The sequence below is a fragment of the Pelophylax lessonae genome, assembly GCF_965119305.1.
Source record: "Pelophylax lessonae genome assembly, chromosome: 3".
Lineage (NCBI taxonomy): Eukaryota > Metazoa > Chordata > Amphibia > Anura > Ranidae > Pelophylax > Pelophylax lessonae.
The window spans coordinates 65372944-65517122 of record NC_138770.1 but is presented as its reverse complement, the minus strand read 5'-3'; positions in this window follow the sequence as shown (position 1 = coordinate 65517122).

Genomic DNA, 144179 nt, shown 5'->3' with positions numbered 1-144179 from the left:
GCACCACTGCCAGCTCATCAGTGGCCATCAGAGCAGCACATTAGTGCCCATCAGCGCAGCCTATTAGCGCACATCAGTGCCCATCAGTGCAGCATATCAGTGCCTATCAGTGCAGCATATCAGTGCTGTCTTACATTGCAGCCCCATCAGTACAGCTTATTAGTGCCACCTCATCAGTGTCCATCAGTGCAGCCTTATCAGTGCCCATTAGTACAGCTTCATGTCACAGGATTAGTAAGATTACTCCTTTCTTTTAATACATTTGGACTTGTGTTTGCTGCCACTGATTGTAATCATAGGATTATTCCACTTATTTGTATAATAAATAGGAAGTCCATAGTCATTATATATATACGTGAAATAATCAGTGGCAGCAAACACAAGTCCAAATATCTTATAAGATAGGAGTAATCTTACTAATCCAGTGACATATTGCAAAAGTACAAATGAGCTCAGCCGGTCCAAAATATTATTGCCATCATATACAAATAAAAGTGCTAATTGTATATGATCCAATTCAATATGCTCGCTTAAGGACAAGGATGTTTAAAGAAATGAAATTATATTATTGACATGATGCCTGCCATACCTGGGGGCGGAGGAGGGTAGGTGTGTCACACTTATTAGCATTGGCGGCTTTGTATTAAGTGAGGTCGGCGGCCTGCGGTCTGTCCGAATGTCCTCACTGAACGGTATTATCCTACCAGCAGGTAGCAGTGAGAACGCTTTATGGGGGTGCCAGGCTGATTTGCCTCCTGGACCCTGCCTTCCGGCACAATTCGCCCCATAAGACTGGCACTATACTAAAAGTGTAGCGCAAGCCGGTGGGGACCCTTTTTGTGTGGGAGCCAGGAGGCGGCTGTTTTTTTTCATGCGGGTAGCAGCTTTTTTGCTGCCCCCTGCAAAGTGCCGCCCTAGGCCTGGGCTTTGCCAGCCTAGGCCAAGATACAGCACTGCCTGCTACACCAACTGATGGGTGCTGGCTCCAGGCTTGATTACATTTATTTATAAAATATCAAAACTTCGAAAGGGGTGAATACTTTTTATAGAAAAGTTTTTTTCTGTCACACACATGCAACACCAACACCACATTTTTTGCACTTTATTTGACTTTTCTTTTTTATGATCACTAATAACTTAGCCTCCCTTACATCAGAGAACCCCCTTACATCAGAGACCCTCACAGAGCCCCCCTTACATCAGAGACCCTCACAGAGCTCCCCTTACATCAGAGACCCTCGCAGAGCCCCCCCTTACATCAGAGACCCTCACAGAAGCCTCACTTACATCAGAGACCTCCTTACATTAGAGACCCCCACAGAGCCCCCCTTACATCAGAGACCCCCACAGAGCCCCTCTTACATCAGAGACCCCCCTCACAGAGCCCCCCTTACATCAGAGACCCCCACAGAGCCCCCCTTACATCAGAGGCCCCCTTACATCAGAGACCCTCACAGAGCCCCCCTTACATCAGAGACCCTCACAGAGCTCCCCTTACATCAGAGACCCTCGCAGAGCCCCCCCTTACATCAGAGACCCTCACAGAAGCCTCACTTACATCAGAGACCTCCTTACATTAGAGACCCCCACAGAGCCCCCCTTACATCAGAGACCCCCACAGAGCCCCTCTTACATCAGAGACCCCCCTCACAGAGCCCCCCTTACATCAGAGACCCCCACAGAGCCCCCCTTACATCAGAGACCCCCACAGAGCCCCCCTTACATCAGAGACCCCCTTACATCAGAGACCCTCACAGAGCTCCCCTTACATCAGAGACCCTCGCAGAGCCCCCCCTTACATCAGAGACACTCACAGAAGCCTCACTTACATCAGAGACCTCCTTACATTAGAGACCCCCACAGAGCCCCCCTTACATCAGAGACCCCCACAGAGCCCCTCTTACATCAGAGACCCCCCTCACAGAGCCCCCCTTACATCAGAGACCCCCTTGCATCAGAGACCCCCCCACAGAGCCCCCCTTACATCAGAGACCCTCCACATAGAGCCCCCTTACATCAGAGACCCCTCTCACCGAGCCCCCCTTACATCAGAGACCCCCACAGAGCCCCCCTTACATCAGAGACCCCCACAGAGCCCCCCTTACATCAGATTATGGGGGGGGATTATGGTGTGGGGTTGTATTTCAGGGGTTGGGCTTAGCCCCTTAGTCCTAGTGAAGGGAACTCTTAAAGTAGCAGTCCAGACAAAACCTAACTAAGGCTAAACCTGCTCTGGGCCACATTCTAAACCAGGGGATCAAGGGAGGGGGGCAACTCCCCCCTGAGAAAACATTACTGACTCCAAGTCCGAGGATCCCGGCGCCACTTCCTGCTCTGGGATGGCAGGTTGTCAAGCCCAGATTGCAGGTTCCCAACCTGCCATCCCCAAGCATCAGTGTGAAGAATGGAGCCGGAACTAGAGGAAGCAGAGTCAATGCTTCCTTTATAGCGCCGACTTCTGTTACAGGCAGAGTGATACCAAATGTACTTCGCCTCCGCCTGTGACAGGAGCGATACAGGAAGAATCTGCTCTGCTCTCTACTGTAACCACATTGTTCCTCCAGAACCACTCCTGTCACACTGATGCTCAGAAATGGTAGGTCGGGAACCAGCCAGCAATACCCGCTAATGGTAACTGTCAGCAGTAGCAGCCCTCAGTACCTGCCAGCAGTACCCACCAGCAGTACCTGCCAGCAGTACCAGTCAACAGTACCCGCCTGCACCAGCCAGCAGTACTCACCAGCAGTACCCACCAGCAGTACCTGCCAGCAGTACCCGCCAGCACCAGCCAGCAATACTTACCAGCAGTACCAGCCAGCAGAACCCACCAGCAGTACCAGCCAGCACTACCGTCCAGCAGTACCCGCCAGCAGTACCAGCCAGCAGTACCCACCAGCACCAGCCTGCAGAACCCACCAGCAGTACCAGCCTGCAGAACCCACCAGCAGTACCAGCCAGCAGCACGCAACAGCAGTGCCGGCCAGCAGTACCCACCAGCACCAGCCAGCAGTACCCACCAGCACCAGCCAGCAGTACCAGCCAGCAGTACCCACCAGCAGTATTAGCCAGCAGAACAGCCCTATAAGACACCCAGCAGCAGCCACCAGCCATACCCGCCGGGGGGACAACAGCAGCCAGCGATACATTCAGGAATCTTGAGGAAGAAGTGAAGATTGAGGTCAGTTGAGATGCCATTAAACGGCAGTGCATCCATGTGAAAGCAGCCTTAGGCCCCTTTCACACAATCGGTGTAATCGGGTCCGCCTGTCTGTTTTTAGGTGGACCCAATTGGACCCTCCATTCACCTCTAAAGAGTGGCAGATGTAAACGGACTTGTGTCCGCTTATACCCGCCTATCTTCAATCTGATCCAATTTAAAAAACAGAAGGAGATCTGTCCCCTTCTGTCTGGCCAGATCAGATCAGGGGCCCATTGAGTAGAGCGGGCTGTGTCCATGTCTGCTCTGCATATGCTGAGTGGACACGCACATGTCATCCGCGCGCTCCACTCATTGTGGCCCGCGACCGGTTACCAAGGTGCTAAAGTGGCCCTCTCTCCCAAAAAGGTTGGGCACCCCTGCTGTAGGGACATGAGTCCTGAATAGAGAGGTACTCTTTAGCAGCATTCCCCCTTAGTTTTGCCGCGCTGTGTGGTGGAGGGAAGGAGTTCCGGATGGAGAGGTGAGCTGTACCATAGCGCATCAGGAGACCTGCAGGGAAATCACAAAGCTCTCCTGTGAAGTTGATAAAAGTGTTTTTGTCGCGGCTGGCCTTAACATTTTCATAATTGGTTGGCAGGACTCACTATTCTTCCCTACCTCCTCCGCGCTGTGAGGAAGTGGCATCATTTTAAACGTGTCACTGTTTTAAACAAGGTTAGGACTGTATGGTACGCTAAAAACAGTTCTGTAGGCAACACCTTGTTTTCTGGCAGTGCCCTTCCCGAGACTAGACTCTGGATCTGCCCCTGTTCTAAATCTAATCTATCTAAACCTGTAAAGCAAAAATCTATGTACTTACCCTTTCTGCACCCGATCCGGTCCAATCTCCAGCTTCGGAAGGTCTGTGCAGGAGCGGACTGACAAGGGCTGTGAAATGCTTGGGAAGTGATGTCACCCATGGAGTTCACAAATGGCTTCATTTGTCGGATGCCTCTCCTGCACCCGCCTCTACGCTGAAGCCACTGCTGGCAGCTAATGCTAGGACTGGACCAGATCGGCTGCAGAATAGGTAAGAACAGTGGTTTTTGCTTTACAGGTATAGATAGATTAGGTTAAGAATGTGGCACAGAGCAGGTTTAGTGTTAGGTTTTGCCTGGACTTTTTCTTTAAGGCGTCAGCATACCAAGACATTTTGGACAATTTCAAGCTCCCAACTTTGTGGGAACAGTTTGGGGATGGTCCTTTCCTGTTCCAACATGACTGCGCACCAGTGCACAAAGCAAGGTCCATAAAGACATGGATGAGTGAGTTTGGGGTGGAGGAACTGGACTGGCCTGCACCAGCAGTCCTGACCTCAACCCGATAGAACACTTTTGGGATGAATTAGAGCGCAGGCTGCGAGCCAGGCCTTCTCATCCAACCATCAGTGCCTGACCTCACAAATGCACTTCTGGAAGAATGGTCAAACATTCCCATAGACTCACTCCTAAACCTTGTGGACAGCTTTCCCGAAGAGTTGAAGCTGTTATAACTGCAAAGGGTGGACCAGCTCAATATTGAACCCTAAGGACTAAGACTGGGATGCCAGTAAAGTTCATGTGCGTGTAAAGGCAGGCGTCCAAATACGTTTGACAAAAAAATGTGAGTGTAGAGGATTTATTACATTTTTTTGTAAAAAGGGGGATAAAAATGCACTCACTAAATAGAAAGGGGTAAGCAGCATGTCATCCAACTCAAGGTTAAGCCATCTGGGGAGCCATGGGCTATTGCAGAGGTCAGCAGGGATGCGGCTAAAAAATGCCAAGCTATGCCAGGAAGATGCTTGTAAGTGGACACTGCCATCCAATCTGGAATGCAAGTAGCTAGCGGTGTGGTTCAGAGGCTTATAGGATGTGTCTGTCAGCCACTTTCTGGCTCGGCAAGACTTTGGCTGTAGTTTGAGTTTTGCTATGACATCATGCGTCATATGTTATGGGCGGGGTTATGTGTTTCAGAGCTGATAGGACCACCCTCTTTATCAAACCAAAAGGAGAGGACTTGGCAGGCTGCTACATATTTAAAGGACAAAAGGGCGGGACTGATTGGAACACGGGTATAGTGCACCCCTGCTGTTGTTTCCTGGTTGGAGAACTGACTGGAGATATCTAATGACGGATTATTATACTGCAACAGCAATAAATGACTTCACCACTTCTGGACAGGAAGATTTTCCCCCTTAATGACCAGGCCATTTTTTGTGATTCAGCACTGCATTACTTTAACTGACAATTGCGCGGTCGTGCAACGCTGTACCCATATAAAATTGATCTCCTTTTTCTCCAAAAATAGCGCTTTCTTTTGATGGTATTTGATCACCTGTGCGATTTTTATTTTTTGCGCTATAAACAATAAAAAATATATAAGAAAGGTGTCTGAAGATAAACCACATACACCTGCCCTGCGCTGACGGTCTAAAATGTATAAATAATAATGGTCTTAAGATAAATGTATCTTAAAATATAAATATAGATGATAAAACGTATTCCAGTAAAAAGCTGTGTATAGCATCTAAGTGTACACTAGCAGCCACTGTAAGCAGATAATCTATAAAAAATGTAATATTGCAAATCACAGTGTTAAGATCACAATAAAAGCATAAATCACATTCAGCGGCGCTTAAATCATACTATCCCATAGCATGATTATGATCCATAATATTGATAGACTGTCCACATATTATGAGTCATTAATTATATCCAAAATAAGAATGTCCAATGTTTAAACAGGAAAACATTGAGATGCAGTCTCCTGGGCTAAAATACACCAGTGTTCCTTAACAGAGGATCAGTAGCCTTTACCACACCTTCCGTGCTCCCCTTAGTAAAGGACACTCACCACATCTCACATTAATCTGAGCCTGTATGCATCAGCTGCACGAGCCCTTGCCCCCGGATATCCAGCCACTTCCAGTGATTCTGCTAACCAGTACACCTTTAACAGCTTCCTCCAACTCAGGGTCAGGCACCGTATCACAGCCAGTAAATGCAAGCAGACAACAGAGAACAGAGGATAGTGTAATATTGCTTCAACATTATTAAAACATATATGCAACACCCCGAACCCCCTCAATCAATCTGCTTACATTCACAAAAGATTACAAAGGCTTTTAAAATTCAATCTGGGACCGGGTGTACCGCTGCTCGCCATCCGCGAGCTGAAACGCCTCCTTACACAGGAATGGGACAGAGGTCCTCAGTTGAAGTCCACGTGACGAAACGTGTCAGTACGCATGTACGTTGCTACCTTGGAGACCGAGGAGGTTACCAGCTGGCGTTCCAGAACTTGCCTCAAGCCGCGGTCTGTCACATTCCTGTGTAAGGAGGCGTTTCAGCTCACGGACGGCGAGCAGTGGTACACCCGATCCCAGATTTAATTTTGTAATCTTTTGTGAATGTAAGCAGATTGATTGAGGGGGTTCGGGGTGTTGCATATATGTTGTAATAAAGTGGAAGCAATATTACACTATCCTCTTTTCCCTGTTGTCTGCTTGCATTTACTGGCTGTGATACGGTGCCTGACCTTGAGTTGAAGGAAGCTGTAAAAGGTGCCCTGGTTTGCAGAATCACTGGAAGTGGCTAGATATCCAGGGGGCAAGGGCTCATGCAGCTGATGCATACAGGCTCAGATTAATATGAGATGTGGTGAGTGTCCATTACTAAGGGGAGCACGGAAGGTGTGGTGAAGGCTACTGATCCTCTGTTAAGGAACACGGGTGTCTTTTAGCCCAGGAGACTGCATCTCAATGTTTTCCTGTTTAAACACTGGACATTCTTATTTTGGATATAATTAATGACTCATAAGTAGTGTTGAGTGAACACGGACTGTATTATTCGGGTCCGTACCGGATAATTGGATTTTTGCTACCCGGACACGGACCCGAAAACTTTATTGTATGTTCGGGTTTAAAATCTGTGTTCGGTAATTTTATTTCCTGTTTTGTATGTAATGGCGCGCTTTTAATGGCGGGCTTTCAAAAGCCAATCAACAAGCGTTTAACTGGTGTGCCTTAAGCCATCCCAGCCATGCCTACTCTAATGTATTAGCAGCTGTGATTGGCCATCTGAATCATGTGACCCATGTCTTTATAAGCTCGAGAGACACAGCGCGGTGCGTCAGTCTGCTGTAGTGTAGGGAGAGAGCACACATCATACATGCTGGCTGCTGCTGATTAGGGACAGACAGGGAAAAACAACATTGTGCCCGAAAAGAATGCAGGGACAGGTCGGAGTGTAGGCAGGGAAAGATATTTGAGTATTTTAGGGACAGGCTGGAGAGAGTAGGCAGGGACAGATAGGAGACACAGGACAGAACAATCGTCCGTTAGCGATCTACATCGATTTTGCTGTGTGGGGGGTGGTGCAGTGAACGATCTTTTTGCCCTCACTTGAGCCCACTGAGGAGGAGGAGGGAGAAAAAAATATATTTTTATCAGTCTATTGTGTGCAGCATTCAGCTATATTTTACTACAGAGTGCTGTTCTAATCTGCTATTTAAAAATTACAAAGTTAAAGGGGAATTTTTTTTTTCCCTTCATAGCCTGTTGCTGACCGTGACATAAAACATAAGACACTGCTGTGTTCACATGTGCTATTGAAAAATCACCAATTTTATATACCGTACATACTCGAGTATAAGCCAACCCGAGTATAAGCCGAGGCCCCTACTTTTACCACAAAAAGATGGGAAAAATCATTGACTCAAGTATAAGCCTAGGGTGAGATTGCAGGGCGGCGGGCATGGTACAGGAGAATGCAGGGTGACTGGCATGGTGCAGGAGAATGCAGGGTACTGGTATGGTGCAGGAGAATGCAGGGTACTGGCATGCTGCAGGAGAATGCAGGGCGGCGGGCATGGTACAGGAGAATGCAGGGTGACTGGCATGGTACAGGAGAATGCAGGGTACTGGCATGGTGCAGGAGAATGCAGGGTACTGGCATGGTACAGGAGAATGCAGGGTACTGGCATGGTGCAGGAGAATGCAGGGTACTGGCATGGTGCAGGAGAATGGAGGGTACTGGCATGGTGCAGGAGAATGCAGGGTACCGGCATGGTGCAGAAGAATGCAGGGTACTGGCATGGTACAGGAGAATGCAGGGTACTGGCATGGTACAGGAGAATGCAGGGTACTGGCATGGTGCAGGAGAATGCAGGGTACTGCCATGGTGCAGGAGAATGCAGGGTACTGGCATGGTGCAGGAGAATGCAGGGTACTGGCATGGTACAGGAGAATGCAGGGTACTGGCATGGTACAAGAGGATCCGGGGTTGTGGGCATACTACAGGAGATGCAGTGCTGTGGGCATGGTACATGTGGACCATGCCCACAGCACTGCATCCCTTGTAGTGTGCCCACAGCCCTGCATAATGGCAGGTAGTGAAGCTGTTTCACTTACCTGTTCCAGAGGCGCCTTCATTTTAAAAATGGCGCCGGCCGGCGCCGACACGTCATTGTGCACGCGCCGCCGCCGCTCGTATACTTTCGGCTATTCCCGGCCTCTCCCGAGCGGCGCCAGGAATAGCCGAAATTACACGAGCGGCGGCGCGTGCGCGGTGACATGTATGCGACGGGCGGCGCCATTTTTAAAGCTTAAGACCGTCGGAGCGGACAGGGAATTTTTTTTTTTTCCTTGACTCGAGTATAGGCCGAGGGGGATGTTTTCAGCACAAAAATGTTATATTATATTATACTCGAGTATATACGGTACATTTTTCTATTCCACTATTCAATATACACCCTTTTGGGTTAAAAAAAATGAAATTGTGGCATAGTCTGTACTAATCTGCTATTTAAAAATTACAAATTTAAAGGGGAATTTTTTTTTCCCTTCATAGCCTGCTGCTCACCTAGACATAAAACATAAGACACTGCTGTGTTCACATGTGCTATTGAAAAATCACCAATTTTATATACTTTTTTCTATTCCGCTATTCAATCTACACCCTTTTGGGGTAAAAATAATTAAATTGCGGCATAGTCTGTATCGGTACGTGTGAGATACACCTTTGACATTTTTTGGGCGCATCTTACACCGCCGAGGATTGCAGGGTGCTTCAGTTTGCCTCCTGTTCCAAACTCCTCCTACTCCTCATCCTCATCCTGCCTTTAGGGTACAAAAAATTGTAATTGGGGCCTAGTCTGGGTTTGTACGTGTGAGATACACTTTTTTATACCATATTTTCTATTCCGCTATTCAATCTACACCCTTTTGGGGTAAAAAAAATTAAATTGCGGCATAGTCTGTATCGGTACGTGTGAGATACACCTTTCCAATTTTTTGGGCGCATCTTACACCGCCGAGGATTGCAGGGTGCTTCAGTTTGCCTCCTGTTCCGAACTCCTCCTACTCCTCATCCTCATCCTGCCTTAAGGGTACAAAAAATTGTAATCGGGGCCTAGTCTGGGTTTGTACGTGTGAGATACACTTTTTTATACCATATTTTCTATTCGGCTATTCAATCTACACCCTTTTGGGGTAAAAAAAATTAAATTGCGGCATAGTCTATATCGGTACGTGTGAGATACACCTTTCCAATTTTTTGGGCGCATCTTCCACCGCCGAGGATTGCAGGGTGCTTCAGTTTGCCTCCTGTTCCGAACTCCTCCTACTCCTCATCCTCATCCTGCCTTTAGGGTACAAAAAATTGTAATTGGGGCCTAGTCTGGGTTTGTACGTGTGAGATACACCTTTTTATATCATATTTTCTATTCCGCTATTCAATCTACACCCTTTTGGGTAAAAAGAATTAAATTGCGGCATAGTCTGTATCGGTACGTGTGAGATACACCTTTCAAATTTTTTGGGCGCATCTTCCACCGCCGAGGATTGCAGGGTGCTTCAGTTTGCCTCCTGTTCTGAACTCCTCCTACTCCTCATCCTCATCCTGCCTTTAGGGTACAAAAAATTGTAATTGGGGCCTAGTCTGAGTTTGTACGTGTGAGATACACCTTTTTATATCCAATTTCTTGATTCCGCTAATCAATCTACACCCTTTTGGGTAAAAAAAATTAAATTGCGACATAGTCTGTGTTTGTACATCTGATATACACCTTTTTATATACTTTTTTCTATTCCGCTATTCAATATACACCCTTTTGGGGTAAAAAAAAAATGTAATTGCGGCATAGTCTGTATCGTTACGTGTGAGATACACCTTTCAAATTTGTTTGGTGCATCTTCCACCGCCGAGGATTGCAGGGCGCTTCAGTTTGCCTCCTGTTCCGAACTCCCCCTACTCCTCTTCCTCATCCTGCCTTTAGGGTACAAAAAATTGTAATCGGGGCCTAGTCTGTGTTTGTACGTGTGAGATACACCGTTTTATAAATTTTTTTCTATTCCGCTATTCAATATACACCCTTTTGGGGTAAAAAAATTTAAATTGTGGCATAGTCTGTATTGGTACGTGTGAGATACACCTTTCAAATTTTTTGGGCGCATCTTACACCGCCGAGGATTGCAGGGTGCTTCAGTTTGCCTCCTGTTCCGAACTCCTCCTACTCCTCATCCTCATCCTGCCTTTAGGGTACAAAAAATTGTAATCGGGGCCTAGTCTGGGTTTGTACGTGTGAGATACACCTTTTTATATACTATTTTCTATTCCGCTATTCAATCTACACCCTTTTGGGGTAAAAAAAATTAAATTGCGGCATAATCTGTATTGGTACGTATGAGATACACCTTTTTATATACTTTTTTCTATTCCGCTATTCAATATACACCCTTTTGGGGTAAAAAAATTTAAATTGTGGCATAGTCTGTATCGGTACGTGTGAGATACACCTTTCAAATTTTTTGGGCGCATCTTCCACCGCCGAGGATTGCAGGGTGCTTCAGTTTGCCTCCTGTTCCGAACTCCTCCTCATCCTCATCCTGCCTTTAGGGTACAAAAAATTGTAATCGGGGCCTAGTCTGTGGTTGTACGTGTGAGATACACCTTTTTATATACTATTTTCTATTCCGCTATTCAATCTACACCCTTTTGGGGTAAAAAAAATTAAATTGCGACATAGTCTGTGTTTGTACGTCTGATATACACCTTTTTATATACTTTTTTCTATTCCGCTATTCAATATACACCCTTTTGGGGAAAAAAATTAAATTGCGGCATAGTCTGTATTGGTACGTGTGAGATACACCTTTCAAATTTGTTTGGCGCATCTTCCACCGCCGAGGATTGCAGGGCGCTTCAGTTTGCCTCCTGTTCCAAACTCCTCCTACTCCTCTTCCTCATCCTCATCCTGCCTTTAGGGTACAAAAAATTGTAATCGGGGCCTAGTCTGGGTTTGTATGTGTGAGATACACCTTTTTATATACTTTTTTCTATTCCGCTTATCAATAGTGATGTCGCGAACCTAAAATTCGCTGTTCGCGAACGGCGAACGCGAACATCGGCAAATGTTCGCGAACCGGCGAACCGGGCGAACCGCCATAGACTTCAATAGGCAGGCGAATTTTAAAACCCACAGGGACTCTTTCTGGCCACAATAGTGATGGAAAAGTTGTTTCAAGGGGACTAACACCTGGACTGTGGCATGCCGGAGAGGGATCACGCAAAAAAAAGTTCTTAAAAATTATAATTTTTTGATAGAGAGCCAATTATTGGAACAATTAAAGAAAAAGAAAAATAAAAAATTTCTTTGTATTTAGCATCTGGGGGGTCTAAAAAGTGTACCTGTGAAGTTTCAGCTCTGTAGCATGTCCAGAACCCCTAAAAAACAGCATTTTTCTTATATTTTCAGGAATATGGCTTCTCTGCGGCTGGCTTTTTCTCTTGCAGGCATTTAGCGGGCATTTTTTTAGGCAGCCATGTAATTTTTTGTATTTAGCGTCTGGGGGGTCTAAAAAGTGTACCTGTCAAGTTTCAGCTCTGTAGCATGTCCAGAACCCCTAAAAAACAGCATTTTTCTTATATTTTCAGGAATATGGCTTCTCTGCGGCTGGCTTTTTCTCTTGCAGGCATTTAGCGGGCATTTTTTTAGGCAGGCATGTCATTTTTTGTATTTAGCGTCTGGGGGGTCTAAAAAGTGTACCTGTCAAGTTTCAGCTCTCTAGCATGTCCAGAACCCCTAAAAAACAGCATTTTTCTTATATTTTCAGGAATATGGCTTCTCTGCGGCTGGCTTTTTCTCTTGCAGGCATTTAGCGGGCATTTTTTTAGGCAGGCATGTCATTTTTTGTATTTAGCGTCTGGGGGGTCTAAAAAGTGTACCTGTCAAGTTTCAGCTCTGTAGCATGTCCAGAACCCCAAAAAAACAGCATTTTTCTTATATTTTCAGGAATATGGCTTCTCTGCGGCTGGCTTTTTTTCTTGCAGGCATTTAGCGGGCATTTTTTTAGGCAGGCATGTCATTTTTTGTATTCAGTGTCTGGGGGGTCTAAAAAGTGTACCTGTCAAGTTTCAGCTCTGTAGTATGTCCAGAACCCCAAAAAAACAGCATTTTTCTTATGATTTTTAGTAGAAAACTAATGCAGTGTCTTTCCAGCTGTCTTTTTTTCTTTCTGGCAAGCTGAAATATGATATGCCAAGGCAAACATGCCTATCAGTTGAGCTATGACACAGACAACACTGCACACATGGGGAAATATGTAAAACAAAAAACAGGAAAAGGAAATTAGGTGACGGTCACAAAACATGATATTGTGATTGGCCAAATAAAAAGTTGCCTCGCGATGAGGTCGCGCCAAAGTCGCGCTAAGTCGCGCCAAAGTCGCACTGGAAGCGACGCTACTTTAGTGGTAGCGGCAGTGTAAACCAGCACTAAAACATCCAGTGTGTGAATACGATCAGGTATGATGTTTTATCGGTCAAGTAGTGTAAGGGTTACGCCCGTCGCCCGCTTCACAGTGACAGACCAAACTCTGACAGACCAAACTCCCCGTTTAACAGTCAGTCAGTCCATTTGCACAACCGCAAACTCCCCATTTGCACAAGGTTGGATACCAAGCTAGCCATGTCCCGTTCCTTGTCCTCACTGACATCATTGAAGGTCTCTTCCTCCACCCAGCCACATACAACACCAAGGGTCCCCGAAAGGTGAGAACAAGCCCCCTGGGACGCCTGCTGTGGCTGGTATTCCACCTCCAGCAAGCTGCTGTGCCACCTTATATATCAGTGGTGGGTGGGCAGTGGCACAGTACACTCTCTGTGGACCTGACAGCAGTCACTGGCACCCAGGCAACTGCAATTTTAAAAAATATATATTTTATTTTACTTTGCAAGCTGCTGTGCCACCTTATATATCAGTGGTGGGTGGGCAGTGGCACAGTACACTCTCTGTGGAACTGACAGCAGTCACTGGCACCCAGGCAACTGCAATTAAAAAATATATATATTTTTTTTTACTTTGCAAGCTGCTGTGCCACCTTATATATCAGTGGTGGGTGGGCACACAGTGGCACTGCAGTGGGCACAGTACACTCTGTGGACCTGACAGTAACTGGCAGCCCAGGCAACTGCAATAATAAAAAATATTTTTTTTTTTCAATTTGCAACAAGATGCTGTGCCACCGTATATATATCAGTGGTGGGCAGTGCACTGCAGTGGGTACAGTGCACTCTGTGGACCTGACACAGCACTCACTGCAATTATGACAGAGGAAAAAAAATATATTTTTTAAAATACAAGGTACTGTGCCTGTGCCACCCGAAATGAGTGTGGTGTGCACACAGTACAGTCTGTGGTAGGTCTGTGGCCTCTCACACACAGCGGGCAGGCAACTGCAGTGTACAATAGATATATATAGATATATATATAAAGAAAAAACTCTATTACCTTACCAGCCCTTAAAAGGGCTTTTGGGGACACTAGATAGATATAGATATATATATATAAGAAGAAACAACTCAATTACCAGCCCTTAAAAGGGCTTTTGGGGACGCTAGGTATATATATATATATATATATATATATATATATATATATAAAAAAATTACACAAATACCAGCCCTTAGAAGGGCTTTTTGGGGTGCTGATATTACAGCAGTAGTGGACCAAGAACACTGCAAGACCAGGAACACTGACTAACTGTCCCTAGCTTAACACAGCAGCAGCAGCAGCAGCTCTCTCCCTACTCTCACTACACACACTGCTTCAGAATGATCTAAGATGGATGCTGCCCTTGCTTATTTATAGGAGGTGGGAGGGTGTGGGAGGGAGGTATGCTGATTGGCTGGAAATGTGCCTGCTGACTGTAAAGTTCAGGGTCAAAGTTTGCCTCAATGATGTCTTATGGGGGGCGGACCGAACATCGCATATGTTCGCCGGCAGCGGCGAACGCGAACATGCTAAGTTCGCCGGGAACTGTTCGCCGGCGAACAGTTCTATACATCTCTACTTATCAATCTACACCCTTTTGTGGTAAAAAAAAAAAAATTGCGGCATAGTCTGTGTTTGTACATCTGAGATACACCTTTTTATATACTTTTTTTCTATTGCACTATTCAATATACACCCTTTTGGGGTAAAAAAAATGTAATTGCGGCATAGTCTGTATCGGTACGTGTGAGATACACCTTTTTATATACTTTTTTCTATTCCGCTATTCAATATACACCCTTTTGGAGTGAAAAAAATTAATTTGCGGCATAGTCTGTATCGGTACGTGTGAGATACACCATTTACATTTGTTTGGCGCATCTCCTTCCACCGCCAAGGATTGCAGGGAGCTTCAGTTTGCCTCCTGTTCCGAACTCCTCATACTCCTCTTCCTCATCCTCCCTTTAGGGTACAAAAAATTGTAATCGGGGCCTTGTCTGTGTTTGTACGTGTGAGATACACCGTTTTATAAATTTTTTACTATTCCGATATTTAATATACACCCTTTTGGGGTAAAAAAAATTAAATTGCGGCATAGTCTGTGCTTGTACGTCTGATATACACCTTTTTATGTACTTTTTTCTATTCCGCTATTCAATATACACCCTTTTGGGGTGAAAAAAATTAAATTGCGGCATACTTTGCATATTTGACTGTGAGATACACCCGTTGTATTTGTATACTGTTTTTCTATTCTGCTATTTAATAAACACCCTTTCGGGTTAAAAATAAATAAATTCCGGCATAGTTTGCATATTTGACTGAGATACACCCATGGGATACTGTTGTTGTTTTGTTCCGCTATTCAATAAACACCTTTCTAGGGCAAGATCATAAATTACAGAAATATGAGGAGAATGTCAAATAGGGGCCGTGGCCTGGGTCGTGGTGCTGCTGGTAGAGCTCCTGTTGCAAGGAGAGGACGTGGTCGATCTGTGCCAGCTACATGCACAAGTGAAACACCTTCCTCAAGTGTGAGTAGGCGACAGAACCTGCAGCAGTATTTGGTAGGGCATCATGCGCCTCTACAAATGTTGAGGCAAGAACAAATACAGGCGATAGTAGATCCCCCACCCTGTCTACTGCAGAAAGGTCAGAGTTGGCACCTGCAGCCGATGTCCAACCGTCTTTCACCTCACCCCCTTGCAAATCAGGCAAGCAGTCTGAGCCCCAAGTCATGCAGCAGTCTCTTCTTCTTTTTGATGACTCTGTCAGCAGGGTTTTCCAGGGCCATCCACCTAGCCCTGCCCCAGAAGTGGAAGAGATAGAGTGCAGCGATGACCAACCACTTATTTCTCAAGATGAGTACATAGAAGGACCATCTCCGATGATGACGAAACGCAGGTGCCAACTGCTGCGGCACTCAGAATTGTGGAGACCGACAAGGAGGGCAGGGGTGAAGACTGGATGGAAGATGATGTGGAGGACGATGAGGTCCTCGACCCCACATGGAATGAAGGTCATGCAGGTGACCTGAGTAGTTTGGAGGAAGAGGCGGTGGTCGCACAGAGCCACCAGCACAGCAGAAGTGGGAGCAGGGTGCAGAAGCGGAGCGGCCATGCCCTAGATACTACGCCTGCTACTGCCCAATGCAGCAAGGGACCGAGCGCACCAAAGCCAGCTCAAAGCAGTTCTCTAGTGTGGAAGTTCTTCAGACAATGTGCTGATAACAGGACACGAGTGGTTTGCACTATGTGCAATCAGAGCCTGAAGTGAGGCATAAACCTTCTCAACCTGAGCACAACCTGCATGATCAGGCATCTACTGTAAGTGCAAAGCACGAGCTGCAGTGGAGTAGACACCTTCAAAACCAAGAAAGGTCTCTGGCTCCTCCTGCTTCCTCTTACCCCCTACCCACCCTCGATCCCTGGCCCTGAATGCCAGCATTTCAAAATTCTTGGCCTTTGAAATGCTGTCATTCCGTCTGGTGGAGACGCACAGTTTTAAAAGCCTTATGTCGGTGGCTGTCCCACAGTACGTCGTGCCCAGCCGCCACTACTTTTCAAGGCAAGCCATCCCTTCCCTGCACAACCAAGTGGGGGAAAAAATCAGGTGTTTACTGCGCAATGCCTTCTGTGACCAGGTCCATCTAACTACCGATACGTGGACCAGTAAGCATGGTCAGGGGCGTTATATCTCCCTAACCGACGATTGCAGGGCGCTTCAGTTTGCCTCCTGTTCCTAACTCCTCCTACTCCGCTTCCTCATCCTCTACCGCCTCCTCATCCCGTCAACGTAACACCTTCACCACAACCTTCAGCACAGCCAGGGGTAAACGACAGCAGGCAGTTTTAAAACTTGCCTCTTTGGGGGAAAAACCACACACCACGCAGGAGTTGTGGAGGAGCATGGAACAGCAGACCGATGAGTGGTTGCTGCCAGCGAGCCTCAAGCCCGGCCTGGTGGTGCGCGATAACGGGCGAAATCTCATAGCAGCTCTGGGCCTAGCCGGTTTGACGCACATCCCTTGCCTGGCGCATGTGCTGAATTTGGTGGTGCAGAGGTTCATTAAAAATGACCCCGATATGTCAGAGCTGCTGCAGAAAGTGCGGGCCGTCTGTGCGCACTTTCGGCGTTCTCACCCTGCTGCTGCTCACCTGTCAGCGCTGCAGCGTAACTTCGGCCTTCCAGCTCACCGCCTCATATGTGGCGTGCCCACAAGGTGGAACTCCACCTTGCACATGCTGGAAAGACCGTGCGAGCAGCAGCAGGCCAGATGGTGGAAGAGGATGTGGCACAGGAGGAGGAGGAGGAGGAAGAGGGATCATTTCCAAGGCTTTCAGGGCAGTCATTCACAAGTGGCTCCGAGGGTGGGTTCCTGCACTCACAAACGCCAGGTACACAATTGTCCAGCAGGGGCACAGTTCTGGAGGATGAGGAGGAGGAGATGGAGGAGGAGATGGAACCATATTCACAGCAGGGTGGCACCGAAGCCAGCTCATGGCCATCACTGGTGCATGGCTGGGGGGATACAGAGGACACAGATGATACACCTCCCACAGAGGACAGCCTTTCGTTGCCTCTGGGCAGCCTGGCACACATGAGCGATTACATGCTGCAGTGTCTCCACAACGACCGCCGAGTTGCCCACATTCTAACATGTGCTGATTACTGGGTGGCCACGCTGCTGGATCCCCGTTACAAGGACAACGTACCGTCCTTAATTCTCTCACTGGAGCGCGATCGCAAGATGCACGAGTACAAGCGCACGCTGGTAGACACGATGCTGCTGGCATTCCCACCTGACAGCAGGGCCACAGTGGAAGCACAAGGCCAAGGCAGAGGAGGAGGAGGAAGAGGTCACCAACGCAGCCAGGGCACCGCCAGCACCTCAGAAGGCAGGGTTAGCATGGCCGAAATGTGGAAAAGCTTTGTCAGCACGCCACAACAAACAGCAGCACCAGCAGCTCATATGGAATGTCTTAGCAGGAGGCAGCATTTCACCAACATGGTGGAGCAGTATGTGTGCACACGCCTACATGTAGTGAATGACGGGTCTGCCCCCTTCAACTTCTGGGTCTCCAAATTGGGCACATGGCCTGAGCTTTCCCTTTACGCCTTTGAGGTGCTGGCGTGCCCTGCAGTCAGTGTATTATCTGAACGTGTATTTAGCACGGCTGGGGGCGTTATCACAGACAAGCGCAGCCGCCTGTCCAGAAACAATGTGGACAAGCTCACGTTCATTAAAATGAATGCTGGACAATTGTGTCCCTGGCGTTTGTGGGTGAGGGAACCCACCCTCGGAGCCACTTGCCTGAAAGCCTTGGAAATGTTACCTCTTCATCCTCCTCCTCCTCCTCATCCTGTGCCACATCCTCTTCCATCATTGCAAGAATCGTTTTTTGAAGGAGGCATAGAAGTGGGATAGTTAAGCTGACAACAGCGTCATCGGCACTGGCCATGTTGGTGGAGTACTCAAAACAGCGCAACAAGGCACACAGGTCTCGCATGGAGGCCCAGTTATTGGTGGTGAAGTGGTGCTGTTCCGCAGAGCGACTCACGCGTGTGTGCTGCAGCTGAAACTCCACTATGGCCTGCTGCTGCTCGCACAGTCTTTCCAGCATGTGCAAGGTGGAGTTCCACCTTGTGGGCACGTCACATATGAGGCGGTGAGCGGGAAGGCCGAAGTTACGCTGCAGCGCTGACAGGTGAGCAGGGTGAGGCAGGGTGAGAACGCCGAAAGTGCGCACAGACGGCCCGCACTTTCTGCAGCAGCTCTGACATATCGGGGTAATTTTTAAGGAACCTCTACACCACCAAATTCAATGCGCCAGGCAAGGGATGTGCGTCAAACCGGCTGGGCCCAGAGCTGCTATGAGATTTCGCCCCTTATCGCACACCACCAGGCCGGGCTTGAGTCTCGCTGGCAGCAACCACTCATTTGTCTGCTGTTCCATGCTCCTCCACAACTCCTGCGCGGTGTGTGGTTTTTCCCCCAAACAGGTAAGTTTTAAAACTGCCTGCTGTCGTTTACCCCTGGCTGTGCTGAATTTGGTGATGAAGGTGTTACGCTGACCGGATGAGGAGGCGGTAGAGGATGAGGAAGCGGAGTAGGAGGAGTTAGGAACAGGAGGCAAACTGAAGCGCCCTTCAATCCTCGGTGGTGGAAGGACATGCGCCAAATTGCTATCCGCCTCAGGCCCATCCGCCACTGCATTTACCCAGTGTGCCGTTAGGGAGATATAACGCCCCTGACCGTGCTTACTGGTCCACATATCGGTAGTTAGGTGGACCTTGGCGCAGATGGCGTTGCGCAGTTCACACCTGATTTTTTCCCCCACTTGGTTGTGCAGGGAAGGGATGGCTTGCCTGGAAAAGTAGTGGTGGCTGGGCACGACGTACTGTGGGACAGCCACCGACATAAGGCTTTTAAAACTGTGCATCTCCACCAGACGGAATGACAGCATTTCAAAGGCCAAGAATTTTGAAATGCTGGCATTCAGGGCCAGGGATCACGGGTGGGTAGGGGGGTACTTCCTCTTCCTGGGAAGTGTTTGGGAGATGGAAAGCTGAACGCTTCCACGGGACATTGTGGAGATGGTTGGTGACCCAGGTGGTGGTGTGTAAGATTCTGGTACCTCCGGTACCCTTAATCACCACTTTCTCTGTAATGCGTCCCACCTTTCTCTTCAGGTGGTACTCATATACCTTTAAGAACGATGATGTCACTGCTGAGCGCCGCAGAGCGGCTATTTCAACCGCTGGCGGTCTCACTCACATTGTTCGTTCAACCTGCCTTGCTATCCACATGCTTTCAAGCCTGTCTCTCGATCGGAACCTCCAGCTATTCCCTTTACCTGGAGCAGACCGGAACCTCGCTACTGATCCCTGTATCTCGCTACCGGATCATTCCTTATCTACTGGACCTCTCTAAACTACTAACATTACAAGTGATAAGTACCCCGCAGGGGAACCCTCCATAACCTTATTGCACTATCTACCTATGCACATTAAGGACTGTTACTACCTATCCATACTATCCTATCATCTGCACTGTTACATAGATTGCTAGCTCTTGAGCCTACTACCATCTATCATCTGCACTGCTGCTTAGATTGCTAGCTCTCCTGTCTACTACTATCTATCCTTGCACTGGGTTACACTATCCTGTATTTGTCATCTGCTGTCCTCACCACCTGTTAGCATACTCGATACTAACCTATCTGCATTCCTAATACCATCTTGAACTCTCCTATACAAACCTATCAAGTGATTACCATCCTTGTCACTGTACACACCTGTCCCTTCAGCACATCACCTTCATACTATCATATACATCCTATCACTCCAGGAACATCTCATTGAGTGTGTATATATCTGTATGTTGAAGCTGACAGGCCCACGGTGATGAGTCCTGGAGAGTTGGATCTGGTATTCAACACATCTCTACATGACTACTGAGTGGAGATTTTGCAGCTGCAAATCCAGCCTATACTAAAAACGCAGGAGCGTTACAGATTGAACGAACCTTAAAAATGGATTCAGCAGAATTACCCACTCAAGTGACACAATTAACACAACAAGTAAAAGCGTTAATACTTGCTCTGACTGACGTACAAGAAAAGAATCAGACTCTGACACAGCAGGTAACCCAGCTCTCACGGCTTACTGCTGTTCAGCCTCCTGAACCTAAAATAAACCCTCCTCTAGTGTTTACAGGTGATCGGAAAAAATTTTGTGAATTCAAAAACGCATGTCAATTGCTTTTTTTGTTAAAACCTCGTAATACCCCACTGATCAAATAAAAGTCTGTACCGTTATTTCATACTTGACGGGTGATCCACGGGCCTGTGCAGACTCTCTCTTTGAGAAAAATGATCAGATTCTCAACACCTATTCCTTATTTCTAGCGGAACTCGCTAGTTTATACGATGACCCCAATAGGCAGAGTACTGCTGATATTCAGTTGAGGGCCTTAAAACAAGGAAGGAGACCTGTAGAAGACTTTGTATCTGAGTTCAAAAGATGGACCCTTGATTCAGGGTGGAATGACACATCTTTGCGAACTCAATTCAGACTCGGGTTATCAGAAGCTGTTAAAGACGAGCTCGCCCGAGCGGATTTACCTGGCACCTTGGAGGCCTTGATACAACTTAGTATCAACATCGACAGACGACTGCGAGAAAGAAGGGCTGAAAAGATGGGAATGCCATTGTCTAGTCCTTCTCAGATTTCGGCCGTTGACCCTACTCCCATGGATGTAGGAACCATACGCCCACCTTTAACGACTACTGAGCGAGCTAGAAGAACATCCAGAAATCTCTGCATGTACTGCGCATCCTCGGATCATTTGATAAGCACCTGTCCCCTTGTCCGCAAAAAAGAGGTTGAGTGTTCACATGTCTTGCTGGGAGGATTAACGACTTCCTTTTCTAACCCCTATCTTTTTGTTCATTTAATATTACAGTGGGACCAAACCAGTGGCGGCCCGTGCATAGGGGGCGCCAGGGCGCCGCCCCCCTACCCCTAAGAAAAAAAAGAAAAAAAAAAAACAAAACAAACAAATAAAGTTGTTAAAAAAAAAAAATTGGGTTCGCCGGCCTGAACCCAAGGAACTGGTGGCTGGGGGGGGTGGGGTTACGTCCCAGAAGAGGCGCCGATTGGCTGCCTTCTGGGGGGGTAGGGGGGTATCCTGGGCGCAAGTCTTTGCGGTTGGACACCCCCACTTTCTGATATCCTGGCTGTGATTGGTCCAGTCTACAGCCTGGACCAATCATCATCCAGGATATCGCTGACGTCGCAATGGGGGCGGTGCCGGTGCGTGCGTCAGTCACTCACCGTCACCGCCGCTCAGAGAAGAGGAAAGGCCGCCCGCCGGTTCCCGCCGCCGAGACGACGAGGGAGAAGGACCCGCTGCAGAAGAGGAGGAAGAAGCTGAGCCGCGCCGCCGCCAGGTAAGTTTGAACGGAGCAGGCCGCCCGCCGGTTCCCGCAGCCGAGACGAGGGAGAAGGACCCGCCGCAGAAGAGGAAGAAGCTGAGCCGCCCCGCCGCCAGGTAAGTTTGAAGGGAGCACGCACGCTGGCACTCTGCAATCATTGGGGGACAATGTTGGCGCTCTGAAATCATTGGGGTACAATGCTGTGGCACTCTGCAATCATTGGGGGACAATGCTGGCACTCTGCAATCATTGGGGTACAATGCTGTGGCACTCTGCAATTATTGGGGGACAATGCTGTGGCACTCTGCAATCATTGGGGGACAATGCTGGCACTCTGCAATCATTGGGGGACAATGCTGGCGCTCTGCAATCATTGGGGGACAATGCTGTGGCACTCTGCAATCATTGGGGGACAATGCTGTGGCGCTCTGCAATCATTGGGGGACAATGCTGTGGCGCTCTTCAATCATTGGGGGACAAAGCTGTGGCGCTCTGCAATCATTGGGGGACAATGCTGTGGCGCTCTGCAATCATTGGGGTACAATGCTGTGGCGCTCTGCAATCATTGGGGGACAATGCTGTGGCGCTCTGCAATCATTGGGGGACAATGCTGTGGCGCTCTGCAATCATTGGGGGACAAAGCTATGGCGCTCTGCAATCATTGGGGGACAATGCTGTGGCGCTCTGCAATCATTGGGGGACAATGCTGTGGTGCTCTGCAATCATTGGGGGACAAAGCTGTGGCGCTCTGCAATCATTGGGGTACAATGCTGTGGCACTCTGCAATCATTGGGGGACAATGCTGTGGCAGTCTGCAATCATTGGGGGACAATGCTGTGGCAGTCTGCAATCATTGGGGGACAATGCTGTGGCGCTCTGCAATCATTGGGGGACAATGCTGTGGCGCTCTGCAATCATTGGGGGACAATGCTGTGGCGCTCTGCAATCATTGGGGGACAATGCTGTGGCGCTCTGCAATCATTGGGGTACAATGCTGTGGCGCTCTGCAATCATTGGGGGACAATGCTGTGGCGCTCTGCAATCATTGGGGGACAATGCTGTGGCGCTCTGCAATCATTGGGGGACAATGCTGTGGCGCTCTGCAATCATTGGGGACAATGCTGTGGCGCTCTGCAGTGATTGGGGACAATGCTGTGGCGCTCTGCATTGAAAAAGGGGCTCGCACGCTGAACTCTGAATTGATGGGGGCACGGAACAGTTGCATTGAAGGGGGCACGCACGCTGAACTCTGCATTGTGGGGGCACAGCACAGTGTTCATTGCATTGAAGGGGGCACAGCACAGTTGCATTGAAGGGGGCATGCACGCTGAACTCTGCATTGTTGGGGCACAGCACAGAGTTCATTGCATTGAAGGGGGCACAGTGTTTATTGCATTGAAGGGGGCACAGCACAATGTTTATTGCATTGAAGGGGGCACAGCACAGTGTTTATTGCATTGAAGGGGGCACAGCACAGTGTTTATTGCATTGAAGGGGGCACAGCACAGTGTTTATTGCATTGAAGGGGGCACAGCACAGTGTTCATTGCATTGTGGGGGCACAGCACAGTGTTCATTGCATTGAAGGGGGCACAGCACAGTGTTTATTGCTTTGAAGGGGGCACAGCACAGTGTTTATTGCATTGAAGGGGGCACAGCACATTGTTTATTGCATTGAAGGGGGCACAGCACAGTGTTGCATTGAAGGGGGCATGCACGCTGAACTCTGCATTGTTGGGGCACAGCACAGTGTTCATTGCATTGAAGGGGGCATAGCACAGTGTTTATTGCATTGATGGGGGCACAGCACAGTGTTGCATTGAAGGGGGCACAGCACATTGTTCATTGCATTGAAGGGGGCACAGCACAGTTGCATTGAAGGGGGCATGCACGCTGAACTCTGCATTGTGGGGGCACAGCACAGTGTTTATTGCATTGAAGGGGGCATAGCACAGTGTTTATTGCATTGAAGGGGGCATAGCACAATGTTCATTGCATTGAAGGGGGCACGCACGCTGAACTCTGCATTGAAGGGGGCATGTACACTGGTCTCTGCATTGAAAGGGGGCATGTACGCTGGTCACTGCATTGAAAGGGGGCATATACCATCTCCTGTACCATGTCCTGTGACATGCCTATACCATATCTGTGCCATGCCTATACCATCACCTGTGCCATGCCTGTACCATCACATATGCCATGCCTATACCATCACCTGTGCCATGCCTGTACCATCACCTATGCCATGCCTATACCATCACCTGTGCCATGCCTGTACCATGACTTCAAAGTCACGCAATTTTTTTACTGCGTTTTTTGACGCGAAGCAATACCTATTACATTTTTCTTTTTGCGCCCCCCCAAAAATTTTGAGCACCAGCCGCCACTGGACCAAACTAGGATCACCACCAAGGCTATGGTCGACACTGGATCTTGTGGAAACTATATTGATACACGCTTTGTTACCTTAAATAAAATACCTATTATTTCAAAATCTAAGCCTGTTTCTGTTAGTTTCATTAATGGTATTCCACTGTCTTCTGGTCCAATCACCAACCAGACACAGGCACTCCTTGCCACTACCAACGAATCACATGTGGAGACCATCACCTTTGACATACTATCCTCACCCCATTTTCCTATTATTTTGGGACTTCCCTGGTTACACACACACCAACCAATCATAGATTGGAAAAAACGGACTTTGGTTTTCCCTTCTCACTATTGTGAGAATACGTGTAACCTCCCATCTTATGGGAAGATTCTGTCTGTGGTGTCAGATGAAATTGCACCACTATGCTATCAGGATCTGTCCGAAGTGTTCCTTGAGAAAAATGCTCAAGTGTTGCCTCCCCATAGGGATTACGATTGCACTATCGATCTACTCCCTAACAGCAAATTGCCTTTCGGTCATGTTTATCCCCTTTCACAGGATGAACTTTCTCATCTCAAGGAATACTTGGATGAGAATTTGACAAAAGGGTTCATTAGACCCTCTACTTCTTCCACTGCTGCAGGACTTTTTTTTGTCCGCAATAAGGATTCCAGTCTCAGGTCTATTATCGATTATAGGCAATTAAACACGATTACGATAAAGGATCGCTATCCTTTGCCGCTCATCCCTGAACTTATTGAACAGGTGCGTGGGGCTACTTATTTCACCAAATTAGACCTGAAAGGGGCATACAACCTAATCCGAATCCGTGACGGGGATGAGTGGAAAACAGCATTCAGAACCAGATACGGACTATTCGAATACCTTGTGATGCCATTCGGGCTATGTAATGCTCCCGCAGCTTTCCAAAGATTCATAAACGACATCTTTAGAGACTTACTTTCTTATCTCATAAGATGGAAGAACTATAGACCCCAAGACGACACCTGGCTAGATACCTCTGATATTCATGCGCCTAGACTTATACGGAACTTTCACTCGACACACCCAGAGAAACCTGTCCTATAGGCCTTCCGGTGCGGCCTTAAGGGGGGGGTACTGTAAGATTCTGGTACCTCCGGTACCCTTAATCACCACTTTCTCTGTAATGCGTCCCACCTTTCTCTTCAGGTGGTACGCATATACCTTTAAGAACGATGATGTCACTGCTGAGCGCCGCAGAGCGGCTATTTCAACCGCCGGCGGTCTCACTCACATTGTTCGTTCAACCTGCCTTGCTATCCACATGCTTTCAAGCCTGTCTCTTGATCGGAACCTCCAGCTATTCCCTTTACCTGGAGCAGACCGGAACCTCGCTACTGATCCCTGTATCTCGCTACCGGATCATTCCTTATCTACTGGACCTCTCTAAATTACTAACATTACAAGTGATAAGTACCCCGCAGGGGAACCCTCCATAACCTTATTACACTATCTACCTATGCACATTAAGGACTGTTACTACCTATCCATACTATCCTATCATCTGCACTGTTACATAGATTGCTAGCTCTTGAGCCTACTACCATCTATCATCTGCACTGCTGCTTAGATTGCTAGCTCTCCTGTCTACTACTATCTATCCTTGCACTGGGTTACTCTATCCTGTATTTGTCATCTGCTGTCCTCACCACCTGTTAGCATACTCGATACTAACCTATCTGCATTCCTAATACCATCTTGAACTCTCCTATACAAACCTATCAAGTGATTACCATCCTTGTCACTGTACACACCTGTCCCTTCAGCACATCACCTTCATACTATCATATACATCCTATCACTCCAGGAACATCTCATTGAGTGTGTATATATCTGTATGTTGAAGCTGACAGGCCCACGGTGATGAGTCCTGGAGAGTTGGATCTGGTATTCAACACATCTCTACATGACTACTGAGTGGAGATTTTGCAGCTGCAAATCCAGCCTATACTAAAAACGCAGAAACGTTACATGGTGTTGCTGACAGATCGTCTGTTTGCGGGGTGGCAGGTGCCGGTATCACTACAGAGGTGGATGGAGAGGCCGAGACTGCAGCAGAAGAGGAAGCAGGAGGAGCCAGAGACCTTTCTTGGTTTTGAAGTTGTCTACTCCACTGCAGCTCGTGCTTTGCACTTAGATGCCTGATCATGCAGGTTGTGCTCAGGTTTAGAAGGTTTATGCCTCGCTTCAGGCTCTGATTGCACAGGGTGCAAACCACTCGTGTCCTGTCATCAGCACATTTTCTGAAGAACTTCTACGCTAGAGAACTCCTTTGAGCTGGCTTTGGTGTGCTCGGTCCCTTGCTGCATTGGGCAGTAGCAGGCGTAGTGTCTAGGGCACGGCCGCTCCGCTTCTGCACCCTGCTCCCTCTTCTGCTGTGCTGGTGGCTCTGTGTGACCACCGCCTCTTCCTCCAAACTACTCAGGTCACCTGCATGACCTTCATTCCATGTGGGGTCGAGGACCTCATCGTCCTCCACATCATCTTCCATCCAGTCTTCACCCCTGCCCTCCTTGTCGGTCTCCACAATTCTGAGTGCCGCAGCAGTTGGCACCTGCGTTTCATCATCATCGGAGACGTGCTGCGATGGTCTTCCATGTACTCATCTTGAGAGATAAGTGGTTGGGCATCGCTGCACTCAATCTCTTCCACTTCTGGGGCAGGGCTAGGTGGATGGCCCTGGGAAACCCTGCTGACAGAGTCATCAAAAAGAAGAAGAGACTGCTGCATGACTTGGGGCTCAGACTGCTTGCCTGATTTGCAAGGGGTTGAGGTGAAAGACGGTTGGACATTGGCTGCAGGTGCCAACTCTGACCTTTCTGCAGTAGACTGGGTGGGAGACAATGTGAAGGAACAGGAGGCACTGTCAGCAACCCAATCTACTATCGCCTGTACTTCTTCTGGCCTCATCACTTCTAGAGGCGCATAATGCCATCCAAATACTGCTGCAGGTTCTGTCGCCTCCTCACACTTGAGAAAGGTGTTTCACTTGTGCGTGTAGCTGGCACAGATCGACCACGTCCTCTCCTTGCAAGAGGAGCTCTACCAGCAGCACAACGACCCAGGCCACGGCCCCTATTTGACGGTCTCCTCATATTTCTGTAATTTATGATCTTGCCCTAGAAAGGTGTTTATTGAATAGTGGAACAAAACAACAACAGTATCTCACGGGTGTATCTCACAGTCAAATATGCAAACTATGCCGCAATTTAATTTTTTTTACCCCAAAAGGATGTTTATTAAATAGCAGAATAGAAAAACAGTATACAAATACAACGGTGTATCTCTGTAACGCTCCTGCGTTTCATGTATGGTGTGGATTTTCAGCTGCAGAAATATTCCACTTCAGTAGTCATGTAAGAGAGATGCTGAGATACCATTCCCAACCTCAATGACTCATCATGTGTGGAAGGTCTTAATTCAGCTAGTAAATACACACACTCAACAAGCTGGTTCCTAGAGTGACTTTATGTATGTAGTAACACAGTGATGAAGATTTAAGAGACAGGTTGAGTGGAGGTGGTAGGTGACAGACACTTGAAGGTAAGACAGTAGCAGATGGATGCAGGTAGGTTTAGCAATCATGTATGGTAGCAGATGACAGAGTAGCAGGTGGACATACAAGAGTGATCAACCCAGTGCAGGAATAAGTAGCAGTAGTCTTAAGAGCTAGCAATCTAGATATGCAGATGTGATAAATAGTCTTTACTATGCAGAGCTAGATAGTGTAAGCTTAGTATAAGTTTATAGAGGGTTCCCCTGCGGGGTACTTAGCACTAATAGCAATACAGCCGAAGGTTGGTTCAGGAGGAGCGGATGATCCGGAAGCGGGATGCAGGGATCAGCGCAGCGAGGTTCCGTCAGCGAGGTATGCTTGCAAGCACGAAAGCTTCAAGCCAAGTTAGCATCCAGGTAAGGGTGTTTGAACGAACACATGTGAGTGAGAACCGGCGATTTAAATAGCCATCTAGTCCGGCGCTGAATGATGACAGCTTCAGTCTTAAAGGTGTATGCGCACCTTTCCAAAAGAGAATGGTGGGGCGCATACACTTGTGAAAAAGAGTAATTTAGGGTACCAAAGGTACCGGAACATTACAATACCCCCCCTTAAGGCCGGCTCCTGAAGGCCTCTGGAGCTGGTTTGTCTGGGTATCTCGCATGAAAATTGCGGATTAATCTAGGGGCATGTATTTCAGAGGTGTTTAGCCAGGTGTCGTCTTGGGGCCCATAGTTCTTCCATCTAACCAAGTACTGAAGTCTTCTTCTGTAGATACGAGAATCCAGAATCTCTTTTATCTCGTATTCTTCTCCACCTTCAACTTGTACAGGAGGCGGAGGTGGAATATTAGGCCTTATTCCTTGGTCCGGAACATGGGGCTTCAGTAGCGACACATGGAAAATGGGATGGATTTTTAGGTCTATTGGCAATGTAAGCTGTACTGCAGCTTTTCCAATAAGTTTTTTGATTGGGAAAGGTCCCAAGAACAGAGGTCCAAGCTTTTTGCTAGGGATCTTTAGTCTTAAATTTTTTGTTGAGAGCCAAACGAGGTCCCCGATAGTGTACTGTGGAGAAGGTCTTCTGCGAAGATCATAGTACTTCTTTTGTTGACTGTGAGCGTGTGCAATGGTAGTATTTAATAAACCCAGAGAATCCTTTATTTGGGTAAGATAGTCTGAGGCTACTGGGTTGTTTGAAGGAAGGATGCGTGGTGGAAGAATAGAGGGATGAAACCCATAGTTCAAGTAGAACGGACTCTGCTTGGTTGTACTGTGGGTTGCGTTGTTGTAGGCAAATTCTGCCAGAGGGAGAAGATCCACCCAATCATCCTGTTGGTAAGAAGTGTAACAACGTAAATACTGCTCGATGCATTGGTTGACTCTTTCAGTCTGTCCGTTGGTCTGCGGATGGTAAGGAGAAGTGAGCTTCCGCTCGATCCGTAGTATGTGACATAGTTCTTGCCAGAACTTAGAAATAAATTGGGATCCACGGTCAGACAGAAGAGTTTTTGGGATACCATGTAATCTAAAGACATGTTTCATCAGGAGTTCTGCCGTTTGTTTGGACGAAGGTAGTCTGCGAATAGCAATGAAATGTGCCATCTTTGTTAGATGGTCCACTGACACCAAGATGGTATTAAATCCTTTGGAAAGAGGCAATTCTACGATGAAGTCCAAGGACAAAACTTCCCATGGAGTTTGGGGTATTGGTAGACTGCATAGTAGACCGGATGGTCTCATAGTGTCAATTTTGGACCTGGCACAGACATTGCATGAAGAGACGAATTTTTGTATAGATGTTTTCATGTCAGGCCACCAGAATTGCCGGGAAATCAAATTAAGAGTCTTTGTCATACCCATATGTCCTGCCATAGGCACATCATGAGATAATTCCAAGATCTTGGTGCGTAGGGTAGGTGGTATGTAAAGTTTGTCGTTGTAGTAGAGGAAGCCTTCTGCATCAGTATTTAGTTGTGGTGGGGGTGAATCCAAACTTATACCATGCAAAACCTCTTCCTTCAAGGAACGGACAACTCCAATAATGCGTTTGTGAGGTATTATAGGAACGGAAGGGATTTCAAAGTAGTTTTCTTCAGTTAGTCGTGATAGTGCATCCGCCTTTTTGTTCTTATCTGCAGGTGTGTAAGTCACTAGGAAGTTAAACCTTAGAAACAATAGTGACCATCGTACCTGTCGGTGCGAGAGAGTTTTGCTAGTCTGAAGATATTGGAGGTTTTTATGGTCCGTGTATATAATTATTGGTAATTGGGTGCCTTCGAGTAAATGTCGCCAATTCTCCAGAGCCAATTTCATAGCAAGCAGTTCCTTTTCACCCACGGGGTAATTTATCTCGGGACTGCTTAGGGATTTAGAAAAAAAGGCGACTGGATGAAGTGGTGAAGTGTGGGTTGGTCGTTGGGAGAGTATTGCTCCTACTGCCATGTTTGACGCATCTACCTCCAGAATGTATTGGAGGGATGGGTCTGGATGGCGTAATATGGGAGCGGAAGTAAACCTTGTCTTTAACAAGAGAAAAGCTTTATTGGCTTCTTCTGACCATTTGAATGTTTTTTTTATGCTAGTGAGCTGTGTGAGGGGTCTCACAATAGCAGAAAAGTTTTTAATGAACTTCCTGTAGAAATTTGAAAATCCCAGGAATCGCTGTAGCGCCTTGCGTGTGGTTGGTGTAGGCCAATCCTGAATGCAGGATATTTTACTCATGTCCATCTCGATTCCTGTTTTGGATATGATGTAGCCTAGAAAGAGTACCTCATCTTTATGAAACAAGCATTTCTTCAGTTTCACATAAAGGTTATGTGCAAGCAATCTCGATAGTACAAGTCTTACATGTCTTATGTGTTCAGACAGGGATCGTGAATATATAAGTATATCGTCCAGATATACCACAACACAGACATCTAGTAAGTCTTTAAAAATATCGTTTATAAATCGTTGGAAAACTGCAGGGGCGTTGCATAGCCCGAATGGCATCACAAGATATTCGAACAATCCGTATCTGGTTCTGAATGCAGTCTTCCACTCGTCTCCATCACGGATTCGAATGAGATTGTATGCTCCTTTCAGGTCCAATTTTGAAAAATAGGTAGCTCCACGCACCTGCTCAATGAGCTCAGGGATAAGCGGTAGAGGATAGCGATCTTTTATTGTGATAGCATTCAATTTCCTGTAGTCGATGATAGGTCTGAGACTTGAGTCCTTATTGCGAACAAAAAAGAGTCCTGCTGCTGTGGAAGAAGTGGAAGGTCTAATAAAACCTTTTTCCAAGTTCTCATCCAAATAGGTTTTGAGGTGAGAAAGTTCATCCTGTGAAAGAGGATAAACATGACCGAACGGCAATTTGCTATTTGGGAGTAGATCAATGCTACAATCATAGTCTCCATGAGGAGGTAATGCTTGAGCATTTTTCTCAAGTCGAAGGTAGTAGTCTCCCTATGAGACTCGTTAATAGTGACTAGAAGTGCTTGTGTCTGATCGGTGATCGGACCAGAGGATAACGGAACACCGGTAATAAGACTTACTGAGACAGGTTTAAGTTTAGAAATAATAGGAATTTTATTTGAAGCAGCAAAACATATATCAATATAATTTCAACAAGATCCTGTGTCAATCATGGCCTTAGTAGTAATCCTGTTCTGGTCCCACTGTAATGTCAAACAAACAAAAATGTAAGGGTTAGTGAATGAAGTTGTCAATCCCCCTAGGAGGACATGTGAACACTCACCCTTCTTTTTGTTGACTAGGGGACAGACATTTATCTTGTGATCCGGGGATGCACAGTACAAGCAGAGATTTTCATATCGTCTTTTGGCTTTTTCCATAGTTGATAGCGGTGGGCGTATGGTTCCTACAATCTGTAACGCTCCTGCGTTTCATGTATGTTGTGGATTTTCAGCTGCAGAAATATTCCACTTCAGTAGTCATGTAAGAGAGATGCTGAGATACCATTCCCAACCTCAATGACTCATCATGTGTGGAAGGTCTTAATTCAGCTAGTAAATACACACACTCAACAAGCTGGTTCCTAGAGTGACTTTATGTATGTAGTTACACAGTGATGAAGATTTAAGAGACAGGTTGAGTGGAGGTGGTAGGTGACAGACACTTGAAGGTAAGACAGTAGCAGATGGATGCAGGTAGGTTTAGCAATCATGTATGGTAGCAGATGACAGAGTAGCAGGTGGACATACAAGAGTGATCAACCCAGTGCAGGAATAAGTAGCAGTAGTCTTAAGAGCTAGCAATCTAGATATGCAGATGTGATAAATAGTCTTTACTATGCAGAGCTAGATAGTGTAAGCTTAGTATAAGTTTATAGAGGGTTCCCCTGCGGGGTACTTAGCACTAATAGCAATACAGCTGAAGGTTGGTTCAGGAGGAGCGGATGATCCGGAAGTGGGATGCAGGGATCAGCGCAGCGAGGTTCCGTCAGCGAGGTATGCTTGCAAGCACGAAAGCTTCAAGCCAAGTTGGCATCCAGGTAAGGGTGTTTAAACGAACACATGTGAGTGAGAACCGGCGATTTAAATAGCCATCTAGTCCGGCGCTGAATGATGACAGCTTCAGTCTTAAAGGTGTATGCGCACCTTTCCAAAAGAGAATGGTGGGGCGCATACACTTGTGAAAAAGAGTAATTTAGGGTACCAAAGGTACCGGAACATTACAATATCACAGTCAAATATGCAAAGTATGACGCAAATTTAATTTTTTTCACCCCAAAAGGGTGTATATTGAATAGCGGAATAGAAAAAAGGATATAAAACGGTGTATCTCACACGTACAAACACAGACTAGGCCCCGATTACAATTTTTTGTACCCTAAAGGGAGGATGAGGAAGAGGAGTAGGAGGAGTTCGGAACAGGAGGCAAACTGAAGCGCCCTGCAATCCTTGGCAGTGGAAGGAGATGCGCCAAACAAATTTAAAAGGTGTATCTCACATGTACCGATACAGACTATGCCGTAATTTAATTTTTTACACTCAAACAGGGTGTATATTGAATAGCGGAATAGAAATTTTTTTATAAAACGGTGTATCTCACACATACAAACACAGACTATGCCGCAATTTAATTATTTTTACCCCAAAGGGTGTAGATTGAATAGCGGAATAGAAAAAATGTTATAAAACGGTGTATCTCACACGTACAAACACAGACTAGGCCCCAATTACAATTTTTTGTACCCTAAAGGCAGGATGAGGATGAGGAGTAGGAGGAGTTCGGAACAGGAGGCAAACTGAAGCACCCTGCAATCTTCGGCGGTGGAAGATGCGCCCCAAAAGATTGGAAGGTGTATCTCACACGTACCGATACAGACTATGCCACGATTTAATTCTTTTTACCCCAAAGGGTGTAGATTGAATAGCGGAATAGAAAAAAGTTTATAAAACGGTGTATCTCACACGTACAAACCCAGACTAGGCCCCGATTACAATTTTTTGTACCCTAAAGGCAGGATGAGGATGAGGAGTAGGAGGAGTTCGCAACAGGAGGCAAACTGAAGCACCCTGCAATCCTCGGCGGTGGAAGATGCGCCCCAAAAGATTGGAAGGTGTATCTCACACGTACCGATACAGACTATGCCGCAATTTAATTCTTTTTACCCCAAAGGGTGTAGATTGAATAGCGGAATAGAAATTTTTTTATAAAACGGTGTATCTCACACGTACAAACACAGACTAGGCCCCGATTACAATTTTTTTGTACCCTAAAGGCAGGATGAGGAGTAGGAGGAGTTCGGAACAGGAGGCAAACTGAAGCACCCTGCAATCCTCAGCGGTGGAAGATGCGCCCCAAAAGATTGGAAGGTGTATCTCACACGTACCGATACAGACTATGCCGCAATTTAATTCTTTTTACCCCAAAGGGTGTAGATTGAATAGCGGAATAGAAAAAAAATTATAAAATGGTGTATCTCACACGTACAAACACAGACTAGGCCCCGATTACAATTTTTTGTAACCTAAAGGCAGGATGAGGATGAAGAGTAGGAGGAGTTCGGAACAGGAGGCAAACTGAAGCACCCTGCAATCCTCGGCGGTGGAAGATGCGCCCCAAAAGATTGGAAGGTGTATCTCACACGTACCGATACAGACTATGCCGCAATTTAATTCTTTTTACCCCAAAGGGTGTAGATTGAATAGTGGAATCAAAATTTTTTTATAAAACAGTGTATATCACACTTACAAACACAGACTAGGCCCGATTACAATTTTTTGTACCCTAAAGGCAGGATGAGAATGAGGAGTAGGAGGAGTTCGGAACAGGAGGCAAACTGAAGCACCCTGCAATCCTCGGCGGTGGAAGATGCGCCCCAAAAGATTGGAAGGTGTATCTCACACGTACCGATACAGACTATGCCGCAATTTAATTATTTTTACCCCAAAGTGTGTAGATTGAATAGCGGAATAGAAAAAAAATTATAAAACAGTGTATCTCACACGTACAAACACAGACTAGGCCCCGATTACAATTTTTTGTACCCTAAAGGCAGGATGAGGAGTAGGAGGAGTTCGGAACAGGAGGCAAACTGAAGCACCCTGCAATCCTCAGCGGTGGAAGATGCGCCCCAAAAGATTGGAAGGTGTATCTCACACGTACCGATACAGACTATGCCACAATTTAATTCTTTTTACCCCAAAGGGTGTAGATTGAATAGCGGAATAGAAAAAAAATTATAAAACGGTGTATCTCACACGTACAAACACAGACTAGGCCCCGATTACAATTTTTTGTACCCTAAAGGCAGGATGAGGATGAGGAGTAGGAGGAGTTTGGAACAGGAGGCAAACTGAAGCACCCTGCAATCCTCGGCGGTGGAAGATGCGCCCCAAAAGATTGGAAGGTGTATCTCACACGTACCGATACAGACTATGCCGCAATTTAATTATTTTTACCCCAAAGGGTGTAGATTGAATAGCGGAATAGAAAAAAAATTATAAAACGGTGTATCTCACACGTACAAACACAGACTAGGCCCCGATTACAATTTTTTGTACCCTAAAGGCAGGATGAGGATGAGGAGTAGAAGGAGTTCGGAACAGGAGGCAAACTGAAGCACCCTGCAATCCTCGGCGGTGGAAGATGCGCCCCAAAAGATTGGAAGGCGTATCTCACACGTACCGATACAGACTATGCCACAATTTAATTCTTTATACCCCAAAGGGTGTAGATTGAATAGCGGAATAGAAAAAATTTTATAAAACGGTGTATCTCACACGTACAAACACAGACTAGGCCCCGATTACAATTTTTTGTACCCTAAAGGCAGGATGAGGATGACGAGTAGGAGGAGTTCGGAACAGGAGGTGTAACAAAGGGTTAATTTTCATGTTACATATATTCATTTATTGGCAGGTTTAATATATTTACCCTTTCAGATTTGTGGATGAAGTACAATAATTAAGGACACACACAAGTAGTAAAAGTAATAAAAAGATTTACTTAGCTTCGGTTAAAGATGGAATACAGATGATAATACAGATAAGTTCAGTTTCAAACAATTCCAGGGAACCCCGTAAACTTATGACGCCAATCAAAAGTTCTGGAAAATCCGACAGCCTATGCAATGGCCAGGCACATATTCGTTCATGTCCTGGTAGAAGTTCTGATCTATCTCTTGTGTGTATAGTATTTATATATGATTGAAAAAGGCGCCAATAAGCTGCTTTTATCTGGTTCCAACAAAAGAGTAACCAACGGTTTCCGAGACAATATGACCAGCTGTGAGGTCAGAAAAGGTCAATGTATGCAGGAATAAGAAAGCTATTCAGTATAGAGAAATGTATCCGTGTGAAACCATTGAGTATAATGTTCACAGAGACACAGACATATATATATATATATATATATATATATAAATATATATATATACATACAGAAGTGATGACCTTATTAACTATCATAGTTAATAACAGCTGATACCAAGTTCTTTGTAAATCAATTATGAATATTTTAGACCCATACTACAGGAGGCAAACTGAAGCACCCTGCAATCCTCGGCGGTGGAAGATGCGCCCCAAAAGATTGGAAGGTGTATCTCACGCGTACCGATACAGACTATGCCGCAATTTAATTATTTTTACCCCAAAGGGTGTAGATTGAATAGCGGAATAGAAAATTTTTTATAAAATGGTGTATCTCACACGTACAAACACAGACTAGGCCCCAATTACAATTTTTTGTACCCTAAAGGCAGGATGAGGATTAGGAGTAGGAGGAGTTCGGAACAGGAGGCAAACTGAAGCACCCTGCAATCCTCGGCGGTGGAAGATGCGCCCCAAAAGATTGGAAGGTGTATCTCACACGTACCTATACAGACTATCCTGCAATTTAATTCTTTTTACCCCAAATTGTGTAGATTGAATAGCGGAATAGAAAATTTTTTACAAAACGGTGTATCTCACACGTACAAACACAGACTAGGTCCCGATTACATTTTTTGTACCCTAAAGGCAGGATGAGGATGAGGAGTAGGAGGAGTTCGGAACAGGAGGCAAACTGAAGCACCCTGCAATATTCGGCAGTGGAAGATGCGCCTCAAAAGATTGGAAGGTGTATCTCACACGTACCGATACAGACTATGCCGCAATTTAATTCTTTTTACCTCAAAGGGTGTAGATTAAATAGCGGAATAGAAAATTTTTTATAAAACGGTGTATCTCACACGTACAAACACAGACTAGGCCCCGATTACAATTTCTTGTACCCTAAAGGCAGGATGAGGATGAGGAGTAGGAGGAGTTCGGAACAGGAGGCAAACTGAAGCACTCTGCAATCCTCGGCGGTGGAAGATGCGCCCCAAAAGATTGGAAGGTGTATCTCACACGTACCGATACAGACTATCCCGCAATTTAATTATTTTTACCCCAAGGGTGTAGATTGCATAGCGGAATAGAAAATATGATATAAAATTGGTGATTTTTTAATAGCACATGTGAACACAGCAGTGTCTTATGTCAGTCAGCTCTGCTGCAGGCTATGAAGGGGAAAAAAAAAGAAAATTCCCCTTTAAGTATTGTAATTTTTAAATAGATTAGTACAGACTATGCCACAATTTAATTTTTTTTAACCCAAAAGGGTGTATATTGAATAGTGGAATAGAAAAAAGTGTATAAAATTGAAAATCACTCAATAGCACATGTGAACACAGCAGTGTCTTATGTCAGTCAGCTCTGCTGCAGGCTATGAAGGGAAAAAAAAAAAGAAAATTACCCTTTAAGTTTGTAATTTTTAAATAGATTAGTACAGACTATGCCACAATCTCATTTTTTTTTAACCCAAAAGGGTGTATATTGAATAGTGGAATAGAAAAAAGTGTATAAAATTTAAAATCACTCAATAGCACATGTGAACACAGCAGTGTCTTATGTCAGTCAGCTCTGCTGCAGGCTATGAAGGGAAAAAAAAAGAAAATTCCCCTTTAAGTTTGTAATTTTTAAATAGATTAGTACAGACTATGCCACAATTTAATTTTTTTTAACCCAAACGGGTGTATATTGAATTGAATAGTGGAATAGAAAAAAGTGTATAAAATTTAAAATCACTCAGCAGTGTCTTATGTCAGTCAGCACTGAAGCAAAAACGCTGCACACAACTGACTGATAAAAATTGATTTTTTTTCTCCCTCCTCAGCGGGCTTAACTGAGGGCATAAAGATTGTGTTCACTGCACCACCCCACACACAGCAAAATCGATGTAGAACACTGACCCTGCCTATTCTCCAGCCTGTCCCTAATATACTCGATAAGATCGTTCACTGGCACTGCACAAACACCCACACAGCAAAATCGATGTAGAACACTGACCCTGCCTATTCTCCAGCCTGGCCCTAAAGTGCTCAAATAAGTCTCCCTGCCTGCACTCCGACCTGACCCTGCATTCTTTTCGGACAAAATTTTTCACAGAATCACTGTCTTTCCCTAATCAGCAGCCAGCACGTATGATGTGTGCTCTGTCCCTAAACTACAGCAGAATGACGCAGCGCGCTGGGGCTCTTGAACTTATAAAAACATGGTCACATGCTTCAGATGGCCAATCACAGCTACTAATACATTAGTAGGCATGGCTGGGATGGCTTAAGGCACACCAGTTAAACGCTTGTTGATTGGCTGTTGAAAGCCCGCCATTAAAAGCGCGCCATTACATACAAAACAGGAAATAAAATAACCAAACGCAGATTTTAAACCCGAACATACAGTAAAGTTTTCGGGTCCGTGTTCAGGTAACAAAAATCCTATTATTCGGTACGAACACGAATAATACAGTCCGTGTTCGCTCAACACTACTCATAATTAGTGTTGAGCGAACACGGACTGTATTATTCGTGTTCGTACCGAATAATTGGATTTTTTTTACCCGAACACGGACACGGACACTTTACTGTATGTTCGGGTAAAAATCCGTGTTCGGTCGTTTTATTTCCGGGTTTTGCATGCTTTGGCGCTCTTTTCATGGCGGGCTTTCAACAGCCAATCAACAATCGTTTAACTGGTGTGCCTTAAGCCATCCCAGCCATGCCTGCAAATGTCTTAGTAGCTGTGATTGGCCGTCTGAAGCATGTGACCAAGTCTTTATAAGTTCGAGGCAGCCGCCGCAGCAGCGTCATTCTGCTGCTTAGCTAAGGGACAGAGCACACATCAATGTGCTGGCTGCTGATTAGGGACAGATAGGCAGGAAAAAACCATTTGTGTCCGGATAGAATTGAGGGACAGGTCGGAGTGTTTAGGCAGGGCGAGTTGTAGGCATTTTAGGGATAGAGTCTGCTGAATTATAGGGTCAGTGTCTTCTACAAACTACAATCGATATTGCTGTGTGGGGGGTGGGGTGAATCTGCACTCAATCCTGATCTACGATCTCTTCTCAATCCTGTTAGGGACAGAGTCTGCTGAATTTTAGGGAAACTGTGTTCTACAAACTACAATCGATATTGCTGTGTGGTGTGGGATTGGAGATAGGCAGGTGTCAGTGATCCACATCCATTTTTCTGTGTGTGAGCTGCAGTGAACACAATCTTTTTGGGCTGCAGTGAACACAATCTTTTTGGGCTGCAGTGAACACAATCTTTTTGGGCTGCAGTGAACACAATCTTTTTGGGCTGCAGTGAACACAATCTTTTTGGGGTGCAGTGAACAAAATCTTTTTGGGGTGCAGTGAACACAATCCTTTTTGGTGTGCAGTGAACACAATCTTTGTGGGGTGCAGTGAACAAAATCATTTGTGGGGTGCAGTGAACACAATCTTTTTGGGGTGCAGTGAACAAAATCATTTTTGGGGTGCAGTGAACAACATCCTTTTTGGGGTGCAGTGAACACAATCTTTTTGGGGTGCAGTGAACAAAATCCTTTGTGGGGTGCAGTGAACACAATCTTTTTGGGGTGCAGTGAACACAATCTTTTTGGGGTGGAGTGAACAACATCCTTTTTGGGGTGCAGTGAACAAAATCCTTTTTGGGGTGCAGTGAACAAAATCATTTTTGGGGTGCAGTGAACACAATCTTTTTGGGGTGCAGTGAACACAATCTTTGTGGGGTGCAGTGAACACAATCTTTTTGGGGTGGAGTGAACAACATCCTTTTTGGGGTGCAGTGAACAACATCCTTTTTGGGGTGCAGTGAACACAATCTTTTTTGGGGTGCAGTGAACACAATCTTTGTGGGGTACAGTGAACAGAATCTTTGTGGGGTGCAGTGAACACAATCTTTGGGGGGTACAGTGAACACAATCTTTTTGGGGTGCAGTGAACACAATCTTTGTGGGGTGCAGTGAACACAATCTTTTTGGGGTGGAGTGAACAAAATCATTTTTGGGGTGCAGTGAACAACATCCTTTTTGGGGTGCAGTGATCAAAATCCTTTTTGGGGTGCAGTGAACACAATCTTTTTGGGGTGCAGTGAACAAAATCCTTTGTGGGGTGCAGTGAACAGAATCTTTGTGGGGTGCAGTGAACACAATCTTTGGGGGGGTACAGTGAACACAATCTTTTTGGGGTGCAGTGAACACAATCTTTGTGGGGTACAGTGAACAGAATCTTTGTGGGGTGCAGTGAACACAATCTTTGGGGGGTACAGTGAACACAATCTTTTTGGGGTGCAGTGAACACAATCTTTGGGGGGTACAGTGAACACAATCTTTTTGGGGTGCAGTGAACACAATCTTTGTGGGGTGCAGTGAACACAATCTTTGGGGGGGTACAGTGAACACAATCTTTTTGGGGTGCAGTGAACAACATCCTTTTAGGGTGCAGTGAACACAATCTTTGTGGGGTGCAGTGAACAACATCCTTTTAGGGTGCAGTGAACACAATCTTTGTGGGGTACAGTGAACAGAATCTTTGTGGGGTGCAGTGAACACAATCTTTGGGGGGTACAGTGAACACAATCTTTGTGAGGTGCAGTGAACACAATCTTTGTGGGGTGCAGTGAACACAATCATTGTGGGGTGCAGTGAACTCAATCTTTGTGGGGTACAGTGAACACAATCTCATACTTCTGAAGATTTGAGGGTGCTGCCTGTTCCATACTCCCCCTACTCCTCATCTAGCCTTTTAGGGGTACAAACAATAGTAATTGGGGCCTAGTGTGGTTGTGTACGTGTGATATACATACACTTTTTTTGGATCATATTTTCTATTCCGCTATTTAATCAAAAACCTTTGGGGATCAGTTAAATTGGGGGATAGTCTGTGTTGGTACGTGTGAGAGAGATCCACCTTTCCAAGTTGTTGGGGTTCATCTCATACTTCTGAAGGTTTGAGGGTGCTGCCTGTTCCATACTCCCCCTACTCCTAGCCTTTTAGGGGTACAAACAATAGTAATTGGGGCCTAGTGTGGTTGTGTACGTGTGATATACATACACTTTTTTTGGATCATATTTTCTATTCCGCTATTTAATCAAAAACCTTTGGGGATCAGTTAAATTGGGGGATAGTCTGTGTTGGTACGTGTGAGAGAGATCCACCTTTCCAAGTTGTTGGGGTTCATCTCATACTTCTGAAGGTTTGAGGGTGCTGCCTGTTCCATACTCCCCCTACTCCTCATCTAGCCTTTTAGGGGTACAAACAATAGTAATTGGGGCCCAGTGTGGTTGTGTACGTGTGATATACATACACTTTTTTTGGATCATATTTTCTATTCCGCTATTTAATCAAAAACCTTTGGGGATCAGTTAAATTGGGGGATAGTCTGTGTTGGTACGTGTGAGAGAGATCCACCTTTCCAAGTTGTTGGGGTTCATCTCATACTTCTGAAGGTTTGAGGGTGCTGCCTGTTCCATACTCCCCCTACTCCTAGCCTTTTAGGGGTACAAACAATAGTAATTGGGGCCCAGTGTGGTTGTGTACGTGTGATATACATACACTTTTTTTGGATCATATTTTCTATTCCGCTATTTAATCAAAAACCTTTGGGGATCAGTTAAATTGGGGGATAGTCTGTGTTGGTACGTGTGAGAGAGATCCACCTTTCCAAGTTGTTGGGGTTCATCTCATACTTCTGAAGGTTTGAGGGTGCTGCCTGTTCCATACTCCCCCTACTCCTAGCCTTTTAGGGGTACAAACAATAGTAATTGGGGCCTAGTGTGGTTGTGTACGTGTGATATACATACACTTTTTTTGGATCATATTTTCTATTCCGCTATTTAATCAAAAACCTTTGGGGATCAGTTAAATTGGGGGATAGTCTGTGTTGGTACGTGTGAGAGAGATCCACCTTTCCAAGTTGTTGGGGTTCATCTCATACTTCTGAAGGTTTGAGGGTGCTGCCTGTTCCATACCCCCCCTACTCCTCATCTAGCCTTTTAGGGGTACAAACAATAGTAATTGGGGCCTAGTGTGGTTGTGTACGTGTGATATACATACACTTTTTTTGGATCATATTTTCTATTCCGCTATTTAATCAAAAACCTTTGGGGATCAGTTAAATTGGGGGATAGTCTGTGTTGGTACGTGTGAGAGAGATCCACCTTTCCAAGTTGTTGGGGTTCATCTCATACTTCTGAAGGTTTGAGGGTGCTGCCTGTTCCATACCCCCCCTACTCCTCATCTAGCCTTTTAGGGGTACAAACAATAGTAATTGGGGCCTAGTGTGGTTGTGTACGTGTGATATACATACACTTTTTTTGGATCATATTTTCTATTCCGCTATTTAATCAAAAACCTTTGGGGATCAGTTAAATTGGGGGATAGTCTGTGTTGGTACGTGTGAGAGAGATCCACCTTTCCAAGTTGTTGGGGTTCATCTCATACTTCTGAAGGTTTGAGGGTGCTGCCTGTTCCATACCCCCCCTACTCCTCATCTAGCCTTTTAGGGGTACAAACAATAGTAATTGGGGCCTAGTGTGGTTGTGTACGTGTGATATACATACACTTTTTTTGGATCATATTTTCTATTCCGCTATTTAATCAAAAACCTTTGGGGATCAGTTAAATTGGGGGATAGTCTGTGTTGGTACGTGTGAGAGAGATCCACCTTTCCAAGTTGTTGGGGTTCATCTCATACTTCTGAAGGTTTGAGGGTGCTGCCTGTTCCATACCCCCCCTACTCCTCATCTAGCCTTTTAGGGGTACAAACAATAGTAATTGGGGCCTAGTGTGGTTGTGTACGTGTGATATACATACACTTTTTTTGGATCATATTTTCTATTCCGCTATTTAATCAAAAACCTTTGGGGATCAGTTAAATTGGGGGATAGTCTGTGTTGGTACGTGTGAGAGAGATCCACCTTTCCAAGTTGTTGGGGTTCATCTCATACTTCTGAAGGTTTGAGGGTGCTGCCTGTTCCATACCCCCCCTACTCCTCATCTAGCCTTTTAGGGGTACAAACAATAGTAATTGGGGCCTAGTGTGGTTGTGTACGTGTGATATACATACACTTTTTTTGGATCATATTTTCTATTCCGCTATTTAATCAAAAACCTTTGGGGATCAGTTAAATTGGGGGATAGTCTGTGTTGGTACGTGTGAGAGAGATCCACCTTTCCAAGTTGTTGGGGTTCATCTCATACTTCTGAAGGTTTGAGGGTGCTGCCTGTTCCATACTCCCCCTACTCCTCATCTAGCCTTTTAGGGGTACAAACAATAGTAATTGGGGCCCAGTGTGGTTGTGTACGTGTGATATACATACACTTTTTTTGGATCATATTTTCTATTCCGCTATTTAATCAAAAACCTTTGGGGATCAGTTAAATTGGGGGATAGTCTGTGTTGGTACGTGTGAGAGAGATCCACCTTTCCAAGTTGTTGGGGTTCATCTCATACTTCTGAAGGTTTGAGGGTGCTGCCTGTTCCATACTCCCCCTACTCCTAGCCTTTTAGGGGTACAAACAATAGTAATTGGGGCCTAGTGTGGTTGTGTACATGTGATATACATACACTTTTTTTGGATCATATTTTCTATTCCGCTATTTAATCAAAAACCTTTGGGGATCAGTTAAATTGAGGGATAGTCTGTGTTGGTACGTGTGAGAGAGATCCACCTTTCCAAGTTGTTGGGGTTCATCTCATACTTCTGAAGGTTTGAGGGTGCTGCCTGTTCCATACCCCCCCCCTACTCCTCATCTAGCCTTTTAGGGGTACAAACAATAGTAATTGGGGCCTAGTGTGGTTGTGTACGTGTGATATACATACACTTTTTTTGGATCATATTTTCTATTCCGCTATTTAATCAAAAACCTTTGGGGATCAGTTAAATTGGGGGATAGTCTGTGTTGGTACGTGTGAGAGAGATCCACCTTTCCAAGTTGTTGGGGTTCATCTCATACTTCTGAAGGTTTGAGGGTGCTGCCTGTTCCATACCCCCCCTACTCCTCATCTAGCCTTTTAGGGGTACAAACAATAGTAATTGGGGCCTAGTGTGGTTGTGTACGTGTGATATACATACACTTTTTTTGGATCATATTTTCTATTCTGCTATTTAATCAAAAACCTTTGGGGATCAGTTAAATTGGGGGATAGTCTGTGTTGGTACGTGTGAGAGAGATCCACCTTTCCAAGTTGTTGGGGTTCATCTCATACTTCTGAAGGTTTGAGGGTGCTGCCTGTTCCATACCCCCCCTACTCCTCATCTAGCCTTTTAGGGGTACAAACAATAGTAATTGGGGCCTAGTGTGGTTGTGTACGTGTGATATACATACACTTTTTTTGGATCATATTTTCTATTCCGCTATTTAATCAAAAACCTTTGGGGATCAGTTAAATTGGGGGATAGTCTGTGTTGGTACGTGTGAGAGAGATCCACCTTTCCAAGTTGTTGGGGTTCATCTCATACTTCTGAAGGTTTGAGGGTGCTGCCTGTTCCATACTCCCCCTACTCCTCATCTAGCCTTTTAGGGGTACAAACAATAGTAATTGGGGCCCAGTGTGGTTGTGTACGTGTGATATACATACACTTTTTTTGGATCATATTTTCTATTCCGCTATTTAATCAAAAACCTTTGGGGATCAGTTAAATTGGGGGATAGTCTGTGTTGGTACGTGTGAGAGAGATCCACCTTTCCAAGTTGTTGGGGTTCATCTCATACTTCTGAAGGTTTGAGGGTGCTGCCTGTTCCATACTCCCCCTACTCCTCATCTAGCCTTTTAGGGGTACAAACAATAGTAATTGGGGCCCAGTGTGGTTGTGTACGTGTGATATACATACACTTTTTTTGGATCATATTTTCTATTCCGCTATTTAATCAAAAACCTTTGGGGATCAGTTAAATTGGGGGATAGTCTGTGTTGGTACGTGTGAGAGAGATCCACCTTTCCAAGTTGTTGGGGTTCATCTCATACTTCTGAAGGTTTGAGGGTGCTGCCTGTTCCATACTCCCCCTACTCCTAGCCTTTTAGGGGTACAAACAATAGTAATTGGGGCCTAGTGTGGTTGTGTACGTGTGATATACATACACTTTTTTTGGATCATATTTTCTATTCCGCTATTTAATCAAAAACCTTTGGGGATCAGTTAAATTGGGGGATAGTCTGTGTTGGTACGTGTGAGAGAGATCCACCTTTCCAAGTTGTTGGGGTTCATCTCATACTTCTGAAGGTTTGAGGGTGCTGCCTGTTCCATACCCCCCCTACTCCTCATCTAGCCTTTTAGGGGTACAAACAATAGTAATTGGGGCCTAGTGTGGTTGTGTACGTGTGATATACATACACTTTTTTTGGATCATATTTTCTATTCCGCTATTTAATCAAAAACCTTTGGGGATCAGTTAAATTGGGGGATAGTCTGTGTTGGTACGTGTGAGAGAGATCCACCTTTCCAAGTTGTTGGGGTTCATCTCATACTTCTGAAGGTTTGAGGGTGCTGCCTGTTCCATACCCCCCCTACTCCTCATCTAGCCTTTTAGGGGTACAAACAATAGTAATTGGGGCCTAGTGTGGTTGTGTACGTGTGATATACATACACTTTTTTTGGATCATATTTTCTATTCCGCTATTTAATCAAAAACCTTTGGGGATCAGTTAAATTGGGGGATAGTCTGTGTTGGTACGTGTGAGAGAGATCCACCTTTCCAAGTTGTTGGGGTTCATCTCATACTTCTGAAGGTTTGAGGGTGCTGCCTGTTCCATACCCCCCCTACTCCTCATCTAGCCTTTTAGGGGTACAAACAATAGTAATTGGGGCCTAGTGTGGTTGTGTACGTGTGATATACATACACTTTTTTTGGATCATATTTTCTATTCCGCTATTTAATCAAAAACCTTTGGGGATCAGTTAAATTGGGGGATAGTCTGTGTTGGTACGTGTGAGAGAGATCCACCTTTCCAAGTTGTTGGGGTTCATCTCATACTTCTGAAGGTTTGAGGGTGCTGCCTGTTCCATACTCCCCCTACTCCTAGCCTTTTAGGGGTACAAACAATAGTAATTGGGGCCCAGTGTGGTTGTGTACGTGTGATATACATACACTTTTTTTGGATCATATTTTCTATTCCGCTATTTAATCAAAAACCTTTGGGGATCAGTTAAATTGGGGGATAGTCTGTGTTGGTACGTGTGAGAGAGATCCACCTTTCCAAGTTGTTGGGGTTCATCTCATACTTCTGAAGGTTTGAGGGTGCTGCCTGTTCCATACCCCCCCTACTCCTCATCTAGCCTTTTAGGGGTACAAACAATAGTAATTGGGGCCTAGTGTGGTTGTGTACGTGTGATATACATACACTTTTTTTGGATCATATTTTCTATTCCGCTATTTAATCAAAAACCTTTGGGGATCAGTTAAATTGGGGGATAGTCTGTGTTGGTACGTGTGAGAGAGATCCACCTTTCCAAGTTGTTGGGGTTCATCTCATACTTCTGAAGGTTTGAGGGTGCTGCCTGTTCCATACCCCCCCTACTCCTCATCTAGCCTTTTAGGGGTACAAACAATAGTAATTGGGGCCTAGTGTGGTTGTGTACGTGTGATATACATACACTTTTTTTGGATCATATTTTCTATTCCGCTATTTAATCAAAAACCTTTGGGGATCAGTTAAATTGGGGGATAGTCTGTGTTGGTACGTGTGAGAGAGATCCACCTTTCCAAGTTGTTGGGGTTCATCTCATACTTCTGAAGGTTTGAGGGTGCTGCCTGTTCCATACTCCCCCTACTCCTCATCTAGCCTTTTAGGGGTACAAACAATAGTAATTGGGGCCTAGTGTGGTTGTGTACGTGTGATATACATACACTTTTTTTGGATCATATTTTCTATTCCGCTATTTAATCAAAAACCTTTGGGGATCAGTTAAATTGGGGGATAGTCTGTGTTGGTACGTGTGAGAGAGATCCACCTTTCCAAGTTTTTGGGGTTCATCTCATACTTCTGAAGATTTGAGGGTGCTGCCTGTTCCATACTCCTCCTCCTACTGCTCAACCATCCTTTTAGGGGTACAAACAATAGTAGTTGGGGCCTAGTGTGGTGGTGTACGTGCGAGATACATACACTTTCTTTTTGATCATATTTTCTATTCCGCTATTCAATTAAAACCTTTGGGGATCAATTCAATTGCGAGATAGTCTGTGTCGGTACGTGTGAGATCCACCTTTCCAAGTTGTTGGGGTTCATCTCATACTTCTGAAGATTTGAGGGTGCTGCCTGTTCCATACTCCTGCTCCTACTGCTCAACCATCCTTTTAGGGGTACAAACAATAGTAATTGGGGCCTAGTGTGGTTGTGTACGTGCGAGATACATACACTTTTTTTGATCATATTTCCTATTCCGCTATTCAATAAAAACCTTTGAGGATCAATTGAATTGCGGGATAGTCTGTGTCGGTACGTGTGAGATCCACCTTTCCAAGTTTTTGGGGTTCATCTCATACTTCTGAAGATTTGAGGGTGCTGCCTGTTCCATACTCCTCCTCCTACTCCTCATCCATCCTTTTAGGGGTACAAACAATAGTAATTGGGGCCTAGTGTGGTTGTGTACGTGCGAGATACATACACTTTTTTTGATCATATTTCCTATTCCGCTATTCAATAAAAACCTTTGAGGATCAATTGAATTGCGGGATAGTCTGTGTCGGTACGTGTGAGATCCACCTTTCCAAGTTTTTGGGGTTCATCTCATACTTCTGAAGATTTGAGGGTGCTGTCTGTTCCATACTCCTCCTACTCCTCATCCATCCTTTTAGGGGTAGAAACAATAGTAATTGGGGCCTAGTGTGGTTTTGTACGTGCGAGATACATACACTTTTTTGGATCATATTTCCTATTCCGCTATTCAATAAAAACCTTTCTAGGGCAAGATCTTAAATTACAGAAATATGAGGAGACCGTCAAATAAGGGCCGTGGCCTGGGTCGTGGTGCTGCTGGTAGAGCTCCTGTTGCAAGGAGAGGACGTGGTCGATCTGTGCCAGCTACACGCACAAGTGAAACACCTTCCTCAAGTGTGAGTAGGCGACAGAACCTGCATCAGTATTTGGTAGGGCATCAAACGCCCCTAGAAGTGATGAGGCCAGAACAAGTTGAGGCGATAGTAGATTGGTTTGCTGCTGACAGTGCCTCCAGTTCCTTCACATTGTCTCCCACCCAGTCTACTGCAGAAAGGTCAGAGTTGGCACCTGCAGCCAATGTCCAACCGTCTTTCACCTCACCCCCTTGCAAATCAGGCCAGCAGTCTGAGCCCCAAGCCATACAGCAGTCTCTTATTCTTTTTGAGGACTCTGTCAGCAGGGTTTCCCAGGGCCATCCACCTAGCCCTGCCCCAGAAGTGGAAGAGATTGAGTGCAGCGATGCCCAACCACTTATTTCTCAAGATGAGTACATGCAAGGATCATCGCAGCACGTCTCCGATGATGACGAAACGCAGGTGCCAACTGCTGCGGCGTTCAGCATTGTGGAGACCGACAAGGAGGGCAGGGGTGAAGACTGGGTGGAAGATGATGTGGAGGACGATGAGGTCCTCGACCCCACATGGAATGAACGTCATGCAGGTGACCTGAGTAGTTTGGAGGAAGAGGCGGTGGTCGCACAGAGCCACCAGCACAGCAGAAGAGGGAGCAGGGTGCAGAAGCAGAGCGGCCGTGCCCTAGACACTACGCCCGCTACTGCCCAACGCAGCAAGGGAACGAGCGCACCAAAGTCAGCTCAAAGGAGTTCTCTAGCGTGGAAGTTCTTTAGAAAATGTGCTGATGACAGGACACGAGTGGTTTGCACCCTGTGCAATCAGAGCTTGAAGCGAGGCATAAACCTTCTCAACCTGAGCACAACCTGCATGATCAGGCATCTAAGTGCAAAGCACGAGCTGCAGTGGAGTACACACCTTCAAAACCAAGAAACGTCTCTGGCTCATCCTGCTTCCTCTTCTGCTGCAGTCTCGGCCGCTCCAGCCACATCTGTAGTGATACCGGCACCTGCCACCCCGCAAACAGACGATCTGTCAGCAACACCACCACCTGGGTCACCAACAACCATCTCCACAATGTCCCGTGGAAGCGTTCAGCTTTCCATCTCCCAAACACTTGAGAGGAAGAGGAAGTACCCCCCTACCCACCCGCGATCCCTGGCCCTGAATGCCAGCATTTCAAAATTATTGGCCTTTGAAATGCTGTCATTCCGTCTGGTGGAGACGCACAGTTTTAAAAACCTTATGTCGGTGGCTGTCCCACAGTACGTCGTGCCCAGCCGCCACTACTTTTCCAGGCAAGCCATCACTTCCCTGCACAACCAAGTGGGGGAAAATATCAGGTGTGCACTGCGCAACGCCATCTGTGCCAAGGTCCACCTAACTACGGATACGTGGACCAGTAAGCACGGTCAGGGGCGTTATATCTCCCTAACGGCACACTGGGTAAATGCAGTGGCGGATGGGCCTGAGGCGGATAGCAATTTGGCGCATGTCCTTCCACCACCGAGGATTGCAGGGCGCTTCAGTTTGCCTCCTGTTCCTAACTCCTCCTACTCCGCTTCCTCATCCTCTACCGCCTCCTCATCCGGACAGCGTAACACCTTCACCACCAACTTCAGCACGGCCAGGGGTAAACGACAGCAGGCAGTTTTACAACTTGCCTGTTTGGGGGACAAACCACACACCGCGCAGGAGTTGTGGAGGAGCATGGAACAGCAGACAAATGAGTGGTTGCTGCCAGCGAGCCTCAAGCCCGGCCTGGTGGTGTGCGATAACGGGCGAAATCTCATAGCAGCTCTGGGCCTAGCCGGTTTGACGCACATCCCTTGCCTGGCGCATGTGCTGAATTTGGTGGTGCAGAGGTTCCTTAAAAACTACCCCGATATGTCAGAGCTGCTGCAGAAAGTGCGGGCCGTTTGTGCGCACTTTCGGCGTTCTCACCCTGCTGCTGCTCGCCTGGCAGCGCTGCAGCGTAACTTCGGCCTTCCCGCTCACCGCCTCATATGTGACGTGCCCACAAGGTGGAACTCCACCTTGCACATGCTGGAAAGACTGTGCGAGCAGCAGCAGGCCATAGTGGAGTTTCAGCTGCAGCACGCACGCGTGAGTCGCTCTGCGGAACAGCACCACTTCACCACCAATAACTGGGCCTCCATGCGAGACCTGTGTGCCTTGTTGCGCTGTTTCGAGTACTCCACCAACATGGCCAGTGGCAATGACGCCGTTCTCAGCTTAACTATCCCACTTCTATGCCTCCTTGAAAAAACAATTCGGGCGATGATGGAAGAGGATGTGGCACAGGATGAGGAGGAGGAGGAGGATGAAGAGGTAACATTTCCAAGGCTTTCAGGGCAGTCATTCGCAAGGGGCTCCGAGGGTGGGTTCCTGCACACGCAAACGCCAGGGACGCAATTGTCCAGCAGGGGCACAGTTCTGGAGGATGAGGAGGATGAGGAGGAGGAGGAGCTGGAGGAGGAGATGGAACCATGTTCACAGCAGGGTGGCACCCAGGCCAGCTCATGGCCATCACTGGTGCGTGGCTGGGGGGATACAGAGGACACGGACGATACACCTCCCACAGAGGACAGCCTTTCGTCGCCTCTGGGCAGCCTGGCACACATGAGCGATTACATGCTGCAGTGTCTCCACAACGACCGCCGAGTTGCCCACATTCTAACTTGTGCTGATTACTGGGTGGCCACGCTGCTGGATCCCCGTTACAAGGACAACGTACCGTCCTTAATTCACTCACTGGAGCGCGATCGCAAGATGCGCGAGTACAAGCGCACGCTGGTAGACGCCATGCTGCTGGCATTCCCATCTGACAGCGGGGCCACAGTGGAAGCACAAGGCAGAGGAGGAGGAGGAGGAGGTCACCAATGCAACCAGGGCACCGCCAGCACCTCAGAAGGCAGGGTTAGCATGGCTGAAATGTGGAAAAGCTTTGTCAGCACGCCACAACAAACAGCAGCACCAGCAGCTCAGATGGAACGTCTTAGCAGGAGGCAGCATTTTACCAACATGGTGGAGCAGTATGTGTGCACACGCCTACATGTAGTGAATGACGGGTCTGCCCCCTTCAACTTCTGGGTCTCCAAATTGGGCACATGGCCTGAGCTTGCCCTTTACGCCTTGGAGGTGCTGGCGTGCCCTGCAGCCAGTGTATTATCTGAACGGGTATTTAGCACGGCTGGGGGCGTTATAACAGACAAGCGCAGCCGCCTGTCCAGAGACAATGTGGACAAGCTCACGTTCATTAAAATGAACCAGGCATGGATCCCACGGGACTTTTCCGTACCTTATGCAGAATAGCAATGGATACCGACCTTACCCACCCATTGTTCCATTTTTGCTCTTTCTCACTCTTTTGGGGTGTACCCTCATTTAAAATTTTTGAAAAGAAGCAGTGTTGGCTACCTCGTCCTCCTCCTCAGGGCCAGATTAATGTAGGGGCTATTGGAGCTGCAGCTCCAGGCCCCTACCTTTTATATAGGCCCCGGGTTGGCCATATTCACTGTTACCGCTCTTCTGTCACTTGTAAACACAGAAGTCTGGCTTCTATGCTCGCTTCCCCAGGCAGCACCCTCAGAACCTCCCCACACAGCGTGAAGGCCGGACAAGGAGGGACAGTTGGCGATGCATGGATGTGTTTATGGGCTTCAGAGACAGCATCCCATGTTGAATTAGGCATGCATGGCTGCACCCTTCCTCCTCTGGGTGCATGGCAAGGCACGGCCCTTAAGGCCCTTCAAAATCCTCAGCACCAAGCCCATGATGCTGTTAATCCGGCCCTGGTCCTCCTCCACCGCCGCTTCCACCTACACCGCCCATAGGTGTGCGCAGCCTATTGCATTAAGGTGTGCACCCCAAAGTTGAAATACACATGCATGTGTTTGCCAGCAGGAAGAGTAATGTATCGGGGCCATGTACCTGTAGGCAAGGAGAAATAGAGCAGAGCAGGTCCCAGGGAGATCTTTCCCATCTCCTCACTGGCAATGCTATGTGCCCTAGGTGATTAGGGTGTGCCCAGGCACACCCAGCACACCCTGTGCGCACGCCTATGTCACCGCCACATCCACCACCACCTCAACCTCCCTCCTACTCCATATGGGCCTCGTCCTTCAGAGATGAAGAAGAACATTGTTTTATTTTTCTGTTTTTTTTTGTTGTTTTAAGTTATTTCCCTATCCACATTTGTTTGCAGAGCACTTGCCATGCTCTTAATTACGTTTTGCTGCCATTTGCAGCACTCTAGCCCTTTCCTTTGGTGTTTTAGAGCCATTTTAGTGCCTTAAAGTTCGGGTCCCCATTGACTTCAATGGGGTTCGGTGTCCGGGAAAAGTTCGGTAAAAGTCCGGGACACGGACCCGGACTTTTTTTTAAAGTTCGGCCGAACCCGTCGAACACGGACATCTAGGTGTCCGCTCAACCCTACTCATAATATGTGGACAGTCTATCAATATTATGGATCATAATCATACTATGGGATAGTATGATTTAAGCGCCGCTGAATGTGATTTATGCTTTTATTGTGATCTTAACACTGTGATTTGCAATTTTACATTTTTTATAAACAATAAAAAAGCGTCAATTCTGAAAAAAAAAACAATATTTTTCACATTCTGCTATATAATATTTCCAATAATAAAAAAAATTAAAAATCAAATTTTTTCATCATTTTAGGCCAATTTGTTTTCTGCTACATATTTTTGGTAAAAAAAAAAAAAATCCCAATAAGAGCATAATGATTGGTTTCCCTAAAAGTTATCGCATCTACAAACTAGGGGAAAGATTTATGTCATTTTTATTTATTTATTTATTTTTTTACTAGTAATGGCGGCGATCTGTGATTTTTAGCGGGACTGACACATTGCGGCGGACAGTTCAGACCCCTAACTGACATTTTTTTACACTTTTGGGGGGAACAGTGACATTACTACAGTAATCAGTGCTAAAAAAATATGCATTGTTACTGTAATAATTACACTGGCAGGGAAGGGGTTAACACCAGGGGCGATCAAAGGGTTAAATGTGAGCCTAGAGGGTGCTTTCCAACTGTGAGGGGGGTGGGCTTATGGAATCATCACAGGGACCTGTGTTCCTAAATATGAGCTTTCAGTGATGATAACTGAGAGAACAACGGTCTGCCGTGTTTACATTGGCAGACCGCTGTTCTGTCTCCACGGGGAGCGATGGCAGGGGCAGTCGCGGTCGCCGACCCCACGCATCAGCTTTCCCACTGTCGAGGTGGGTGCCCCCAGGAAGACTCCGGTGAACCGCCGTACAGGTACGGTGATTCGCAGGAACCTGCCGACCTCCCACTGTATATAGGCGGCGGCTGGTCGGCAAGTGGTTAATAAACTCAGTAGACTATAATAGGCAAGGAAAAAATTTATATTAATGGAAAGGAACAGTAATAAAGACATTATGAATTTTTGGCTGAAGACTTTTTGGGCTCCTAAATGGTAAAATCACCAGAATTTCCATTTTTTTTTTTTGAATGAAGACTTTTTGGGCTCTAAATGGTAAAATCACCAGGAATTCCTTTTTTTTTCTTTTTGAATGAAGACTTTTTGGGCTCCTAAATGGTAAAATCACCAGAATTTCCTTTTTTTTTTTTTTTGAATGAAGACTTTTTGGGCTCTAAATGGTAAAATCACCAGGATTCCTTTTTTTTTTCTTTTTGAATGAAGACTTTTTGGGCTCCTAAATGTTAAAATCACCAGGATTACTTTTTTATTTTTTTTTGTGTAATAAATTACTATTGAAAAAATAAAAAAACATAACAGGTAATACACAAATGTACAATAACATAAAGCAACAGTACGATATATAACAGGTAAAGAGAAAACGACCACATGATGGAAGGAAAATGTACCAATCTAGGCATGAAAGGTAGTATAAGAACCACGTCTGGGTTCAACATATCCCACCATGTACTCGAAGAAAGACAAAAGCTAGTAAAGAGAAAGTCAGAAGATAAGAAGAGAAGACTAGAAAGTGAAGAAAAGGAGGAGGGGGGAGGGAATAGGGGGGATCGGGGAAAGAGGGGAAGGGCTGGGAGGGGGAGGTGCAGGCTGGCCGCAGGTAGTGCATAATAATTGAGCAATCAATGTTAGTAGATAGCCTGTAAGATAAAATATCAAAGACAAATATCAATTAGGTGTAGACATCAATTCATCATACTCCGTGGAGTGGGTGAAGGCGAGCCAGCTGGCCCATATCTTTTAAGAGAGGTGAGTCTGGTCTCTATGGGCATAGGTTATGTCTTACATATGGTATATATGATCGACATGTTGTAACCATTGCTGAACTGTCAGGACTTTAGATTGTTTCCAATAGCGTGGGATTAATGCCTTCGCCGCGTTGAGTAGATTAGTGGTAATTTACCTTTTACAGTGCCTTGCGAAAGTATTCGGCCCCCTTGAACTTTTCGACCTTTTGCCACATTTCAGGCTTCAAACATAAAGATATAAAACTGTAATTTTTTGTGAAGAATCAACAACAAATGGGACACAATCATGAAGTGGAACGAAATTTATTGGATATTTCAAACTTTTTTAACAAAAAAAAAACTGAAAAATTGGGCGTGCAAAATTATTCAGCCCCCTAAAGTTAATACTTTGTAGCGCCACCTTTTGCTGCGATTATAGCTGTAAGTCGCTTAGGGTATGTCTCTATCAGTTTTGCACATTGAGAGACTGAATTTTTTTGCCCATTCCTCCTTGCAAAACAGCTCAAGCTCAGTGAGGTTGGATGGAGAGTGTTTGTGAACAGCAGTTTTCAGTTCTTTCCACAGATTCTCAATTGGATTCAGGTCTGGACTTTGACTTGGCCATTCTAACACCTGGATATGTTTCTTTGTGAACCATTCCATTGTAGATTTTGATTTATGTTTTGGATCATTGTCTTGTTGGAAGACAAATCACCGTCCCAGTCTCAGGTCTTTTGCAGACTCCATCAGGTTTTCTTCCAGAATGGTCCTGTATTTGGCTCCATCCATCTTCCCATCAATTTTAACCATCTTCCCTGTCCCTGCTGAAGAAAAGCAGGCCCAAACCATATTTCTGCCACCACCATGTTTGACAGTGGGGATGGTGTGTTCAGGGTGATGAGCTGTGTTGCTTTTACGCCAAACATAACGTTTTGCATTGTTGCCAAAAAGTTTGATTTTGGTTTTCATCTGACCAGAGCACCTTCTTCCACATGCTCCATGCTCGGTGTGTCTCCCAGATGGCTTGTGGCAAACTTTAAACGACACTTTTTATGGATATCTTTAAGAAATGGCTTTCTTCTTGCCACACTTCCATAAAGGCCAGATTTGTCCAGTATACGACTGATTGTTGTCCTATGGACAGAGTCTCCCACCTCAGCTGTAGATCTCTGCTGTTCATCCAGAGTGATCATGGGCCTCTTGGCTGCATCTCTAATCAGTCTTCTCCTTGTATGAGCTGAAAGTTTAGAGGGACGGCCAGGTCTTCGTAGATTTGCAGTGGTCTGATACTCCTTCCATTTCAATATTATCGCTTGCACAGTGCTCCTTGGGATGTTTAAAGCTTGGGAAATCTTTTTGTATCCAAATCCAGCTTTAAACTTCTCCACAACAGTATCTCGGACCTGCCTGGTGTGTTCCTTGTTCTTCGTGATGCTCTCTGCGCTTTAAACGGTCCTCTGAGACTATCACAGTGCAGGTGCATTTATACAGAGACTTGATTACACACAGGTGGATTCTATTTATCATCATTTGTCATTTAGGTCAACATTGGATCATTCAGAGATCCTCACTAGTGTTGAGCGAACACGGACTGTATTATTCGTGTTCGTACCGAATAATTGGATTTTTTGTACCCGAACACGGACACGGACACTTTACTGTATGTTCGGGTAAAAATCCGTGTTCGGTCGTTTTATTTCCGGGTTTTGCATGCTTTGGCGCTCTTTTCATGGCGGGCTTTCAACAGCCAATCAACAATCGTTTAACTGGTGTGCCTTAAGCCATCCCAGCCATGCCTGCAAATGTCTCAGTAGCTGTGATTGGCCGTCTGAAGCATGTGACCAAGTCTTTATAAGTTCGAGGCAGCCGCAGCGGCGTCATTATGCTGCTTAGCTAAGGGACAGAGCACACATCAACGTGCTGGCTGCTGATTAGGGAAAGATAGGCAGGAAAAAACCATTTGTGTCCGGATAGAATTGAGGGACAGGTCGGAGTGTTTAGGCAGGGCGAGTTGTAGGCATTTTATGGATAGAGTCTGCTGAATTATAGGGTCAGTGTCTTCTACAAACTACAATCGATATTGCTGTGTGGGGGGTGGGGTGAATCTGCACTCAATCCTGATCTACGATCTCTTCTCAATCCTGTTAGGGACAGAGTCTGCTGAATTTTAGGGAAACTGTGTTCTACAAACTACAATCGATATTGCTGTGTGGTGTGGGATTGGAGATAGGCAGGTGTCAGTGATCCACATCCATTTTTCTGTGTGTGAGCTGCAGTGAACACAATCTTTTTGGGCTGCAGTGAACACAATCTTTTTGGGCTGCAGTGAACACAATCTTTTTGGGGTGGAGTGAACAACATCCTTTTTGGGGTGCAGTGAACAAAATCCTTTTTGGGGTGCAGTGAACAAAATCCTTTTTGGGGTGCAGTGAACACAATCTTTTTGGGGTGCAGTGAACACAATCTTTGTGGGGTGCAGTGAACACAATCTTTTTGGGGTGGAGTGAACAACATCCTTTTTGGGGTGCAGTGAACAACATCCTTTTTGGGGTGCAGTGAACACAATCTTTTTGGGGTGCAGTGAACACAATCTTTGTGGGGTACAGTGAACAGAATCTTTGTGGGGTGCAGTGAACACAATCTTTGGGGGGTACAGTGAACACAATCTTTTTGGGGTGCAGTGAACACAATCTTTGTGGGGTGCAGTGAACACAATCTTTTTGGGGTGGAGTGAACAAAATCATTTTTGGGGTGCAGTGAACAACATCCTTTTTGGGGTGCAGTGATCAAAATCCTTTTTGGGGTGCAGTGAACACAATCTTTTTGGGGTGCAGTGAACAAAATCCTTTGTGGGGTGCAGTGAACAGAATCTTTGTGGGGTGCAGTGAACACAATCTTTGGGGGGGTACAGTGAACACAATCTTTTTGGGGTGCAGTGAACACAATCTTTGTGGGGTACAGTGAACAGAATCTTTGTGGGGTGCAGTGAACACAATCTTTGGGGGGTACAGTGAACACAATCTTTTTGGGGTGCAGTGAACACAATCTTTGGGGGGTACAGTGAACACAATCTTTTTGGGGTGCAGTGAACACAATCTTTGTGGGGTGCAGTGAACACAATCTTTGGGGGGGTACAGTGAACACAATCTTTTTGGGGTGCAGTGAACAACATCCTTTTAGGGTGCAGTGAACACAATCTTTGTGGGGTGCAGTGAACAACATCCTTTTAGGGTGCAGTGAACACAATCTTTGTGGGGTACAGTGAACAGAATCTTTGTGGGGTGCAGTGAACACAATCTTTGGGGGGTACAGTGAACACAATCTTTGTGAGGTGCAGTGAACACAATCTTTGTGGGGTGCAGTGAACACAATCATTGTGGGGTGCAGTGAACTCAATCTTTGTGGGGTACAGTGAACACAATCTCATACTTCTGAAGATTTGAGGGTGCTGCCTGTTCCATACTCCCCCTACTCCTCATCTAGCCTTTTAGGGGTACAAACAATAGTAATTGGGGCCTAGTGTGGTTGTGTACGTGTGATATACATACACTTTTTTTGGATCATATTTTCTATTCCGCTATTTAATCAAAAACCTTTGGGGATCAGTTAAATTGGGGGATAGTCTGTGTTGGTACGTGTGAGAGAGATCCACCTTTCCAAGTTGTTGGGGTTCATCTCATACTTCTGAAGGTTTGAGGGTGCTGCCTGTTCCATACTCCCCCTACTCCTAGCCTTTTAGGGGTACAAACAATAGTAATTGGGGCCTAGTGTGGTTGTGTACGTGTGATATACATACACTTTTTTTGGATCATATTTTCTATTCCGCTATTTAATCAAAAACCTTTGGGGATCAGTTAAATTGGGGGATAGTCTGTGTTGGTACGTGTGAGAGAGATCCACCTTTCCAAGTTTTTGGGGTTCATCTCATACTTCTGAAGATTTGAGGGTGCTGCCTGTTCCATACCCCCCCTACTCCTCATCTAGCCTTTTAGGGGTACAAACAATAGTAATTGGGGCCTAGTGTGGTTGTGTACGTGTGATATACATACACTTTTTTTGGATCATATTTTCTATTCCGCTATTTAATCAAAAACCTTTGGGGATCAGTTAAATTGGGGGATAGTCTGTGTTGGTACGTGTGAGAGAGATCCACCTTTCCAAGTTGTTGGGGTTCATCTCATACTTCTGAAGGTTTGAGGGTGCTGCCTGTTCCATACCCCCCCTACTCCTAGCCTTTTAGGGGTACAAACAATAGTAATTGGGGCCTAGTGTGGTTGTGTACGTGTGATATACATACACTTTTTTTGGATCATATTTTCTATTCCGCTATTTAATCAAAAACCTTTGGGGATCAGTTAAATTGGGGGATAGTCTGTGTTGGTACGTGTGAGAGAGATCCACCTTTCCAAGTTGTTGGGGTTCATCTCATACTTCTGAAGGTTTGAGGGTGCTGCCTGTTCCATACCCCCCCTACTCCTAGCCTTTTAGGGGTACAAACAATAGTAATTGGGGCCTAGTGTGGTTGTGTACGTGTGATATACATACACTTTTTTTGGATCATATTTTCTATTCCGCTATTTAATCAAAAACCTTTGGGGATCAGTTAAATTGGGGGATAGTCTGTGTTGGTACGTGTGAGAGAGATCCACCTTTCCAAGTTGTTGGGGTTCATCTCATACTTCTGAAGGTTTGAGGGTGCTGCCTGTTCCATACTCCCCCTACTCCTCATCTAGCCTTTTAGGGGTACAAACAATAGTAATTGGGGCCCAGTGTGGTTGTGTACGTGTGATATACATACACTTTTTTTGGATCATATTTTCTATTCCGCTATTTAATCAAAAACCTTTGGGGATCAGTTAAATTGGGGGATAGTCTGTGTTGGTACGTGTGAGAGAGATCCACCTTTCCAAGTTGTTGGGGTTCATCTCATACTACTGAAGGTTTGAGGGTGCTGCCTGTTCCATACCCCCCCTACTCCTCATCTAGCCTTTTAGGGGTACAAACAATAGTAATTGGGGCCTAGTGTGGTTGTGTACGTGTGATATACATACACTTTTTTTGGATCATATTTTCTATTCCGCTATTTAATCAAAAACCTTTGGGGATCAGTTAAATTGGGGGATAGTCTGTGTTGGTACGTGTGAGAGAGATCCACCTTTCCAAGTTGTTGGGGTTCATCTCATACTTCTGAAGGTTTGAGGGTGCTGCCTGTTCCATACCCCCCCTACTCCTCATCTAGCCTTTTAGGGGTACAAACAATAGTAATTGGGGCCTAGTGTGGTTGTGTACGTGTGATATACATACACTTTTTTTGGATCATATTTTCTATTCCGCTATTTAATCAAAAACCTTTGGGGATCAGTTAAATTGGGGGATAGTCTGTGTTGGTACGTGTGAGAGAGATCCACCTTTCCAAGTTTTTGGGGTTCATCTCATACTTCTGAAGATTTGAGGGTGCTGCCTGTTCCATACCCCCCCTACTCCTCATCTAGCCTTTTAGGGGTACAAACAATAGTAATTGGGGCCTAGTGTGGTTGTGTACGTGTGATATACATACACTTTTTTTGGATCATATTTTCTATTCCGCTATTTAATCAAAAACCTTTGGGGATCAGTTAAATTGGGGGATAGTCTGTGTTGGTACGTGTGAGAGAGATCCACCTTTCCAAGTTGTTGGGGTTCATCTCATACTTCTGAAGGTTTGAGGGTGCTGCCTGTTCCATACTCCCCCTACTCCTAGCCTTTTAGGGGTACAAACAATAGTAATTGGGGCCTAGTGTGGTTGTGTACGTGTGATATACATACACTTTTTTTGGATCATATTTTCTATTCCGCTATTTAATCAAAAACCTTTGGGGATCAGTTAAATTGGGGGATAGTCTGTGTTGGTACGTGTGAGAGAGATCCACCTTTCCAAGTTGTTGGGGTTCATCTCATACTTCTGAAGGTTTGAGGGTGCTGCCTGTTCCATACTCCCCCTACTCCTCATCTAGCCTTTTAGGGGTACAAACAATAGTAATTGGGGCCCAGTGTGGTTGTGTACGTGTGATATACATACACTTTTTTTGGATCATATTTTCTATTCCGCTATTTAATTTAACTGGGCCTCCATGCGAGACCTGTGTGCCTTGTTGCGCTGTTTTGAGTACTCCACCAACATGGCCAGTGGCAATGACGCCGTTCTCAGCTTAACTATCCCACTTCTATGCCTCCTTGAAAAAACAATTCGGGCGATGATGGAAGAGGATGTGGCACAGGATGAGGAGGAGGAGGAGGATGAAGAGGTAACATTTCCAAGGCTTTCAGGGCAGTCATTCGCAAGGGGCTCCGAGGGTGGGTTCCTGCACACGCAAACGCCAGGGACGCAATTGTCCAGCAGGGGCACAGTTCTGGAGGATGAGGAGGATGAGGAGGAGGAGGAGCTGGAGGAGGAGATGGAACCATGTTCACAGCAGGGTGGCACCCAGGCCAGCTCATGGCCATCACTGGTGCGTGGCTGGGGGGATACAGAGGACACGGACCATACACCTCCCACAGAGGACAGCCTTTCGTTGCCTCTGGGCAGCCTGGCACACATGAGCGATTACATGCTGCAGTGTCTCCACAACGACCGCCGAGTTGCCCACATTCTAACTTGTGCTGATTACTGGGTGGCCACGCTGCTGGATCCCCGTTACAAGGACAACGTACCGTCCTTAATTCACTCACTGGAGCGCGATCGCAAGATGCGCGAGTACAAGCGCACGCTGGTAGACGCCATGCTGCTGGCATTCCCATCTGACAGCGGGGCCACAGTGGAAGCACAAGGCAGAGGAGGAGGAGGAGGAGGTCGCCAACGCAACCAGGGCACCGCCAGCACCTCAGAAGGCAGGGTTAGCATGGCCGAAATGTGGAAAAGCTTTGTCAGCACGCCACAACAAACAGCAGCACCAGCAGCTCAGATGGAACGTCTTAGCAGGAGGCAGCATTTTACCAACATGGTGGAGCAGTATGTGTGCACACGCCTACATGTAGTGAATGACGGGTCTGCCCCCTTCAACTTCTGGGTCTCCAAATTGGGCACATGGCCTGAGCTTGCCCTTTACGCCTTGGAGGTGCTGGCGTGCCCTGCAGCCAGTGTATTATCTGAACGGGTATTTAGCACGGCTGGGGGCGTTATAACAGACAAGCGCAGCCGCCTGTCCAGAGACAATGTGGACAAGCTCACGTTCATTAAAATGAACCAGGCATGGATCCCACGGGACTTTTCCGTACCTTATGCAGAATAGCAATGGATACCGACCTTACCCACCCATTGTTCCATTTTTGCTCTTTCTCACTCTTTTGGGGTGTACCCTCATTTAAAATTTTTGAAAAGAAGCAGTGTTGGCTACCTCGTCCTCCTCCTCAGGGCCAGATTAATGTAGGGGCTATTGGAGCTGCAGCTCCAGGCCCCTACCTTTTATATAGGCCCCGGGTTGGCCATATTCACTGTTACCGCTCTTCTGTCACTTGTAAACACAGAAGTCTGGCTTCTATGCTCGCTTCCCCAGGCAGCACCCTCAGAACCTCCCCACACAGCGTGAAGGCCGGACAAGGAGGGACAGTTGGCGATGCATGGATGTGTTTATGGGCTTCAGAGACAGCATCCCATGTTGAATTAGGCATGCATGGCTGCACCCTTCCTCCTCTGGGTGCATGGCAAGGCACGGCCCTTAAGGCCCTTCAAAATCCTCAGCACCAAGCCCATGATGCTGTTAATCCGGCCCTGGTCCTCCTCCACCGCCGCTTCCACCTACACCGCCCATAGGTGTGCGCAGCCTATTGCATTAAGGTGTGCACCCCAAAGTTGAAATACACATGCATGTGTTTGCCAGCAGGGAGAGTAATGTATCGGGGCCATGTACCTGTAGGCAAGGAGAAATAGAGCAGAGCAGGTCCCAGGGAGATCTTTCCCATCTCCTCACTGGCAATGCTATGTGCCCTAGGTGATTAGGGTGTGCCCAGGCACACCCAGCACACCCTGTGCGCACGCCTATGTCACCGCCACATCCACCACCACCTCAACCTCCCTCCTACTCCATATGGGCCTCGTCCTTCAGAGATGAAGAAGAACATTGTTTTATTTTTCTGTTTTTTTTTGTTGTTTTAAGTTATTTCCCTATCCACATTTGTTTGCAGAGCACTTGCCATGCTCTTAATTACGTTTTGCTGCCATTTGCAGCACTCTAGCCCTTTCCTTTGGTGTTTTAGAGCCATTTTAGTGCCTTAAAGTTCGGGTCCCCATTGACTTCAATGGGGTTCGGTGTCCGGGAAAAGTTCGGTAAAAGTCCGGGACACGGACCCGGACTTTTTTTTAAAGTTCGGCCGAACCCGTCGAACACGGACATCTAGGTGTCCGCTCAACCCTAATCCTCACTGAACTTTTGGAGAGAGTTTGCTGCACTGAAAGTAAAGGGGCTGAATAATTTTGCACGCCCAATTTTTCAGTTTTTTATTTGTTAACAAAGTTTGAAATATCCAATAAATTTTGTTCCACTTCATGATTGTGTCCCACTTGTTGTTGATTCTTCACAAAAAATTACAGTTTTATATCTTTATGTTTGAAGCCTGAAATGTGGCAAAAGGTCGCAAAGTTCAAGGGGGCCGAATACTTTCGCAAGGCACTGTATATCAGCCAGCTGACTCGTCTGTACAATGAAGCAGAATGACCCAAGGGTCAACGCGTATAGGACAACCCTATTGAGCCCAGTGCAGAAATGCTGACCAAAAACCTCGGATTAGGGGGCATCGCCACCATAAATGAGCATGAGAGGCCCGTTCTCCACAGCCCCTCCAGCAAGAAGAAGAGGTGTCTGGAAACATGTTATGGAGTCAAACTGGCAAAACTGGCAGGATTACTTATTTGCCATGTAAGTGTAGCAGGATTCCCAGCCGTTTTGCTGGATATGGGTCCGCCTGGGTTACCGCTAGCAACAACAGCACATTTAAGCATGTTCTCCAAGTGTGAGCACTGAGACAAGGAACAGTCCAGTAACTTTGGGTTTTTGTATTTATTGAGAACTTGGATGGGAGAAGGGATGAGTGGGACACTCCTTTGGCTCAACTATGCACAAATTTCAGATTGGCGCTGACTAAATGCCAGTCAACGCCGGTTGACGCTGGTTAACACTGGCTTGCCACCTGTTAACTCCAAACTGACTTTGGACTGCTTTCTTGCATAAAGAAGTCCTCTTTGAGCTCCCTTAAGCACTCCTTGCTGAGGTAGCTACTTGTATGAGTGCTGCACTGCTGAACACTTCAGGGCCCGTAACGGCGCCCTCTTTCACTCACTTATCTTCAGGGCTTAGACTCTGGCACCCCCTTTCTAAGCCTTCTCTACTGGTTAGCTGGCTCCCGGATCCCTCTGACCTTCTGGAGTGGTCCCCTCTCCTAGTCCGACCCCTGGGTAGTTTTGAGTACTCACAATACTGTTTTTCCTGGAAGCTTCTGCCCAGCAGCTCCACTCGGTCCACAGCACACTCGATCCCGTGCAGCTCAGCTCAACCTTTGTCCTCTAGGCCGACTGCCCAGGACACCCTCACTAGCGCTGACAGGAGGAGAGACAGCCGTCACCCTCCTCCTGGGACTGTGCTTCCTGCCAAAGACGCTCTGTCATGTGGTCCCCTCAGACTTATACCCCACCCCAGGATGCATTGCGGCAGGTTCCGCCCACTGAGACTAATATAAGCCCTGGTGTGCTATTGGTCAGGTTTCCTCCACTGTCCAACAAGAGCCCTCATTGGATACAGTGGGGAAACTCCCCAAGCTCAACAGACACACTTGGAAACACGTGACAGCCTAGCTGAATGATCAGGCCCCCCTGATAAGCAGACAGGGCCACAATATGCTTTTTCCTAGCACCTACCTAGGAGGGTACTACATAAGGATGAAACATACTGTATTCTGAACCGGCGGGTCAGCAAAAGAATTCCATTTTTTTTAAAAAACGTCCAGGGTTAAATCTTTTTTTTTTTTTTCTTTCACCTTGAAACAGTATTCATGTCAGGGTGTGAGCTGCACATAAAAGCAATATAAAACTTTTGTGAAGTCTAATAAAGGCATAAAAACAACATTTTTGGAAGTCTTTGAAAAGTTGCAAAAGTTCATAACAAGATCCCGCGTTTCGGAGGCTTAAAGCGGAAGTACAGGCTAATACCTTAAATTCTCCCCTGCAATCATTAATGTGAGCGGAGTTCAGCCTTATGTGTCAACATGAAAAAATCCCAGTTTTTCTCCCTTTATTTTGCAGTATTCAGTGCTGTCACATGACTTCAATTCCTCTTCCTGCTGAGTCCAAGAGTAGCAAGTGGGTGTGGCTACTGAAAGCCAGTGACATCACTTCCAGGGAGGGGCACTGTTCCTCTGTAGCCAGTGGGCGTACACAGGATGGGAGGAGCTGATCATAGGTTTTCGCTCAGTGTTCTCTTATCAATAAGGATGCATTGTTCATTGTAATTCATGAGAAAATGAAGAAATAAAAGAAGATCCATCCACACAGGACACAGGGGAGGGGAGTGGGGGGCAGATATACAGTATAGCTGTGCTGGGGGGAGGGGCACAACAACAGTATAGCTGTCATGGGTGGAGGAGGAGGGGCACATATACAGTATAGCTGTGCTGGGGGGAGGGGCACATATATAGTATAGCTGTCCTGGGTGGTGGAGGAGGAGGGGCAATATACAGTATAGCTGTGCTGGGGGGAGGGGCACATATACAGTATAGCTGTGCTGGGTTAGGGGGAGGGGCACATATACAGTTTAGCTGTGCTGGGGGGAGGGAGAGGGGCACATATACAGTATAGCTGTGCTGGGGAGGGGCACATATACAGTATAGCTGTGCTGGGGGGAGGGGCACATATACAGTATTGCTGTGCTGGGGGGGAGCACATATACAGTATAGCTGTGCTGAGGGGGAGGGGCACATATACAGTATAGCTGTGCTGGGGAGGGGCACATATACAGTATAGCTGTGCTGGGGAGGGGCACATATACAGTATAGCTGTGCTGAGGGGGAGGGGCACATATACAGTATAGCTGTGCTGGGGAGGGGCACATATACAGTATAGCTGTGCTGGGGGGAGGGGCACATATACAGTATAGCTGTGCTGGGGGGGAGGGGCACATATACAGTATAGCTGTGCTGGGGGGGGGGGGCACATATACAGTATAGTTGTGCTGAGGGGGAGGGGCACATATACAGTATAGCTGTGCTGGTGGGAGCATAGTTGCCAACATTTGAAAAAAATTTCCAGGGACCCTTTGCAGCACAGCTATCAATTACTTACCACACCCACTCCCCTGAAGCTCCGCCCGTGCTGCATAATTAATCTCCGCCTACTAATCATCAGATTATAGGGTCTACTCAATAAAGAGAGAATTACAGAAAATTGAAAATGGAAATTTAAACTTGAGGCCAAAGTAGCAGAGTTGGAATAATTCTCCCATTCAGCTGTACTACTTCTGCCTAAAGTTTAAAATTCTCATCACAATTCCCTGCAATTCTAAAGTGTCAAATGTGCTCAGGTGTGACCATACAAAAAAATGTAATATAAATAAAGTGTAAATAAGTACATTGCCTGGACAATGTAAATTACCCGGGACAGGCTCCTATTTGCCGGGACTGTCTCGGCAAAAACCGGACAGTTGGCAAGTATGTGGGAGGGGCACATATACAGTATAGCTGTGCTGGGGGAGGGGGAGGGGCACATATACAGTATAGCTGTGCTGAGGGGGAGGGGCACATATACAGTATTGCTGTGCTGGGGGAGGGGCACATATACAGTATAGCTGTGCTGGGCTTTGAATAAAGACTTCCATAGAAGAAGGAAGCTGGACACAGGGGGGAGGGGAACTGTCAGTGTAGCTGGAAGTGCTCTGGGGTCTCAGCTCACAGTCTACAATGATCATAACCACATTAAGTCTACGTTTCCACTAGTGCGACTTGTCATGCGACTTTGGACACACAAAGTCGCATGACAAGTCACAGCCCATTGATTTCAATGGCACCCATTCCCATCTAAGCGGCTTTGAAAATGAGCAACCTTGAAAAGGTACCTGCACTACTTTGATGCAACTTTTGATGTGACTTTGATCCAGAGAGTGTAAAGTTGAATCAAAGTCACACTCTAAATCGGAATAATGGAAACGTAGACTAAATCTCTTTTTTCCACTAGTGTGACCTGACATGTGACTTTGGACACACAAAGTCGCTTGACAACTCCCAGCCCAATTGATTCCATCTATGCGACTTTGAAAATCAGCGACCTTGAAAAGGTACGTGCACTACTTTGATGCAACTTTTGATGCAACTTTGATCCAGAGAGTGTAAAGTTGGATCAAAGCTGCACTCAAAGTTGCACTCTAGCCTAGTGGCTAAGTTTCCACTAGTGCGACTCTTAAGCTGTGCGATTTAGAGTGTGACGTTGACTGCAGCTTTGATCCAACTTTACACTCTCTGGATCAAAGTCGCATCAAAGTAGCGCAGGTACCTTTTCAAAGTTACTGATTTTTTTTTTTTTTTTTTTTGAAAATTCTTTTTATTGGTTTTGAAAAAAACAGCATACAAAACAGAGCCATTGGGCATTCCCTGGCTCAACAACAAAAAAAAAAAAAAAAGAAAAGAAAAGGCAAAATAAAATAAAACACACAGCAACAAAAAAATAGGCAAAAACAACCCCAGACAAGGCTGCACCCAACTGCTACTACATAAGGGCGCTCAACCCACAAGGATCCCGGTGACAGGAGCAATCCGTTCACTGTGTGAAGGTCCAGCAGTCCAGTAGGATAACAGAGTACAAAGTCCACTGCATGTGGGGGAAACAATTGGCACCGTTAATTACAATTAGGGTCCCTGAGTCGACACAGCGGAGCCCTCTGTGTCATTAGTAGTGTCACCAGACTCCAACCAGATGTCCCACACCTTCGAGAATTTTTTCGGGCAGCCCCTGTTAACGTAGGTCGCTTTGTTAAGTGGGATTACTGAGTTCACTAGGGATTTCCACGAGGAAATGGTGGGTGCAGCAGGCTTCCGCCAGTGGAGAACCACCAATTTCCTAGCGTAGAACAATAAAAGACCTAAAAGAGTGCGAGCCGCTACTGAGTGGGCAAGATCATTGACAAGTCCCAGGATGCAATACTCAAGCTTTAAAGGCACGTGGATGGTGGTCACTCGAGCAACAAAGTCCAGAATCCAGGTCCAGTACGCCACCAAGGGTGGGCAATGCCAAAGCATGTGCGTGTATGTGGGGTCCGGCGCACCGCAGCGCCAGCAGACCGCAGGCGTATCAGGGAAGGCCCTGTGCAGTCTAGTTGGGGTTAGATGAAACCTATGAAGGATTTTAAACTGCACAAGGCGGTCCCTGGCGGCCACCAGGTGACGGAATGGGTAGTCCCAGACGTCCTCCCAGTCCTCCGCATCCAGGCCTGGAGCCTCGGCCACCCAAAAGGCCTGCAGAGCCTCCAGCCCAGAGTGCACACTAGGGAGCAGGGTGCTATATATGGTAGAAAGCGTTTTTTTCAAAGTCTCGTTTCGGAGAATGGCCTCCAAGTCAGCTAGCGTGAAGTCACAAGGAGAGTCATTAATCTGTTTATAGAAGGCGTGGCGGAGCTGCAGGTACCTGAAAAAGTGGGAATTGGGTAGGGAAAAGTCAGTCTTCAGTTGGTCAAATGTCGCAAGCGTCTCCCCCCGACAAATGTGAGATAGATACAGTATATACCCTTGGAGGCCCATACGGAGGGATCCGGGATGGAGAAGAACTCCGGCAACTCCGGATTCATCCACAGGGGGGAATTCGGGGATCGACGACCAGGTCCCAACCGAATGTATGGAGATTGCAGCTTCCATGCCCTGATCACCGCCACCATCGAGACAGTGACAGGGTACGGGGCTTTCGGTCCACGTAGCAACAAGTTGCGTAAGGCCTCATAGGAGCCCAGCAGGGCCGCCTCCAGGGCCACCGCAGCATTAGAGGCATCCGAGATCAGCCAGTTGTGGGCATGCGTCAAAAGTCCCGCCACGAAGTATCGGAAAAAATCCGGGCACGCCAGTCCCCCCCGAGTCCAGGGTCGCTGTAAGATCGTCAGTCGAAGTCTAGGAGGGCGAGAACCCCAAATAAAAGAAAGGATGCGAGAATGGAGCCGACGAAAAACGGCCTTCGGTATCCAGACTGGGGAGTGACGAAGTACATATAGGAGAGGGGGCAACAGCTTCATTTTGACCAGGTTAATGCGGCCAATCAGGGTCAAGGGGAGATTAGCCCAGGAGCGCAGCTTAGTCCCGAATTTCAATAGAAGGGGAGATAAATTAAGGTCACAAAAGTCTCGAATGTCGGGGGAGATCACTATGCCCAGATATTTAAGCCTGTCAGTCCAACACAGGGGTAAAGACGGGTCCGCGTGGGCCCGAGCCCCCGCATCCACCGGAAGGATAAGCGACTTGTCCCAGTTCACTTGCAGACCAGACAAGGTGGAGAAGGCGCCAACAGATCCAGGGCCGAACGGAGCGACCGGCCGGGATCCCGGAGGAAAAGGATAATATCATCAGCATAAAGCGCCAACTTTTCCTCCAAGGACCCCACCCGGATCCCCCCGACCGCCCCGGAGCCACGAACAGCCGCCGCCAGAGGCTCGACAGCCAAGGAAAACAAGGCAGGTGAGAGGGGGCACCCCTGGCGGGTGCCCCGCGCGATCGAAAAGGGACAAGACAGCCTCCCCCCAACTTAATCTGAGCACTGGGGTGGGCATAAAGCATGGCAACCCATTTATGATAAAATAGGGCCAAAGCCAAACGTTTCCAGAACCATCATCATATAGGAACAGTCTACCGAATCAAATGCCTTTTCCAAATCAAGCGCCACCATCACACATGTACCCTGAGCCTCCGCTGGGACCTGCAAATGAGTAAACACTCTACGTATGTTAATATCCGTGGATTTGCCTGGCGTGAAACCAGTCTGGTCCATGTTGACCAGTAGGGAAGGACCTTCATCAACCTGGTAGCAAGCAGTTTGGTAAGTATTTTCAGGTCATAATTCAAAAGAGAAATGGGCCTGTAGGCCGAGCACAGAGTGGGGTCCTTCCCAGGTTTATGAATTAAGACTATGTGTGCCAAAGACATGGACTCCGGGAGAGCCCCCAAGTCCAGGCAAGAGGCATATGTCTTCAAGAGCCTAGGAGCTAGTTCGGAGACATACATCTTGTACCAATCCCCCGGCAGGCCATCGGGACCAGGGGTCTTCCCGGGGGGGAGGGAGCGAATAGCCAGCTCAACCTCCTCCAACGTGAAGTCCGCCTCTAGGAGAGCCACATCCTCCGGGGCCAGAGTAGGCAGCGCCAACTCCCCGAGAGACCCCAAGTCCCTACCCCCCGGCGGGGGAGGGTCCGCCCGGTACACACGTTCATAGAAATTACGAAATTCTAGGAGAATATCCGCAGGATCCCGAAGGACACTGCCGTCCGCAGCATGTACAACTGGGACCACCGTTTGGAATCTAGAGTCCGCAGACAAGTTAGCCAGAAGCCTGCCATTTTTATCCCCGGACTCAAATATCCTGGCCCGCAACGACCCCACCTCCGCCTCAGCGGCCGATGACACATGTAGGTGCAGCGCCCTCCGAGCCTGAGCCAGGGAGGAGTACGACTCAGGGGAGGGATCCAAGGCAAACGCTGCCTCGGACTCCGTTACCGCCTCCTCCAAGTCCGTCCTCACCGAGGCGCACTCCACCCGGGCAGCCTTAATAGCGGAGATATAGTCGCCACGAACAGTGGCCTTGAAAGCATCCCAACACACCAAGGCGGATGTGGTGAGGTCGTTAACCTCCCAATACTGGGCAATCTTACCAGACATCCCCTCCACCACCCGTTGATTCTGAAGCCACCCACAGCCCAGCCTCCAGCTGCCCCGCTCACCCGGATCCCCCAGCCGCAGTTGAATCTCGAGCGGCGAGTGATCCGAGAGACCGGCGGGCAAGTAGCTGGCCAACAGCACAAATGGCAGGACTGAGGGGGAGCAGAAAGCAAGATCTATACGGGAGCCAGAGTGATGCGACGAGGACACGTGAGAATAGAACCGATCCTGCGGGTGCTTCCACCTCCACAGTTCTGTAAGCTGCAAAGTCGAGGCCCAGGTGAACAGCTCAGAGCAGGATTGGCGATTCACATTCGAGGTGTCCAAGTCACCATCCAGGATACTGTTAAAATCCCCTGCCACAAAGATGCGCTGGGTCGAGAATTCGGCCAAACGATCATAGATGTGGTATAATACAGCACTAGAAAAGGGTGGGGGGACATACACATTGACAAAAATGAACAGTTTACCCACAATCTCAAGAGCCAAGATAATATATTGACCCTTGGGGTCCGTGATAACCCTCTCGACACGACAGGGCAGGGCCCTATGCACCAAGATGGAGGTCCCCCTAGCATAAGTGGAGTAGGTAGCGTGGAAGGTATGACACACCCAGCGCCTGCATAGGGCTAATACAGCACTCCCCGTCAGATGAGTTTCCTGGAGGAAGACCACATGCGGTTTAGAGGATTGGAGGTATTTGAATAAAAGAGCACGTTTGAACTTGCTATTAAGGCCCCGCACATTCCAAGATAGCACCTTAATGCGGTCAGCCATAGCAAAGGGAGGGAAAATGGGACAGGAGGGACAGGAACATCGGCGGGGGAGCCAGGGGCCAGGTGAGTAACCAACCACGCCACCCCTCAGTATCAAGTGCAGGGAAGCAGACAGCTCAGACCACGACCCACTGGGAGTCAGCGACACACAGTGAAATAACACATTGCACAATGAATAGTAGAACACAGCACAGGTATGCAGCCATAAAAAAAAAAGAAAAACAGAAAAAAGTGAAAAAAAACAAGAATACATATAAACCCCTGTCAGCCAGAAAGCAACAGTGCTACAGGCCAACTTCATCCCAAAAACCTAGAACAAAAAACAGCACACTATCGACTAGGAAAAAATGCCTAGACAATAGTCATCTGGCACTAGGCCAGGAAGGGAGTGTCCGGAGGGCTAACCAGAGGCAAGGCCGACCGACGGCCTCAACAGTCCTGAGGACCAGCAGTAGCAATCCTGTAGTAAAAGGCAAATAGAGACTGTCACCAGCCCTGGCTCCAGGGACATATGGGTAAAAAGGGATAACAGCAAAAAATAAGGGAAGAAAAAACTACTCAGGGGCATTGAAGTGGAGGAGAGTCAGAGATCATCCGGGAAGAGGGGGTCCCCGCCATTCACAGTCCAACAAGACAACTCAAAGGGGACACGGAGGGGGGAACAGGGAGTTCAGCCATCACAAGGCCAACAGAGCAGGGACATGGAAGCTCACCGCAGGCTGAGCAACCAAGCATCCGCATCATCAGGAGAATCAAAAAACTTGACAGAGCCAGCATGTTGCACACGGAGTCGGCTGGGGTAGAGCATGGAATACTTGATTTCTTTTTCACGGAGCCTCCGCCGCACATCATTGAAGGTCTTCCTCTTTTTCTGAAGCTCTGCAGAGAAATCAGGGTAGAGATGGACAGCAGCGTTTTCATAAGGCAGAGTGTCATGCTTGCGGCCTCGCTCAGTATGCGGTCCCTGTCACGATAGTTCAGGAAGCGGACTAAGAAGGGACGAGGGGGGGCCCCAGGGATCACACGGCCTGTAGGGACTCTATGGGCCCTCTCAACGACATAGGTGGGCGCCAGGTCAGTGAGGTGCAGGAGGTCTTTAAAAAAACGTTCGGCAAAGTCGGCAGGCCTATCCCCTTCAGCCCCTTCAGGCAGGCCCAGTACCCTCACATTATTCCGCCGCTGGCGGTTCTCCGCATCATCCGCCTTGGCCAGTAGCATCTGAACTGTATGCTGGAGGGAGGAAATGGAGGCAGAGTGCTGGGTAGTGAGGTCCTCAGCCGAGGAGATACGCTGTTCAGTGTCCGTGAGCCTCCCCCTGATCTTGTCTAAGTCAGCCCGGATAAGATTACACTCTTCCGCTAAATAATCGATCCTGGCCAATAAGGAGGTCTTACTCTGTTCAATGGCAGACAAAATCATGGCAGTGTCACTTGCCTGGCTCGGGATGGATGCGGATGGAGCAGCAACAGAGTCCGTCGGGAGCTCCATGTTGGTGAGTAGAGCGCGCAGGCCTTCCAAGATGGCGTCCGGAGGCACCGCCGGCGGGGAAGCCGGCTTCTGTTTCGCGGCGGATTTGGACTTCCCGGGCATGTCGGATGTAGCCCACGAGTGTCCCGACCCTCCACTGGACCGGTAAAGGCAGGGAAAACAGGGTTAAGGATGTGCGGTAAGAAGGATTAGTCAGGGTCCCCGGAGCTCCAGGCAGGCACGTCTGGTCCGCTTCACATCCGATCACGCCCCCAAAGTTACTGATTTTTAAAGTCCCGTAGATGGGAACGGGTGCCATTGAAATCAATGGGCTGTGACACGTCATGCGAGGTTGTGTCCAAAGTCGCATGATAAGTTGCACTAGTGGAAACTGAGCCTAAAACTCATTACTGACATGTAATGAGCAATAGAAATTGATCTGTATCCTTCTAAATAGTGATCGACAGATATTGTTTTTTTAACGTCAATACCGATATTTTGGTCATCGGATATTGGTATCGGCCGATATTGACCGATATTTTCGGACATTCATTTATTTATTTTTTAATGTCTACAGGTACTGTTGGGGAGGGATCTGAGGGTCTAAAAGACCCCAAACCCCTCCTCTGCACTTAAAAGCATTCAAAACGCCAAGTTTGGCTGTTTTGAATGCTGTACGTTTTTTGAATTTGGCGCCGACAGTACCCAGAAGTGATGTCATGTCATGACACCACTTCCGGGTACTCGGCGGCACCAAATTTAAAAAAAATGGAGACCCAGTCAGATGGCGGTGGCGCAGGTAGGATTCCCGGTGGGAGACCTGGGCGAGCCGCAGAAAGGGGGGGGGGGGACGTCCCTTCTCAGCCCTTCTCAGCCGCATCGGTTGTCATTACAAGTCAGCTGACCGTCAGCTATGGACACCGGTACCGGGGTGATGCCTCTAGCTGCAGGCATCCCTCCGGTACAGCACTTTCCTAGAATATCGGCAATATCGATAAATCCAAAGGCCGATTCCGATATACCGGGGAAAGTGCATATCAGCACTCAATATATCGGTCGATCTCTACTTCTAAACTTTCAAAAATGTTCCTTTGTACCTTATTTCTGTCATATGTTGCGCCAAAGCTGCGTGCACATAATCGCGTAGATCTACGGCGGGGGGTCACGGCAAGTGGTTAAGGAGGACTTATAGATGGCACAATTATCATGACTAATTGTTTGCCATGTACACATTAAAGATATCCAGGATCTGTAGTTCAGCAAGAAACGGGATTCAGTGCTTGTAAAATATAAAAACTTCAAAGTGATGAAACTTTTTTATAGGAACTGTTTTTTTTTTTTTTTAGCTCTTTTACTATATTTTATAGGAACAATCGTATAAAACTTTACTTCTGGTAATAAAACAAAGGTCTTTTGGTGTGGATTTAGCATGCATTTCCATGTTTGAGGGTTCTCGCTGACTTATGACTCGTTGAAGGAGGTTTTATGCTGGCACCTGGCATTGGCCAAGGTGTGCACTTCACATTCAGTATCCGAAGGGTGTGAGCTGCACTCTATGACTATAAACTGGGCATGTTTTCATCTGTTCACAGAATTAATTCGATCATTTATTCCCTTCCTTCACGTACTGCACAATTATCATTCTCCTTTACGGATTAGGTGAGTCTGCAACAACTTATTCTCATTGTCTAGAATATTTAATGTGTGTTACTTTTAATGTCTCTTCTGCTAATAACCTACACTATCTTTCCAAAAGTATTGCGACACCTGCCTTTACGCACATGAACTTTAATGGCATCCCAGTCTTAGTCCGTAGGGTTCAATATTGAGTTGGCTCACCCTTTGCAGCTATAACAGCTTCATTCCATTCATTCCAAAGGTTTTTTACCAGGTTGAGGTCAGGACAGTGGCGAGCCGACCATTGGGGGCCCCCCCTATCCATGCGTCCGGCCCCCTAATCGACATGCAAGGCACTGGACGCATGGATTCCAATGGGTTTTTTTTTTTTTAAGCACCTGATTAGAGCGAGAGGCTCTAATAGGCTTAAAAAAAAAGGGGGGGCCCGGGGCACAGAGCACTGCGCCCTGAGCCCACCCAGTTGTGTGACAATAGTGAATTAATATTCACTATTGCCACACTGATTCTCCTCCTGAGACCCGTTTCCCAATTGGCCGAAAGGAGAAGGCATGCTATTGGCCAAGAAGGGGGGAAGAGACGGCCACTGAGAAGGGACATGAAGGAGCCTGAGGGGGAAGCCACCGCCTATCATTCCGGAGAAACAAGGTAAGTAAACTGAATGACGAGAGATGTGGTGGTGCAAGCTGGAATAATATGGGGGGGGCAGGTCTGTCTGCTGCCCCCCCCCCCCGACTGATTGATGGAGCACCAGCTGCCACTGGGTCAGGACTCTGTGCAGGCTAGTCAAGTTCCTCCACCCCAAACTAGCTCATCTATGTCTTTATGGACCTTGCTTTGTACACTGGTCCAAATCATTCGGTGGAGGGGGGATTATTGTGTGGGGTTGGGCTTTGCCCCTTAGTTCCAGTGATGGGAACTCTTAAGGTGTCAGCATACCAAGACATTCTGAAAAATGTCATGCTCCCAACTTTGTGGGAACAGTTTTGGAATGGCCCCTTCCTGTTCCAACACAATTGCGCACCAGTGCACAAAGAAGGTTCCTAAAGAAACCATGAAAAGACCAAGATAAATAACCATTGTTCCCTTGATTACAAAAGGAGCCAAAAAACTAGTGCACAATCAAAGGTCCATAAAGACATGGATGAATGAGTTTTGGGTGAAGGAACTTGACTGGCCTGCACAGAGTCCCGACCTCAAACTGATAGAACACATTTGGGATGAATTAGTGCGGAGACTGTGAGCAAGGCATTCTCACCCAACATCAGTGCTTTACCTCACAAATGGAAGAATGGTCAAACTTCCCCATAGACACGCTCCTAAACCTTGTGGACAGCCTTCCCAGAAGAGTTGAAGCTGTTATAGCTGCAAAGTGTGGGCCAACTCAATAGTGAACCCTACGGACTAAGACTGGGGTGCCATTAAAATTCATGTGAGTGTAAAGGCAGGTGTCCCAATACTTTTCGTAATAAAGTGTATGTGAACCCAGACTTAGGGATTGAATTCATCCTAAACATCATAGATTTATCATAGAAAAAGCTAGAAATGAACATCTGTTGAGTGTGTGACCGATAGAAGTGGGGCTTGGTTCTGATGGATATACAGTATCTCACAAAAGTGAGTACACCCCTCATATTTTTGTAAATATTTTATTATATCTTTTCATGTGACAACACTGAAGAAATGACACTTTGCTACAATGTAAAGTAGTGAGTGTACAGCTTGTATAACAGTGTAAATTTGCTGTTCCCTCAAAATAACTCAACACACACCCATTAATGTCTAAACCGCTGGCAACAAAAGTGAGTACACCCCTAAAGTGAAATGTTCAAATTGGGCCCAAAGTTTCAATATTTTTTTGGGAACAGAAATAATAAACTTATGCGCGATTTTGAGGTAAGCGATCAGGCGGATCTTCCCAATCAAAGAAATCGATGTGGAACTCCTCCAAGCAAGCAGCTGATTCTGATAGTGTCCCCACTGATCACAACGTAATTAAAAAGTTAAAGAATCAGCGCTCAACTCTCAATCAGGGGGACCACTTAATCTAATTCCAATGTGTATTGAACAGACGTGTCTTAAGATAATAAATAGTGGTCAAATTAATAAATGTGTCAACGAAAATATGTCAAAAAAATGGGGTGTATAAAGTGATGATAGAATGAATAGATATATACAATAATTCAAATGAACATCCAATCGAAAGTGAACCAAGTGAATAAAGTGCAATGCTGAGTGACTATTCATGCAAAACAAAATCATGTGCAGCTCTTATATGATTAAATAAACACAAATCCTAAAAGTGTTGAACATGAGCAAAGTGACCGAAATAAAAACACCTAAAAATATAGCAATGATGTGCTAAAAACGTGCTTCAACAGTCCAAAAAATGCATATAATAATCTAAAAAATATACATGATGATAGTCCCAAATAAAGTGAATAAAGTGCAATGTGCCAAAAAATTCTTCTATATATGGTGGTCTTTCCAATCAACTCTAAAGGTGAAATGTGCTCTTCAAACACAGCATCATCATAACTTTGTACACACGGCTCCAGCCGGGAAAGTTGGGTCGGTGCTCTGTGTGACCGCACCAACACAGGAACTAAGGCACTTTTGAGCTTCCTATGCTGCTATATTCCCATTATTTGATCCATTCCTGCTGGAGCACGCTGGGCTGTTGGCGAACGAGTTGAAAGGGTTGCCAGGATATTTATATATAACGCTCAATCTGAGTGTTGTGGAGGTGAGCGGCCACTGCACTCGGTGTCTGGATTGTGCGCTCACCGGGACACACTCACCTTGCTGTGTTTGAAGAGCACATTTCACCTTTAGAGTTGATTGGAAAGACCACCATATATAGAAGAATTTTTTGGCACATTGCACTTTATTCACTTTATTTGGGACTATCATCATGTATATTTTTTAGATTATTATATGCATTTTTTGGACTGTTGAAGCACGTTTTTAGCACATCATTGCTATATTTTTAGGTGTTTTTATTTCGGTCACTTTGCTCATGTTCAACACTTTTAGGAGTTGTGTTTATTTGATCATATAAGAGCTGTACATGATTTTGTTTTGCATGAATAGTCACTCAGCATTGCACTTTATTCACTTGGTTCACTTTCGATTGGATGTTCATTTGAATTATTGTATATATCTATTCATTCTATCATCACTTTATACACCCCATTTTTTTTACATATTTTCGTTGACACATTTATTAATTTGACCACTATTTATTATCTTAAGACACGTCTGTTCAATACACATTGGAATTAGATTAAGTGGTCCCCCTCATTGAGAGTTGAGCGCTGATTCTTTAACTTTTTAATATTTTTTTGGGGCCACCATTATTTTCCAGCACTGCCTTAATCCTCTTGGGCATGGAGTTCACCAGAGGTTCACAGGGTGACACTGGAGTCCTCTTCCACTCCTCCGTGATGACATCATGAAGCTGGTGGATTTTAGAGACCTTGTGCTCCTCCACCTTCCATTTGAGGATGCCCCACAGATGCTCAATAGGGTTTAGGTCTGGAGATATGCTTGGCCAGTCCACCACATTTAACCTCAGCTTCTTTAGCAAGGCAGTGGTCATCTTGGAGGTGTGTTTGGGGTCGTTATTATGTTGGAATACTGCACTGCAGCCCAGTTTCTGAGGGAAGGAGATCATGATCTGCTTCAGTATGTCACAGTACATGTTGGCATTCATGGTTCCCTCAATAAACTGTAGCTCCCCAGTGCCGGCAGCACTCATGCAGCCCCAGACCATGACACTCCCACCACCATGCTTGACTGTAGGCAAGACACACTTGTCTTTGTACTCCTGACCTGGTTGCCGGCACACACGCTTGACACCATCTGAACCAAATAATGTTATCTTGGTCTCATCAGACCACAGTACATGGTTCCAGTAATCCATGTCCTTAGTTTGCTTGTCTTCAGCAAACTGTTTGCGGGCTTTCTTGTGCATCATCTTTAGAACAACCGCTGTATGGTCTTGGCCACTGTGTTGCAGCTCAGTTTCAGGGTCTTGGCAATCTTCTTATAGCCTAGGCCATCTTTATGAAGAGTGACAATTCTTTTTTTCAGATCCTCTGAGAGTTTTTTGCCATGAGGTGCCATGTTGAACTTCCAGTGACCAGTATGAGAGAGTGAGAGCAATAACACCTGCTCCCCATTCACACCTGAGACCTTGTAATATGAATGAATCACATGACACCGTGGAGGGAAAATGGCTAATTGGGCCCAATTTGGACATTATCACTTAGGGGTGTACTCACTTCTGTTGCCAGCGATTTAGATATTATTGGCTGTGTGCCGAGTTATTATGAGGGGACAGCAAATTTACACTGTTATACAAGCTGTACACTCACTACTTTACATTGTAGCAAAGTGTAATTTCTTCAGTGTTGTCACATGAAAAGATAGAATGAAATATTTACAAAAATGTGAGGGGTGTACTCACGTTTGTGAGATACTGTACAATAGAGTGGGTCTTTCTTTAAATGAGCTGATTCCTAATGAAGTTATAGTTTAGGTGGACCTTGTTCTGGTACTAGGCTTCTACCTCTCTGAGTATGACTAAAAGAGCGTTCAGCAGATGATAAGCTCTTGGGTGGGTATTTTTTTTCTTTTTTTTAACAACATTTTATTGAAGTTTGTCAGTACAAATCAGTTATACAGTATGGTTCAGGAACAGAAAAAAAAAATAATGCAATATGGCAAAACAACATTGTACATCTTGCGAGAGTAGCCGAGGAGCCTGCAAACTTCCAACAACAGCAATACAGCAAACAAACCAAGGCATTGGGGGTAACGATCTGAAATATGTATCGCAAATAATAACAACAGAGGTGGACAGGGGAACAGGAAGGGATGGAGGAAAAGGAGAGAAATTTGGGACTTTATATGAGACATATAGTAGAAAAGTCTCCATCCCTGGATCAATATGAAAACAAGGGGGAATAAAAATATGGGACTTTAATTGAGGCAAGATGGCATCTGAAAAACTGGTCGGGGTTTAAAACCATATGTTTATTAAATAGTAACAGGTACAAGACATATACCGATGGTAGCATCCAAGAAGTTTTAGTTTAGGTGGACCTTGTTCTGGTCCTAGGCTTCTACCTCTCTGAGTATGACTAAAAGAGCGTTCAGCAGATGATAAGCTCTTGGGTGGGTATTTTTTTTATTTTTTTAACAACATTTTATTGAAGTTTGTCAGTACAAATCAGTTTTACAGTATGGTACAGGAACAGAAAAAAAAAATAATGCAATATGGCAAAACAACATTGTACATCTCGTCACAGTAGCCGAGGAGCCTGCAAACTTCCAACAACAGCAATACAGCAAACAAACCAAGGCATTGGAGGTAACAATCTGAAATATGTATCGCAAATAATAACAACAGAGGTGAACAGGGGAACAGGAAGGGGTGGAAGAAAAAGAGAGAAATTTGGGACTTTATATGAGACATATAGTAGAAAAGTCTCCATCCCTGGATCAATATGAAAACAAGGGGGAATAAAAATATGGGACTTTATTTGAGGCAAGATGGCGTCTGAAAAACTGGTCATATGTTTATTAAATAGTAACAGGTACAAGACATATACTGATGGTAGAATCCATATGCTATTTACGCATGCATAACACACAGCAAAACAGTAGACAATCAAGGTAAAATGGTACAATGTATAGGAATAGGGATACATAGTGGGATCCCATTGGGTAATAACAGAGACATAGCATATTCCAATGATAGCATCTAATGCTGTTTGTACATGCATAACATAAAGCATAACAGTGTACCATCGTAGTAAAGTGGTATAATGTGTTAAAATTCAGATGCATCGTGAAGCCCTACGCGTTTCGTGACAATCATCACTTCTTCAGGGTGAATGCATCATAGAACTACAATAAAATATATTAGAATAACTTATAGGTCCACACACTAGGGGAAGGTGGTAACCAGGGAGGGGACAGATAATCCTCCCCTACAAAGTACTTACATAGCCACTGTATATGAGACGGTAATCCGTCACAAGGGGGGGGGGCGCCCATGAAGTCTGCAACGGGAGCTGTAGTACAGGGACTAAGGGTATGAGCCAAGAGCGCATTCGGCACCTCCAAGAAGAAAAAAAAAGAGGGGGTATGTAAATAACGTTAATAGAGAATGGGCCCCAGCAGTATGACCAATATAAAGGTATCCAAGGTATGGTGAACTGTGTGGCATCTAGACTTGCGGCACATCCAGTTCAGGAGGAAGGCGACAGTATCATGTGGGAGGTGGAGGAATAGCCACTGACAGGTAAGTATGCAACTTTCTGAGGAACTTTCGTTGGGCAGGTCTGGGATAGGTCTATGAGGTCCCTCTGTAGTAAGATGCGGAGGTCGTGGCGTACCTCCTTTAAGGTTGAGGGAGAGGAGGCAGTCCACTGTTTCAGTATCGACCTCCTCACAATCATGAGACAGTTCAGGAGCCAGGGTTTATGCCGGGCTAGGGACTTGCTGTCAGACTTTGAGAGGTGGGTGTAGTGTATTAACACAGACCAGGCTGTACAGGTTGTTTCTTTATTCACTGAACATCACACATGCAACTAAACTTCAGCCACACCCAGCTCCCAGACATATACATAATTGTAACATTTTTCAGACAGCAACTTAACCCGTTGCTTACCATACTACATTCCCTCCTCTCTTTGAATAAAACATAACATGCGCAACGTATTAATAAGATTAACAAAATGCATGGATGAACAACTAGAAATTTAAACTATAAACTCCTGACTATACACATAGTCCTTAAGGTAGGCCGGTGGATTAGTTGCTCGTTTTTCTCTTGGCCATTCCGATGTGGATGGTTGTGGATTGAAGTCTGGAGCACTGGCAGTATCATCACTACTCTTTGCCTGTTCGCCGTCGTCCGATACTTGACCTTCTGACTCAATAAATTTCTTCACAAATGAGGAATTACGCACTTTTTTGTGTCCATCTAAATCCTCTAAAACCACTTGAGTACCTCTTTTCTCCTTTACAACATAAGGCTCAGGTTCAAAGGACGGAGCCAGTTTGTTAAACCGATCATTTTGAAGCAACACCTTATCACCCTGTTGAAGGCCACTAGGTTGACAATGGCGGCGGTGGCTTGCATACTGTTCAGCCCGGATCTTCCTTTCCTCATCAATATGCCGAAAAGGTTTCTGACTCGTAGGAGGACCCCCAATGTCTGGCAATTTTGTCCTGAATTTGCGACCACAAAGAAGTTCCGCAGGACTAACTCCAGTGACAGTATGCGGAGTTGTGCGATAAGCCAAAAGAAAACGCCACAGTTCCTTTTTCCAGTCTCTTCTCTCTAAATGAGCAATCCGCAAAGCTTTCAGCAAGGTTCGATTCTGGCGTTCCACTTCCCCATTAGCCTGTGGCCAGTATGGAGTTGTACGATGATGTTCAATAGCATTTGATTTCAGATAGTCCTGAAATTCCTGAGAAGTAAATTGGGCACCATTATCACTCACAATCCGTTTAGGCAACCCATGAGACGCAAAAATGCTCTCCAACCCCTCAATTACAGTTGATGATGTAGCTTTAGTGAGAACTACCACCTCTTGCCACCTTGAATAATAGTCCACAACAACTAAAAGATTGTGTCCAGATGGAATGTCACACAGATCAATGGCTAAATCTTCCCATGGTCCCTCAGGTAGAACAGTGTGAGTTACTGGTTCTGGTTTAGGTTTGCTGCCCACCAACTGACATGCTCGACATGAAGAAACCAAACGTTCCATATCCTTGTCAATTCCTGGCCACCAGACTTTCTCACGTAATCTTTGTTTGGTGCGTACAATGCCTTGATGGCCCTCATGGGCTAAATGTAATGTACGTTTCCGTAAGTCTCTAGGCATCACAATACGATTGCCACGTAAAACTAGTTGTCCAGCAATATTCAGCTCTTGTTTGATTCTGTGATAGCTTGGGTCACAATCCACCCAAATCCCTTGTCTTTCACATTTTCTCAATCGAGCAATGTCCGGATCCACACATGACAATTCTTCAACCTCCTGCGGTGTCAATGCCTGAGGCATGGCGTTAGTAGCCACAAAACGAATGTACTCTTCTGCTAGGTTATGAACAGGTGCTGAAGACTGAGGCAATCTGGAAAGTGCATCTGCCGCATTAGTCGGTCCAGGTCTGTACCGCACTGTAAATCGGTACGGTAACAATCTGAGAACCCATCTTTCAACTCTGGTGGATGGTTTTGAGCGTGGCGAATATATCACTTCCAGAGGCTTGTGGTCTGTGATGATTTCAAAATCAAGGCCGTAGAGATAGGTGTGAAACCTTTCACATCCCCAAACAACAGCCAAAGCTTCTTTCTCGGTCTGAGAATAACGTCTCTCTACAACAGTAAGGGATCTGCTTGCATACTGAATAGGCCTGTAATCGCCTGTGCATTGTCTCTGAACCAAGATGGCGCCTAACCCCACAGGGCTAGCATCGACAATAACTTGGGTGTGTGCAGTAGGATTGAAATAAGCCAAAGTTGTGGCGCAAGTCAGCCGTCTCTTAAGTTCATCAAATGCACCTTGTTCCAAAAGGCCCCACTTCCAAGGGACTGCTTTGCGAGTTAACAATCTCAGAGGTTCACTGACAGTCGCCATATCTGGAATAAACTTGGCACAGTAATTCACTAGCCCAAGAAAACTGCGTACTTCTGCAGGGTTTTCAGGATTTCTGGCATCAGACACAGCTTTAATTTTACAGTCCTCCGGACCAATGCCCCTGTCAGACAGCACATGGCCCATAAAAGTCATTTTATTCATTTGAAATGTGCACTTCTTCTTATTTAATGTTAACCCTTTCTCCTTCAAGCGATTTAGCACTGCACGGAGACGTTCATCGTGCTCCTGTGTGTTTGTTCCCCACTAGGGTTGAGCGGACACCTAGATGTCCGTGTTCGACGGGTTCGGCCGAACTTTAAAAAAAAGTCCGGGTCCGTGTCCCGGACTTTTACCGAACTTTTCCCGGACACCGAACCCCATTGAAGTCAATGGGGACCCGAACTTTAAGGCACTAAAATGGCTCTAAAACACCAAAGGAAAGGGCTAGAGTGCTGCAAATGGCAGCAAAACGTAATTAAGAGCATGGCAAGTGCTCTGCAAACAAATGTGGATAGGGAAATAACTTAAAACAACAAAAAAAAACAGAAAAATAAAACAATGTTCTTCTTCATCTCTGAAGGACGAGGCCCATATGGAGTAGGAGGGAGGTTGAGGTGGTGGTGGATGTGGCGGTGACATAGGCGTGCGCACAGGGTGTGCTGGGTGTGCCTGGGCACACCCTAATCACCTAGGGCACATAGCATTGCCAGTGAGGAGATGGGAAAGATCTCCCTGGGACCTGCTCTGCTCTATTTCTCCTTGCCTACAGGTACATGGCCCCGATACATTACTCTCCCTGCTGGCAAACACATGCATGTGTATTTCAACTTTGGGGTGCACACCTTAATGCAATAGGCTGCGCACACCTATGGGCGGTGTAGGTGGAAGCGGCGGTGGAGGAGGACCAGGGCCGGATTAACAGCATCATGGGCTTGGTGCTGAGGATTTTGAAGGGCCTTAGGGCCGTGCCTTGCCATGCACCCAGAGGAGGAAGGGTGCAGCCATGCATGCCTAATTCAACATGGGATGCTGTCTCTGAAGCCCATAAACACATCCATGCATCGCCAACTGTCCCTCCTTGTCCGGCCTTCACGCTGTGTGGGGAGGTTCTGAGGGTGCTGCCTGGGGAAGCGAGCATAGAAGCCAGACTTCTGTGTTTACAAGTGACAGAAGAGCGGTAACAGTGAATATGGCCAACCCGGGGCCTATATAAAAGGTAGGGGCCTGGAGCTGCAGCTCCAATAGCCCCTACATTAATCTGGCCCTGAGGAGGAGGACGAGGTAGCCAACACTGCTTCTTTTCACAAATTTTAAATGAGGGTACACCCCAAAAGAGTGAGAAAGAGCAAAAATGGAACAATGGGTGGGTAAGGTCGGTATCCATTGCTATTCTGCATAAGGTACGGAAAAGTCCCGTGGGATCCATGCCTGGTTCATTTTAATGAACGTGAGCTTGTCCACATTGTCTCTGGACAGGCGGCTGCGCTTGTCTGTTATAACGCCCCCAGCCGTGCTAAATACCCGTTCAGATAATACACTGGCTGCAGGGCACGCCAGCACCTCCAAGGCGTAAAGGGCAAGCTCAGGCCATGTGCCCAATTTGGAGACCCAGAAGTTGAAGGGGGCAGACCCGTCATTCACTACATGTAGGCGTGTGCACACATACTGCTCCACCATGTTGGTAAAATGCTGCCTCCTGCTAAGACGTTCCATCTGAGCTGCTGGTGCTGCTGTTTGTTGTGGCGTGCTGACAAAGCTTTTCCACATTTCGGCCATGCTAACCCTGCCTTCTGAGGTGCTGGCGGTGCCCTGGTTGCGTTGGCGACCTCCTCCTCCTCCTCCTCTGCCTTGTGCTTCCACTGTGGCCCCGCTGTCAGATGGGAATGCCAGCAGCATGGCGTCTACCAGCGTGCGCTTGTACTCGCGCATCTTGCGATCGCGCTCCAGTGAGTGAATTAAGGACGGTACGTTGTCCTTGTAACGGGGATCCAGCAGCGTGGCCACCCAGTAATCAGCACAAGTTAGAATGTGGGCAACTCGGCGGTCGTTGTGGAGACACTGCAGCATGTAATCGCTCATGTGTGCCAGGCTGCCCAGAGGCAACGAAAGGCTGTCCTCTGTGGGAGGTGTATGGTCCGTGTCCTCTGTATCCCCCCAGCCACGCACCAGTGATGGCCATGAGCTGGCCTGGGTGCCACCCTGCTGTGAACATGGTTCCATCTCCTCCTCCAGCTCCTCCTCCTCCTCATCCTCCTCATCCTCCAGAACTGTGCCCCTGCTGGACAATTGCGTCCCTGGCGTTTGCGTGTGCAGGAACCCACCCTCGGAGCCCCTTGCGAATGACTGCCCTGAAAGCCTTGGAAATGTTACCTCTTCATCCTCCTCCTCCTCCTCATCCTGTGCCACATCCTCTTCCATCATCGCCCGAATTGTTTTTTCAAGGAGGCATAGAAGTGGGATAGTTAAGCTGAGAACGGCGTCATTGCCACTGGCCATGTTGGTGGAGTACTCAAAACAGCGCAACAAGGCACACAGGTCTCGCATGGAGGCCCAGTTATTGGTGGTGAAGTGGTGCTGTTCCGCAGAGCGACTCACGCGTGCGTGCTGCAGCTGAAACTCCACTATGGCCTGCTGCTGCTCGCACAGTCTTTCCAGCATGTGCAAGGTGGAGTTCCACCTTGTGGGCACGTCACATATGAGGCGGTGAGCGGGAAGGCCGAAGTTACGCTGCAGCGCTGCCAGGCGAGCAGCAGCAGGGTGAGAACGCCGAAAGTGCGCACAAACGGCCCGCACTTTCTGCAGCAGCTCTGACATATCGGGGTAGTTTTTAAGGAACCTCTGCACCACCAAATTCAGCACATGCGCCAGGCAAGGGATGTGCGTCAAACCGGCTAGGCCCAGAGCTGCTATGAGATTTCGCCCGTTATCGCACACCACCAGGCCGGGCTTGAGGCTCGCTGGCAGCAACCACTCATTTGTCTGCTGTTCCATGCTCCTCCACAACTCCTGCGCGGTGTGTGGTTTGTCCCCCAAACAGGCAAGTTGTAAAACTGCCTGCTGTCGTTTACCCCTGGCCGTGCTGAAGTTGGTGGTGAAGGTGTTACGCTGTCCGGATGAGGAGGCGGTAGAGGATGAGGAAGCGGAGTAGGAGGAGTTAGGAACAGGAGGCAAACTGAAGCGCCCTGCAATCCTCGGTGGTGGAAGGACATGCGCCAAATTGCTATCCGCCTCAGGCCCATCCGCCACTGCATTTACCCAGTGTGCCGTTAGGGAGATATAACGCCCCTGACCGTGCTTACTGGTCCACGTATCCGTAGTTAGGTGGACCTTGGCACAGATGGCGTTGCGCAGTGCACACCTGATTTTTTCCCCCACTTGGTTGTGCAGGGAAGGGATGGCTTGCCTGGAAAAGTAGTGGCGGCTGGGCACGACGTACTGTGGGACAGCCACCGACATAAGGTTTTTAAAACTGTGCGTCTCCACCAGACGGAATGACAGCATTTCAAAGGCCAATAATTTTGAAATGCTGGCATTCAGGGCCAGGGATCGCGGGTGGGTAGGGGGGTACTTCCTCTTCCTCTCAAGTGTTTGGGAGATGGAAAGCTGAACGCTTCCACGGGACATTGTGGAGATGGTTGTTGGTGACCCAGGTGGTGGTGTTGCTGACAGATCGTCTGTTTGCGGGGTGGCAGGTGCCGGTATCACTACAGATGTGGCTGGAGCGGCCGAGACTGCAGCAGAAGAGGAAGCAGGATGAGCCAGAGACGTTTCTTGGTTTTGAAGGTGTGTACTCCACTGCAGCTCGTGCTTTGCACTTAGATGCCTGATCATGCAGGTTGTGCTCAGGTTGAGAAGGTTCATGCCTCGCTTCAAGCTCTGATTGCACAGGGTGCAAACCACTCGTGTCCTGTCATCAGCACATTTTCTAAAGAACTTCCACGCTAGAGAACTCCTTTGAGCTGACTTTGGTGCGCTCGTTCCCTTGCTGCGTTGGGCAGTAGCGGGCGTAGTGTCTAGGGCACGGCCGCTCCGCTTCTGCACCCTGCTCCCTCTTCTGCTGTGCTGGTGGCTCTGTGCGACCACCGCCTCTTCCTCCAAACTACTCAGTTCACCTGCATGACGTTCATTCCATGTGGGGTCGAGGACCTCATCGTCCTCCACATCATCTTCCACCCAGTCTTCACCCCTGCCCTCCTTGTCGGTCTCCACAATGCTGAACGCCGCAGCAGTTGGCACCTGCGTTTCGTCATCATCGGAGACGTGCTGCGATGATCCTTGCATGTACTCATCTTGAGAAATAAGTGGTTGGGCATCGCTGCACTCAATCTCTTCCACTTCTGGGGCAGGGCTAGGTGGATGGCCCTGGGAAACCCTGCTGACAGAGTCCTCAAAAAGAATAAGAGACTGCTGTATGGCTTGGGGCTCAGACTGCTGGCCTGATTTGCAAGGGGGTGAGGTGAAAGACGGTTGGACATTGGCTGCAGGTGCCAACTCTGACCTTTCTGCAGTAGACTGGGTGGGAGACAATGTGAAGGAACTGGAGGCACTGTCAGCAGCAAACCAATCTACTATCGCCTCAACTTGTTCTGGCCTCATCACTTCTAGGGGCGTTTGATGCCCTACCAAATACTGATGCAGGTTCTGTCGCCTACTCACACTTGAGGAAGGTGTTTCACTTGTGCGTGTAGCTGGCACAGATCGACCATGTCCTCTCCTTGCAACAGGAGCTCTACCAGCAGCACCACGACCCAGGCCACGGCCCTTATTTGACGGTCTCCTCATATTTCTGTAATTTAAGATCTTGCCCTAGAAAGGTTTTTATTGAATAGCGGAATAGAAAATATGATCCAAAAAAAGTGTATGTATATCACACGTACACAACCACACTAGGCCCCAATTACTATTGTTTGTACCCCTAAAAGGCTAGATGAGGAGTAGGGGGAGTATGGAACAGGCAGCACCCTCAAACCTTCAGAAGTATGAGATGAACCCCAACAACTTGGAAAGGTGGATCTCTCTCACACGTACCGACACAGACTATCCCGCAATTCAATTGATCCTCAAAGGTTTTTATTGAATAGCGGAATAGGAAATATGATCAAAAAAAGTGTATGTATCTCGCACGTACACAACCACACTAGGCCCCAATTACTATTGTTTGTACCCCTAAAAGGCTAGATGAGGAGTAGGGGGGGTATGGAACAGGCAGCACCCTCAAACCTTCAGAAGTATGAGATGAACCCCAACAACTTGGAAAGGTGGATCTCTCTCACACGTACCGACACAGACTATCCCGCAATTCAATTGATCCTCAAAGGTTTTTATTGAATAGCGGAATAGGAAATATGATCAAAAAAAGTGTATGTATCTCGCACGTACACAACCACACTAGGCCCCAATTACTATTGTTTGTACCCCTAAAAGGCTAGATGAGGAGTAGGGGGGGTATGGAACAGGCAGCACCCTCAAACCTTCAGAAGTATGAGATGAACCCCAACAACTTGGAAAGGTGGATCTCTCTCACACGTACCGACACAGACTATCCCGCAATTCAATTGATCCTCAAAGGTTTTTATTGAATAGCGGAATAGGAAATATGATCAAAAAAAGTGTATGTATCTCGCACGTACACAACCACACTAGGCCCCAATTACTATTGTTTGTACCCCTAAAAGGCTAGGAGTAGGGGGAGTATGGAACAGGCAGCACCCTCAAACCTTCAGAAGTATGAGATGAACCCCAACAACTTGGAAAGGTGGATCTCTCTCACACGTACCAACACAGACTATCCCCCAATTTAACTGATCCCCAAAGGTTTTTGATTAAATAGCGGAATAGAAAATATGATCCCAAAAAAGTGTATGTATATCACACGTACACAACCACACTAGGCCCCAATTACTATTGTTTGTACCCCTAAAAGGCTAGGAGTAGGGGGAGTATGGAACAGGCAGCACCCTCAAACCTTCAGAAGTATGAGATGAACCTCAACAACTTGGAAAGGTGGATCTCTCTCACACGTACCAACACAGACTATCCCCCAATTTAACTGATCCCCAAAGGTTTTTGATTAAATAGCGGAATAGAAAATATGATCCCAAAAAAGTGTATGTATATCACACGTACACAACCACACTAGGCCCCAATTACTATTGTTTGTACCCCTAAAAGGCTAGGAGTAGGGGGAGTATGGAACAGGCAGCACCCTCAAACCTTCAGAAGTATGAGATGAACCCCAACAACTTGGAAAGGTGGATCTCTCTCACACGTACCAACACAGACTATCCCCCAATTTAACTGATCCCCAAAGGTTTTTGATTAAATAGCGGAATAGAAAATATGATCCCAAAAAAGTGTATGTATATCACACGTACACAACCACACTAGGCCCCAATTACTATTGTTTGTACCCCTAAAAGGCTAGGAGTAGGGGGAGTATGGAACAGGCAGCACCCTCAAACCTTCAGAAGTATGAGATGAACCCCAACAACTTGGAAAGGTGGATCTCTCTCACACGTACCAACACAGACTATCCCCCAATTTAACTGATCCCCAAAGGTTTTTGATTAAATAGCGGAATAGAAAATATGATCCCAAAAAAGTGTATGTATATCACACGTACACAACCACACTAGGCCCCAATTACTATTGTTTGTACCCCTAAAAGGCTAGGAGTAGGGGGAGTATGGAACAGGCAGCACCCTCAAACCTTCAGAAGTATGAGATGAACCCCAACAACTTGGAAAGGTGGATCTCTCTCACACGTACCAACACAGACTATCCCCCAATTTAACTGATCCCCAAAGGTTTTTGATTAAATAGCGGAATAGAAAATATGATCCCAAAAAAGTGTATGTATATCACACGTACACAACCACACTAGGCCCCAATTACTATTGTTTGTACCCCTAAAAGGCTAGGAGTAGGGGGAGTATGGAACAGGCAGCACCCTCAAACCTTCAGAAGTATGAGATGAACCTCAACAACTTGGAAAGGTGGATCTCTCTCACACGTACCAACACAGACTATCCCCCAATTTAACTGATCCCCAAAGGTTTTTGATTAAATAGCGGAATAGAAAATATGATCCCAAAAAAGTGTATGTATATCACACGTACACAACCACACTAGGCCCCAATTACTATTGTTTGTACCCCTAAAAGGCTAGGAGTAGGGGGAGTATGGAACAGGCAGCACCCTCAAACCTTCAGAAGTATGAGATGAACCCCAACAACTTGGAAAGGTGGATCTCTCTCACACGTACCAACACAGACTATCCCCCAATTTAACTGATCCCCAAAGGTTTTTGATTAAATAGCGGAATAGAAAATATGATCCCAAAAAAGTGTATGTATATCACACGTACACAACCACACTAGGCCCCAATTACTATTGTTTGTACCCCTAAAAGGCTAGGAGTAGGGGGAGTATGGAACAGGCAGCACCCTCAAACCTTCAGAAGTATGAGATGAACCTCAACAACTTGGAAAGGTGGATCTCTCTCACACGTACCAACACAGACTATCCCCCAATTTAACTGATCCCCAAAGGTTTTTGATTAAATAGCGGAATAGAAAATATGATCCCAAAAAAGTGTATGTATATCACACGTACACAACCACACTAGGCCCCAATTACTATTGTTTGTACCCCTAAAAGGCTAGGAGTAGGGGGAGTATGGAACAGGCAGCACCCTCAAACCTTCAGAAGTATGAGATGAACCCCAACAACTTGGAAAGGTGGATCTCTCTCACACGTACCAACACAGACTATCCCCCAATTTAACTGATCCCCAAAGGTTTTTGATTAAATAGCGGAATAGAAAATATGATCCCAAAAAAGTGTATGTATATCACACGTACACAACCACACTAGGCCCCAATTACTATTGTTTGTACCCCTAAAAGGCTAGGAGTAGGGGGAGTATGGAACAGGCAGCACCCTCAAACCTTCAGAAGTATGCGATGAACCCCAACAACTTGGAAAGGTGGATCTCTCTCACACGTACCAACACAGACTATCCCCCAATTTAACTGATCCCCAAAGGTTTTTGATTAAATAGCGGAATAGAAAATATGATCCCAAAAAAGTGTATGTATATCACACGTACACAACCACACTAGGCCCCAATTACTATTGTTTGTACCCCTAAAAGGCTAGGAGTAGGGGGAGTATGGAACAGGCAGCACCCTCAAACCTTCAGAAGTATGAGATGAACCCCAACAACTTGGAAAGGTGGATCTCTCTCACACGTACCAACACAGACTATCCCCCAATTTAACTGATCCCCAAAGGTTTTTGATTAAATAGCGGAATAGAAAATATGATCCCAAAAAAGTGTATGTATATCACACGTACACAACCACACTAGGCCCCAATTACTATTGTTTGTACCCCTAAAAGGCTAGGAGAAGGGGGAGTATGGAACAGGCAGCACCCTCAAACCTTCAGAAGTATGAGATGAACCTCAACAACTTGGAAAGGTGGATCTCTCTCACACGTACCAACACAGACTATCCCCCAATTTAACTGATCCCCAAAGGTTTTTGATTAAATAGCGGAATAGAAAATATGATCCCAAAAAAGTGTATGTATATCACACGTACACAACCACACTAGGCCCCAATTACTATTGTTTGTACCCCTAAAAGGCTAGGAGTAGGGGGAGTATGGAACAGGCAGCACCCTCAAACCTTCAGAAGTATGAGATGAACCCCAACAACTTGGAAAGGTGGATCTCTCTCACACGTACCAACACAGACTATCCCCCAATTTAACTGATCCCCAAAGGTTTTTGATTAAATAGCGGAATAGAAAATATGATCCCAAAAAAGTGTATGTATATCACACGTACACAACCACACTAGGCCCCAATTACTATTGTTTGTACCCCTAAAAGGCTAGGAGTAGGGGGAGTATGGAACAGGCAGCACCCTCAAACCTTCAGAAGTATGAGATGAACCTCAACAACTTGGAAAGGTGGATCTCTCTCACACGTACCAACACAGACTATCCCCCAATTTAACTGATCCCCAAAGGTTTTTGATTAAATAGCGGAATAGAAAATATGATCCCAAAAAAGTGTATGTATATCACACGTACACAACCACACTAGGCCCCAATTACTATTGTTTGTACCCCTAAAAGGCTAGGAGTAGGGGGAGTATGGAACAGGCAGCACCCTCAAACCTTCAGAAGTATGAGATGAACCCCAACAACTTGGAAAGGTGGATCTCTCTCACACGTACCAACACAGACTATCCCCCAATTTAACTGATCCCCAAAGGTTTTTGATTAAATAGCGGAATAGAAAATATGATCCCAAAAAAGTGTATGTATATCACACGTACACAACCACACTAGGCCCCAATTACTATTGTTTGTACCCCTAAAAGGCTAGGAGTAGGGGGAGTATGGAACAGGCAGCACCCTCAAACCTTCAGAAGTATGAGATGAACCCCAACAACTTGGAAAGGTGGATCTCTCTCACACGTACCAACACAGACTATCCCCCAATTTAACTGATCCCCAAAGGTTTTTGATTAAATAGCGGAATAGAAAATATGATCCCAAAAAAGTGTATGTATATCACACGTACACAACCACACTAGGCCCCAATTACTATTGTTTGTACCCCTAAAAGGCTAGGAGTAGGGGGAGTATGGAACAGGCAGCACCCTCAAACCTTCAGAAGTATGAGATGAACCCCAACAACTTGGAAAGGTGGATCTCTCTCACACGTACCAACACAGACTATCCCCCAATTTAACTGATCCCCAAAGGTTTTTGATTAAATAGCGGAATAGAAAATATGATCCCAAAAAAGTGTATGTATATCACACGTACACAACCACACTAGGCCCCAATTACTATTGTTTGTACCCCTAAAAGGCTAGGAGTAGGGGGAGTATGGAACAGGCAGCACCCTCAAACCTTCAGAAGTATGAGATGAACCCCAACAACTTGGAAAGGTGGATCTCTCTCACACGTACCAACACAGACTATCCCCCAATTTAACTGATCCCCAAAGGTTTTTGATTAAATAGCGGAATAGAAAATATGATCCCAAAAAAGTGTATGTATATCACACGTACACAACCACACTAGGCCCCAATTACTATTGTTTGTACCCCTAAAAGGCTAGATGAGGAGTAGGGGGAGTATGGAACAGGCAGCACCCTCAAACCTTCAGTATGAGATTGTGTTCACTGTACCCCACAAAGATTGAGTTCACTGCACCCCACAATGATTGTGTTCACTGCACCCCACAAAGATTGTGTTCACTGCACCTCACAAAGATTGTGTTCACTGTACCCCCCAAAGATTGTGTTCACTGCACCCCACAAAGATTCTGTTCACTGTACCCCACAAAGATTGTGTTCACTGCACCCCAAAAAGATTGTGTTCACTGCACCCCAAAAAGGATGTTGTTCACTGCACCCCAAAAAGGATGTTGTTCACTCCACCCCAAAAAGATTGTGTTCACTGCACCCCACAAAGATTGTGTTCACTGCACCCCAAAAAGATTGTGTTCACTGCACCCCAAAAATGATTTTGTTCACTGCACCCCAAAAAGGATTTTGTTCACTGCACCCCAAAAAGGATGTTGTTCACTCCACCCCAAAAAGATTGTGTTCACTGCACCCCAAAAAGATTGTGTTCACTGCACCCCACAAAGGATTTTGTTCACTGCACCCCAAAAAGATTGTGTTCACTGCACCCCAAAAAGGATGTTGTTCACTGCACCCCAAAAAGGATTTTGTTCACTGCACCCCAAAAAGATTGTGTTCACTGCACCCCACAAAGGATTTTGTTCACTGCACCCCACAAAGATTGTGTTCACTGCACACCAAAAAGGATTGTGTTCACTGCACCCCAAAAAGATTTTGTTCACTGCACCCCAAAAAGATTGTGTTCACTGCAGCCCAAAAAGATTGTGTTCACTGCAGCCCAAAAAGATTGTGTTCACTGCAGCCCAAAAAGATTGTGTTCACTGCAGCCCAAAAAGATTGTGTTCACTGCAGCCCAAAAAGATTGTGTTCACTGCAGCTCACACACAGAAAAATGGATGTGGATCACTGACACCTGCCTATCTCCAATCCCACACCACACAGCAATATCGATTGTAGTTTGTAGAACACAGTTTCCCTAAAATTCAGCAGACTCTGTCCCTAACAGGATTGAGAAGAGATCGTAGATCAGGATTGAGTGCAGACCCCACCCCCCACACAGCAATATCGATTGTAGTTTGTAGAAGACACTGACCCTATATAATTCAGCAGACTCTATCCCTAAAATGCCTACAACTCGCCCTGCCTAAACACTCCGACCTGTCCCTCAATTCTATCCGGACACAAATGGTTTTTTCCTGCCTATCTTTCCCTAATCAGCAGCCAGCACGTTGATGTGTGCTCTGTCCCTGAATCTAAGCAGCATAATGACGCCGCTGCGGCTGCCTCGAACTTATAAAGACTTGGTCACATGCTTCAGACGGCCAATCACAGCTACTGAGACATTTGCAGGCATGGCTGGGATGGCTTAAGGCACACCAGTTAAACGATTGTTGATTGGCTGTTGAAAGCCCGCCATGAAAAGAGCGCCAAAGCATGCAAAACCCGGAAATAAAACGACCGAACACGGATTTTTACCCGAACATACAGTAAAGTGTCCGTGTCCGTGTTCGGGTACAAAAAATCCAATTATTCGGTACGAACACGAATAATACAGTCCGTGTTCGCTCAACACTATTCCCCACACAATTATATCATCAGAAATGTTATGCGTGCCTTCACAACCATGTAGCACTTGCTGAATCACATGTTGATAGGCCTCCGGTGCTGACGATACGCCAAACATCAACCTCTTGTATCTAAAAAGACCTTTATGGCTTGCAAATGTAGTGATGACTCTAGATGCTGGGGTCAATTCAATCTGATGATAACCCCATTTCAAATCCAGTTTACTGAAGACACTTGCCCCATTCATTGCATGTAGAACATCTTCAATAGTGGGAATTGGATGTCTCTCTCTCTGCACAGCTTGGTTAGCACATCTCATGTCCACACAAATCCGAATATCTGTGCCCTTTGGTACAACAACTAACGGCGATACCCACGGAGTGGGTCCTTCCACAGGTTCAATAATGTCAAGGTCTAGCAGCTCTGCCAGTTTGTGCTCAACGTGTGATCTCAGGCTATAAGCAAGTCTGCGTACTGGCTGTGCAATAGGCTTTACATGTGGATCAATGTGAAGCTCCAACTAAAAATCCTTTAATTTTCCAAACCCAGAGAAGCAATCTTTAAATTCCTCTTTCAATGCAGAAATAGCAGGAGACAGCATATTCACTCTTGTGCTGCCTACATCACGGCCAATCTTTAACACCCCTAGTGCCATTGCGGTTTGACGACCAAGCAGAGGCGACCCTGTGCCATCTACAACATAGAATTCGGTCTGCAATGGAGGACCAGTCTCATGTGTTTGAACAGAGGTATAACATTTGCCTTTAAGTTGTAGTGGTGTACTGGAGCCATAAGTATAAATCTGTTTAGTGGTGTTACACAATTTAAGGTGGTTTTCTCTGCTATTAAGACTGTGCCAAGAAGCTAAGTCCATAACATTGCATGTAGCTCCAGAGTCAATCAACACTGACACATCTGTATTTCCAATCTTAATGGTTAATGTCCCAGCTTGCAGAGAACACAGGGAGAATATAAATTCACAGTCAGGAGCACTCTCTTTATCCTCAGCTATAACATTTACTTGTGCTGATGGTCCTTTGGTTTTGTTATCTCTGGTTGTACTTCTACACACAGCTGCAAAATGACCTGTCTTTCCACAAGCATAGCACATTTTATTCTGTACCACAGTGCAGTCCTGACTTGTTTGTCCCTCTCTGCCACATTTACTGCAGGTTATATGTAAAGTCCTCTTTGGAAAACTCTCTTTCCTACTCCAGATATTCCTATTATTATAGGTAGGTTTGGAGACTGTATTGACAGATGCAGTGTCCTTGGTTTCAATATGCAGAGCCTGGAGCTCAGACAGTTCAATAGCTCTTGCAATCTCCTGCAGACTAGTAAGTGTGAGACTAGGTTCTCTCAATAATCTCCTCCTGAGGTTCACAGATGTGCATTTCTCTATGACCTGATCTCTGATTATCTCCTCAGTTACAGTCCCAAAATCACAAGACTTTGCCAGATATTTCAGCCTAGTCACATAACTGTCTGTGGTTTCTCCCAGTTCTTGCACAGCCTGTCTAAACTTATATCTTTCATAGGGAATATTTTTCTTTGGCTCAAAGTACTCACTCAGTCTATTCATAGCTGTCTCATAGTCTGAATCATCCCCTGTTGCTCCCAGGGTTTCAAAAATGTCCTGAACTTGAGGTCCAGCTAGATGCAGCAGCATGGCTCTCTTCTGAGCAGGTGCAGTCACTCCTGTGGCTATAACATAGAGCTGAAATCCCTTCTTACACTTGTCCCAGCGCTGTGAGAGACTAGTGTGGTCTCCAGACACATCAAACGGTCCGATAGCCGGTAAATCCAGAAAGCTAGCCATCCTCGTCGCCAAAATGTAGTGTATTAACACAGACCAGGCTGTACAGGTTGCTTCTTTATTCACTGAACATCACGCATGCAACTAACCTTCAGCCACACCCAGCTCCCAGACATATACATAATTGTAACATTTGGCAGACAGCAACTTAACCCGTTGCTTACCATACTACAGTGGGCGAAGAGTGTATCCAAGTGGCCAAACATCAAAGCATAGATGTCCTTGGGTATGGAAAGGCCCAATGTGGTCAGAATAAAATGCAAAATCTTGTCCCAGAATAGGGAAATACGTGGGCACGTCCAGAATTTGTGGAGCAGTGTAAGTAAGTAAGATCCACATAAGGAGCAAAGGCGGTGGGTGTGGTCTGGCGACCATTGCAGGCAAGGGAGGTATGCTCCATGGAGAATTTTAAGTTGTTGTTCCCGCCAAAACACGTTCTGTATAAAGAGGCACGTGGTGTTGTAGCCCTTGAGAATACGGTGTTGAGCCTCGGAGGAGCCAAGGAGTTTGTTCCAATTACTCGCCACCCTGAAGGTATGCCAATCTTGGCACAAGGGGGTATAAATGTGGGAAATCCTGTGCCTGCCCTTTATTACCCACTGGTCTATTAAAGTAGGCGTAAAACGTTTATGTTTGTCTATACAAACAGATTGTACAAAACATATACATTGCTGTAAGAAGAGATGGTGTGAGAGGGGGGATACCATAACATAAGGATAGATCAGTTATACTGTGAGGTAGACACGTAGAATCATCATACAGTTGTGAAAACCTGGTTAGACCCAATGAGGCCCACTGAGAAAAGGCCTGATGTTGCTGCGCTTGGGGGAACAGGGGGTGGTTACAGATAGGCAGGTGAGAGGAAAGCCTCTGAGGGGCTTTCAATTTCTTCCGTATTTCCCTCCAAGCCAGGACTGTATCCCTGAAAAAAACATTGTGTCTCAAATTGGGTGGGAGATCCCTGTGCCCGCAGTGCAGCAACGCGACTAGATCATGTGGCCTGACCATTTGATATTCGAGGTTCAGGTTAGTATATCTAGAGTCACGGGTTATCCAGTCCAGGCCACCCTGTATCAGACAAGAAAAATTGTATAAGCGGACATCAGATAGGCCAACCCCCCCCCATCTCTTTTAGATAAGTATAATTTGGGTAAGGCTATGCGTGGTTTACGGCCCTTCCATATGAAATTGGCTACAGCCCTATTAAGTCTGCGAACATCATTGTGCTTTAAGAGGAGGGGGATAGTCTGGAGGGAGTAAAGGAGCTTAAAGAAACTCATCATCTTGAAAAGGTGACAGCGTCCCATAAAAGAAATAGGTAGATTGTGCAAATTCTGTAATTCAGAAATTATCTTATCAATAGTGGGGGAGAAGTTTAAGTGGTAAAGGGACGTGGGGTGTTTGCCAGTTTTGATACCCAGGTATGTGATGGTAGTGTGTACCACTTTGAGTGGGGAGCAGGAGGCCCAAAGAGGTCGGTGTGAGGAGTGGAGAGGCAAGATCTCACTTTTTGAAAAATGTATACGAAGCCCCGAGCATAGGCGATATCACGTAAATATGTCCTGTAAAACAGGTAGGTCGTGTGAAGGGTCAGCTGTAAAAATTAGGACATCATCTGCAAACAGCGCTGTGCGCAGTTCCAGGTTGCCTACCGGGATCCCCCTTAGATGTGGATGAGTTGTGAGGAGTCTGGATAAAGGTTCAATAGCTAAATTGAACAGAAGAGGGGATAAGGGGTATCCCTGTCTCGTGCCTTTATATAGTCTGAATGCACGTGAAGTGTGGCCCGCCACTACAACCTGAGCCGTCGGCTGAGCGTACATAGTGCGGATAAGATGGGAGAAAGGGCCTGAAAATCCAAGTTTGGCAAGGACCAACTCCAGCCAGCAGAAACTCACGTTGTCAAATGCTTTCTCAGCATCAAGCGTAACTATAGCTGTGTCCGCTGTTGGGTTGGCCCCAGCGTATTCCAAAGCTGTGATGACCTTTCTAATGTTGGAGGTGGCGGACCTCCCTTGGGTGAAACCTGCCTGAGCGGGGTGGATGAGGGAGGGGAGGGTGGAGGCGAGCCGGTTGGCCACTATCTTAGAAAGGATCTTTGCATCTACGTTGAGTAAGGAAATGGGGCGGTACAAGCCTGGGTTGGTGGGATCCTTGCCTTTCTTATGAATGAGTTTGATATGGGCTTGGTATCCAGTGGGTAAATAGGGACCATCGTTGTATATGGAATTATACAGATCTAGGATGGTGGGGGCAATCGCGTCAATGGCTAATTTGTAAAATTCGGACGTGTAACCATCCGGGCCAGGGGCTTTGCCAGGGGCTAATGCCTTGACCGTGAGAGTTATTTCATCAAGTGAGATTGGAGCATTGAGCGAATTTAATTGTTCCTGGGTGACAGTAGGGAGCGAAACTGAGGACAGGAGACACTCCACCTCTGATTCATCAATAGGGTCAGGGCCATAGATATTTTTATAGAAGGATTCAAATACTGCTTTTTTTTCCTAGGGGGAGTCGACAGTGTTGCCCTGGGGATCAGTAAGGGCTGCTATATGAGTTGGGGTGAAAGGGGGCTTGCACATGGATGCTAGAAGTTTTCCTGGTTTGTTTCCAAATTTGTGGAATTTCCAGTCCTGATAGGAAGCCATTGATAGTCTCCTGTGCTGCAGCCCATTCATCGACGGTTGATTTGTGTTAGAGAGGTTGAGAAGCCTTTGCGCCTCCCTAAGAGATGTGCTGGCTTCTTTATAAGCTGTAGCAATTTGTTTCTTTTGGGCTGAGGCGTAGGAGATAATACGGCCCCTGAGGACAGCTTTACTTGCCTCCCAGAGCAGCTCAGGTGAGCAATCAGGGGTAAAAAGTCAGACCAGGAATCCTGGATAGTCCGACGAGCTCCCGGGTCTTTGGCCAAATAGGAGGGAAAATGCCATGTACCCCTATTGGGGGCCGAGGTGAAGGAGGAAATTTCAATGGAAACAGGAGCATGGTCTGACACAGCGATGTCATGTATGCAGGGGTGAGAGGTGTGGGTGAGTAGGATATCGTTCGAAAAGATGTAGTCAAGCCTCGTGAGGGTGTTATGCAGGTTTGAGAAAAATGTGTATTCACGATCTGAGGGGTGGGCGAGATGCCAGGCATCTGTGTGACGTAGGCCGTCAGTAAAGGTCTGGAGTAGGGAGGCGGATTTAGGAGGACAGGCCGTGGGGCATTGTGGGCCCCCAGACCTGTCCTCATCTTCATTTAAGGTCATGTTAAAATCACCTACTACAAGAAGAGGGAGATGGGCATAGTGGGCTAGACGGGATGTAAGGGTTTGAAAAAATGTTTTTGTAGGGGAGTTAGGGGCATAAATGGCAGCCAGCACCCAGGTGCGGGAGGCCATGGTCAACTGGAGTATAAGAATATGCCCTTCATTATCAGAGTAGGAGGCTGTGATTTCACAAGCTAAATTTTTGGGACTAAGACCATAACCCTGGCCTTGCTTTTGACTGCTGGGGAGCCAAAGACCTGGCCCACCCAGAGTCTGCGCATGCGGGCAAGGTCTGGGTCAGGCAAGTGAGTCTCTTGCAAGACTGCAATGTCTGCCTTCAGCCTTTTAAGATGTCTGAGGATAGCCATGCGTTTATTCGGGGACTTTAACCCCTTAACATTCCAAGAAATTACTTTCTTTGCGGTTGCAGAAATAGCAACCGTAAATGTGCATATAATACAATAATGTAGTTCAACCAAGAATACCCAAATGAGAAATGTAGCATAGGATGAAGGCACCTGCAATGGACTTGGGTCAGGGGAGGGAAAAGAGGGACCCAACGGGGGTCCAGGAGGGAACAAAATCGGGTACATACCCAGTGAAGTCTCGACTTCTCTTTTTTCCTAATACAATCAGAGCACTTGTTAGGAACAGCGTTACCGGTAGTCTGTGATGTTCGCCCTTCGGATTGTGTAAGAAGGCAGATAGAGGACTGCAGGGACATAAGCCCAGGATGATGGAGAGGGAGGCTGGCAGCGCAGACTTCCGGCAAGGCTGAGGCCCTAAGAAAAAATAAATAAAAAAATAAAAGAAGGCGGGGGATCCCCGAGGTAGCCCATGATTAGGCAGGTAAAACAAAAATAAGTGCATCACATAACAACAATACATGCAATACCTGCAACCCAGAGAGAGACATTAAAATGCAAAGGAACATGTCATATCATATTAAAGAAAAAAAATAAAACATGTTATAGATGCCTTAGCCCGCTCGCTTAATCGGAGCGGAGACGGAGGGAGAGGCACAAGATTTCCATTGAACTAGAGCAAACATTTTGAAGGGAGTTCAGTGAGGGTGAGAGCAGCGATTTGGGCCCGACAAACTAAGTTTCTTGGCAGGGTCTTTCCTGGGACTGCGTTGATCCCTCGGACCCGGGGATCTCAGAGGCATGGAGCTGCCAAGGGTTTCCAGAGAAATGTGCAGATAGGATTGAAGATACTGGCTGGCCTCCTCAGGATGTGTAAAGGACTTCTGTTCTCCAGATGGGTCAGAGAGGCGTAGTGTAGCATGATAGGCTAAAGTAAACTTTATGGCTTTTTGGAAGAGGTCTTGACAGATGGGCTAGAAAGCTTTCCTTCTTTTGGATACCTCCTGCGAATAATCCGCAAAGATTAGCAGCTTGTGGCCGTCAAGTTGCAAAGATTTTGAATTTCTGAAGGATTTCAGGATATTCACTCTATCCATATAGTTGAGATAGCGTACAATGACCGGACGTGGAGTGCTGCGCTCGTTTGAGGGGGCCCCAAGTCGGTGGGCTCTTTCTGCGGTACAGGGAGCAGGGAGGCCCAGGGCAGAGGGAATTCTTGACACGCAGATGTCATAAAGTAGGAATCTTTAAAACTATCTTCACTTAAGTGGCAGGGTGAAGCAGCGGCCTTGCCACATTCTACAGTGAGTTGTCCTCAAGATTGTGCATAGTTCATAGTTGGAGTATCCCACTCATCCCTTCTCCTATCCCAGTTCTAAATAAAACCACAAAAACCAACATCCCCTGGATTGATTATTGACTGAGCCAAGGACTTTCAATGCTGTTTGTCTGCTGTCAGTTGCTAAGGGTAACCCAGGGCAATCCAGAAAGTGTAATTCTCAGCAGTACTCTAGGGGGCAGTGCTACACATACATAGACCAAAATTTGGCCCGTCCCTGCTGAACCGGCAACATTTCTATCCAGGTATGCAAGGCTTTAGACTTCTTGTTCAAGCAGGTAATCTCTCCTTCCCACCTCTTAGACTTCTTATTTCGATAGGTATCCTCTCCCAGCTTTTGGACTTCTTATTTCAGCAGGTAGCTCTTCTCCAAGTTCCTTTAGACTTCTTGTTTCAGCAAGTAGCTTTCCTTCTAATCTCTAAGACTTCTCATTTCAACAGGTAGTTCTCCTTCCCAGGTATTAAACTGCTCATATCTGCAGGTAGTTCTCCTTCCCAGCTCTTAGACTTCTTGTTTCAGTAGGTAGCTCTTCTACCAGCACTTAGAATTCAAATTTCAGCAGGTAACTTTCCCTCCCAGCAGGTAACCCAGCTCCCAGAGACTTTTTGTTTTAGCAGGTAGTCCTCTACCTAGCTATTAGACTTTTTTTTTCGGTAGGTGACTTATCTTCCAGCTCTTAGACTTCTTGTTTCAGCAAGCAGCTCTTCTACAGCTCTTACACATTTTGTTTTAGCAGGTAGCTTTCCCTTCAAAACGTAGACTTCTCATTTTCACAGGCAGCTCTCCCTCCCAACTCCTTGACTTATTGTTTCAGCATATTGTTCTCCCTCCCGTCTTGTTCTTTCCTTCTGTCCTATATCACTTCCCATGCCTAACATGCCCACACATCTGCAGAAGGGGTGCAATCACATGTAGCCCAACAACACCGCAGTTCCATCACTGTGTGCTAGAGGCAAGAGGCAATGTTGACTCTTCATCTTTGCACAAATGAAATGCCTACATTTCAGCAATGGAACTAGAGGGAACTTCAGGCTTCCAGGAGACCTGGCAGGCACACTAATCAGGCACACAACCATTCTTAGGGCAAAATCTAGTGAGTTTCCAGCTATGTCTATGGAGGAGTAACTTTGTCACCTTAGGACTAGAGTTGAGCGGACACCTGGATGTCCGTGTTTGGCGGGTTCGGCCGAACTTGAAAAAAAAGTCCGGGTCCGTGTCCCGGACTTTTTCCGAACTTTACCCGGACACCGAACCCCATTGAAGTCAATGGGGACCCGAACTTTCAGGCACTAAAATGGCTCTAAAACACCAATGGAAAGGGCTAGAGTGCTGCAAATGGCAGCAAAACGTAGCTAAGAGCATGACAAGTGCTCTGCAAACAAATGTGGATAGGGAAATAACTTAAAACAACAAACAAAAAAAAACAGAAAAATAAAACAATTTTCTTCATCTGTGAAGGACGAGGCCCATATGGAGTAGGAGGGAGGTTGAGGTGGTGGTGGATGTGGCAGTGTAGGTGGAAGCGGCGGTGGAGGAGGACGAAGTAGCCAACACTGCTTTTTTTCAGTCATTTTAAATGAGGGTACACCCCAAAAGAGTGAGAAAGATCAAAAATAGAACAATGGCTGGGTAAGGTCGGTATCCATCTCTATTCTGCACAAGGTACGGAAAAGTCCTGTGGGATCCATGCCTGGTTCATTTTAATGAACGTGAGCTTGTCCACATTGTCTCTGGACAGGCGGCTGCGCTTGTCTGTGATAACGCCCCCAGCCGCACTAAATACACGTTCAGATAATACACTGGCTGCAGGGCACGCCAGCACCTCCAAGGCGTAAAGGGCAAGCTCAGGCCATGTGCCCAATTTGGAGACCCAGAAGAGACCCTACATGTAGGCGTGTGCACACATACTGCTCCACCATGTTGGTGAAATGCTGCCTCCTGCTAAGACGTTCCATATGAGCTGCTGGTGCTGCTGTTTGTTGTGGCGTGCTGACAAAGCTTTTCCACATTTCGGCCATGCTAACCCTGCCTTCTGAGGTGCTGGCGGTGCCCTGGTTGCGTTGGCGACCTCTTCCTCCTCCTCCTCCTCCTCTGCCTTGGCCTTGTGCTTCCACTGTGGCCCCGCTGTCAGGTGGGAATGCCAGCAGCATCGCGTCTACCAGCGTGCGCTTGTACTCGCTCATCTTGCGGTCGCGCTCCAGTGAGTGAATTAAGGATGGTACGTTGTCCTTGTAACGGGGATCCAGCAGCGTGGCCACCCAGTAATCAGCACAAGTTAGAATGTGGGCAACTCGGCGGTCGGTGTGGAGACACTGCAGCATGTAATCGCTCATGTGTGCCAGGCTGCCCAGAGGCAACGAAAGGCTGTCCTCTGTGGGAGGTGTATCGTCTGTGTCCTCTGTATCCCCCCAGCCACGCACCAGTGATGGCCATGAGCTGGCCTGGGTGCCACCCTGCTGTGAACATGGTTCCATCTCCTCCTCCATCTCCTCCTCCTCATCCTCCAGAACTGTGCCCCTGCTGGACCATTGTGTCCCTGGCGTTTGTGGGTGCAGGAACCCACCCTCGGAGCCACTTGCGAATGACTGCCCTGAAAGCCTTGGAAATGTTACCTCTTCATCCTCCTCCTCCTCCTCCTCATCCTGTGCCACATCCTCTTCCATCATCGCCCGAATTGTTTTTTCAAGGAGGCATAGAAGTGGGATAGTTAAGCTGAGAACGGCGTCATTGCCACTGGCCATGTTGGTGGAGTACTCAAAACAGCGCAACAAGGCACACAGGTCTCGCATGGAGGCCCAGTTATTGGTGGTGAAGTGGTGCTGTTCCGCAGAGCGACTCACGCGTGCGTGCTGCAGCTGAAACTCCACTATGGCCTGCTGCTGCTCGCACAGTCTTTCCAGCATGTGCAAGGTGGAGTTCCACCTTGTGGGCACGTCACATATGAGGCGGTGAGCGGGAAGGCCGAAGTTACGCTGCAGCGCTGACAGGCGAGCAGCAGCAGGGTGAGAACGCCGAAAGTGCGCACAGACGGCCCACACTTTCTGCAGCAGCTCTGACATATCGGGGTAATTTTTAAGGAACCTCTGCACCACCAAATTCAGCACATGCGCCAGGCAAGGGATGTGCGTCAAACTGGCTAGGCCCAGAGCTGCTATGAGATTTCGCCCGTTATCGCACACCACCAGGCCGGGCTTGAGGCTCGCTGGCAGCAACCACTCATTTGTCTGCTGTTCCATGCTCCTCCACAACTCCTGCGCGGTGTGTGGTTTTTCCCCAAACAGGCAAGTTTTAAAACTGCCTGCTGTCTGGCTGTGCTGAAGTTGGTGGTGAAGGTGTTACGCTGACCGGATGAGGAGGCGGTAGAGGATGAGGAAGCGGAGTAGGAGGAGTTAGGAACAGGAGGCAAACTGAAGCGCCCTGCAATCCTCGGTGGTGGAAGGACATGCGCCAAATTGCTATCCGCCTCAGGCCCATCCGCCACTGCATTTACCCAGTGTGCCGTTAGGGAGATATAACGCCCCTGACCATGCTTACTGGTCCACGTATCGGTAGTTAGGTGGACCTTGGCACAGATGGCGTTGCGCAGTGCACACCTGATTTTTTCCCCCACTTGGTTGTGCAGGGAAGGGATGGCTTGCCTGGAAAAGTAGTGGCGGCTTGGCACGACGTACTGTGGGACAGCCACCGACATAAGGCTTTTAAAACTGTGCGTCTCCACCAGACGGAATGACAGCATTTCAAAGGCCAAGAATTTTGAAATGCTGGCATTCAGGGCCAGGGATCGCGGGTGGGTAGGGGGGTACTTCCTCTTCCTCTGATGTGTATGGGAGATGGAAAGCTGAACGCTTCCACGGGACATTGTGGAGATGGTTGGTGACCCAGGTGGTGGTGTTGCTGACAGATCGTCTGTTTGCGGGGTGGCAGGTGCCGGTATCACTACAGAGGTGGATGAAGAGGCCGAGACTGCAGCTGAAGAGGATGCAGGAGGAGCCAGAGACCTTTCTTGGTTTTGAAGGTGTCTACTCCACTGCAGCTCATGCTTTGCACTTTGATGCCTGATCATGCAGGTTGTGCTCAGGTTGAGAAGGTTTATGCTTCGCTTCAGGGTCTGATTGCACAGGGTGCAAACCACTCGTGTCCTGTCATCAGCACATTTTCTGAAGAACTTCCACGCTAGAGAACTCCTTTGAGCTGGCTTTGGTGCGCTCGGTTCCTTGCTGCGTTGGGCAGTAGCAGGCGTAGTGTCTAGGGCACGGCCACTCCGCTTCTGCACCCTGCTCCCTCTTCTGCTGTGCTGGTGGCTCTGTGCGACCACCGCCTCTTCCTCCAAACTACTCAGGTCACCTGCATGACCTTCATTCCATGTGGGGTCGAGGACCTCATCGTCCTCCACATCATCTTACACCCAGTCTTCACCCCTGCCCTCCTTGTCAGTCTCCACAATTCTGAGTGCCGCAGCAGTTGGCACCTGCGTTTCGTCATCATCGGAGACGTGCTGCGATGGTCCTTCCATGTACTCATCTTGAGAAATAAGTGGTTGGGCATCGCTGCACTCAATCTCTTCCACTTCTGGGGCAGGGCTAGGTGGATGGCCCTGGGAAACCCTGCTGACAGAGTCATCAAAAAGAAGAAGAGACTGCTGCATGACTTGGGGCTCAGACTGCTTGCCTGATTTGCAAGGGGGTGAGGTGAAAGACGGTTGGACATCGGCTGCAGGTGCCAACTCTGACCTTTCTGCAGTAGACTGGGTGGGAGACAATGTGAAGGAACTGGAGGCACTGTCAGCAACCCAATCTACTATCGCCTGTACTTCTTCTGGCCTCATCACTTCTAGAGGTGCATGATGCCCTACCGAATACTGCTGCAGGTTCTGTCGCCTGCTCACACTTGAGGAAGGTGTTTCACTTGTGCGTGTAGCTGGCACAGATCGACCACGTTCTCTCCTTGCAACAGGAGCTCTACCAGCAGCACCACGACCCAGGCCACGGCCCCTATTTGACGGTCTCCTCATATTTCTGTAATTTATGATCTTGCCCTAGAAAGGTGTTTATTGAATAGCGGAACAAAACAACAACAGTATCGCACGGGTGTATCTCACAGTCAAATATGCAAACTACCACTTCCACCTCTGTGAGACGCTCTGGCGGGTGTTTGAAGCTGTCCGGCCGGCGGCTTCGATTCAGCGCTGTTTTATTCGTATTTACCTGTAAGTGCAATTCTTTTATTATTTCTTTATTAAATGGTTTTACACTATGGGGCTCTCCATTATTTCCATGTAACCATCTGAGTTCTGTATGCGGTTGATTCTCACTGGACAAGGGACCGGACTGCCCATAAAAGAGGGATAATAGGAACACTTGCCCAGTGCTATCTGGATTTGTGATACATGTGATACGTCCATTTGCTTCTGGTAAGCTGTGATATATGGTGACGGTCTAAGCGGTGTCATATAGTTGGATAGAGTGGTTGCCTTACACCTGATCTTACCTGCATGTATCTGGTAATTAGATTGTGAGTCCGGTGGTGGCTCTATTCACGTTTTAACATTCCATTCACTTGGGTGTGTTGATTCCATTAACAATATTACGCTATGTATATATACATTTCTTTTGTATATGTCTGATGATTTCTGAGATCACCACTACGTTGGATGACTAGGAATCCATAGAGAATACCATCAACACGGGAGAACATCGTAACTTTTATATGTTCACAACCTGTTTGTTTCTGGTAAGCAGGGACACTTATATCACTGCTGCTGTTGCATGAACAGAATTGGATGGTGATTGATCTGTCTGTTTCATTCTTATTTCTGGTAAGCAGCCTGCGAAGGTGGTGGTCTATATCAGCACTTTTCCTTTTCTCTGATATACACGGGAGCACCTTTCTTGAATCCTTTTGTATACAGTATCACGCTATGTTTTTCTATTTATTTTTTACCTGAACATCCATCAATCTGTGTTCCTGGGTCGGATATCGTTGGTGAGGAATCCCCCCTAAGGTTTTCCATCTGGCTTGGTCAATCTGTGTTCAAGGCAAATTACACTGCTGCATCTGGTAAGCAGTATATACACCCATTATCTGCACCTGTGGAGATTTGGTCGAATATTTGGACTTTATTTATACTCAATTTTATATTCAATTTTTTGGGACTTTTATGGACTCATTATCATTTATGGTTCTTTTCACTTAGCGCAGCTTTTTTCACATAAATATGCAAACTATGCCGCAATTTAATTTTTTTTACCCCAAAAGGGTGTTTATTAAATAGCGGAATATAAAAACAGTATACAAATACAACGGGTGTATCTCACAGTCAAATATGCAAAGTATGCCGCAATTTAATTTTTTTCACCCCAAAAGGGTGTATATTGAATAGCGGAATAGAAAAAAGGATATAAAACGGTGTATCCCACACGTACAAACACAGACTAGGCCCCGATTACAATTTTTTGTACCCTAAAGGGAAGATGAGGAAGAGGAGTAGGAGGAGTTCGGAACAGGAGGCAAACTGAAGCGCCCTGCAATCCTTGGCGGTGGAAGGAGATGCGCCAAACAAATTTAAAAGGTGTATCTCACACGTACCGATACAGACTATGCCGTAATTTAATTTTTTTCACCCCAAAAGGGTGTATATTGAATAGCGGAATAGAAAAAATTTAATAAAACTGTGTATCTCACACGTACAAACACAGACTAGGCCCCGATTACAATTTTTTGTACCTTAAAGGGAGGATGAGGATAAGGAAGAGGAGTAGGAGAAGTTCGGAACAGGAGGCAAACTGAAGCGCCCTGCAATCCTCGGCGGTGGAAGGAGATGCGCCAAACAAATTTAAAAGGTGTATCTCACACGTACCGATACAGACTATGCCGTAATTTAATTTTTTACACTCCAAAAGGGTGTATATTGAATAGCGGAATAGGAAACATTTTATAAAACTGTGTATCTCACACGTACAAACACAGACTAGGCCCCGATTACAATTTTTTGTACCCTAAAGGCAGGATGAGGATGAGAAAGAGGAGTAGGCGGAGTTCGGAACCGGAGGCAAACTGAAGCACCCTGCAATCCTTGGCGGTGGAAGATGCGCCCCAAAAATTTGGAAGGTGTATCTCACAAGTACCGATACAGACTATGCCGCAATTTCATACTTTTTACCCCAAAGGGTGTACATTGAATAGCGGAATAGAAAAAAATTTATAAAACGGTGTATCTCACGCGTACAAACACAGACTAGGCCTCGATTACAATTTTTTGTACCCTAAAGGGAGGATGAGGATGAGGAGTAGGAGGAGTTCGGAACAGGAGGCAAACTGAAGCGCCCTGCAATCCTCGGCGATGGAAGGAGATGCGCCAAACAAATTTAAAAGGTGTATCTCACACGTACCGATACAGACTATGCCGTAATTTAATTTTTTACACTCCAAAAGGGTGTATATTGAATAGCGGAATAGGAAAAATTTTATAAAACGGTGTATCTCACACGTACAAACACAGACTAGGCCCCAATTACAATTTTTTGTACCCTAAAGGCAGGATGAGGAGTAGGAGGAGTTCGGATTAGGAGGCAAACTGAAGCACCCTGCAATCCTCGGCGGTGGAAGATGCGCCCCAAAAATTTGGAAGGTGTATCTCACACGTACCGATACAGACTATGCCGCAATTTAATTATTTTTACCCCAAGGGTGTAGATTGAATAGCGGAATAGAAAATATGATATCAAAAGGTGTATCTATCTCACACGTACAGACCCAGACTAGGCCCCGATTACTATTTTTTGTACCCTAAAGTCAGGATGAGGAGTAGGAGGAGTTCGGAACAGGCAGGAGGCAAACTGAAACACCCTGCAATCCTTGGCGGTGTAAGATGCGCCCCAAAAATTGGAAAGGTGTATCTCACACGTACCGATACAGACTATGCCGCAATTTAATTCTTTTTACCCCAAGGGTGTAGATTGAATAGCAGAATAGAAAATATGATATCAAAAGGTGTATCTATCTCACACGTACAGACCCAGACTAGGCCCCGATTACTATTTTTTGTACCCTAAAGTCAGGATGAGGAGTAGGAGGAGTTCGGAACAGGCAGGAGGCAAACTGAAACACCCTGCAATCCTCGGCGGTGTAAGATGCGCCCCAAAAATTGGAAAGGTGTATCTCACACGTACCGATACAGACTATGCCGCAATTTAATTATTTTTCCCCAAGGGTGTAGATTGAATAGCGGAATAGAAAATATGATATTAAAAGGTGTATCTAACTCACACGTACAGACCCAGACTAGGACCCGATTACTATTTTTTGTACCCTAAAGGCAGGATGAGGAGTAGGAGGAGTTCGGAACAGGCAGGAGGCAAACTGAAACACCCTGCAATCCTCGGCGGTGTAAGATGCGCCCCAAAAATTGGAAAGGTGTATCTCACACGTACCGATACAGACTATGCCGCAATTTAATTCTTTTTACCCCAAGGGTGTAGATTGAATAGCGGAATAGAAAATATGATATCAAAAGGTGTATCTATCTCACACGTACAGACCCAGACTAGGCCCCGATTACTATTTTTTGTACCCTAAAGTCAGGATGAGGAGTAGGAGGAGTTTGGAACAGGCAGGAGGCAAACTGAAACACCCTGCAATCCTCGGCGGTGTAAGATGCGCCCCAAAAATTGGAAAGGTGTATCTCACACGTACCGATACAGACTATGCCGCAATTTCATTCTTTTTACCCCAAGGGTGTAGATTGAATAGCGGAATAGAAAATATGATATCAAAAGGTGTATCTATCTCACACGTACAGACCCAGACTAGGCCCCGATTACTATTTTTTGTACCCTAAAGGCAGAATGAGGAGTAGGTGGAGTTCGGAACAGGCAGGAGGCAAACTGAAACACCCTGCAATCCTCGGCGGTGTAAGATGCGCCCCAAAAATTGGAAAGGTGTATTTCACACGTACCGATACAGACTATGCCGCAATTTAATTCTTTTTACCCCAAGGGTGTAGATTGAATAGCGGAATAGAAAATATGATATCAAAAGGGTTATCTATCTCACACGTACAGACCCAGACTAGGCCCCGATTACTATTTTTTGTACCCTAAAGGCAGGATGAGGAGTAGGAGGAGTTCGGAACAGGAGGCAAACTGAAAACCCTGCAATCCTCGGCAGTGTAAGATGCGCCCCAAAATTGGAAAGGTGTATCTCACACGTACCGATACAGACTATGCCGCAATTTAATTATTTTTACCCCAAGGGTGTAGATTGAATAGCGGAATAGAAAATATGATATCAAAAGGTGTATCTATCTCACACGTACAGACCCAGACTAGGCCCCGATTACTATTTTTTGTACCCTAAAGGCAGAATGAGGAGTAGGTGGAGTTCGGAACAGGCAGGAGGCAAACTGAAACACCCTGCAATCCTCGGCGGTGTAAGATGCGCCCCAAAAATTGGAAAGGTGTATTTCACACGTACCGATACAGACTATGCCGCAATTTAATTCTTTTTACCCCAAGGGTGTAGATTGAATAGCGGAATAGAAAATATGATATCAAAAGGGTTATCTATCTCACACGTACAGACCCAGACTAGGCCCCGATTACTATTTTTTGTACCCTAAAGGCAGGATGAGGAGTAGGAGGAGTTCAGAACAGGAGGCAAACTGAAAACCCTGCAATCCTCGGCAGTGTAAGATGCGCCCCAAAATTGGAAAGGTGTATCTCACACGTACCGATACAGACTATGCCGCAATTTAATTATTTTTACCCCAAGGGTGTAGATTGAATAGCGGAATAGAAAATATGATATCAAAAGGTGTATCTATCTCACACGTACAGACCCAGACTAGGACCCGATTACTATTTTTTGTACCCTAAAGTCAGGATGAGGAGTAGGAGGAGTTCGGAACAGGCAAGAGGCAAACTGAAACACCCTGCAATCCTCGGCGGTGTAAGATGCGCCCCAAAAATTGGAAAGGTGTATCTCATACGTAACGATAAAGACTATGCCGCAATTTAATTCTTTTTACCCCAAGGGTGTAGATTGAATAGCGGAATAGAAAATATGATATAAAATTGGTGATTTTTCAATAGCACATGTGAACACAGCAGTGTCTTATGTCACAGTCAGCTCTGCAGCAGCCTATGAAGGGAAAAAAAAAGAAAATTCCCCTTTAAGTTTGTAATTTTTAAATAGATTAGTACAGACTATGCCACAATTTAATTTTTTTTAACCTAAAAGGGTGTATATTGAATAGTGGAATAGAAAAAAGTGTATAAAATTGAAATTCACTCAATAGCACATGTGAACACAGCAGTGTCTTATGTCACAGTCAGCACTGCTGCAAAAAGGCTATGAAGGGGGGGGGGGGGAAAAATCCCTTTTAACTTGTAGTAAAATAGATCTAAGATGAACGCTGCACACAACTGACTGATAAAAATAGATTTTTTTTTCTCCCTCCTCATCCTTAGTGGGCTCAAGTGAGGGCAAAAAGATTGTTCACTGCACCACCCCCCACACAGCAAAATCGATGTATACTGTCCCTGCCTAATCTCCAGCCTGTTCCTAATATGCTCAATAAGATCGTTCACAGCAAAATCGATGTAGAAAACTGACCCAGCCTAATCTCCAGCCTCGCCCTAAAATGCTCTAATAACTTTCCCTGCCTGCACTCCGACCTGTCCCTGCATTCTTTTCGGACACAATTTTTCACAGAATCACTGTCTGTCCCTAATCAGCAGCCAGCACGTATGATGTGTGCTCTGTCCCTAAACTACAGCAGAATGACGCGGCGCGCTGGGGGTTCTCGAACTTATAAAGACATGGTCACATGCTTCAGATGGATAATCACAGCTACTAATACATTAGTAGGCATGGCTGGGATGGCTTAAGGCACACCAGTTAAACGCTTGTTGATTGGCTGTTGAAAGCCCGCCATTAAAAGCGCGCCATTACATACAAAACAGGAAATAAAATGACCGAACACGGATTTTAAACCCGAACATACAGTAAAGTTTTTGGGTCCGTGTTCGGGTAACAAAAATCCAATTATTCGGTACGAACACGAATACAGTCCGTGTTCGCTCAACACTACTTAGGACAGGTAGCCTGTTAAGATATCAAGATGCATCTCTCTTTTCTCATCTTTACACAGGAGGAAGGTGCTGAAGATAGGAAGAACCAGCAGTGCAGAGAGATAGTAAGTTGATGATCTTCTTGTTTCAGCTTGTAAGTAGTTTGAAATGCTGCTTAGTGAGCTGCTGCCCCAGTCAGGAGGGAAACAACCTGGTTTCCTGTACTTTTTGCTTACAAGTATCATGTACTGTAATCTCCAGCTGCTTACAGAGAAGAGAGGAGGGGGAGCAAGCCTTCCTGCTGTCACATCCACCATGTAGGGGGATTGCTAGAACCTGCAGTAATCCCTAAAGATGCCAGTTCTGGAGATCTGCCACTATGGACTATGCCTTGTATGGACTTTTGCCTGAGCAGTAGTGTTGGGCGAAGAATTCAGCTGCAATGGCTGTTTGCCCATTCAGGAAACATTCTAATTGCCGGGGTGTTTGACCCTTTGTTTGGCACCGCCGAACACCCCACAATGCACTGCGCCACTGCACAGTGCACCGAAAGCCCTGATTGGCTGAAGAAATGAAAGCTTTTCCCAATCAGGGAACATAGCACTGTCAGAGCAATGATTGGACACTATCATGATGACTTTCTTCAATCATGGCTCATTGCTCTTAAGCCCACCCCACACTATAAAAGCATTCTTCCCATAGCAGCCATTTGAAGTGTGATATTGGCGTGGAGAGAGATTGAACAGGGATCTGTTCATTGCTACTAGCGAGATAGTGTGATAAAGTGTGCTATTGTGATTCTATTGTAAGTGTAAAGTATCAGTTTAGTGTGAATATAGTGATAGGGCTGCGTGTGTGTAGTGCAAATGTTCATTTTTACCAGTTTCAGTTACCGTGTCAGTTTATTGTGTCAGGGCAGGTTTACTGCAGTATATTGCAGTGTGTCAGGTTAGAGTGTTAGGGCAGTGATACTGCATTATATTGTAGTACAAAAGGGTACTTTTACTGCAGTATAATGCAGTGCATTAATGCACATTTACTGTAGTGAAGTTCGTTAGTGCACGTTATCGCAGTAAATTGCAGTGTGCTAGTGCACGTTTACTGTGATATATTGCAGTGTGTTCGTTTAGTGCACCTTTATTGCAGTATAGTTCAATGCGTTGGTGCACTTTTACTATGGTATATTGCAGTGTGTTAGTGCATGTTTACTGCAGTATAGTTACGTGCGTTAGTGCACATTTCCACAGTTAATTGCAGTGTGTTAGTGCATGTTTCCTGCAGTATAGTGAAGTGTGTTAGTGCACATTTACTGTGGCATATTGCAGTGCATTAGTGCATGTTTACGGTAGCATATTGCAGTGCATTAGTGCATGTTTACTGCAGTATATTACAGTGTGTAGGTGTACAGTACATTTACTGCAGTATAGTGAAGTGTGTTAGTGCACGTTTACTGCAGTATATTGCAGTTCATTAGTGCACGCTTACGGCAGTGTATTTTAGTGCGTTAGTGCAAATTTAACGCAATATATTTCAGTGTGTTAGTGCACGTTTACCACAGTATTTTGCAGAGCATTAGTGCACGTTTATGGCAGTATATTGCAGTGCATTAGCGCATGTTGACTGCAGTATAGTAAAGTGCATTAGTGCAAGTTTACAGCATTATATTGAAGTGAGTTAGTGCGTGTTTATGGCAGTATATTGCAGTGCGTTAGTGCACGTTTACTGAAGTATAATGAAGTGCATTAGTGCAAGTGTATACTGCAGTGTGTTAGTGCACTTTTCCGGCAGTATATAGCAGTGCGTTAGTACACGTTTATAGTAGTATATTGCAGTGCATTAGTGCACATTTATTGCAGTATAGTGAAGTGTGTTAGTGCACGTTTACCACAGTATATTGAAGTGCATCAGGGCACGTTTACTGCAGTATATTGAAGTGTGTCAGTGCAATTTTACTGCAGTATATTGTAGTGTGTCAGTGGAGTGTGTCTGTGTAGTGAGTACTGAAGTTAAAGTGCACCAAACACCACTTTCCATTGGATAAAATGCATCCACGTACACATTTTATCCATCTCTAATAAATTTCATTAATAAGCCCCTCCATCATGTCTGGGAGGCCAACAAGGAGAGGCAGACATTCACATGGTGCTGTGAGGGGGCCAGCAGCATCTGTGTCCACAGGCAAAGATGAACGTGGTCCATCCTAAGGCAGGACACCATTTTCATTTTTAGTGATGTTGCCTGTGCTATTCAGCCACAGCATGCAGCAGAGGTGGTGGACTGGCTTAGTAAACCATCCTCATTCTCCATCAGCAAACACCAGTGTGCAGTCCACCGCAGCTGCCAGAGTGGCTTATTCTGCCTCCTTGTCCACAGCTAGTATTGCCATAGCCTCAGCATCAGGCATGGAGGAGTCAGCTAATTTATCTGAACACAGTGTAAGCAGGGCCGGCCTTTGGGGTGTGCGAGCTGTGCGGCCGCACAGGGCGCCATGGGCAACAAGGGCGCCGTGCGGCCATCAGGCGATTCAGGCCACACAGCGGGAGGTGAGCGGCGACTGCGGCCTGGACAGGGTTAACACAGGCCGCGGCCGCCGCTTACCTCCCGCTGTGCAGCCGTGCCTCGATCACCTATTGTTGCAGTGAGGCAAGCTGTGTATCTCTCACACAGCTCAGCCTCCGATCCTTCCACGGAATCCACGCTGACTTCCTGCCCACACATCCCCGGGAGTGTGGGCGGGTGGGAGGAGGAGAAGGGGCGGGGTGAGGAGGAGCTGACGATCTCTCCTCTGGCATCAGTGCAGGGAGGGAGGAGAGATCGTCAGCTCCTCCTCACCCCGCCCCTTCTCCTCCTCCTCCCGCCCACCCACACTCCCGGGGATGTGTGGGCGGGAAGTTTAAAGAAAAAAAAAAGCTGCAGACAACGTAAAGTAAGTGACATCTCTCTCCTTCAAAAAATGTAAGAGGGGGGGGGGGTCTGTGATGTAAGGGGGGGCTCTATGTGTGTGGGGGGGGGGCTCTGTGTGAGGGGGCTATGTGTGGGGGTCTGTGATGTAAGGGGGGGCTCTCTGATGTGGGGGGCTATGTGTGGGCTCTGTGTGAGGGGGGCTTTGTGTGGGGGGTCTGTGATGTAAGGGGGGGCTCTCTGATGTGGGGGGCTCCGTGTGTAGGGGGTCTCTGATGTTAGGGGGGCTTTGTGTGTGTGTGTGTGTGTGTGTGTAGGGGGTCTCTGATGTTAGGGGGGCTTTGTGTGTGTGTGTGTGTGTGTGTGTGTGTGTGTGTAGGGGGTCTCTGATGTTAGGGGGGCTTTGTGTGTGTGTGTGTAGGGGGTCTCTGATGTTAGGGGGCTTTGTGTGTGTGTGTGTGTGTAGGGGGTCTCTGATGTTAGGGGGGCTTTGTGTGGGAGGTCTCTGATGTGCGGGGGGCTCTCTGATGTGGGGGGCTGCGTGGGGAGGGGGGGGTCTGATGTAAGGGGGGCTTTGTGTGGGGGTCTCTGATGTTAGGGGGGGCTTTGTGTGTGTGTGTGTGTGTGTAGGGGGTCTCTGATGTTAGGGGGGCTTTGTGTGTGTGTGTGTGTAGGGGGTCTCTGATGTTAGGGGGGCTTTGTGTGGGAGGTCTCTGATGTGCGGGGGGGCTCTCTGATGTGGGGGGCTCCGTGGGGAAGGGGGTCTGATGTAAGGGGGGCTTTGTGTGGGGGGTCTCTGATGTGAGGGGGGCTTTGTGTCGAAGGTCTCTGATGTGAGGGGGCTCTGTGGGTGGGGTCTCTGATGTAAGGGGGCTCTGTGTGTGGGGTCTCTGATGTAAGGGGGGCTTTGTGTGGGGGGTCTCTGATGTAAGGGGGCTCTGTGTGTGGGGGTCTCTGATGTGAGGGGGGCTTTGTGTGGGGGGGCTCTGTGTGGGGGGGTCTCTGATGTGACGGGGGGCTCTGTGTGGGGGGGCTTTGTGTGGGGGGTCTGTGATGTAAAGGGGGCTCTGTGTGGGGGGTCTCTGATGTAAAGGGGGCTCTGTGTGGGGGGTCTCTGATGTAAGGGGGGCTCTGATGTAAGGGGGGCTCTGATGTAAGGGGGGCTAAGTTATTAGTGATCATAAAATAGAAAAGTCAAATAAAGTGCAAAAAAGGTGCAAGGAAATGCGCGCGGGGGGGGGCACCACGGGATTAGCTCGCACAGGGCGCCTGATCACCTAAGGCCGGCCCTGAGTGTAAGCCACTTGCTCATTGACGATGAACAGTTATTACTTGATTCAGTTGTTGGTTATGGGGTTGAGGAATGTGGGAACATGTGACTACAGAGAGGGAGAACACTAATAAACAACCAATTGGCAGTCATGTTCCCCCAACTGCAGCATATTGCCAAGTTAGCTCCAGTGATGATGGAGATGGAGGGGATGATGATGATGAGGTCACTGTTGTGACTTGGGTGCTGGATAGAGCAGAGGAGGAAAGTGAGGGTGAGGCACAACCCCAATGATGCAGCCATCATGGCAGAGTAGCGATCAGCCACCCTATTCCATCAGATTTTGGAGCCGTTAGCTCCCGGCCCACTTCCCACTGCTCAGCTGTCTGGGCCTTTTTTAGCACATGTGCAGCCAATCGCACTGTTGCAATTTGTAAACTTTGCCTCAAGCAGATTAAACCCTGGCAATAACACCAGACATTTTGGTGCCACATGCTTGACAAGGCATTTAACATTCCCACCACTTGTTGGCAAGAGCATCTGAAAGCCACTCAAAAGGGATGCAATTATGCACGCCTCACCTTTCTGGTCTACCCCTGCTATATCTCATGACCTCTCAGCAGCCTTCACTGACAGGGAGGATGGTAAAGCGAAGGGTGTCACAGGTTCTTGCAGCACATCTGCCAGTAGCACCCCACCACCAGCTGTAGACTATAGCATGCAAATTTGTCTGCCCCATCTGCTGCAGCGAAAAAAAAGAATACAGTCACTGCCACCCACAAGGCCAGCGTCCTAATTCAAGAAAGGCAGACTAGGGGGACCCCCCCAGGCACTATATTTAACCACTTGGCGACCGCCCGCCGCAGTTTTACTGCGGCAGGCTGGCTCGGCTGCGCGAAACGACGTAGCCCTACGTCGGTGGCACGCGTTGTGCTGGGGACGAGCGTGCACTGCTGGCAGCGAGCTCCCACCCCCACTAGGTAGCGGGGATGCTGATCCATGGGACCAGCGACCGTGATTAACACCAGCCACCCGTGACCCCCTCCCCGCTGAGAGAGAAGGACAGTCAGCTGTTGTAAACACAGCACACCGTTCTTCTCTCCAAAATGATCACAGAGTGCCTATGATCCTTCTATATAAGATCACAGGTCTCTGTGGTTGTTTCACAAGCCCATCCCCCATACAGTTGGAAAACACTCCCTAGGCTCATGCCTAACCCTTTGATCACCATTATGCTAACCCCTTCCCTGCCAGTGTCATTAGTACAGTAACAGTGCATATTTTTTAGCACTGATTACTGTAGTAATGTCACTGGTACCCCCAAAAGTGTAAAAAACGTCAGTTAGGGGTCCGATCTGTCTGCCACAATGTCGCAAGCCGGCTAAAAATCGCAGATCGCTGCCATAACTAGTAAAAAAAAAAAAAAATACACAAATCTTTCCCTTAGTTGATAGACGTGATAACTCTTGCGCAAACCAATCAAAATACGCTTATTGGGATTTTTTTTTTAACGAAAAAAATGTAGAAGAATACATATTGGCCTAAAAGGATGAAATATTTAGATTTGTACATTTTTTTTATTGGAAATGTTATATAGCAGAATGTGAAAAATATATATATATTTTTTTTTAGAATTGTCGCTCTTTTTTGTTTATAGCGAAAAAATATAAAAATCGCAGAGGTGATCAAATATCACCAAAAGAAAGCTCTATTTGTGGGGAAAATAAGGACATCAATTTTATTTGGGTACAGTGTCACACAACCACGCAATTTTCCCTTAAATTAATGCAGTGCAGAATCGCAAAAAATGGCCTGGTCATTAACCACTTCTGGACCGGAAGATTTACCCCCTTAATGACCAGGCCCTATTTTGCGATTCACCACTGCGTTATTTTAACAGACAATTGCGCGGTCGTGCGAATCTGTACTTAAATAAAATTGATGTCCTTTTTTCCCACAAATGGAGCTTTCTTTTGGTGGTATTTGATCACCTATGTGATTTTTATTTTTTGCGCTATAAACAAAAAAAGAGCAACAATTTTGAAAAAAAAACAATATTTTTCACTTTCTGCTATATAACATTCCCTAAAAAAAAAAATTAAAAAATCAAAATTTTTTAACATTTTAGGCCAATTTGTTTTCTGTTACATATTTTTGGGGAAAAAAATCCGCAATAAGCGCATTTTGATTGGTTTGTGCAAAAGTTATCGCGTCTATTAACTACGGGAAAGATTTATGTCTTTTTTTATTTTTTTGGGTTTTTTTTACTAGTAATGGCGGTGATCTGCAATTTTTTGCAGGACTGCGACATTGCGGCAGACAGATCGGACCCCTAACTGACATTTTTGACACTTTTGGGGATACCAGTGCCATTACTACAGTAATCAGTGCTAAAAATATGCACTGTTACTGTAATAATGACACAGGCAGGGAAGGGGTTAACAGTATAGGTGATCAAGGGGTTAAATGTGACCCTAGGGGAATGATTCTAACTGTGGGGGGGGGGGGGGGGGGGAGGGGGGCGTGGATTCTGAGATGACCACAGAGGCATGTGATCCTATATAGCAGGATCACATGAGCTCTGAGATCATCCCAGGGAGAAGGACGGTCGGCTGTGTTTACAACAGCCGACTGTCCTTCTCTCTCAGTGGGGAACGATCGCAGGTGTCAGGCGGCAATCGGAGCTGCCTGACACACGCATCGGCTTCCCCGCTGACGATCGGCGGCGGGCGCATGCCGGTGGCGGCGCGCGCTCACCCCCTAGCTCCTCTCAGGCGAGCGATGTAGGTCTACGTCATTTTGCCTACCCGAGCCACCCTGCCACAGTAAAAAAGCGGCGGGTGGTCGGGAACTGGTTAACCACTTACCGCATATCGACGTAGGGCTACGTCGGTAAACTTTGCGGGCTTATACCGGGATGATGCCTTTAGCTAGAGACCTCATCCCGGTACCGTGGTTTGAAGCCGACGGTCGGCTTTCCGTCGGTAACGACCGATGCGGCTCGGGAGCCGCTCGATCGTTACCCGGGGGGCGGGAGGGGACGTCCCCCCCCTCCCGCCGCCTTCGGTGGCTTTGCTCGGGGCTCCCGTCCCACCAGGAGCCCCGAGCACCCAGCCGGTATGTCCGCCGGCTGGATGGACTCCCGATGAATGCCGGAAACGGCATCGATCGGGTCTCCGATGATGTAACCCGGAGGGGGAGTCCATGACGTCACGTCCGGGTTACTGTGCTGCAAAAGGCGGCAAATTTGAAAAACGGCTGTATGCAAAAATGCCGTTTTCGGCGTTTTGCATACAGGGAAGTGTAGTGGAGGGGTCTAAGGTCTTTTAGCCCCTCGATCTCTCCATAAAGTGTACCTGTCACTACATATTGGTGTCACAAGAGATGTTTACATTGCTTGTGACAGCAATAAAAGTGATCAGATTTTTTTTTTTTTTTTAAAACCTGTAATAAAGTTAAAAAAAAAGAAAAAATAAATAGGAAAAAAAAAAAAATTTAGCCGCCCCCGTCACCGTTAGCTCGCGCACAAAAAAAAACGTATACACAAGTCGAGCCGCGAATTAAATCGCTGTTCAACCCACACATGTGAGGTATCGCCGCGATCGCCAGAGCGTGGGCAATAATTTTAAAAAAAGAGCTACACTCTACCTCTAAACCGGTAACCGTTAAATAAATTTAAAGCGTCGCAGATTGAGATCTCTATTGACCGTAGTTTGTCGCCATCCCACAGGGGGGGGGCGCAATTTTAAACCGTAACATGTTGGGTATCTATTTATTCGACGTGACATCATCTTTCACAATATACAAAAAAAAATGGCCTAACTTTACTGTTTAGTATTTTTTAAATGCAGTGAAATGTGATTTTTCAAATTTTTTCCAAAAAAATGGCGTTTTAAAGACCGCTGCGCAAATACCGCGTGACAAAAAATTTTGCAATGGCCGACATTTTATTCTCCAGAGTCTTTGCTAAAAAAATATATATAATGTTTGGGGGTTCTAAGTAGTTTTCTAGGAAAAAATACTGGTTTTAACTTGTAAACAAAAAGTGTCCGAAATAGGGCTGGGGCTTAAGTGGTTAAGGTTCAATTCCTTCCGGTCCTGAACTGGTTAAAGACATTTTTCATTTTTATGGGGCCACTTTAAGCATCTGTAAATCGCTGCTCATTATTTATTGATTCATGTCCCTCAGGGCAGTACCAGGACCCCCATACCATTGTATGCCCAAATACTTGCATATAAGCCTTCAAAATGGCACTTTTGATTTTTACATTTGGAGTCCCATAGACTTCAATGGGGTTCGCTATTCGGTGCTAAACTTTTGCGATGTTCGAAAGTTCTGGCGCAAATCAAACCAGGGGGTGCCCATCTCTACTGAACAGGTATGCTGGTGCAGCCACAAGCCTTAGTTAGGGATTAGTGATTAGCCGAACAACCCCCGGTTCGGTTCGCACCAGAACACTGCGAACAGAGGAAAAGTTTGTTCGAACAAACAAACTCCATTGAAGTCTATGGGACTCGAACCTTGAAAATCAAATGGCCTCATTTTGAAGGCTTAATAGTGTTTCTCAAAATCAGGAGTACTTCCCCACGCACAGGTCCATCACCATGGCGCTTAAACTAATCTCTTTTGAATGAACCGGTTTGGAAATCCACAGTACAAAAATTGATTCAAGAATACTTTGCCCTCAATGACACGCAGGACATGACTCCCTCTTCTCTCTGGGGTGCCCACAAAGCGGTCATCAGGGGTCATATCATCCAATTAGTGGCCAAACTTAAACGCGAACGACAGCTTGAAATCAATCACCTGGAACGGGAATACAAACGCTTGAGCATGGCACACAAACGGAACCCAACCTCGGAATCTCTAGGGAAACTGGATTAAATAAAGCTATCACTTAATTTGGCTCTAACGACCAAGGCAGAAAAAAGTTTACGGTGGCAGAATGCTCGCATGCTTGCTACACAGGATAAAATAGGCCCTAGGCTCACCTCTAAATTGACACCGAAATACAGGACAGTTTCTATGCCAAAATCAAGGTTCAGACAGGGGAGCTCACGAGGAATCCTAACTCGATTATGGCCACCTTTCACTCCTTTTACTCTGCCCTTTATGCCGACTCTAAGCCTTCTCAGGGAAAAGCCATTGATTCCTTTCTGGGACGGGTCCACCTCCCACAACTCAGCAAGTAATATCGCTCCTTTCTAGATGAGCTCTTTTCTGAGCAAGAAATCCTAGTTGCAATTAAAGCCCTACGCACAAACTCTACACCTGGCCCCGAAGGCTTCTCCAACCTATACTACAAGTCCTTCACTGACACACTTGCCCCTTACCTGGCTAGATTTTTCAATTCCCTTAGGGGCATGGAACCCCTGGACCACTCCATGAATACGGTGTTTATATCGGTCATCCCAAAACTGGGTAAGGACCATTCAGATGTTAGCAATTACAGGCCCATCGCCCTCATTAATAACGACCTCAAGATCCTAACAAAAATTTTAGCTACTCGCCTCTCCAGTTTCATTCATTCTTATATCCACAAGGACCAGGTGGGCTTCATCCCAGGCCGACAGGGGACTGATCAGATCAGAAGAGTGATTGATGCGGCTACTCTCCTGCGATCGGGCTGGGACGGAGCCCCTCCCCAAGAGGGTTTCCTCCTATCCTTAGACCTGCACAAGGCCTTTGATTCATTATCTTGGCCGTTTCTCTTGTACACCTTGGAGAGATGGGGCTTTGGCCCCTCCTTTTTAGCTATTCTCCGGGCACTGTACTCCAATCCCTCGGCCCAAGTCAGAATGCAAGGCCTATATTCTGATCCCTTCCCTATACACAGAGGTACCCGGCAGGGATGTCCCCTCTCACCCCTCATTTTTGTCATTGCCTTAGAATCTCTAGCTATCGCTATACGTCATCACCCTGATATCCGTGGCATACAATGTGGCAACACCATATATAAATGCGCTTTATTCGCTGTTTGTCACCTCCCTGCTAATTTCACTCCCCAACATCATGTCACTCCTTAATAGCTTTGGAGCAGTCTCGGGCCTGAGGGTAAATATGAACAAGTCCCTAGCTCTGAAAAATTAACCTTCCACACTCTTTGGTTACTCGCCTCAAGGACCACTTTCCCTTTTCTTGGCACTCTGACTCAGTCCCATACTTGGGAGTGGATATCACAGCCTCAATTTCTGACCTGTATTCCGTCAACTACCCCCCGCTTCTTAGAAATAAAAGATGGACCTAACGGAATGGTCGAAATATAATATTTCCTGGCTGGGTAGAATCAATGCGGTCAAGATGACCCTACTTCCGCGACTTTTATACTTCTTTCGAGCTCTCCCCATCCCAATTATAAAGCCACAAATTGAGTCCCTTCAATCACACATTATCAGATTTATTTGGGGCAAGAAGGGTCATAGAATTAATAAAAACCTCTTCAGGTCACGAAAACAAGGGGGTCTCGGGGTCCCAGACATTTGGAAGTATTTCCAAGCGGCCCAACTGACGCAGTTTTCTATTATATATACTAAAGGAGAAAAGCCAGACTGGTATTATATGGAAAGACAGGCCATCCCTCTCCATACTATAGATTTCCAGCTCTGGAGCCCCCCTGCTTCCCGCCCCCCCCCCCCATCCTGGCCCCTACTCTCTCGCATTCATTTGCTCTTTGCGACCTGATCCATGTCACATAAGGTTTCCTCGCCCTGGGGTCCCCTTAAACATATTTTCCATAATCCTGACTTCCCTCCTGGGACTAATATTAAGGCTTTCAAATGGTGGATGGATAAAGGCCTCTATAGAATCGGACACTTTTTTGATGCAATGAGTCCTCTCTCTTATTCCCATTGTACGACTAAATTGAAGATGCCACCTGCGGAGCGATTTCGCTTTTCTAAGATCTCACACTTCCTGGCAGTGATCAAGTCAGGATCCCCGGGCCCCCTCTCGGTCACCCCTTACGAGCAATGGTGTTCAAGATTCAAGATGTCAAGGGAGGGATCTCCCTCGTTCATGCCTCTCTGATTGATTCTGAAGATAAACCTCCCTATATGCTGAGATGGGAGCAGGACCTGAATGCAGACTGGGACCTTGATGTATGGCATTCCTGTGCCACAAGATCCTTTTATGGAATCCACAATGTGGGCCTCATGGAGGCTTATGTCAAAGTACTGATGCAATAGTACATGGTACTCTCTCGCTTGGCAGCGATTTTTCCTAATTCTCCCCCGGTCTGCTTCAGGGGCTGTGACCTTCTGGGTAGCCACTTACATGTTTTTTGGGAATGCCCCAAAATCCACAATTTTTGGAACAGAATGTTCCGTACAGTGCGATGGGTTACGGGAGTTACGATTGCGCAATCTCCCATCTATGCCCTTCTGGGCTATCGCCTCCCCCAAATCCCTAAGAACACCCAGACTCTCATTTCCTATATCTTTCTAGGAGCTAAAATTACAATAGCTAAGCAATGGAAACAACCCACAGTCTCATTCCTTTCTGCAAAACGTAAAATCTCCTGGATCATGACTCAGGAAAAGATGTACAGTATCTTAGATGATTCTAGGGAAAAGTTTGAGTCTATCTGGGAACCCTGGGTGACCTTTACAAAGGTAACACTTTAAGACAGGTTCTGACTGACGGACTGTCTTTGGCTGACTACTAATAAGCAGGTTGGGTCCAGACCATGGGATCCTCTTGTCCCTCCCCCTCCCTTCCCCTCCAGTCCTTCCCCCCCCCCCCCTTTTTCTCTCATGACTCCTCCTATCCTAGTTCCTTTTTCCTTCAATTTACTCTATCCTCCTCCCCGTTTAAATCTATTAGCAAGGCATGTATTTTGTTTTCTCAACTTCTTTGTCTCTGTAGTTCTTGGCTAACCTAAGTTCCCTTTTTATGTCTGACAGGGATTACTTACCCTTTCTATTTGTTATAATATGCCAAGGCTGTTTTTCCTTCCTGTTTTCATTGGGCCTCCTTCAGCCACATTTCTCTGGGACACAGCATGATCCCTTTTGGGAAAGAATTCCATACAATTCCATACAAATTTGAAATCGCATGTACTTATCAGACAGGTACCAAAAATTGGTCCTTTGCTGTTGGTGGTGCCTGAACACCGTAACCCCTCACAGTTACTCTTGCTGGGCGCATGAATGGTACCTGTTGGTAAGAATTCCATACAAATTTGAAATTGCATGTACCATACAGGTGCCAAAAATTGGGCCTTTGGTGTTGGTGGTGCCTGAACACCGTAACCCCTCACAGTTACTCTTGCTGGGCACAGGAACGGGACCTGCTGGTAAGAATTCCATACACATTTGAAATCGCATGTACTTGTCATACAGGTGCAAAAAATTGGGACTTTGGTGTTGGTGGTGCCTGAACACCGTAACCTCTCACAGTTACTCTTGCTGGGCGCAGGGCACAGGGACAGGGCCTGCTGTTAAAAATGACATATGACATTTAAATTGTATGCACCTGTCACACAAGTGCAGAAAAATTAGGCCTTGGGGGTTGGTGGTGACCTAAACCAAAAACATTGTTGGAAACTAGCAGAATCAAGGTAGAGGAATAGGATAGGCAGCATATGTAGTCTTCAAGGGATGTCAGACCCCTAGCAAATTCAATCAGTTACATCAGCATCACAGGCTTGATAGCTGTTGTTGATCCAGGACTGGTTCATTTTGATAAAAAAAGTCAGCTGGTCAACAGAGTCTGTGGACAGACGCACTCTTTTTTTGTTACAAAACCTCCGGCAGCAATGACCGTCCGTTCGGAAAGCATGCTTGAAGCAAGAAAGGCCAGTAGCTCCATTGCATATTGAGCAAGTTCTGGCCAGTGGTCAGTCTTCGAGACCCAGTAACCTAGTGGATGCTCAGCTGGAAAGGTCTCCAAGTCTGCTCTTGCGCATAGATAATCATGCACCACATGATGGAGACGGTGCCGATTATTTGCTTAAACCTAACAGCCCTGGGTGCTGCAGAGGACTATAGAACTGTTTAAACGCATCGGTTAGCCGGTCGCCTTCTCCGCCGCTCCACCTTTGGCTGAATGATGCCTCAGAAACACATCCAGAGAATGTTGACCTCCCAGTATCTGGAAAGGTGGTACATACATTTTTTTTCAAGGCCTCCTCAAGATGTTTCATCCTCTGCTCCCTCAGCAAAGGCAGGATGAGCTCTGCAACTTTACCCTTGTAACGTGGATCAAGAAGGGTCAAGAAGATCAAGAAGGGTTGCCAACCAGTAATGATACCTCTCCTTTATAGCACGAATCCTTGGGTCCTTTCGCAGGCTTAGCAGAATCAGGGAGCCCATGCAACGTAAGTTGAAGGAGGCATGAGCTTCTGAGTCCTCTGGGTCACTAAGGATGACATTGTCAGGAGCAACCTCTCCCCAACCACCTACAACTCCTGTGGTTTCTGGGGAATAAAAACCATCCCTTGAAGACTGCTGTATGCTATCCTCTATATCCATGCTACCGCAATCCTCCTCCTCCTCTTCCTTTTCCTCCTGTGTGTTTTGTGGCCCTGCAGGAATGATATCTGCATAAAGGAGGGCTTGTGAGGAAAGGAAGTCCTCCCCTTACTCCGGCTGTTCTGCCTCAAGTGCCCTTTCCATGATTCCACGCATTGTGTGCTCCAGCTGGTAGACTAGAGGGATAGTGTCACTGATGCATGCATCATCCCGGCTCACCATCCTTGTGGCCTCCTCAAATGGTGACAGGATGATGCATGCATCCTTTATCAAAAGCCACTGGCGTGTCAAAAAAAAGCAAGCTCCCCTGACCCTGTCCTTGTGCCATACTCACACAGGTACACATTGATGGCCCTCTGCTGCATGTGCAGCCGCTGCAGCATTGCCATTGTTGAGTTCCACCTGGTGGGCATGTCACAAATGAGGCGGTTGGTGGGCAGGTTGAATTCCCGTTGAATGTCATATAAGCGAGCACTGGCATTGTACGAATGGCTTAATGGCCACAGACTTTTCTGGCCTGCCTCAGGAGATCTTGGAAGCCTGGGTATCTGCTCAAGAAATGCTGCACCACCAGATTCAGGACATGTGCCAAGCATGCAACATGTGTCAAGTGTCCCTGTCAGAGGGCGTAGAGAAGGTTGGTGCCATTGTTGCATAAAACCATTCCTGACTCAAGCTGTCATGTCCTCAACCATCTCTGAGCCTGCCCCTGCCACTGTGGTGCAGCACATTTCACAAATTCACGAAAGGGAGCAGAGTCTACCAGATGAAAAGGCAGCAACTGTAATGCTAGCAATTTGGCCAAGCTAGCATTAAGACGCTGAGCATGTGGATAGCTGGGACAGTATTTCTTTCTATGGCTCAGCAACTGGGGTAGTGAAATTTGCCTGCTGGTTAAATCAAGTGGTGGTGTACTGCTAGCAGACTGGGTGCAAGTCTCTGTGGCACTCATTGCTATACCATCATCCCTATCAATACTGGTATTTGAGAAAGAATGAGGTATAGTAGGGTTTGAGATCACAGATAAGGAGCAAGGTGATGTATGCTTGTTTTGAACTTGTGGCTCTTTCAGGTGCTGTTGCCAACGCACTGCATGGCAGGTTGTCATATGCCTTGTCAAGCATGTGGTGCCCAAACGGCTGGTGTTCTGGCCATGCTTGATCCGCTTCAGACAGATGTTGCAAACAGCAACGCTGCAGTCTACCGCACATGTGCTGAAAAAAGCCCACACTAAAGAACTTTTTGAAGTCCGCCGGGAGTTAACAGCACCCTGGACCAGTGGAGCTCTGTGCTGTGACGCAATAGGTTGGCTACTCCTGTGACAGCCCCTGGAGCACATCCTGCCTCGTTGGAGTTGTGCCTACTCCTCCTCCTCCCCTCACTTTCCTCCTCTATCTGGTCAGGCACCCAAGTACATTCAGTGACCTCATCATCCCCTCCCTCCTCGTCACTGGAGCAAACTTGGCAGTATGCTGCAGCTGTGGGAACATGACTGCTAGTTTTCCTCCAGCAGCACGTCACTGACACTATGATCGAATAGTTTAGGTGACTCCTCCGTGCATGATGGTGGGGCGACAGAAGGAGTAGCTGTGGAGAAGGAGCCTGTGGAATGGGCCGCTTTGGCAGCTGTGGTGGAAGGCAAACTACTGTGAGCGTGGATGTCAGAGGACGAGGAGGATGAGGACGGCTTATTTATCCACTCCACCAACTCTTCCACATGTTTTGGCTGAATAACACGGGCAGCACCGGAAATAAAGGATGGGCTGTCCCCCAACTGCAGAGGGTGCACCATGTCGACTGTGACCACCACTTTTCACTGCGGACACAGAGGCTGCTTGCCCTCTTTTCGTGGCCTGTGAGCGTCTGCTTCTCCTTGTCGGCCTTTCGGACATGATGTGGATAAAGATTAATATTGGGTATACACAAGTGACAGATAAGATACTCAATGATCTGATATGATCTAATCAATAGCCCTATATATAGATAGAGATCAGATCGATATAGAGTATACACAAGGAGACCGATAAGATCCTCAATGACCTGATATGATCTAACCTATAGCCCTATATATAGATAGAGATCAGATCGATATATAGTATACGCAAGTGACCGATAAGATACTCAATGACCTGATATGATCTAATCAATAGCCCTATATATATAGATAGAGATCAGATGGATATAGGGTATACGCAAGTGACCGATAAGATACTCAATGACCTGATATGATCTAATCAATAGCCCTATGTATATAGATAGAGATCAGAGCGATATAGGGTATATGCAAGTGAGCGATAAGATACTCAATGACCTGATATTTAATTTATTGCTCTATATATAGATCGAGATCAATGTATGGTATATGGTCTATGGTATATACTGCACTACTGAATATACTTCAAATATACTATTTGATCTCTTAACTTGTAAAAAGCACATATGTCTCTCCCTGCTTAACTGCTAGCAATGTCTCTAATTAGACTACACTGCACTGTCTAAAAAACTGCAAATCACTCTCCTCTCCCTGCCTGAAAAACACGATCCTCTCCCTCCCTATACTCACACTGCTAGCAATGTCTCACTGCACTGTCTGACAAACTGCAAAATAATTGTTCTCCCCCTGCCTCAAACGCGTTCCTCTCCCTGTCTCCTATCTCGCCCACACAATCACACTATGCGCTGCGGCTGTGCGAGCAGCCTTTATATAGTGTGGGGCGCATACTTAGCCCCTGAGCCATGATTGGCTAAAGGCAGCCTGCCTTTTGCCCAATCATGGCAGAGATCATTTGATTGGCCAAAGCATGGAGGTCAGGGGGCATGATTTGGCCATTCATATAACGCACTGCACGCGCCGCGCGCAGGCAGTGCATTATGGGCGCTCAAATTTCCCGCGAAGAAGCACATTTGTTTGTCATTCGACGAACAATCGAACAGACTATGTTCGACTCGAACTCGAAGCTCATCCCTACTAGGGAATAGTTTAGGGAAGACTGTTGCTTTTGTTCTAATGTTATGCCACATTAATTAAGTAAAGCTTTTTAAACTTTGTCTTTGCCTGGTCTAAAGTTATTAACCACTTGCTTACTTGGCACCTATACCCCCTTTCTGCCCAGGGCAATTTCAGCTTTCAGCGCTGTAGCACTTTGAATGCAAATTGCACGGTCATGCAAAACTGCACCCACATGAAATTTTTATAATTTTTTTCACACAAATAGAGCTTTCTTTTGGTGGTATTTAACTCCTTTACGACCGCTCGCTGCAGATGTACTGCAGCAGGCAGCCGCTCCTGGGCGAATCGCCGTACATGTACGGCGCTCGCTTTCGGGAGTCTAGGGGGCAAGCACGCGCCGCCTCCGGCGCGCTCTCACCCCTGCTCGTCAGCAGGGAAGCCGATGCGTGTGTCAGGTGGCTCCTGATCATTCCCTGCTGAGAGAGAAGAACGGTCGGCTGTTGTAAACACAGCTGTCCGGCCTTCTCCCTGAAATGATCACAGAGCCCCTGTGATCCTGCTATATAGGATCACATGTCTCTATGGTCATCTCATAAGCCATGCCCCCCCACAGTTAGAATAACTCCCCTAGGGACACATTTAACCCCTTGATCACCTATACTGTTAGCCCCTTCCCTGCCAGTGTCATTATTACAGTAACAGTGCATATTTTTAGCACTGATTACTGTAGTAATGTCACTGGTCCCCCCAAAAGTGTCAGTAATGTCAGTCAGGGGCCCAATCTGGCTGCCGCAATGTTGCAGTCCAGCAAAAAATCGAAGATCGCTGCCATTACTAGTAAAAAAAAAAAAAAAACGATAAAAATGACATAAATCTTTCCCGTAGTTAGTAGACACGATAACTTTTGCGCAAACCAATCAAAATACGCGATTTTTTTTTTACCAAAAATATGTAACAGAAAACAAATTGGCCTAAAATGTTAAAAAAATTAGATTTTTAATTTTTATTTTTGAGAATGTCATATAGCAGAATGTGAAAAATATATATTTTTTTCAAAATTGTCGTTCTTTTTTTGTTTATAGCACAAAAAATAAAAATCGCACAGGTGATCAAATACCACCAAAAGAAAGCTCTATTTGTGGGAAAAAAGGACATCAATTTTATTGGGGGTACAGCGTCGCACGACCGCGCAATTGTCCGTTAAAATAACGCAATGCCGAATTGCAGAATAGGGTCTGGTCAGGAAGGGAGTAAAATCTTCTGGGGCTGAAGTGGTTAACCACCTGCTGACCAGCCATGGTATTTGTACTGTGGCAGGTCGGCTCTGTTACGTGAAACGTAACATACCTGTACATCTTTTCATATAGCTGATAGTGGGGGGCGTGGAGGCACGCGCACGCACTGATTGGCTAGGGGGAGGCAATCAGCAGGTCTGGCGGCCGCAATGTCCGCCGGGCACCCACGATAGCTCCCCATGAAGACAGAATGGCGGTCTGCAGATGTAAACACGGCAGACCGCTGTTCTGTCAGTAATGAACACAGGGCTCCTGTATTCCTCTTATTTAATAACACAGGACCCTGTGTTCATCCAGTAATTAAATACCCCATGTGACGGATCTAAGATACCCCCGGTGGGCATATCCGCCAGACCTGTGTCTTCTGTCCTCCAAACGCACCCACAGCCTGCCGATTAGCCACACCCAGCCCGTAACCCCTCAATCATGAGACAATCCACACAGGTGTTGAGGGTTAAACATGCAGAGCTTAAAAATGTTTATTAAATTCCAAGACAAACAGTTTTACGCACAGTTAGGGACACTCCCCTTAGCCTTGCCAAAGGGGGACAAGGAACAACCAATGGGGACTGAGCATTTGTACATTGAAACAGGCTACAGATAACCTAATGAGATTATGGTAAACAGGCAGTCTCTCAATACACACCCCCTGCGGAGAGATGTCTCCAGTCCAGACCATCGTCTATGTGTCACGAATCAACACAATTAGACACAGCAACAAGGGGGGGTTGGGGGAAGAAGGGCTGTAGCATTACAATACATTACATTAACTCAATGCCAGCATGTCCCCAGGTCTCCAGTCTCTTCTGGCCCATAGTCTGTCGGTAGGAGGCACGCGCACAGTCCCTTCCAAAACACACAGTGACAGTGGGTTCTGTCACATTTCTCCCCTTTTAAAACAGACTAACCAGGTTCCTGACCCTCAACTGGTCTGGACCTGCTTTGGTCACAAACTTCCACCCCAGGCAACCAGGAAAAGTAAAAGTACGACTCTGGCGCTGGGGAGAAAAACCGCACATAGGGTCTCCCATGAATAAAATCAGCCGCTGCAGAGTGGGAACAGCTGGGGCTGGGTTGCAGATTTCGGGGGGGGGGGGGGGGGAGATGAATAATCCTATGCCCTGATGCCAGCGCTTCAGCTGGTAGGGAATGTAGGCTGGTAGGGCTATGCATTTGGGGAGAAAAAGGTACTTGCTTTTCTCCTGGTGTAGTTACCAGCCGCTGAGAAGGTATCTTGTAGGGACTGTCTCTCGGATTCTTCATCTCATGTTCTGATGCTGGGCAGAGACCATCAGCGCTCTGTCCTGTAGCCAGCGCTTCTGCCGGGGGGACATATGCAAAAGTTGGGTACAACTGCTGGAGAGGGGGAAGGGTTTTCTCCCCTGCCGGTTCTGTGACCAGCCACTGGGGTGACTTCTGACAGGGGCTGTCTCCCAAACCCTCCAAAAACATACTGAGGACTGGGCAGGGGCCAGCGGAACTCTGCCCCATAGCGAATGCTTCTGCTGGGGGGATAAACACTGGGGTAGTGTCCAATTGCTGTGGAGGGAGAATTGCTTCCTCTATTCCCGGTGGGGATATCTGCTGTTGGGGCAACAGCTCACGCGGATCCTCTCTCAGACTCTCCGGATCCCACTCTTCTTCTGATGCTGGGCAGATGCCAGGGGCACCAGATGAGATATTCTGGACTTGCTGCTGATCACCATTTCAGCGCCTGTCTCAACTCCCCTTTCTGAGACCTTCATTCTATTAGCTTGTCTCGCTGCCTGGGGGACCTCTGGTGCATTCCGGCATTCTAGCGCTCGCAGTGCCCTCTGTAAAATCGCTGCTTCTTCCATTGCGGTTAGGACGGAAAAACGCAGGGGCACCCCTGGCCCCATTTGCTTCTCATCTTTGTGACTGTCTGTTATTTCTCCCGGACAGTCCCAGGCAACGGGAGCCATACCAGGCTGCTGATCACCGTCAAACAGCCGCTTGTAGGCAATTTCGAGCTCCCATTCCTGCTCAACCAGGAACTCCAATTCCTCCAGGTCACACGCCTCTTCGGGGAGGTTTAGCACCTTAACTCGGAAGTCCAGGATGTTTTCCAGCCACCACTCCTCATCGCTCCCAAAGTCTGGGTCTCCGTACATTTTTTTATGGAGCAGCCCCACGCCGCCATAGCCAGCGCCTTCTGTCGGGTTGCCATCTTCTGTACCTGGCAACAGTTGAGCCGCGAACCACCGGAGGGCCCTGTAGCTGGCGTCCAGTCTCATTTCCTCCTGGACCAATCTTCTGAGCTCCGTCTTCCATTCATCTCGCCGTCCGTCCAGTACATCTCTGTGGAGGAGGGAAGGAACTTCCCCTGATTGCGCCGCTCCTGGCTTAGCGCCTCATGCCAGAGTTGCCAGCGGATCACATCCTCCCAGCCGAGCATGGTGTGCTCTGTCGCTGGTCCCCGATGTTGCTCCCGCATGCCTTGCAGCCTCCTCCCAAACTCCGCTCTCCTTATTATTACTATACAGGATTTATATAGCGAGAACAGTTTGCGCAGCGCTTTACAATGTGAGGGAAGACAATACAGTTACAATACAGTTCAAAACAAGAGGAACTAGAGGGCCCTGCTCGTTAGAGCTTACAATCTAGAAGGGAGGGTCAAGTGAAACAAAAGGCAATAACCATGGGGGATGGGTTGATGGAGAAAATGGAGGTAGTTTATTAGGTGTTGGTAGGATAGGCTTCTCTGAAAAGGAGTGTTTTCAGAGATTGCCTAAAATCTAATAGATTAGGAGATAATTGGACAGATAAGGGTAAGGAGTTCCATAGGATTGGAGAGGCTCTGGAAAAGTCCTGGAGGCGAGCATGGGAGGAGGTGATGAGGGGGCTAGAGAGCAGGAGGTTTTGAGAGGAACGAAGAGAGCGATTAGGTTGGTATTTTGAGACAAGGCTGGTGATGTAGCTGGGGGCTAAGCTGTGGATTGCTTTGTAAGATGTTGTTAGTATTTTGAATTTAATTTGTTGGGTGAACGGAAGCCAGTGGAGGGCTTGACAGAGGGGAGCAGCGGACACTGAGCGATTGGTAAGGTGGATGAGTCTGGCAGCAGAATTCAAGATGGATTGAAGGGGGGATAGCCTGTGTAGAGGTAAGCCAACGAGAAGGGAGTTGCAGTAGTCGAGGCGCGAGATGACCAGAGAGTGAACTAGGAGTTTTGTTGTGTCTTTGGTTAGAAAGGGGCGTATTTTGGAGATGTTGCGGAGGCTGAGGCGGCAAGATTTGGACAGCGATTGGATGTGGGGTTTAAAGGAGAGTTCAGAGTCCAGGACAACACCTAAGACCTTGGCGTGCGGGGATGGGCTGATAGTAATGCCATTGATATTGATGGAGAAATCAGGGGGAGGGGCACATGGTGGAGGAAAAATTATAAGCTCGGTTTTGGATGGATTGAGTTTGAGGCAGTGGTGTGACATCCAGACTGATATATCTGATAGTAAATTAGTGATACGTGCGGAGACTGAGGGAGAGAGCTGAGGGGTGGATAAATAGATTTGGGTATCGTCAGCGTAGAGATGGTATTGGAAGCCGTGGGAGGCTATCAGCTGACCCAGAGAGGAGGTGTAGATTGAAAATAGGAGGGGTCCAAGAACAGAGCCTTGGGGGACCCCAACAGAGAAGGGAAGAGGAGAGGAGGAAGTAGAATTGTACACAACGCTAAAGGTGTGGTTGGATAAGTAGGAAGATAACCAGTGAAGAGTGCAGTCACGGAGACCAAAGGCGTGGAGTTTTTTGAGGAGGTGGGGATGGTCAACCATATCAAAGGCAGCAGAAAGGTCCAGAAGTAGGAGTACAAAATAGTGTCCATAAGTTTGGGCCATTAGTAGATCGTTTGTCAGTTTTAGGAGAGCAGTTTCAGTGGAGTGGCCGAAATCCGGACTGAAGGGGATCAAGGAGGCAATTCTCGGCAAGGTGGTCGCACAGTCGGTTGTAGACTAGACGTTCGAGGAGTTTGGATGAAAAGGGGAGCAAGGAAATAGGGCGTAGGTTGTCCAGATCGGTTGGGTCCAGTGAGGGCTTTTTGAGTATGGGGCTGACTAGTGCATGTTTTAGAGAGTTGGGGAATATGCCAGAAGAGAGGGAGAGATTGAAGATGTGGGTTAGAGAGTGTAGGATAGGACCAGAGGGTGACCGTAGCATTTGCGAGGGAACAGGATCCAGAGGGCAGGTGGTTAAGTGGACATTAGCAAGTAGATTAGCAACCTCGTCTGTAGTGGTGGGGTTGAATGAGGGAAGCATAAGGCATGGAAGGTATCTGAACAGCAACGATCTCCTTGCGAATTGTATCAATCTTCCGTTTGAAGTGGTAGGCAATCTCCTGGGCAGTGAGTGAGTCGGTGGGAGGGGGTAGTGGAGGACGGAGTAGAGAGTTAAAGGTAGCGAAGAGTTGCCGGGGGTGTGATGACAGGCTGTCAATGAGAGTGATAAAATAGGTCTGCTAGGCAGTGTGGAGACTGGAATTGTATTTTTGGAGGGCAGATTTATATTGGTTGAAATCCTTCTGAGACCTAGTCTTACGCCATAGGCGCTCAAGAGCACTGCTATGCTTTTTCAGACTTCTAGTGTTTTCGGTTTGCCAAGGTTGAAGGGGTCGGGGCCTGATTCGGTGTGTGGTGAGGGGGGCCAGTGTGTCCAGGGAGGCTAAGAGTGAAGCGTTGTAGACAGAAGTGGCTAGGTTGGCGCAGGACAGGGGTGCGATTTTGTCATAGAGGTGGTCGGTAGCAGAGTAGAGAAGAGAAGGGTTGAGATGGCGTAGGTTTCTGCGGGTAACTGTACGGTAGCTGGAGGGAGAGGAGGCGGAGGAGAGGGACAGAGTGAAACTAATAAGGTAGTGATCAGAGAGAGGGGAAGGAATGTTTGAAAGGTTGTGCGGAGTGCATAGGTGGGAGAAGACAAGGTCAAGGATATTGCCTTCAGAGTGAGTAGAGGCATGTATCCATTGCTTCAGGTCAAAGGAGGAGGTTAGACTGAGAAGTTTGGAAGTGGTAGGAGTGTTAGTATTAATAGGGATGTTGAAGTCACCGAGAATGATTGTGGGGATTTCGGAAGACAGAAAGTAGGGTAGCCAGGCAGAGAAGTCGTCAAGAAAGGTCGATACTGGTCCAGGGGGGCGGTAGATCACAGCTATCCTTAGAGAAACCGGGGAGAAAAGACAAATGCAGTGTACCTCAAATGAGGATAGTGACAGAGAGGGAGGTGGGTGAAGTACCTGAAAGGTGCTATGTGCGGCTAGAAGGATCCCGACACCCCCTCCCTTGCGTCCATTGGGTCTAGGGGAGTGAGTCCATAGAAGACCACCTTGGGATAGGGCAGCAGAAGACGCAGTGCCGGATTCGTGAAGCCAGGTTTCGGTGATGGCGAGTAGATTAAATGAGTTAGCGATGAAAAGGTCACGGAGAGAGGTGAGTTTATTACAGACCGAGCGGGCATTCCAAAGGGCGCAAGAGAAAGGGAGTCTGGTCTTGGGAAGAAGAGAGATGGGAACTAGATTGTGCTGAGTGTGGCTGCAGCCAGAGGGTGCAGGGTAAGTGGTGTGTTGAGTACGGGTAAATGATGGAGGCCCAGGGTTTGGGTATATGTCTCCAGAGGCTAGGAGAAGCAGAAAGGTGAGGGTGGTAATATGAGAGTGTGATTTATATGAAGGGACATGCCTCAGTGTCCTGGAGGATTTGTGTGCGTGTGGATTTAGAAGTAGCAGGAGATGGTGAGTGCAGTAATAAGGTGAGGACAGAAGTGAGGATGATATATATATAAGCTGTGGGGTGGAGAAGAGGGGTGAAGCAGAGAGAGTTTAAGGATAACGGACACTGCTGTCAGAAGGAGTGGTAGAGAGTGCATTGTATAAGGAGAGCAGAAGGGATAAAAAGATCACCTGCAGTCTATGTGGTGTATATCTCAGCCTTTTATGTGTTCATTCTCTTTGTGCATTCTCTGAAGTGTAGAATCAGAAGTGTATCCCACTTGTAGAAATTCGCCCCCACTTGCACATGTGCCTTCCCCAAGAGATGGCTTCATATATACTGTTAGAGATGGGGATGGGCTGGTCCCCGTATCACTCCTGAATCCTGGTGGCGGTTTGGATGTCCTGGACTGCAGGAGAGATCCCACCGCTGCCACCGCTGCCACCACTGTGACGGATCTTAGATACCCCCAGGGGGCACATCCGCCAGACCTGTGTCTCCTGTCCTCCAAACGCACCCACAGCCTGCCGATTAGCCATACCCAGCCCGTAAGCCCTCAATCACGAGACAATCCACACAGGTGTTGAGGGTTAAACATGCAGAGCTTAAAACTGTTTATTAAATTCCAAGACATACAGTTTTACACACAGTTAGGGACACTCCCCTTAGCCTTGCCAAAGGGGGGAAGGGGACAAGGAACAACCAATGGGGACTGAACATTTGTACATTGAAACAGGCTACAGATAACCTAATGAGATTATGGTAAACAGGCAGTCTCTCAATACACACCCCCCTGCGGAGAGATGTCTCCAGTCCAGACCATCGTCTATGTGTCATGAATCAACACATTTAGACACAGCAACAAGGGGGGGGGGATGGGGGAAGAAGGGCTGTAGCATTACATTGCATTACATTAACTCAATGCCAGCATGTCCCCAGGTCTCCAGTCTCTTCTGGCCCATAGTCTGTCGGTAGGAGGCACGCGCACAGTCCCTTCCAAAACACACAGTGACAGTGGGTTCTGTCCCACCCCACACAGTTGGAAAGCACCATCTAGGCACACATTTAACCCCTTTGATCGCCCCTGGCGTTAACCCCTTCCCTGCCAGTGTCATTAGTACAGTAACAGTGCATATTTTTTAGCACTGATTACTGTAGTAATTTCACTGGTCCCGTCAAAAGAGTCAAAAGTGTCAGTTTGGGGTCCGATCTGTCCACCGCAATGTCACAGTACCGCAAAAAATCGCAGATCACCGCCATTACTAGTAAAAAAAAAAAAATATATAAAAATTACATAAATCTTTCCCCTAGTTTGTAGACGCAATAACTTTTGCGCAAACCAATCAGTATACCCTTATTGTGATTTTTTTAAACCAAAATATGTAGCAGAATACAAATTGGACTAAATTGATGAAAAAATTAGATTTTTTTTTTTTATTGGGAATGTTTTAGAGCAGAAAGTAAAAAATATTGTTTTTGTTTTCAGAATTGTCGCTCTATTTTCATTTATAGCGCTAAAAATAAAAACCGCAGAGGTGATCAATACCACCAAAAGAAAGCTCTCTTTGTGGGAAAAAAAGGAAATAAATTTTATTTTGGTACAGCGTCATAGGACCGCAAAATTGTCAGTTAACGTGACGCAGTGCTGTATCGCAAAAAATTGCCTGGTCATTAAGGGGTTAAATCCTTCCTGTCCTTAAGTGGTTAATCAGCACCGGGTTTTTATATTTTTTACTAAACAAACAAAAAAAAGACCACAAATATTGAAAAAAAATGTTTTTTCAGATTTTGCTATAAAATTTTCAAACAAGTGTAGCACCCTCCTAGGTAGGTGCTAGGAAAAGCTTGGTTTTTGCTCTGCCTGCTTATCAGGAGAGCCTGATCAAAAGTTAGGCCTGTTGCATGTGTTCATGTGTGATTCACTTGGTCTGAGGGAGTGTCCCCACTGTATCCAATAGGGGAGCCTGTTGGACAGTGGAGGAAACCCAGCCAGTGACACACAGGCTTTTGTGACTGTCCCAGTGGGAGGGCACAACAGCGGTGCATCCTGGGATAGGTCATAAAAGCCAAGGGCACATGTGGCAGGGTGTCTTTGGGTGGGAAGCCAAGTCCCAGGAGGAGGGTGACGGCTGTGCCAGGAGGTCCAGAGGATACTGACTGGGGAGCAAGTGGCAGAGCAACCTGAGCAAAAACAGTATCCATGAGTACCAGGGAGCTTGCCAGGGGTCTGCCCAGGAACGGGACCACTCCAGTGAAGTCAGAGGACAGGGGCTAGCACACACAGCGAGTGAGAAAGGGGGTGCCAAGTTAGACCCTGAAGAATAACCTAAAACAGAGTTCACTTTCTTTATCTTCACTTCAGTGGCAAGGTGAAGCAGCGGCCTTGCCGCATACACTGCAGCTAGTTGTCCTCAACATTGTGCATAGTTCAAAATGGAGTATCCCACTCATCCCTTCTCCTATCCCGATTCCAAATAAAACACACCAAAAACAAATCCCCTGGACTGTTCATTGACTGAGCCAAGGATTTAAAGTGATAACAGACTGTTGCTATGGGTAACCCAGGGGAATCCAATCTCAGCAGCTCCCTAGGGGGCAATGCTACACAGGTACCGTAATTATTTTCCTTCACTGATGTGCACTGATGTGGCTGCACAGATTGGGCACTGATAGGTGCACTGATGGGCTCTGATGAGGTGGCACTGATGGACACTGGCAAGGCAGCACTGGTGGGCACTGATGAGGCTGCACTGATGGGTGGCACTGATAGGCCACGCGGGGAGGTGGCACTGATAGGTGATACTGATGGGCTGTACTGATAGGCACTGGTAGGCAGCACTGATAAGCAGCACTGATGATGAGGCACTGATGGGCACTGATTGGCAGTACTGATAGGCAACATTGATAAGTGATGAAGCACTGATGGGCACTGATTGGCAGTACTGATGGATACAGATAGGTGGCACTGATGGGCACTGATAGATGGCACTGGCGGGCACTGATTATCAGCACTGGTGGACACTAAGAGGACTGATGTTCCTCTAAGACAAGTGTTAAGTTGAAATAACGGACATCTATGCCAATCAGGTTTGCATTCGTCTCCATATGTTTACTCAGAATATACGCCATACAGCGGGTTCACATCTTCCAACAGATATGTGACCCAGATTACATTTTGGATACAGCTTTTATAGTACATAAATGGGCACAAGCCCAAGTTACAGATTACACAAAGTTTCACAATATTACACAAGATTTCACAATACAGTCTAATTACACATACGGTCATCTTGACCGAGACAATGACGTTGAGTGAAAGGTTAGTCTGACAATTAAAAATGATTGATTGGGGGCTTTTTACATTTTACGGTAATAAGGGGCTTGTTTTCATAAACATCTCTTTCCGGGAACCTTATCATATCTTTGGCAGAACATTTCATATCCTCTGGGACAACGTGAGACACAGTATTTAAAACATATCAACTAGAATTCTAAGCATTAAGAAGAATATATTCTTTAGTATATTAAAGGGGACTCTTTTACTATATAACGATATATAATGATAGGCTCTTCATATCTTGACAGTCCCTCCTGTGGTTAGAACTCTTTGGTATTCATCTAACTTGAATTTCAAACTTCTTCTGTGTCGTTACGTTGAACTCCAGGTATGCGGGTAACCATCTCATGGGCCGTCTTTATGCGAGACCTCGAGAGCTCAAAAGAACCAGTATTAGTACAAGCAGTAGCAATTTTCATACAACATTTGCATAGCATTGGTACACATCAAACTACCAGTATGATCAGTACTATAATTCCAACAATATACAGGATACCATGCAATATACCTGCGAACCACCCTCCAATACCAGTAAACCAGTTGGCAGGATATAGCCAAGAAAGCCAGCTTTCCCAGCTACCTTCAATCCAGGTGGTTTTCGGTATGCTCCTTACGAAAATCAAGCTTTAATTGCTGCACCCTTTATACATGTGAAATGATTGCATCTTCAGCTTTCTTATCATTTCCTATGTAATTGCAGCATGAGGTTCCCACTATGGTACACATTCCTCCCTGACTAGCAGTAAGGTAATCCAACACCAGCCGGTGTTGCAAAACCTCCTTTTTAAACATTTTTAATTCAGTGGCCATTAATATGAAATTCCTGTCATACAGAGCAGTTATGTTAAACCATTAAATCAGCTAAATCTATAATAAAACTGAAAGCTTTTTTAATACAACATCTATTCACCCAAGGTATAGAAAATATTGGTCTTATCTCTCTATCATGAGACTCAATATCAGTATCATCATCATCTCTTTCTGGGCCTACATTCTGAGTTGGGATAGGTGGTGGTATTTCAAGATTAGTCTCTTCTTTAGTGTCATCTTTAGTTTCCTCATTTCTGCTAGTATCATCTTCCACTTGTCCAGGAATAGCCTTCACCAGAATATCCTGTTCAGTAAGGGCTCTTTTGAAGAAATAGGCAGGGATTTTATGCAATTGTGTCTCTTTAAACTCATTGTCACTCATATACCATGTAGCAGGCACATTAATAACTTCAAATTATTCTGGCGTGAATGTTGGCGATGTGTGAAACCATGTAATTCCTGATATCGATCTGTGCTTCACATAACATCTTTACCATCAAACCAATACCTGACATCCGCATTATCCATGCACTGAGAGTCTCCAATCACTCGATCAGTATTCTTGAAACCTTTCTCAAGCAGTTCTGGCGGATAGATGCGGGTAAAGTTAATACATACTGCTGGTATTCTCATTGGGGCATTAGTAAATAGTAGTAGTGAGATGGCCTTGTCATCCATATTAGCACTGATATCACCAAAATTAGCACCGTCTTCTATCTCAGCTAGGGTACTGGGTATACATAGTAAGGGCAAAGTCTTGTGTGAGATAGGTGAATGTGTGCATATCCAACACTTTATTGATTTCTAATTTCTTGGCGGCTTGTAGCTGCATAGCCACAAAGGAATTATAGAAGGGCTCTCCCAGTTTAGCATGTAAGTCTCTCCTCAGCCTCTGATCAACTCCAGGCTCTGGGGTAATGTGTACCTTTTTAGTCATTACAGTAGCATTGAGAGAAAAAAGGTATCATGCGTCTCACCTTTTTTTTATCATGTGAAACCATTCATAAATCATGACCGTGATCCACACCAAAGCTTCTCCACTCAGGATAATTCCTCAGAGATGCAGATCGGCTCTAGGCATTATAAGATACATTCTTCCGTATTCGTAGTCTTCTGGCTCGAGCCCGAATCAACGATGGAGATGACCTAGGAGGAAAAGGTACAGAAAAGCTCCCATACCAAACCTAGGAATCAATTCTCTAGTAAGACACTTAACTACTGTTCTGGCATCATTCTTCGTAAACTAAAAGATACTTGAATCGGCCACAAGGGGGCATATCTGAGAAGTCAATCTGCACAAATTTGAAACGGCTCCTCAGTATGCAGAATGTGTTTCATAGGGGTAGGCACTGGTTTACCTATGTTATGCATTTGACATACAGCACATTCATTAACCTGTTTAGCAGCATATGTATAAAAACCTGGTGCCCACCACTGTTTGTTCACAACCCGACACATCCCTCCTGTTGAGACATGGCAAGGCCCATGGCTCAAGGCAAACAATGAAGGAAAAAGAGTCGGTGGAGCAATCAGCTTTTCATTCAACCTCCACAGACCATCCTGTCCACAAACAGTTCCTTTTGTAGACCAAGCGGATCGGTGGGGTGAACTTTCCTGTAGGGCCAAAAGAACACTAAGGTCCACCTGAAACTTTGTGACAAAAAATGTAGGGACGACATGTGGCTAATAAGAGTAAATAGCTTGTTTTGCATATTTATCAGCCAAAACATTTCCAACCGATACACTGTCATTAAACCCAGTATGTGCTTTAAATTTCATTACTGCTACTTTAAGAGGCGATTGGACTGCAAACAACAGTCTAACAATTAACTCTTTGTGCTGAATGGGTGTTCCTGTTGCTATCAGGTAACCCCTTTCCTTCCATAATTGTGCAAAGCTGTGCAATATACCCACAGCATAAGCAGAATCACTGTAGATATTTACTATATCTCATTCTGCTAGCTCTAATGCAACACAGAGAGCTGTAAGTTCCGCAGCCTGCGCTGACTTAGAATTTAGCAGAATTTCAGTATGCAGTAGTCGATTATCACCATTTACCACTGCACAAGCTGCAAAGGTCAGACCATCTTCTCTCCTCATGAATGATCCATCCACAAACAAGTCTGCAGCTGTAGGCAGACCAGCAATGGGTTCATCTTGGAGATCAGATCTGGGTTTTGTTACTTCATCAAAGAGGTAGCATAATCATGTATTGGAAGCTGATAACAAAATCAAATGATAATGTGTTATCCTCTGTACTGAGAAGTGTTTAGTATAGGCACTATTCAACATAGCCTCCAAATCATGGGGGCACATCAAATACAAAGTGTTGCCTAATACAATGTCTACAGTTTTTTCAACCAGTAGGGCAGCCGCCGTTACTGCTTTTAGACATCCAGGTAGCCCCCTGGCAACGCTGTCCAATGGGTAACTGTAGTACCCCACTGGGCGATGTCTGGCACAGAAGTGTTGTGTTAACACCCCATTTGCATGTTCATTTATTTCTGTGCAAAATAAATAGAAATCTTTGATATAATCCGGCAAACCAAGACTGGGCACTGTTAGCAAAGATTGCTTGATTTGTTCAAATGCTTCCATAACTGAATGGGTTAACTCTTCCGAAGTGAATTTATAATTGCTTTTTGTTTGTCCCTTTAATAATTCCTGTAGGGGTCCTACACTGCCCCTCTTTGGATCTCCAGTTCTCCCTTTTGGCCTGGGGGACCACATAGTTGGAAATGTACACTACTCCTGACCGGGGATAAGGGGGTTCTGTCACCTGTACTGTAGAAACTGACATTCCCCTGGGTTTATGAATCTTTTCCTTAACCTCAGGGACTTGCATATTCATTATTTTAGTTTTTTCCTTTTCTCTATTTTTTCCTTTCTTTTTTTATAACACTTCACAAGCTATCTGTGCTATGTCAACCAACTCAGGGACATGTTTAATTCTCCAGCCCACTATGCGGAGCTCCATTTTCTTTTCTAATCTCAGACAACAGTCCACTTACAAAAATATTTATCACTTTAGGTTGTTTCATGTCATCTTCACTTTCAGTCGCCCAATCACTGTGCTTCTATATAGCATCTTTGAATCTATTCCAATAGTTCACCTTCCTTCTGAACAACATCCAATAACATTCGCATATCCTGTCCTTTATCAAACATACTTGTTACCCATTTCTTTTAAGACTCTTGGCAATGTTTGGGAGATCTTCTACAATTATCCTAATTTCTTGGGGTTTCTAAGGGACATACACTTTCCCTATCTTTGCTGTATACTAACCTCATCACCTATTTTAAAGGGCATTTCTACACCAGGTCAGTTACCCGGACTGAAAAACAAGAAACAAAGATGGCTTTGTCTCCTCGTCCACTAGGACGCTAAAAAAAACGCATTACTTCACTATAAAAGTGGGTAGCATCGGATGATATGGCCGCCAGTAGAGATGGCACATCAGATACCACTTGTATGCTACAATCACATAAAACTATAAAACTAAAACATTTTTTTTTTTGGCCCCGTGCCAAACTTACAAAAAAAACTTTCTTTTTTTTTTTTTCGTGTCATTTTTACAAAAACCTGACTAGAGGTTCCCCTCCTTCAATAGAGGACACCCCTAAAATACCATTCAAAAACTATAATCAGATAAAAAGTTAATCTGATTTAAAACTTTTGGCTCGGTGCCAACAGAATCCAATGGTCACACTAATTGCGGTAACCCTTTCTGTCCAAAAATAAATTCCATAACTATAACGGGAACGAAAATATTTTCTGTTGAACCCTTTCTTGGCAAGTAGAAAATTTTCTAAATTTTGCAGCAGAGCACCCTTTCACTCAGGGATTTATGAGCAAAATGTAAATTCTCATTATCTATAATTCTATATATAAAAAATAACCTCAAAGTGTCCTGCCAACTACGGCGAACTACGTTTTCCCTGATAAAACTGTTTCTATTACTCTTCCTCATCTATTTGTTAAAGCAGCTTTTTCTGAACACATTTTATAGGGGGGGGGGCTTCACCTATTTTTTCTTCTTCCTGCGCTGCTAGACATTTAATTCCCCCCACAATCAGACACTTTAAATGGCAAGTTAAACAAGGCATCAATTTTTAGGCATACTCAGAAGAGCCCTCTGGTGGCCACCATTTAGAGGGATCCTCTTTATACGCTTTTTTTTATAATTTTGCACCATTTTACATGATGTTTGAGGGCGTCTGGATCACCACTCACCATCATCTTGACGATGGGTGCACCTGAATGCAATTTAGCAACATTTAAGCCTGTTTTCTTTGCTATTTTTAATAACTTTTTTGCTCTAGTTTTTGTAAGCCCTAAGTCATTCATAATGGGCAAAACATTCTTATCAATTAATTTTCCCATTTTATTATTTCTCGTTACCACTTTAAGAAATTACAATATTTGGAGATTCCGGGATTAAGAACTCAGTTTCTTATCACAACGGCTGCGTACCAATCAGCCAGGTACTTATTACGACATGCCTTAATCTGTTCTATACTCGTTCGAACGTCTTCTGAACGAGTGAATATAGGCTAGTCTTTCTCTGACTCCCTAATCCAAAGAACACTCAGCAGGTCATA